At 42.9% G+C, this 144179-nt stretch overlaps 2 protein-coding genes across 2 annotated transcripts; both read left to right on the forward strand.

Annotated features, from left to right (window-relative positions):
* The first annotated feature begins 309 nt into the window (after positions 1-309).
* On the forward strand, positions 310-101653 carry WLS (Wnt ligand secretion mediator). Its single transcript, XM_080802137.1, has 12 exons — positions 310-666; positions 42624-42896; positions 67961-68085; positions 73642-73803; positions 74810-74946; positions 77709-77877; positions 79237-79334; positions 79658-79721; positions 81662-81805; positions 83016-83099; positions 90294-90447; positions 100695-101653. The coding sequence occupies exons 1-12, from the start codon at positions 561-563 to the stop codon at positions 100802-100804; spliced, it is 1626 nt and encodes a 541-aa protein (XP_080658263.1). The 5' UTR covers positions 310-560; the 3' UTR covers positions 100805-101653.
* Positions 101654-141610: 39957 nt separating this feature from the next.
* DIRAS3 (DIRAS family GTPase 3) lies at positions 141611-142294 on the forward strand (the record flags this gene model as incomplete). Its single annotated transcript, XM_080801688.1, has 1 exon — positions 141611-142294. The coding sequence occupies one exon, from the start codon at positions 141611-141613 to the stop codon at positions 142292-142294; it is 684 nt and encodes a 227-aa protein (XP_080657814.1).
* Between the last annotated feature and the right edge of the window lie 1885 nt (positions 142295-144179).

Consider the following 144179-nt stretch of genomic DNA (forward strand, 5'->3'; position numbering starts at 1 on the left):
AGTTAAAGGTCTGCAAAGCTGTCCGTGGGTGATTTAAATCTCGCACCAGAAAAGGAAACGTGTGAGAGGCGGGGTGGGAGGAACGCACTTAACAACAACATCAACCCCCAAAGGGCACCAGCCCCGGGCGGGACAGACTGCCAGCCAGACCCCAGAACGGGACGCCAGCACCCTCCGGAGCTTGAAGCCCAGCACTGGCGGGCAAAGGGGAGAGGAAGAGAGGGAGGGAGGGAGGGAGGGAGGAAGCGCGAGAGGGAGGGAGGAAGAAAGGGAGGGAGGGAGGCGGCGTCATGTGATCCGCTTCCCTGCTCCTTTAAGCGTCCACAGGCGGCGGAGCGGCCACAATCACAGCTCCGGGCATTGGGGGAGCCCGAGCCGGCTGCGCCTGGGGAATCCGTGCGGGCGCCTTGCGTCCCGGTCCCATCCTCGCCGCGCTCCCACACCCCTGAAGTTTTGCAGCGCCCAGAAAGGAGGCGAGGGAGGAGGGAGCGTGAGAGGAGAGAGGGCAAAAAGCACACCCTAAAACATTTCAAGGAGGAAAGAAAAAGGGGGGCGCAAAAATGGCTGGGGCAATTATAGAAAACATGAGCACCAAGAAGCTGTGCATTGTTGGTGGGATTCTGCTCGTGTTCCAAATCATCGCCTTTCTGGTGGGAGGCTTGATTGGTAAGTGCGAGAGCTGCAAACTTTTCCCCCTTTCTGTCTTTTCGGGCCCCTTCCCTCTTTGCCTCTCGGGCTACTTGTTACAGTATCACTGCCTTGCTTCTATGATCTAATTAGTCCGGCTATTGTGCTTAAGAAAGCAGAGCTCCATGGGGCTCCGTGGGGCACAATCCAGTCTAGTGGCTAAGAGAAAAGGAGGGGAAAAAGTTTTGGCCTAGTTTCAGTATCCACTTGAAAGGAAGGAGGGGGGTGGCGGGGGTGGGAATCTTAAGCATGGCGACGGATCGCGCGAGGAAGCGCTGGGTTACAAAGTTGATTGCTGCTCCCCCCGCATTTTCCCGCGTTCCCCCCTTTTCCTCTCCGTTCCCTCCCAATCAGCTCCCGGAGGGCAACGTAATCGACTTTATTGGGAACAACAGAAGAGTCAGGGAATTGCGCCCGGCGCTAACCCGGGAGCCCGGCTACGGGGCTGTGATCATTGCCGGTATAAACGCATTTGGTCATCTCGGCTAGGGGGTGAGAGTTTGCGTTTTGGGTCCCGACCTTCCTGCCGGCTGCTTCCTTGCCGCACGCCCCACCCGCCCGTCGCGGCCGCGGACGGGTCTGAGAGGTGGGCCCGGAGGCGGGATGCGTTAGGGTGCGGTGGGAGAAAGTCCTCGGCTGGCGCTGCGGGAAGTTGGAGAGGCAGGAGGGAAAAAGCGTATCCGAAAGGTGTTGCTCTTGGCCCCCTGCCCTCTCGCGAGTCTCCCCTCCCCCACTTCTCAGAACCCCGGGAGCCGGTGATTCTGAAGCGCCCCCCCCCCCCGGTCGTCCCCGGGCGCCTAGCAGAGCGGCTCCCCGCAGGTGACAGCTCCCCGGCCCCTGGCGACGGCGCCTCTCCCGGCGAGCACCTCTGGGACCTCTGGGAGCCAAACAGGCTTCCGGGTGAAAAAGATGGTCTCACGGATCTTCCACTCGTAAAAACTCCTTGCTGTCTCTCCATCTCCATCCATCCTCTAGCCTGGCCGCACACTCGCGTTCCCGTACCCCTCGAGATTTAGGACATCCCGGCACAAACTTCAGCGCCAACTTCACGACGGGCGCGGATGGGTGCTCTTGCTTTCTTCGCGGATCCGTGAAACTTTGCGGAGTGGAGAGTCCACGGAGGGGCTTTCTCTGCCTGTCCCTTTGCGAGAGTCCGCGCGGCGCGGGCGTGAGAGCTGCACAGGCTTGGGCACCTCGAGCCCTGTGTGTGGCGTTTTGTCTCCAGACTTGGGTTTGATGGGAACAAATTAAAGGGAGTCTGGTTCTGTAAATCACTGTAACATCCAAGCTAATTGTTTTAAACAAAGGAGAGTGGGTGAAGCTTCACCGAGGCAGAAATTTCTGAAGGAGATCATGCCTTTCTCTCTGTGTATGTATCCACAAAGCAGAAAGGGCTTCAGAGTTTTCCATGCTCATATTCTCAATTCGGGCCACACAGCTTAATCTTTTATTCCTGGAACGCTCACCACTCACATACACACACTCGCGCGCGGGCGCACACACACACACACACACACACAGAACGGGGTTTGGCTTTCCTGTTAGGAGCTCCTGTTTGGCTACGTGCAATCTCCATGTTTCCCTGTATTGGATTTTTCTAGGCTCCTAATACATTCTCTGCTGAGAGCTGAAGGCAGCCTTCCCTGTGCCCTCACAGTGATTATGCAGCGGTTACAATTACACCTCTTGTCTCCCTCGATGAGCAGTTGCAGTTAGATGCCATTGGATCTTGTGTGATTTCAGTGGCAGACCATAATTAAAATTTCTTGCACCTTGTGCTTTCAGAATTAAATTGGCCTATTATCCCTGTCTGACCTTCATCCTCTTTGAGGTTTTGCACAAGCAGCGAACCATTACACATAGTTCCCTGGTGTTTGTTGGTGTGTGTTTCTTTTTCTTTTCCTAAGAAGCTGATCTCCTAGCCTTGAAGAGCCCATTATCCACTGTTGTAGGTTTCTTAGGGCACTTCTTGAACTAGTATAATTTCTAGCATCTTGGTACTGTGGAGAAAGGTGCAAGAGCACTGGTGTGTAGCTGCTGGATATTAGAGTTGCTGTAGGATCACAACAGTTGTATGTTCAAAGAGGGCCTTGTCTGGAGGAAGTGGTGCCAATGGTTGTTTTTCCCAGAGATTTTGCCTGGTGACGGTACGTGATAACCATCTCAAAAAGTTTGTGATATTTCCTATAACTAGATTCTTCTCAGTAGGTAAACTGCTTTAGTTCCAACTTCCTTGAAAAAAAATCTACATGTAACACTTCTTGGGGGAAACTGTAAGTTTACTACTTAGCTCCCTTCCTTCCCCAATTGCCAAGGCTGTGTCCCCACTCTGGCCGCTTGCCAGAAGACTATAGAGATCAGATCCAGTTCGCTTAAAACACTGAATAATGACTTAGCTTTTATCTCAACCATTTAGAGGTGTTTTGTTTTTTGTTTGTTGTTTGTTTGTTTCTGTTAAAGAAATCTAGGAACTTGGGTACAGTACAAGACCCAAATATGGGGGGAAATACCAACAAAAGGTAAGTGGGATGTTTTCCCACCAGACTTCCCTAAAATGAAAAGCAGGTGAAACTGAGCAAAGAATGAAATTTCACAGAAGTATAGGAGTGGAATCAGTAGTGGAAGAAGCAGTTTGTAGGCTGGAAAGTTGAAGTAAAGTTCAGAAACCTCCTCGTCCACTCTTTCCAGTGAGAAGAGAACGCCGTTACTGCTCAATTCCACTGATAAGTGGGAAGTCAGGTGTGGGGTTGGGGGCGATCAAGTGTCTTTTCAGTGCACCTGCAGAGGCCAAGTGAGAAAATGAAATCTTCGCTTTGAATTGGCCATAGTATGTTACCTTTTTTTTTTTTTTGTATGTTTCTTTTTAATCTCTGTTATCCCCCACCCATTGAAGAAAACATGGCAACCTAGGAAGAGGATCTGTAATTTCCTGATTGTAAGAGTGTAAGTAGCCCGTATACATATATACAAAACACAACAACCAACCACCACCCCCAAACAATCATGACAAACCATGCACTCCAAATTGACCAGGCAAATCAGTTAACCAACAAGTTTCATTTTCCTCATTGGTAGAGTTTTAGATGATGATTAGACTGGTATTTGGTTGCAGCCTTCTAGAATTGATGGGGAAAATATAAACATTAGATAAAAAGCAAATAGGAGGGATTGGTTTTTCATGTAGCCAGCTTAAATATTCCCTATCCCAGTGGACTTCTTAGAACCAAGTTTTTTTTTCTTGTTTTCTGCTTGTTTTGGTTGTTAGTTTTTCTTGTGCCGATGTCTCTATACTGCAAACCTTTAATGATATTTTGTAAAAAGACTCTAGAAAGCAGTATCTTATATGGTAGAATTTGGGGTATTCAAAAATTCACTGAACTATGCCATGCCTCTGTAAAAACTTTGAGCCATTATAAAATCATGGATCTGATTGTTTTCTTATGTGTCGAGAAGGGTTCTTAAGTGGCTAGCTTCTTTAGTATTTAGAATATATTTAAACATTTAAGAACCCCTAAAGGAAGATAAAATATTTTAAAGATGTAGCCTAATCTTTATTCTCCTTAAAAATAAGCCTGCAGAAAATGTAAAAAAATAATTTCCCTTTGATTTCATGTTTGGTAAATTTAATTCAGGGAGCAGTAGCTACAGGGGTGGTAAAAGAGGGGCAGGGAAGGAGATCATGTGCCCTGAAACAAGAGTGCAAGCTACTAAAAATCATGAACTTGAATCCCTGGCCCATTATGTGCAATTTGCTCAGCTTCAAATTAGTCATGTCTGGGGGATATAATGGTTGAAAAAGCAGGTCACTGTTCCCACCTGTTCTAAAACTGTGAAAAGTATGAAGATCAGAAGTGAATGAATAAAAATGATTGCATTGTTTTAAGCATACCATAAATGAGACTATCCCAAACTTAAACTCCGAATAAATATCATATTTTATCTTGAGAGAGGATTGTGTTCTTTCAGAAGCTTACCATGAGTAACCTTTTTTGTTTTTTAATGCTGAGAATATTTTATATACACACACACACATATAGAAACATATATAATCAGTTTTCTCAGTTTTTACATGGACTTATTACTGCTTTCAGTTATTTAGCCCATATTATTGTGCTGTTATTATTAAAATGGGAACTACTGATAACCTTCATTGTGGTCCATTTATGTGAATTTTTGTTTCTGCTACTATTGTTTATTTGGAAGCTGCAGGATTTTAAGAAATTAAGTAAGATTAGAATTATGCAGAGTATGTAAAGGTTTGCTTCTCAGTACATTAGATTTTAAGCTTATTGTGGTATATATTATATTTTAGCATATACTGATAATGTAATGCCTGTAATCCTACAGTGTTTGGGTAGCTGGTGAGAATCTCATAAAAACTAATTAGTTGGCTTTTGGTTGATATTGTTCCACTTTTTCCCCCCTGTATTTTATTCTCCTTTTGGTTTTGCAGAATTTCATACCTGACTAAACCATGTCATTTTTTTTCTCTTTGTTAAACAACTGGAGTATCTAACGTGGTTTGTAGGAGTACTGTGCAATCTCAAAAATTCTTCTGTAAAAAGGTGGGAAATTTATTGGAAATTACATTATTGACTTAAAAAATTAATTACTTGGTTATTGCAACAAAATCATTCTTGTTGTAATAATTTCTAATCCTGCTTTCAGCTAATCATTCTGTACAGCCTGTCTAACCTTCTATTGGAACTTTGCCTTTTCCTCATTCAAAGTGAGAATCATTTCCTTGAGATAATCATGTCATGTATGGCTTTATAAGGTTTTTAGATCTCCTGCCTGGACTCAGATCTAGACTCTAAGCCTTTCCTAGCTAGTTGACATTTTGCAATAATTTGGCCTTTAAATTTTTTTAAAAATTCATATAGACTGAAGAAAGATTCTTACCTTATCTCCCTCGTAAAGGTGTTTCTATGGAGATTTAGTATTTGAGATTTTATGAATGTCCTTGGCTTAGAGCTCATATGTATCTCCTACCTAACATGCAGAATATTGATTAGAGCCTGCTGTGTGCCCAGGATAGGGTTGCAGTGCCAGCTGGGAGTCAGGAAAGAGGGGACTTGAAGCCTGAGTAAGCTAGGAGAGCCAGAGGTTGAAAAGAGTGCTGCTTAATCCAAGTTCACCAGTAAAAGATTTCCTATGATGGAGTGTCTAGCGTCAAGATAATTTTCACTTATTTACTGAGAACATGTGAAATGAGAAGCCCTGTTAATTATACTGTCAAATAATTATACTAATATTTCATTTTGAAATAAATGTACTACTAAAATAATGTAGCAAATGTTTAGCATGTTAGTTAAATATGCCAGAACTTACCCAATTTAATCCATGCAAAGCCTTACTAGATTGGTAGCACTGTACCTATTTTGCATGTAAGTAAACTGAGATTACCCAGTGAGTCAAGATTATCCAGCCAGTTAGGGTCAAAACTCTGAGTGGACTCTGGTCCATCTGATATCAGAGCCACAGTCCTCAACCATCAGGTTATCCTGCCCCCATCTCCCAAAGCCTTGACTTTTAAGATTGAATAAATGTGGTTTAAATTCAGAAGGAGAGGATGAGTAACACTATAAATGGAGCTGCTTTCTCATTTTAATCATTAGGTAACCCATCAAATGGAAAAAATAAAAATCCAGTATGATGATAAATGGAGTTGAGCTTTACTTAACAGCAGTGCCTGGCCAAGGCTAAGGGAGGACACCTTTTGAGAAGTCTGCATATACCCATCTGACCAATTTCTTACAGGTTCAAACTCGTTCCTATAATGGTCTGAATCATCTAGTTGGCTGAGCAGCTAAGTTCATTATCCATAAAAGCATTTGAGTTCTACTTTAAGGAAGATTACTCGATTTTATTTTCTCAAGTTAGTGTTTTAACATATTTTCGCAGTTACATACATCAGGACTTTTCCAAAGGAAGAAAAGGAATCAACCGGTTGGAGAGGCTTATGGAGGATGTGGATTGGCAGGGTAGAGCAATTGAAAGAAGGACCTTTTACTTGAAGTTGACAATTCTGTTCTCCAAAGGAAATTTCTGTTGTATACACACCCATGCCTAATAATGAGAGCATCTCAAAGAGGCTTTCATGCTGACTCGACGAATAGGTACATTTTGTTCTGTGGAAAAAATGCTGATAGACTTTGTCTATTCATGGACTGACTGCTCTCAATTTTGATAGAGACTCTTAAGAAATGATGGAAGACAGGGACCATCAAGACATGGAATGATCATGTCTGTTTCATTTATGTCTTGTGTCTTCTCTGAGGGGTCATAAGTGTGGCCCAATAGAATAGACAGTTGTGCCCAATGTGGACATTTCTGAGAGAAGATTCTGGATGGGGAGGAGGATGGGGGTGAAGGGGAACTTGAGGCATTGGTGATTTCAAACTTGATGATGAAATGTATTGCAGTTACCATTTTCGTAATAGGGCCAACCTAAAAGGATTGCGAAACACCAGGAAAGAGCAACTTATGTTTTAGAATACAAAAATACTTAGGTTCACCTCTTTGCCTTTTACTACCACCTCTTCTCCCCTGCTTCCACCACGTTCCTTCTCTCATTAAATTTTATAGGGGAGCAAAAGCAATAATCAGATTGTCCTCAGACCAGTAGTGAGGAATTTGGTTAATTATGATTTGTTGCTTCGTGAGGATTTATTGAGTGGCTTTGGGAAGTATTTTACATGTACTGATTCAGAACTGTCTTAACGACCTAGAGAAGCAGGTGCCTTCTCCAGATCTCAGATGGATCAGATGCTCATTTAAGGAACTTTCCAGAGGGGACAGAGACAGTAGATGAGAGGGCAGGCGCTCAAACCACATGATCCTTGACCAAATCCTAAGTCATGTTCTTAAGTTTAACGCCACACAAGGTGTTGAGTGTGATAAAATTGATTCTACACGGATTCTGTAAAAGATAGAAGCTCAGTCTCCTCCTTTTCTGTTTCTACCTCTTTCCCAAACCACATACTCCGATCACTGCATGGGTACTAATCATTGCCCTATCACTTGCTAAACAAATGATCCCAGTTTTGAATACAGCAGCCATTGTCAATGTTGACCAGTGCTTGCAGACCATGCCAGAGAGGGCCAGACTTGAGAAAATAACTCCCCAGCTCCCTCCAAAAAGAAATTCTTGCACACAGCAAAGAGGAACTGAGTTGTCATTGAAAATGTGTCAAAACAACCAAACTTCTGAATGCCCTGAATGCCTCCTGGATTTAGCATACAGAATGGATCCTGCATATGCTATTGAATACAGGAGAGGGGAATGTGGGTGTGGGGAAGAAAAACTAAGCCCTCCATAGACCTACGAGGCTTTCTCTTCGGGACATAGTGTGTACTTGGATTTCTAAAACCTATAACCGATACCATCCACTTCCTCCAAATTGAACTAGTGTTTCCATCCCTGTGCCTTTTAAAAATTCTGGGCCTTCAAGGGCAATTTTCTGCTCCCTCTTTTTCCTTCCTATTCCATTCTCTTAATACTTCCTGGTAAAGAGGTGTTCTTTCTTCACTAGCCCCTAGGAATTATAGGGCCTTCTTAAATTCCTTAATTCCCTGGGTTAACTCAGAGGCTTGATCCACAAATAGACACTTCCAAGAGAGCAGAGGTAATTGAAAGAAGAGGCCAAATTATGACATTTGTTTTGGCAAGGCATTATGATTTTTCATTAGAAAGAAAGTAATGTATCTGTAAATGATTGGCTCAGTTTTTTTGCAAAGCCCAGATTCATAAGGCCAACTAAGCTCATGAGACCGGGGGCCCGTTAACTGCTCCCTTAGTCCTGGCTGAGCCCCTGCCAGAGAGAGAGCTCCTGATCTCAAGGCAGCATCGCACAGTGGCGGGAGACCCGGCTCCGGCTCTGCAGACTGCCTGTGGTCTCAGTGATCTCAAGTCACAAGAGCTTCTTGGCTTCCCCGTCGACTGTGATGTGGGACAGAGCCCTCCAACATCATGGATGATGGCAGTGAGGGACCACCCTCTCCAAGACATGGCACCCATTGGGCTGTCTCACTGAACCTGGCCCATCAGTGACGAGATTCCCAGAGGACTTTACACTGAAGCCATCTGCTTAACACCATATCCATCTCTCCTACTTTTTTTGTTCTGTTCCTCTGTCTTTCAACTTAACTCTGACATTGTTTATTTTCTGTTCTCTTTTTTTTTTTTTTTAAGTTTCTATTTATTTATTTGAGAGAGAGCAAGAGTGAGAATGAGAGAGCACAGAGGGAGAAGCAGACTCCCGACTGAACAGGGAGTCTGGTACGGGGCTCAATCTCAGGACCCCAAGATAATGACCTGAGCTGGAGGGAGATGCTTAACTGACTGAGTCACCCAGGCATTTTCTATTCTTTATCTTCCTTGAATTATTACCACTTTGTCAAATACCTCCAGATTCAGGAGGTATGGGAATCACCCAAAATATATCTGATTTGGGTTTGAGAGTGCACAGAGAGATTATCCTGCTTTCTAACATTAATTCCCATGTTATCGCCAAATGTCCATAATGAGCCTTCCCCAAGTGGTAGATGTTAATATTGTTACCAGTTTTTAGTAAATAAGAATGCAAGTCTAAATCATTGTCCTAAAGCATGCACAGTTTATTCCTGGGAGAATTCCTCATGCTTATATTTGATATCTGTTCATTACTTTTGCTTTATACATAATTAAAAAATATATTAAGTAATTTCAGTACTCAATATGGGGCTTAAACTCACGACCCTGAGGTCAAGAGTCACATGCTCCCCTCACCCCCCGTCACTAAGGCAGCCAGGCACCCCTGCTTTATACACAATTTTAATGGAGCTTGGGTATGCCGTTTTCTAAGTCTACAACAGTTGGGATGATCTGCTACCAAAATTCACTGGCAGAGAGATGTTGGAGTATAGTAGGTCATGAGGACAAATGAAGAATGCCCAGGATTTTGGAGTCTCCCAGATAGAGGCGAGTCATTTTACATCTCAGTAAGCCCCCCTTGGTGGCCTCGTTACATTATAGGCCAGAATGACAATTGTCTGCTCTAAAGCTTTGGGTCTTCTCACTTGCCATGAGTGCCTTTGTATACTTAATATTCTTTAAGATTTTATTTATTGATTTTTGTGAGACAGCACAGGAGTGCGCACAAGTGGGGGAGAGGGGCAGAGGGAGAAGCAGACTCGCCCCTGAGCAGGGAGCCTGATGCGGGGCTTGATCCCAGGACCCTCGGGGTGTGACCTGAGCCAAACGCGGACGCTTAACTTACTGAGCCACCCAGGTGCCCTGTCTACTTAATATTTTTCGCAGTGGAATTACATCCAGTGTTAAGCTCTTCTGTTTGGATTTCAGAGAACACCACAGAATTTAAAACAACAACTAAATCCCTCCTCCCTTGCCTGCTGAGTGTGGTACATGCCCTTCCTCCTGCTTGAGAAGATATAAATTTAAAACTTCAATTAAAAAAAACAACAACAGGGACGCCTGGGTGGCTCAGTTGGTTAAGCGGCTGCCTTCGGCTCAGGTCATGATCCCAGCGTCCTGGGATCGAGTCCCATATCGGGCTCCTTGCTCAGCGGGGAGCCTGCTTCTCCCTCTGCCTCTGCCTACCACTCTGTCTGCCTGTGCTCGCTCACTCTCTCTCTAACAAATAAATAAATTTAAAAAAAAAAAAAAAAAAAAAAAAAAAAAAAAAAACAACAACAACAACAACCCACAACTGCGGTCCTTACTAATCCAACCAAAGTACCATCCTTGTGTTTAGTTTTAGGACTTAATCAGTCTGAGGCTTCCTTGTCTAAAATTCTGTGACAAACTTTTCTGCTTTCAGGGAATGTCTGTTAGCAAGCATAATTCTGAAGTCGTAGTGAGTCTGGGGGAAGTGACATGCCCTATATTTTTTTGGTCTGTTTTGCATACAAAAGAGACAACAAAATTGCTCATTCTTTATCTCTGCTACCTCTTTACTCTGAAGGTAATTGCAAACAGAGAATTCAAATTGCCAAAACAGAGCTTAAAATGTTGAGAGCTCCATGCCATTTTGACTGCCATGCATATACTTGTAATTCCAGAGGTATAAGCGTTATATTGTAAGTTCTGCCTCCTCTGCCTTTTTGTTGAAAGTAAGCAGAGTCACAAAGCACTATTTTTTTCTGCATCCTCTGATTTAGCGGGAATGAATAAGGACTTTTTTTATTGAGGTCTAATTAACATATCACATTAGTTTCAGGTGTATAGCATAGTGATTTGATATTTGTATATCCTGTGAAATGATCACCACAATAGGTCTAGTTACCATCTGTCACCATACAGAGTTACAAAGTAGTTTTTTCTTGTGATGAGAACTTTTAAGATTTAGTCTTTCAACAGCTTTCAAATGTGCAATACAATATTATTGACTATAGTCACTGTGCTGTAAACTAATTATATCCCCAGGCATTATTTACTTTATAACTGGAAGTTTGTACGTCTTGACCTCCTTTGCCAATTTTGCCTAACCCCAAACCATGTTCACCTCTGTTAACTACCAATCTGTTCTCTGTTTTGTTTTGTTTGTTTCTCTTAGTTTTGTTTTGTTTGTTCATTTGTTTTGTTTTTTAGATTTAGATATAAGTGAAATCGTATGGTATTTGTCTTTGATTTATTTCACTTAGCGTAATATATTCATGGTCCATCTTTGTTGCAAATGGTAAGACCTCACTCTTATGGCTCAGTAGTATTCCATTGTATAGATGCACCATATACACATATACACCATCTTTTTTATCCACACATCTGTCATAGGACACTTAGGATGTTTCCATAGCTTGTCTATTGTAAATAATGCTGCAATGACCATGGGGATGCATATATATGTATTTTTTTTTGAATTAGCATTTTCATTTTCTTTGGATAAATGCTCAAAAGTGGAATTGCTGAATCATATGGTCATTCTATTTTTAATATTCTGAGGAACCTTCATAGGTTTTCCACTATTTACATAGTAGTTGCACTAACTTACATTCCAGCCATACACCAGGGCTCCTTTTACTTCACATTTTTGCCAATACTTGTTATTTCTTGTCTTTTTGATACTAGCCATTCTAACAGGGGTGAGATGACATCTCACTGTGGTTTTGATTTGCATTTCCGTGGTGATTAGTAATGTTGAATATCTTTTCGTGTGTCTGTTAGCCATCTATAGGTCTTCTTTGGAAAAATGTCTATTCAGATTCTCAGCCCATTTTTAAATTAGATTATTTGTTTGTTTTTGTTGTTGTTGTTAATGGGCTATGTGAGGTTTTTGTTTGTTTTGTTTGTTTGTTTGTTTGTTTAGCTTTTTAAAGTAGTCTCTAAACCCAACATGGGCTCAAAGTCATGACTCTGAGATCAAGAGTTGCATGCTCTAATGCTCTACTGACTGAGCCAGCCAGGCACGTGAAGTTCTTTATGTATTTTGAATATTAGCCTCTTTTGGGCTATCTGTTTTGCAAATATTTTCTCCATTCAGTAGATTTTCTTTTCATTTTGTTGATGGTTTCGCTTGCTGCACAGAAACTTTTTAGTCTGATGTAGCCCTGCTTGTTTATTTTTGCTTTTGTTGCCCTTGCCTTTGAAGTCAGATCCAAAAAATCTTCGCCAAGACCAATGTCAGGGAGCTCGTCAACTATGTTTTCTTCTTATGGTTTTAGGTCTTACATTCAAGTCTTTAATCCATTTTGAGTTCACTTTTATGCAAGGTGTAAGAGAGTAATCTAATTTCATTCTTTTGTATGTAGCTGTCCAGTTTTCCCATTTATTGAAGAGACTGTCCTTTCCCCATCATATATTCTTGTCTCAAATCTCGACTTTCAGGTTTCTGTTTAACATGCTTGTCTTTAGGTGATCACAGCCAAAACCTGGGTTCCATATTTTATTAAATCCAGCCCTTTCTCAAGGCAAATCAAGTCCTTTTGAGGCCCTGTTCTTTTTATTCTGGGTTCTTACAGATTTTATCTGCTCTCATTTAGGTTGTAACTTGCCCTGAGAATGGAATGCCTTAAATGTGGAAAAGACACGTCCCCACATTCTTTCTTTTCTCTGTTCTGTTGAGCCAGTTCTGGCTTGTGTGAAATGGCCTCCAACTTTAAGCCCCAGCATGCCTGGGTAAGGGAAGTTGTAGATAAGGTTTTTACTGAGGCTTGAAAAGACTGAACCATGGGGCCTGGCTGTCAGGTAGAGAACACACCTCTATAAGCTTAGAAAGGATCAGCTTCTTCAGAATTATAAGTGGGGGGTGGGGTGGGGCTCAGCTGTGACAGGAAGCCCTGGGACCTTGGGCACCCTTTTAGTCACCCTTCCTCTTTATTTTACAAAGTTTGCAGGTCCCTGAGAGAACTGGTTTAAATCTCCAGCACCGTTCTCTAAACATACCTAAACAGAAAAGAGTTTTTCACTAGGAGAATGTGATATTTCTGGATAATGGTTGATGAAAGAAATAAACAGAGTAATTTGTAGACACAGGATTTTTAAACTAAAAACACTTAAGGTCACCTTTCAATTAGCATGTTTCTTTTTTTATAGGTATCAGAAGAATCTTCCCATTCCCCTCCTCCCTAAGTCACCCACCTGTTAAAAAAGGGGGTGGGGAGAGAGAAAACAGAGTTTGGGAGAAGGATGAGCAATGCATTTGGGATTTGAACAAAATCAACATAAGCATATATTTGAGACGATAATATTTCTCTGTCAGGACTTGGGTTAGGTACGGATTCCAGCTCCATCCAGGGAAGTCCTCTGTCTCACGTTAGAGTAAGTCTCCTGGCTAAGCAGAACTGCTGCAGTAATTTTGAAAACTGCCCTTGATGACTTGGGCTTCTTATAGGATTCCTGGGAAACTGTCACTCTATAAGGAAGGTGTTCGTTCAGGGTTTTCCTTATGATGTTTCTGTTTTTGATAAATGTACTGATCCTTCCATTCAGAGTGATCAGATTTCTAACCGATGGGATGTGGTTTTATGGCTGAACAATGGGTATGATCTGGTTTGTTAGCAAACTTGCTTTGTCACTTAGATAAGCCGTTTACCTGCTGTGAGCCTCAGTTTCCGCATCTAAAAATTTCTCCTGGGGCACCTGGCTGGCTCCGTTGGTAGAGCATGTAACTCTTGCTCTCAGGATTGTGAGTTCAAGCCCCACACTGGGTGTAAAGCTTCCTTAAAATAAAATAAAATGAAACTTCCCCTTCATAGGGAGTTTGTAGGGTTTAATGAACTGAACTTAGCTGTATCTGTGTGTTAGATCCATCCATATATGTTAGCTATTTCCCTGATACAAATTGTCACTCATTAACTACTCAAGGTTCATTCTTCCGTCCTTTCTTTTCTCTCTCTTTCTCTCTTTTGAGTCATCCTCTGTTTGGTTAGGCTCATGGCAGGATATTTCTGCTTCTTAGTGTATATAAAATTAGAAACCCAGAAGCCCTGCTTGATAGCCTTCTATTAGGCACAATCCATGCTAGCCAGCAATTTAGGAAGCATGTTATTTACCCATTTGGTGAATTAGAGTGATTCACTTTTTGAGCCCGTTAGTGATAGTTTTCACCAAGGTTTAATTTGAATCCTAAATTTTGTCTTTTAAAATGCTGGACCAGTTTTCACAGCTCTTTATAGCATGGATAAGCCCAGGTAGCGAGACTTTTAAATAGATACCACTCAATACGTGCACGAGGCATATTCGTTCCATCCATGCTTGCTGCAAAATGAATCCCAGTTGTTCTGTTTTAAATTATAAAATTGAAGTCATCCATCCATTGGGAAATTTTTTGCTTCCAGATATAACGTAAATGACAAAGACCTTTGAAAGTCATACTTTTAGGAAAAAAGTGATGATCTTTTTCTTATAAAATATTAACTACTTCTGAGACATTATCCACAATTATGCTATATTATAAGAAATTATAAACAAAAAATAAAGATGAAAATACAATCTCTGTAAGACTGTAAGCTACATGAGAGTAAAGAAGGCTCTAATTTGCTTGTCTTTATCTTGAGTGGTTACCACAGCGCAGTGTAGCAGAGCTGCCCAGAAATACTTAGAGAAGAAAGAAAGAGAGAGAGAGAGAAAGGAAGGACGGGAGGAAGAAAGAAAGAAAGAAGGAAGGAAGGAAGGAACGTTTTGTGTTTGGTCTTATTACAGAGATAGCTAAAATGCTTCAACATTAAGATCTGCCCCAAAACTTGTGACATTGTATTCCAAGCTATTCTTTTATAATTAAATGAGGAGGGGTTTCTTATTATTTGCTTGAATTTAAAATATTGTGCCACCTTCACTGTTTGCATGCTTTGATATAGAGAAGTGTATAATTTTTGGAGTTTTGGGAAGGGACTTTGTCCTGTTACATTGTGGAGACAAAGGCCTAGAGGAGTCACAGCAAGACAGTAAGATTGGAAGGAAGTGTCCTGACCACTAGTGGAGTGTTTCATTATCCATGCCTATGGTTACTCTGATTACTGTTATGTCTGATCTACATATCTGGTCTTTACTTGGCCATAAGGGCAGAGAATTGACTGACTACTTGGTTGGTAAAGTTTGCTGGGAGGAAGGACCACACTGCTCTCTGTATTTTTCAAACTTCGAATAGTCCAATGAGAACGTAGAATGATAATGGCAATTTTGTGCTCTATTGTCTTTAAGAAGGCAGTGTGTTTCCTCTGCTCCATGAAGGCTGGTTTTAGGGGCTTCTTGAAGAAGACCACAGTTTCTTTAATTTTCTATAAGCTCTTAAATATGGGAAATGCATCTTTCAGAGTTTCCCTCCTAAGAATGTCACTGACGCATCTGCAGCTTCAAAGAGATGGGCGATATATTTGTGATGGCTGATTTCGTAACTGCCCTTGACAAGAAAGCCTAACACATTCAGATAACCACCTCTGCATTCCATTGTGTTCAGCCTGAGGACTGGTGTGTGGGAATGAATTCCTGTACCTAGTCTTCCAGGTTCCTAAAGGGTATGGAAATGTGCATGCTGTGCTCAGTGTGTGCCTGAGGGAGAAGAGGAGCTTGGGCCTGTGGACTTTTGAGTGGAGCAGGTGGAGATGGGAGGAGAGGTTTAGGAAGCAGATGTAAGCTGGGAGAGAAGGAAGTGAAAGCCAAGGAGAGAGCTACTCGGAAGCTAGACTTGGATGTCTCTTAGCTAGAAGGAGGGATATGGGGGGAGAGGGACGCAGAGCTGCCTGAAGTAAGGGGACAAGGAGGCTCTGGTGTTGGGAGAATGTAGCGTCTTGAAAGAAAGGTGGCAGGGGTCCCTCCTCAGCTGGGTCATCATGTCATCCTGTACGCTCTCCCTCTAAAACAATGACACTTTTTTTGGGGGGGGTGTGTGTGTGTGTGTGCTATGGTCCCAACCAGGACTCTATAAAGACTGGGTAAAACTACCCTGGCCATGGGAGTTTGCTCTTCTAAATGTAAGCAGGAACTGTGGGGTTGGAAGAACTGGAGGCACATCCCGGCCCCACCACTTGCTGGTTTTGTGGCCCCAAGTAAATGACCTCATCTTAGGGCCCGAGTTTCCTTGTCTCTCAAATGGGTAAAATGGGAGCAGTAATGTTCATCTCATCACATTTCTATGAGGATTAAATGACACAAGTGAAGACATTAAATGAGGTGAGAATGTATACAGTGCCTGGCAAATAAATAATAAGCACTTAGAATATGCTAGGTGCTGTTTTTTTGTTAGTGTTATTCTTTTAACCCAGGAGGGAGTTCCTGGATTCACCTGGAGTCCTTTGGGAAGCTCACCCAAGTTTTCCGCCTGCTGTGAACCTGGCCATACTGGTTCAGAGAGATGTAGATGCTTCTAGAGTCAGGTCTAGGTTGCCTTGTATACATTTAAAATCTAGAGATTAGGATCAGACATTTTCATTCCCTCCTAATTTTTATGTTTTTGAACAAAAATACAATGATGTTAAAGGCATTAAAAACAAAGGAAAAAATCCTCCTGAGATCCACCATTTTAATACAAATCCATGTTAATTTTTTTCTTTCTCTTTGTGACTGAATATTTCTTTTTTTTTTTTTTAAAGATTTTATTTATTTATTTGACAGAGAGAGAGATCACAAATAGGCAGAGAGACAGGCAGAGAGTGGGGGAAGCAGTCTCCCCGCTGAGCAAAGAGCCCAATTCGGGGCTCGATCCCAGGACCCTGGGATCATGACCTGAGCCGAAGGCAGAGGCTTTAACCCTCTAAGCCACCCACATGCCCTGAATATTTCTAATTTCATATAAAAAAGTGGAAAAGTCTAGTTAGTGGAGGCTGAAAAGTTTATTGTTGATGCCTTCACCAATTGAATGTTTACTTTGGAAATCCAGCAGTCAGCTCCTCCTCTCCTCCTAAACTTTCCTCAAATACTTAACTCAAGATTGCTTGTTGAACCACTGAACCATGGGAAATTCATTTTCAAAATCTGCTTAATTGCTGTGAGACTTTTAATTTGTTCTGGATGATGGTGCTAATGTCTGGGAACTGGGACGGAAGCCCTCCGAAGTTGTTAATTCAATCAGCCGCTGTGCCCTTGCCATGCCTAATGAAGGAGGGGGGGCATCCAGATCCTTCTCACAAAGAGGCTGGGTCCCTCCTGACCACCGCGTCAAAGATGAATAAGAGGGGCCCCACAGTTAGGTCGAACACTTGGGGCAAATTACCAGGGTGTCGGTCCACATTATCCAAAGCCCTGGGTTGTACTTCTCAAAATAATTATGAAGTAGATTTTACATAGGACCCCAGAGTTCGAAGGCATGGATGGGTTTTGTTCACACCTGCTATTCGGCAAGATTCTTTAATCACGGAGATTCTGTGTTGGCTCTGTCTATAGTCTGTAAGATCATAAACATCACCCCCAGACCATTGATATTCCTGTTAACCACTGAAGTTTTCCATGGCGAGACTGGTGAAAGCTTGCTCTGTCCTCATGATAAATTAGCTTGTTTATTCCTCTTCTGCTTATTTCTATCCTGCTGTTGATTAGTGTAATGAAGCAGAAGTCCATTGTGTATGTTCATTGGGTAGCGATCCTCTGGCACCAAAGGGGGTAATTGAGTAGAAAGGCAGAATGCTGTTGGTGCATGGGAGAAGTTAACACCACATGAGGTCACCAGGCTTCAAGCTTTAATCAATGTGGACACAATGCAATTGAGATTTTGAAAAGGGTTTGTTTATAGTGTGAGAGTAAGGGTCAGTAGTTAATTTGAAATGCTGTAGGTGTGTTTTCCTTGAACCAAGAAGGTACAGAGCATGTGTCATAGAAGATTGTAAATATCCTCAAGGGAGGGATGTAATTGGGGTAGAGGTTTAAAAAGAAGGGCATTTAAGAACTTCAGTGTACTTACTATTGACCCATCCATGCTTTATTTAAACTTTTACCATTCTTCAAAATGGGAAAGAGACTGTAGAAGAAACACTATATAAGTCTGTAGTATAGAGGCACAGCACTACCAAGACACAACCTTTTTTTTTTTTTTTTTTTTTTTTAAAGGAGTGATTTCCTTTGGGAAGATATTTGGAGTTCTATTAAGATACTGCTCATACTGGTACTGTGTGCTAATTCTAAAAGAACTCTCAGTCTCAGAAGCTTCTATCTTTTGAGATTTTTAATTGGCCATGGCTTGAATGAGATAACATGAAAACCATTAGTCCATCTACTTGTTCAGACTGCTTTCCTTTTCCACATCAGGCTCCAGTCTATACCAGGTATGACTGTCTGTTTTTTGAAATATCTTTGGCATTTTCCACCATTATTTAATACCTCAGTTTCAACAGCTAGAAACACTGTATTTTTATGATCCTCCTGGCCAATTTGAAAGTAAAGACAGCCTTGTCCTTTTGTTGCAGGAAGTTTTGCAGGCCAATGTCTGGCTCTTAGAAATGACTATGGGAAAAGAATGTAGAGATGGTGGGAGAGCCAGAGGCTTGGCATGGACTCCTGGGGGCTTTGTTGAGTCTATGTTAAATTTAGGTGATGAATTCATATTCTTACTACCTCACATTTCTGTAGTGCTTTTATCCTTCAAAGCAATTTCTAGAAATCCTCTCATTTGGTCTTAGTAATAGCACTCTAAGATAGGTTCACCAAAGATATTCTCGTTTCAACATTATGGAAACTGAGAGGGAGAATAGCTGTGTTTGGGGTGAGTTTTGTTTGTGAAAGTTTGACTTGGTGAGATTTGTTTGTGGTGGAATTACTCTGGGAATTTGAAGTTTTAATTGCTATATGATACAATGAAGACCCGGGAAAGAAGCTTGTTGTTGTTGTTGTTGTTTTGATACAGAGAATGATTTGTCATAGAAGTCACTGTAAACCAAACATTACTTTTTAAGCTGTCTTCAGGAAAAGTCAACGCCATCAGGGGTCCATTTTCTTCACCTCTACCTGGTGTAACACTCCAGGTAACATTCCCATAAACAATTGTTGAGTATGTAAGGAATATCTCTTTGAAGGATCAACAAATTTCAGCCTCCTGAGAATGTCCAGATGTTTTGATCTTTTTTTCCTCAGCAGAATCTGGGTCTTTAGAACCCTGTGGTAAATCTTAAGAAGGAGCTAGGGAACACCTACTTGAGAGTGAAACTAATTTAGTATGTTTAGCCAGTGAATGGGGTTGTGGCATGGTCACTCACTGCATTAACACCTTGGTGTGCCTTCCTCTGTTATTTATGTCATGCCAGTATAGAGTCCTCAAAAGGCCATTTTTGATGTTGGTATGATATCCCATAGAATGGATGTACCATAATTAAGTTACCCAATTTCCTGTAGCTGGACACTGTTGATATTTCCATTTTGGGGGCTGTATTTTCTCAATACTGGGGAAACCTTCCTTGTATTTAAATTCTTGTTCATGCTCTTAATCATTTCCTTAGAAAATTCATTCTGTGAATTTATCTTAGGTCCAAAGGCATGTTCATGAGGCACCTGGGTGGCTGACTAAAGTGTCTTAACTCTTGATTTCAGCCTGGTCATGATCTCAGTGTTGTGAGATGGAACCCTGTGTGGTTGGGTCCATGCAGGGAGTCTCCTTCCCTCTCTCTTTCCCTGTTGCCTGGCGCTTCCCCCAGCTCTCATGTATGGGCACTCTCTCTCTCTAAAATAAATAAATAAAAATAAGAAAAAAAAAGGCATGCTTATTTTTAAAGATTTTGATTGAGACTACCAACTTGCCTTTCAGATTATTAATAACCACCACAGAACCCATTGGTTAAGTCTGGAGCACCTGGGTGGCTCAGTGGGTTAAGCCTCTGCCTTCCACTCAGGTCATGATCTCAGGGTCCTGGGATCGAGCCCCGCATCGGGCTCTCTGCTCAGCGGAGAGCCTGCTTCCCCCTCTCTCTGCCTGCCTCTCTGCCTACTTGTGATCTCTCTCTGTGTCAAATAAATAAATAAAATCTTAAAAAAAAAAAAAAAAGTCTGGAACTGTTCATCTTCCTGTCTCTTGGCCAGTCCTGGGCATTGTTTTTATTTTTAAAAGTTTTTTCATGTGCCAAGAATATCTTCTGTTAATTTACATGTCTTTGATTACTAGTGAGGATAAATCTATTTTCCTTTGCTTTCTGGCTATTTGTATTCTTCTGCAGCTTATTTGATTTTTTCATTCCTTTATTTCCATCCCTATAATACTAGTTCTCAGAGATTAGGGAAAGAGAGAAGACTTACTGGGGAGGATGGTTCAGCCTAATTCTATTGATAGCAGGACCCCAAGTTGCCCTGTTGCATTAGCCCCTCTCTGCTGTCCATCTGTGTGGTTGAAGAGAATGTTCACCTCTATCTCCAGTGATAGGCACGTAACCAAGCCACAATGAACACATGGCTCAAATTAGTCTACTCAATGTGAATTCTGAGGCTTGTTGGAGGCCACCAGAAAGAGATGTCTTTTCTTTTTCTTGCTGAACTTGAACCCAGATAATATGAGCCTAGAACTGTGATATGAGCCTAGAACTTGAACCCAGATAATATGAGCCTTGAATTCATCCTCTAATGAAGTCTGAAAATGAAGCTAATAAAATATAAGGTAGAATTCAGTGACTATAGAGAAGTGAGATCTGTTCACATAATGTGATTTCTCAAAACAACTTCTATCTAAAGACTGTTCTGTCTCTGGACATTTTTCAGCTTCACCTTGTTAATTGATTGATTCATTTGATTTTTGCTAAAGCAACTTTAAGCAATATTTTCATTTTTCTTGCAACCAAAAGACCCCAGACTGATTCACTTACTTCATCTTGGTTTAAGAATAGGTTGATGGAGATCATTGCTATATTGCAGAAGGTATGTTTGGAGAGTTTGCTCAGGTTTCATGGAATAAGTCTTCTGTAGCAACAAAAGATAAAATCAGGTATGGACCCAACCTCTGAGATGTAGCTCCTCCAACCAGAGTAGTGGTTGAAATGATGTGTGTGTGTGTGTGTGTGTGTGTGTATTGTATCACTGTTGGAGCATCAAGTAGCTGGTGAAGATCATTAGTGACAATTCCTGGAGCTTGACCAGGCTGCTGGCTTTGAAGTGAAGCTCATTGCAACACATACTCCTGCTGAGCTGGATGTCTGTGTGAAATGGATGGCAACAGGATGTCCCAGCAGCTAAAATGAGGTTCTTGAAGGCAGAGGAGAAGCTTTAATGACCACCCAAGCAGAGCAGTATTTCTGGGGATGGCTGGGAAACTTGAGTAGATGTTACAATGACTTGACCTTTCTTTAGGATATCCTAGACTCTGTGAAGCAGAACAAAGAATGAGGCAGCACATGTGACTATAATCCCTGAACTGGGTTAGTGATGGGTTACAGACAGAAGTGCACACGTGGTTCTTGCCTTGGACCAACTTCAATTTGATTGGAGAGACAGGATCAATAACATTAGACAGTTTGTCATTAAGGTCAGCGTTGGGTGAAATAGAGTGCGTTCTAAGCATTTTTTAGATCAGATAAAAAGGCTTTTTTGTTTTTTGTTTTTTGTTTTTGAAGAACTAGAGAGTTTGACCTGGGCCTTTAAAGCATGGAGTGGTCATTTGAAGCACAACTTGGTATACATAGTCTTTGACAAGACTCACCTCATTTAAGGCACTGAATTAAAAATGAGGTTAATAGAAAAAGCCATGAGCAGAATATCAAGAGGTCTGACTCTAGCCCCCTTTGCCTCCCTAGACATATCTTTCAATCCCCATGCTGCTTCTTGCTTTTATTATTTGCTAAGGGGACCTAGTAATGCTTTTCCTTGGTAAATATAAACAGAGGTATGTCTTTCTCAAAGCCAAATATGTTGGCCTTTCCATCCATTTCTTTTCTTTTTATTAGAAAATCCTTAGTAAATTCGTTTAGGTGGTGATTAAGGTACATTTTAGTACTTTACTGAGTTCTGAGTAATGTAAAGAGGCACAAGACTTGCTCATCTGCTCGTCTATGGTGTTAGGGAAAGAAAGCACTGGATGTGAAATGAATGGATTTGGGAATTGACCACTTGCCGGCTATGAGACTAGGTTTGCTTTTAGTATCCCAATCATAACCTACCATAGAGCAATAGGATCTATGATAATGATGTCTAAGAAGATGGAGATGGTGGCGTAGATCTTTTGTATGATGGCGCTTATCTTTTGTAGTGCACCGAAGAAAAATCAGCACTGTTTTAGCTGAGTAGATAGGCAGGACATATTCAAGAATATTATTAAGGAAACAAAACATATTATAAAATGTTAGATAGGGGCGCCTGGGTGGCTCAGTGGGTTAGAGCCTCTGCCTTCAGCTCGGGTCATGATCCCAGGGTCCTGGGATCGAGCCCCGCATCGGGCTCTCTGCTCTGTGGAGAGCCTGCTTTCTCCTCTCTCTCTGCCTGCCTCTCTGCCTACTTGTGATCTCTGTCTGTCAAATAAATAAAGAAAATCTTTAAAAAAAAAAAAATAAAATGTTAGATAATATTAATTGAACATTTACTGTGTGCCTGGCAATATGTTAAGTGTTTTATATACATTATCTCAACTGCTGAGTTGGTTGAGTTGGTAACGGAAACCTTTGTCTCACTTTTGTTTTTATGTTTAAAGGTCTTAGAGAGGAGGATCCTTAATAAAGCAGAGATTTGGACTTCCTTAACTTGTTCATTGTATTTTTTTTTAAACCCTTTATTCTAAAAGCAATGCGTTTAGGGGACAAAACCTGGAGGTGGTTGTAAATTGACCAGAAGGTTTACAAATACCCATAAGGACGGGCATTATGTTAGACATTGTGGGCAAATCCATTCAGCCCAGGGCCTTCGGTCGGTATTTTCCTTTGTGAACTCTTTTGCTGAATGTCCCATCATCCTTTGTTGAGATGAGGTCCTGTTCATCCTGTGTGCTTTCACAACATGAATGTTTTAGGAACTCTCCACAGACTGGCTGGATTGTCTCTCTGGGCTATGAACAGATTGTGTGGGTGATGAGACAAGTAGGAAAAGACTCAGCAGTCAACAAAGTGAGTGGAAAGCTCTTTCTCTGGCTTTCAGAATGGAACTTAGACACAAAGGAAACTTCGTTAATCATGCCTCCTTTGTAATCAGAATGGAGGAGGCATTTTTTTCAGCCACTATTATTTTGTCCTCTGTCTCGTCTGAGTTAAACCAATTGTTAATAGCTAATTGAGGGGTTAAAAATTTCCCAGACACAGCCAGGCAAAATCAACTTCACTTGATAAAGGAGTGGGTTGGTTCTGATTGGAAAACCAAGTCAGTGGTGGTGGCACTGGTCTGGTAGGATATGCTTGTCTGAGATCTACATGGTGGCAACTTTGTGCTTAGATGGTAAAAATTTCAGATGTGTGTGAGACGTGGGGAAGAGATGGGTAAGACATGGGGGCTCAGGTGAGCTTACAAGATTTAATCACTTTTTGGTACTAAGTTCCTAAAACTTCAACCTAAAACTAAGTTCCGAAAACAGTCACTGAATGAAAAACTTCAAGCATCTCAATTACTGAGCAACCTTGGGCAACTTACTTGTTTAATCTTTCTGTAGTTGCTTTCTTAGAAATCAAAGGAGGATAGTAATCTTTGCTACCCATTTAACCAGCATTGTGTAAAATAATGAGACTGTAAATGCTTTGAGTGCCCTGGAGATGAAGAGATAGGGAAAATTCTCTTACATATTATTCATATTTAATATGGAAAGATGAATCAGTATAGTTTTTTTTTTTTTGAAAACATGTTATGCTTTCAGCACCTCCCTTTTATAAGGGAAGCTGTGTGCCTTAGCAGAGGTTGACTTTGTAATAATTTAATTTTCCAAGACAAGTCCTGCAAATTTACAATGTGGTTGATTTTCTTAGAGGAAAGTTTGAGGTTAGCCCTGTCCTCTCCATTCCTGACTTTAGTGGTAAGATGTTTTATAACAAATTCTTGGTTGAAGGTGAATTAAGGGTCATGAAACCAAAGCCAATATTAGTGTTTGCGAGAGCTAATCAACTACTACTCTAGCTATGCCCTAGCTGTGTGTTTGCCTATTTTCTTTTAATGGACTTTTGAAGCCAAAATAGTGAGAGGTGGCTGTAAATTCCAAGGAAGAGGCATCAGTGTTTTAGGGGTTGCAAGACAGAGGAAAGAGTGACTTGATTTTTTTTATCTTCTTTCTTAACCCTAGTGCCCTATCTCTGGGTCATCTGTTTAGAGCAGAAGGAAAAAATCCCCCACAGAGTCTTCCCTCTTGTATATTGTCTCACCAAAATATTTTCTTCCCAGGCATGACTGGAGTTTACCTCTCCTGTTACGGTGATGAGCTACAGTTGGTGCATCTGCCCAGTGGAAACATCCACCGCCCCTACCCGCCGTTTTCTGTTTTCAACAGGAATTGACTATTTCCCAGTTCTTCAGAGAAGCAGATTCTTGTTTTGTAAGGTGCCTGAGAGTCTATCTAGTCCAGCCTCACCCACCCTGAGGTCTCCCAAAAGGCATGACCCCCCTGCCATCACCTTCCCATTCCAGTGATGAATTAGTTGTTCTCTAGACAGCTTGTTTAATTTTTCAGCCCAGTTGAAACACTATGATGGTTAAATGTTCTTTCTTATCATTTAGTGGAAAACTGGCTTCCATTATTACATCATAATTTCCACTTAAAAATCCTGGATTTTCCTTTTGAAATAATCTAGAACATGTGCTTCCCTTCTGTTAGATGGTAGCCTTTCAAATAATTGAAAATGATTACCATTTCTTCCATTGACTTTCTATATTCCAGGTGAAAAACACTTCTTGTCTGATTTTGACTCCTTACCATACTAGCTGTCCCTCTCTGGCGATTGTATTCCTAGTCAAGATTAACTTTATCTCTGCTACTATGGCAACTAGCTGCTGCTGCTTGTTTCTACTTAGAGGAAACCACCATTTTCCTGTTTGAAGTAGAAAATCCATAATTTAAAAATCTGTAATTTAAAAATCAGCATGGTAATGTCCTTAGAACAAAAGCGTTTATATTGCTGGTGGTCAGCTTATTGCAGAAAACCATGGGTTCTGTGACAGTCTGTGCTCTGGCCTCACCATTTTTAACTCCTGTAACTTACACCAAATGCATTTCCCAAGTATCTCTCTGCATTGGGTTTTCTCATTAGGAGACATTAGTGTGGCATGAGTCAAAGAGAGACTAGGCTCAGATGAAGTTATGTTCAAACCCAAGTTCAACCACTGACTATGACCTTGGATGAGTTATTTACATCTCAGAGCCTCATTTTACTCCTCTTTAAGTGGAGACAATATCTACTGCTTCTCTATAAGAATAAAAATCAATCAACTTAAATCCCCCAGCCCAATGCCTGGCACTTATGAAATTTCCAACAAATGGTAGCTGTTATAATCATTTATAATTTGTAGATGACAACTTGATATAGGCAGTCCAGCAAGTGTAGGCAACTGTACGGTCATGGACTGTTGAGAACTTGGAATCCCTATAATTGTAAACTCTGAAAAGGGAGTTTCACAGAATGGCTTGTGGGGTAGAAGTATATCTTCTAAGCCTGGGTGGTTGGGATAAAACAGGGGTTCTTAACTAGGAGCAGTTTTGCCCACAAGGGGATATTTGGCAATAACTGGAGATATTTTGGGTCTTTACAACTTGCTGGGGGTGGGGGGGAGGAGGGAAGATGCTACTAACAACTAGTGGGATTAGGTACTAGCATCCTACATTGTACACGATGGCCCCCATTTATCCAACCCCAAATGTCAGTAGAGCCTAGGTTGAGAAACCCTGGGATAAAAGGACCAGGGCAGGTCATCCAGGAATATTAAGAAGGAATTGGCAGGTGTAGCTCTTGGATGGTAAGGAGCCTAGACTTTGGACAAAATATTGACGTAAGATGATGACCTGGTATAGCTGTAGCTCTAACCCCATATAGTCTAGCCCCATAATCCTAATGTGCCTGAGATATCAATCCTTTCCAATTTCCCAATGTCATGTGCTAACTAAAGAAATCCTGCCAAAGGTTTATATGAGGTTTTTGTGCCTGTTGTCTTATTTTTTTTATGTTGTCCCTACTAAAGACATGACTGATCTAATTGGTCCAGTTTGGAAGAAGTGATTCTGTCACAGAAATGGAAAATCAACCAAAATTGAATTTAAAATAATTTAATAATTTCAGTTCTTTATATACACAGCCAAAACATGGTGAAGAAGACATATAATCTGTAGCAATATTTCTAGAAATCCCTCTTTCCCTTCCCCTCCATTTGATGCTTCTAGCCTCTTCCAGGATCTCTCACAGACCTCCTCTGATAGAACTGTTCTCCCAACCTAAGACTGTCTTCTCTACTGGCCCCTTTCTCGACTGTGTATCATGAAAACCCAGAGAGTTCATCTGGCAACAGCTGAACTTTCATGGGGGTGGGTGGGGAGGAGGATAGGTGAGGGCACTCAACAGAACAGACAAAAAGTATTCTTTGTATCTGTTTTTTTGGGGGAGTGGGAAGGAGTACAGAAGACCCATGTTAATACTTTTGGCTATAATTATTTTATCATTTGTGAAAATAATTGTGGAGAAAAGATGTTTTAGTTCCATTTCACCGAGGAGAAAACTAAAGGCTGATTCTGTGTTTTCTCAAATAACAGGCTGCTTAGCATATCCCTGGGATATGACATCTTAAACATCCAAGTTAAAATTCTTCTAGAATTATGTCTTCTTATTGGGGCTATTCACTGAGAGACATGGAGAACCTCTGTCTTTAATGACCTAACTTCCCAGGATCCAGACCTTCTTGTTCCCTAAATCTTGGTTAACACACTCCTTAGGGGAAGACTGTCTTGACAGCATAGAGAAAAAGGAGTGTGTTGCCGTCTCCCCAGATTATTCATCTCCATCTGTTGGCGGCATTGTTATTATCAAATTAACATTTAAGTCCTCACTATGTGCAAGGTGCTGTAAGAGGCTCTTTCTATTCATTATTTTATCTTCGCAAGAAACTGATGAGGTGGGAACTTAGTGGAATTTTACAAAGGGAAACTGGCATCCTATAAAGCTATGTTAAGTTCCCTGACTAAATTGCTAGTAAGTAACAGAACTGGGATTTGAATCCCAAGTTTTTTTTGCCTCTACAGTTTTTGTTTTTAATTTTTTCTCATTCTGATTTTGTAGAATATTTTGATTTTTTCTGTAACAGAAAGAACCCTTCCTGTGAAAGCAATTCCCTTGCTGCACTGTAATCATCATTTTTCTCCTATGAAATATGTAAAAGGTAATCTGGGTACATTTTGAAATATATTAAGAATCCAGCAGTTTAAATGAAAATTTGAATGTTATGAATTGATGTCTCATTAGCAAATTTTGTCAGTGATCTTTTGGTTTAGGGCAGTGTGTGCCATGACTTCCATTTCTTCTGAATAATAGACTCAGCTCTGGTGAGCTTATTTCTATCATCCTGAAAAATAGCGGTTGGACATGCTCCAAATTATTTCATTGTATTGGAATGTCTTTGTGTTGTATTATACTGTGAGTATATGGGCCATTGGCTGGAAGCTGGAATGGAGTTTTGCTTTTTTATGCCTTAAATGATTTCATCATGATTGAATTGGACCCACCTTAGTTTACATTATGGGGATACATTTCATCATGCTGAATACATCAGTATGAAGGTTTACAGTTGGCTCCAGCTTGCCCTTGCTTTCTAAAAGAGTTCGTTGGTCTCACTAGTTGTTGGAAGATAGAAAACACCCAGAGCCCCTTCTGACCCCTAGGAGCAACAGAACAAAGGAGGAGGATTAAGGTCTTTTCCTCTAACAGATGTGAAGATACAAGGAATATGAGGGGAAAAGGAGCCTAGATGGACAAGGCTTGGTGGCCTCCACTCTTGGCATATAAATTGACCTTAATTTAAAAGGATTATTTTTTAACCTTAAAAGAATGACTTTTACCATAACATAGAGTATATACATTTCCTTAAGAGTCATGGGATATCTTTTTTTTTTTTTTTTAAGATTTTACTTATTTTTTTGAGAGACAGAGAGAGAGAACAAGAGCAGGGTGGGAGGGACAGAGGGAGAGAGAGAAGCAGACTCCCTGCTGAGTGGGTAGCCCAGCTCGGAACTCCATCCCAGAATCCTGGGATCATGACCTGAGCCAAAGGCAGACTCTTAACTGACTGAACCACCTAGGCACCCAAGAGCCACAGAATTTCTAAGTTAGAAGTGACCAGCGGTTAAATTACTGCCTTTCACAGTTGAGAGAACTGGGACCCAGCTGGGGCCCAATGTTGATGGATTGCCTGGTTGGTAGTATATCCAGCACTGGAACTCATCAATCCTAATCTTTGGATTAATTCATTCTGCCAATAGTCTTCTCAAGTCTGTAGTAGTTCTGGAGAAGAAGACGGATTCATGGCCCAGAATTGCAACTCTGTATGTGTGAAGGGTGGTCACAGAATGTTGATGATGAAGACTCTTTCCATTCCCATTCAGTGCTCAGATGTGCTCCACCCACTTTGCACTCACCAAGTGATACCAGCAGGAGCTCCTCTATTTACACAAACGTGGGCAGTTCATTGTCTTCAACTGCTTACATGAACTTGGGATCATCAGATTTTACTGATCTCAGATCTCCTTCCTTAGAGCTTGCAACATTGGGACCTAGAATAAATCTGATTCCTCTTCCACATCTTCATGGTTCATGTATTTGACATTTTGTCTGTAACCTCTCCCCACCTGCCCCTCCTTACCCCCTCCAAACTGAGATCCTTTTTTTTTTTTTAAGTGAGTTTTCTTTTTTTCTTTCTTTCTTTTTTTAAGATTTTTTAGTTATTTATTTGACAGAGAGAGAGGTCACCAGTAGGCAGAGAGGCAAGCAGAGAGAGAGGAGGAACCAGGCTTCCTGCTGAGAAGAGAGCCCGATGTGGGGCTCAATCCCAGGACCCTGAGATCATGACCTGAGCCAAAGGCAGAGACTCAACCCACTGAGCCACCCCGGCAGCCCCTGAGCTCCTTTCTTTAACAAGCAATACAGTTTCTGCATATCTGGCCTGTGATAGGACTTATTTTCCTTTGACTCTCTTCCCTAGCAGATGACGCTGCTGTCCATCTGCTACCCATGCAAGAAACCCGGGAACATCCTTGACTTCTCATTTTCACTCGCATCCCACATGAATCGAATTGAGAAGGTCTGCAAATTCTTCCTCCTAAATTGCACTTCCTTCCTATCACAATTGCATCTACCTGTCCCCATTCAGAACTTCTATGTGTCATCTCAGGACTTCTGGTACCCACCCCGTGCTCCAGTTTCTTCATGCCTGGTCTTCCATTGCTTTTCACTGTAGGTTCTTTGGGAACTTTCATACATAATTCATTAGACCAGCAGGGAAAATGCCTTTAGAGCTGCTGGGTGGATAGACCATACATCCAGCTGAAGGTTCCTTTGCCCAAATTTCTGTCTGAGTCTGTTTTGTAGATTTGACCTCAAGAGTAGGATTTGATGTCCTTAGAAGGGGGTATTTGTTTTCTCTCTGGTAGTACTTGTTTGGTGGATATTAATGAAATGACCTGATTTTTCCCTCTCTGTGTTCTTAACAACATAGATTTTGCCATAAAATCTTCAAATAGGCAGCTGTGAATTATATGCATTTAAGGCTAAGGTGTGAATATTTTATTTCATTTTCTCTCCTATTTTCTTTCTAGCATGGGAGCCTTGATCTCCTTAGGGCGGTGCTCGAATGGGATAAATAACTATAAGCCCTACTTTTGAGAACCTCAATTTCCAGAAAATGTGCTCAAAAGTAGTTTCCTAAACATGCTCCCCTAATTTTGATAGTGGCTATAATCCCTTTGGGAGGAATTTTTCAGAAATTACCATGTTTTTGCTTGCCTATTGTCTGCCTCATATACATTCTTTTGATGTGCAAATTTACTTTCTTTCCTGTGGATTGGGATGATAGTAATTCAGTGTAGGAAAAGTTCATTTTGTTTTTTTGTTGTTGTTTGTTTAAAGTTTTTTGCTTTTTGTTTGTTTGTTTGTTTAGTAGTGTTTATACCCAACAGGACCCTGAGATCAAGACCCTGAGATCCAGAGTCCCATGCTTTTCTGACTGAGTCAGCCAAGGCAACCCCAGGAAAAGTTCATTTTGATCTCCAAAATTCAGTATTTATTTTACATATAGGTTGACACAGATCTGGAGGAACCACCCTAAGTGGACATGAACCTCAGCTGGGGAACAAGTGTAGCACTGGGAGGTTCATATCATGGAAGACTGCCATGGCTGCTTCCCAAACTCGCTGAATGCCAGTCTCAATTGTACTTTCATATAGGTAGGCCATGGATCTAATCCACTATGACATTTTTGAAATGATGCCTCTTAGGTGTTTGATAAAAGCTTGTTAGGTAAATCAGTACCTCAGTACTGACTGAGCCTGTCATGCACCCCTAAATCAGCATAATATGTTAATGTGTTTATTAGGACACGAAGACTCTTTAATTCAGGTTTGGAGGATGTGCATGTTCAAATCTCTATGCTTGGTGCCATAAGGAAGAATAAGATGTGGCCCCTCCTCTCAGGAGCTTATAGTTCTGTAGGGTTCAGAAGCTGTGTTTGCAAAGTGGAATGCTATAATAAAGATGTAGACCAGGTGATCTTGGCATCAGAGAAAGTAAGGATCATTTGTTAGGGAAGGGAAATTGGTGAAGGGCTCAGATGCTGGCATATTCTAGGCTTTTAACAAATTGAATGAAGGAGGTGGCACTTGAGCTGGAACCTAGACCTGATGAAATTATTAAAAAATTTAACAGCTACATAGTGATTTTACTTAATTTTGTTATTTTAGTGCTTTTTTTTTTAAACCACCAATTCCTAAGGGTATGACCTTTAAAATTGCAGTTTGCTCTTTAAATCTACCTCTTTGCCTCCAATTCTAGGGAATTCAGAAGTTCTAAGGTCTTACATTTTCTTCAAATATTCAGGGAAGGGGATATGATTATTCGTGGCATTTGTGAAATTCCACATAAAGCTGTTAACAAGTCTTGCTTGACCTTAGACTCAGCTTGTACTGTCCAGCACTGAAGTTTTAATCCTTTGGAATGCCCCATATTCTGTTCCATTAATTGCTTTGTCTGTTTCTCTGAAATGGTCAGAATAGAGAAAAATAAATCAGTAAATTGCATGAAGCTTTTTATTGGTTCCTATAGTCTCCATTCTCTAATATCCCATATGTGTGAATAGGAGACTTTATCATTTTGGCGTCACTGAGAAAACCTAAAATAAAAAAACTAAATAAAGTTCAGGCTTTTATCTATTTGGTTACTTCCTGAATGTTTCTGTGGATGGGAACTTGCCCTTCCCTGAGTCAGATTGTGCCATTGTTTGCATACCCGAACTGTCAGCGAATTCTGTGTTAGGTTTCTCTGAAGTTAGCCAACGTCTGGCTGTATCCTTGGCCCTTTTTTGCCTATAAAATGTGTCATAGACTCATCCACAGCAGCTCTCTCAGGTATTCCTGAGTTGGATTTTCCCTAGGCTGACATTCCAGCCCAGAATTTGAACCCCAGTGAATTATGGGAGAGTAGCCATTAGTTTCGAGTGAGCTCAGTGCATTTTTGGCAGCTTGTTATTCTACCATCCTTTTAAGGAACTCTGTGGAGGCAGTCTGTCCCCAGCTGAGTCTCCCAGATAAGCTATCCTGATGGTTCCCTTGGTGGGAGGCCCAGTCCAGCGCTGGGTAGCGTCTTGCCTGTGGAGTTTCAGCAAGTGCCCGAAGGCCCCATTCAGTCTTTCTCATCCGTCTCATGCCGTACACAATACCTCTCAGGTAATTTGAGAGAGCTGATAAATCGGGTGAGCTAATAATAATAAATGAGTAGCTGAGAGGCAGTGTGGTATATTGGAAGGAGCACTAGATTTGAAGTCAGATGATGGTTTTAGTCCTAGCTCTGCCACTTTCTGGTGGGATGAAACCCACCAAATTTCTTATGTGCAGTGGGGCTCATTACTATGACTGACCTGCTTACTGTGAGGGTTAGGTGATCCATGTACGTGAACTGTTTTATAAAACACAATGTGCAATCCATATATTAGTTAGTATTTGTGTTTTTAGTAACACTGACAATACTGACAAAAGTAGAATATCTGTAATTTATAAATAATCAATTATAAATGGCAAATGTGTGATATTTTATAGAGTGTTAACAGGTACTTCAGAACAAAGCAGCTGTTTCTCCTACAATGTTTATTGGGGGCTCTCTTAACCTTAACATTTTAAAACAAAAGTGTGCTGGTGGCGAACTTGGTCATGAAGTAGAGCCAGTCGCTCACCTTTTTGTCACCCCTACCCTACAGCTCTGCCAGAGCGGCTTTGGAAACACACACACACCCGCCTCCTGAGCTCCGAGAGATTTCCCACACAAGAGCTGGTTCACCCTCCATGCTGGGTTTATGAGATCATAGTCAAGGTAGTAAATTATAAGATGCTATAATTCACTTTCCATAGGTGGTCTTGGCTATATTCCACAGCCTTTTGGCTAAAAGGTGGCTGATTTTGAAGCACTGGCACAAACTCAGAATTTCAGCCCAGATGACTGGTTTGCTGAGTGATGAGCAATAGCATCAACAGATGAGCCATTTGGTTTTTCTGTGGAGGTCTTTTGTGTTTACTTCATGTGCATTTAATTTTTACTGTTTTGAGTATTTCTGGAGTGATGGAGAAACACTAGTTGCAGGCATTTTTCAGAGATAGAGGTTAGAACTAGTAATTTAATGTATGTATGTTAGGCTTCATGATTTAGTCTCTCTTTGCTGCTGGATGTTAAAAGTGAGGGTCAGTTTTTATTTATTTTTTTTCCTTTTTTAAAATATTTTTTTTTATTTTTTAATAAACATATAATGTATTATTAGCCCCAGGGGTACAGGTCTGTGAATCGCCAGGTTTACACAGTTCACAGCACTCGCCATAGCACATACCCTCCCCAGTGTCTATAACCCCACCACCCTCTCCCTACCCCCTCCCCCCGGCAACCCTCAGTTTGTTTTGTGACATTAAGAGTCTCTTATGGTTTGTCTCCCTCCTGATCCCATCTTGTTTCATTTATTTTTTTCCTACCCCCAACATTGCATGTCTACTTCCTCATATCAGGGAGATCATATGATAGTTGTCTTTCTCCGATTGACTTATTTCGCTAAGCATAATAGAGGGTCAGTTTTTAAATCTGAATTCAGGATTTGGGATTTTTCCCCCAAATAGCCCATCTCATGGTCGGTAGATTTTATGTGCCCTTTTGTACAGGGCCCTTTTTCTGCATTTTATTGTTTTTTTCAAAAAGATTAAAAAAAAAAAACCCAAAACTAGCACTGATCTTGAGCCTAAAGTAATTTAATGTTTACCACAGCATTTCAGATACTATGTAAGAGTTTGGCTTTTTGTCCCAAAGCACTCTAATTTTTTTCCTCTTGATTCCAACGCTCCTCATTTCCACGGGATCCAAGCCAGGCAAGTAATGGAAGCCAAGTTGTGCTGCTTTCTTGCCGCGTAGATTCTGACAAATATATAGTAATTCTTCTATTCTTCAAAGCTGTTACATCTTTGGCTCCAGAACAATTGAGGTTGCAGGCCAAGCACTTAAAATTCTCATCAGCCTAAGATGTAGACGTATACTATTTTTCAGTATTTTTTATAAGAATTAATTACGCAAGTGTTTGCTACAATTTCTGAAACTTCGCCATCAAAATGTCTACGTCATTTATCCATGAGTTTGTGTTGTAGGGAATTATTTTTAAATAAGGGCTTGACTTTTGTGTGTACAGTACAAAAACTTTGCATTCAGCGCTGCTATGTGGTATGTGTGTGTGTGTGTGTGTGTGTGTGTGTGTGTTTTGGTGGTGGTAGTTTAGTGCAGAGGAATGTTCTGCTGTGTTTAAAAATTTAGCTTTCCTAGAACAGATGTTAGCATAATTAACTACTTACTGAAAATTGCTGGCAAGAATGAATTATGTTTCACTCAGCATACCCCATTACATGCACCAGGGTATAGCTAGGATAATTCAGAAAATCATTTCTCCAGTCTTGGCCTGCAGACCCACTTTCAGCCCCCTAGTAATTGAGATTGAATTGTGAAATAATATTTCGCTTAGTTATCTAGTAAGACTTAATTGGTATGGTTGAAATATAGCGGAATTTCATCTTCAAAGTCAGTAGCCGAAGTGGAGTGAATGTCTGACCATTATAACTTCGGAGCAATTTCAGTAAAGGAATTAACAGACTGAGTCAGTTAATTCCAAAGCACCAAGTCAGTTTCACACAAGTATTTACACTTTCTTTAGCTGAAAATTTTGAAGCGGTCATCATACTGGGACGTTCAACTTGGATACCAGCGATAGCAGACATGAAGAAAATCTTTCTAGGAACTGACCTGGACGGGCGTAAGCAGAATTGGCTCAAGGAATTGGCTAGTGGTCTGACCCCTCACAACTCCGTCAGATAACATGATCTGGCTCCTTCATTTGTACAGGGTATCCCGCACGTTTCCTTTTAACATAAAATAAAGGAGGTCTTCACACTTGAGAAAGGGAGGCAGAATCTTTGAGGGAACTCAATTGAACACATTTAAAAGCTAATTTCTAAATGTAGCTGAAGTTTCTTTTACGTTAAGTAAGTGCTCTCCGGGCTAGGGCGGGGAGGGGCTTTGAATGAAAACTATAATTGTATAAATACCAGAAATTTATCTGGTCTCCTAGGTTTCTGCCACCTGTGTTCCTTTTCCCTTCTTTGGCTCCTCCCCTCTCTGAGGCACATCAAAAAATCCTGAACAAAACCCTGGAGTTATCCAAGGGCCTGAATGCCCAATACCTTTCCTATAAGTTCTCATTAAGACAAACATAGATATTCAGAAGGAAAAGCTTAGAACTGATTTGAGTATATAATCTTTAATGAATTAGAAATCCCCCTCATCGTGAGGCAGTGGAAGTTTTGTCTACATCCCAAAATGAGAAGTAGCTTTCAGTTACCTCTTGCTTTATAGCTCATGTGAATGTTGTGGGGGCTCACACTGTCCAGCTAGTGCTTTGTTCTCCCCTTTTGTAGATGTGGGCCTCAGCCAAGTCATTCTTAGCGCCTACCTGCCACCCCCACCCCAACAGTAATCCTGTCCTTTTAAATCAGCTCAAATCTTTTTTTTTTTTTTTTAAATAAAATCCAATATGTACTTTCTAGTAACTCAGAATCTTTTAGGAATGAGGTAGAAAAGGAATAACATTATGAAAAAAACAGATAAATCAAGCATTGATATTTTTACAGGTATAGAAATCATGACAGGTGATTTTTAACTGACACTGAATTTCAGGAGTTAGAGCAACCTCCTTCTTGAGTCACTAGAGGAAGGACTTCTTTTAGCGATTATCTGTATATTGTTGGGTCAGGGTGTTTTGTTTTCATATCTGTTAGCTAATTGCTATGGTGGAAGTAAAATTCTCTAAAATATTTCTAAAATGTTTGACTATTTTTACTTAAAATCATGACTTTTTCAAATTGAAGGTTTCTGATTGTTAGTGTTTTAAACATTACTTACCATTTTAACCGCTCTGTGCTGTGCATTCCTTCCCCTTGTAGCCCAAACCAGATTAATCTTTAAATATCATCTTTGTGGGACTCTAGGTTGCTCAGTTGGTTAAGTGTCTGCCTTCGACTCAGGGCATGATCCCAGGGTCCTTTGGATGGAGCCCCCCATGTGGACATAGATGCATGGACATGGACTCAGTGGGGAGTCTGCTTCTCCCTCTCCCTCTGCTTGCGGCTCCCCCTGCTTATGGTCTCTCTCTGTCAAATAAATAAATAATAAAATCTTTAACAAAAATTATCATCCTTGTTTCAGGAAGACATTCCTCCTCTAGTGTTGGCGATCAAGACTTCAAAGGCTCCTGGGAGGCCCGGTTGCCACAACAGGAGGCAGAGCCTCACCGTTCCCTCCCCACCACCCTCTGGCTCCTCCTTCCGGGAGAGTTCAGGTCTGGCCTTGTGGCTGCCTCCAGGACAGAGACAGGCATCTTAGAAGGATTCTCCCTAAATACAATTTCTTTGTTACTGGTGGGTCTCTTTATTAATCTTCCTTCCACTGCTTTGGAGAATGGAGCCGAGGCCATGGGGAGCAGAAGCCAAGGCACCAAGTAGAGAGATGCCACTGATTAGAGTGAGGAAACAAGGTTAGCGTGGCGCTGCACTTTCAACTCTCAAATGATCTCTTTATAAATTTTAATACTCAAATTCAGACATCTGCAGAATTCACAGTGATGTTCTAGATAGGCTGCGGTCTGGCCCCTGCTCTTCTTTGGCATCTTCCCCACTCAGCATCCCCTTTTTCCCCCTGGGCTAACCAGCACTTGCTCTCTTTGGAGGCTAAGCCCGGGCCTGCTGAGCAGTACCCCTCCCCACCCCCACCCCGGCCCTCTGTTACAGCCCGTGGGTCCTGCACAAACCTGAGGTACTTCTCTGCCAACTTCTCCGCCTCCCACACTGGACTGTGAGCAGCTTGGGGTCTGGGACTGGCATTTGTCTCTATCTTTAGTTAGCATAATGCCCGCATAATAGTGATACTCCTAGGTAATTGCCAAAGGACGCTTCTTTACTTGTAATAAAGCAAAGAAAGAAATAGTCTGCGTTGGCTTAAACGGAGACCGTGTGTCATGTCAGCATGTTGTTTTAATTTTATTTTAACTTTTCTAGGAGGCAACTAAGTCTTGTATCTCTGTCCAACTCTTTAATTACAGGTTCTGGAGGGAGTAGGGGCTAATGATTTGATGTTGACTCAACTTTGAGCATGATAGCGGTAGTGGTTGGCTAGCTGGTAATTTGTAAACTGGAGAGCCATTTGTGATGCTATAACAGGAAGCTGACTGGAGTCAATATTGTTCCAAAAGGAGTGCCGGTTTAGTCATTGTTCACTTACATTTTTACTCAAGGTTATGTTGTAATGATGACTGGAATTTTTACCTCATTCTAGTGAATTCATGTCTCCTACCTCAATATCTTTCTGTTGCTCTTTCTCAGGTAATGTCAGGATAAATGTAGCATCCATAATTATAATGACCTTTTACTGTAATTATGAATTATTGCCTATGTCCCCCATTATTTGTACATTCCACCTGGCTGGATGGCTGATGTCTGTTGGATTCACCATAGCACCTTAACAGTGCCTAGTGCATAGTGGGTACTCAAGACCTATTTGGTGAATGTGGTTATGAACCTCTGTAATGTATGTCATTGAGGAGCCACTGAATTTTCAAAGAGGCATCGAGATGTGTTTGGGCAGTTTTTCACAACCTTGAATTAGAAGTCTTATTGATTTCTTATCCCTTTAAAATTAAATGTCATATAGTATCACATTTCACAATTCCTGTACTGTAGTGGGAGAGGCAGAGGCCAAAAATACTGGCAATTGAAGTACAGATAAGGAAGTGGGAAATGGCCTGTGTTTGACGTAGTGAAGAGAACTGAACTCAAAACAGGTCTGAGCTTTCAATGAATAGCTCATGGTTTTGTGTCTTCTGTGCATGGTCTTTGTGCAATCTTAACCTACCATAAGTTAACCAGTCCGCAGTGCCTGGGCGAATTCATTTTTGGCCAGATCGCTTGGCTACTAAATTGTACTGGTGTTGAGCAGCTTTTGCCCCCCACCCCCACCCCCCCAGTTAAATGCTGTGGATGGGTAGAGGGGACACTTAAAATGTGTGCAGAGACAGCTGGGTGATATTGCATTACTATCCTAGGAATACTGAGGAGTGGTTATTTTTAGCTTTCACCTGAGCAAACATGACTCAGTTTGTTGACCTGAATCCATCCAGTCCCTTCTTCAATATACAAACTCTATTAATCCCTAGAACCATGCTAGTGACCAAGTAGGGCCTTTGGCACATATACCTGTTAGTTGATTGTGGTTTCTTCAAAGGTTGCAGGTAATTTCAACATTTTCCATTTTATTCTTCCCTCTTAGAGTAAAATCCTTCATACTTCTTATTTTTTAAAGATAGAAATCAAGCTTTTTTAAAAATTTGAGACTGTTTTGTGATCCATGTACTTAAAATTTTGGCTATAGCTAGTGAAAACACTTTCTACTAGCTATAAGCTTTGTTTTTAGTTTACTTTGATAGGCTTTCTACTTAACAAAACATCTGGAAATTCACTTTTAGCTGGTGTAGGAAGTTGTCTTTAGTTGTAAATATATTATTTGGAGAACATTAACTGTCCGTGTTTGAATATCAGAATGTTGATTTACTTTCTAAAAAATACAAGTGTTTTGCTTTTTGAGTACTACTGGAAAAATTGGAAATGTTGAATTGTCTTCAGGTTTTTAAGTTATGCAAATGTTTTTGAGACTAGAGGCTAGAGGACTAATTTATTCAAGTGAGGAAAAATATTTGTGATTCCCATAATACGGTTTGAGATGCACTTGAGGCTTCTCATAGTTCAGTGCCATGAGATTTATGAAAATATTAGTATTCCTGGGATTTTTTTTCTTTATGCAAGATACACTAAGCTAATGAAAGAATGAAAATAATTCAGGCTGCTACAAAGGCAGGCGTTCACTGTGTCCATTAAAAATGCAGCCTTTGTGCCCGTAAAGTGTTCAGCTTCTCTGTTATTAAGTTTGGAATGTGGTTTTGGAGCTTAACTGAGGAACTCAGCTAGTTATTTTTCATTTTGGTCTAAGGAGGGAGAGACTTGTTTTTCAAAAGTGGGGAAGGGAAGAAAAGACATGAAAAAAGGTTAGGTTCATTTTAGAAGAATCGAAGTTTTAAAATGTAGTAACTATTTTCTGCAGCAAATAGTCAGTTTGAGTATGTTAGCCAAAAATAGAATTCATGAGTTTTGTCTCCTTGTTTATTTCTTCAGCCACATTAGAAAGGGTCAGTTAAATGTACCATTTGGTTTTTCTAATGTTGGGAGGGCATTATTTGGCCGAGTCAGGATAACCAAAGTTTAATTGATTCATATTTCTAATAAGCCAGATGTCTGATTTTAGGTGGATTAGGTGTAAAATGTCTTTGTGAAAGAGTTTTGAGTTTTAAAGAAAAACTTCCCTTGCATGGATTTAGTGGTGATTCTGTGGTACACTGAAGGGCTTCCTGCTAGAGTTTAGTCATGCCATGTTTTCTGGTGTATTTGAGTCAACATTGCAACAACTTACTGCAAACATAACATTTTACTAAAAATTTACCATTAGGACAGATATTAAGGGATAGAAAAAACATGTATTTGAGCATTAGAAGCAGGGCAAAAAACTTTTGCCTTCTTTTTTTTTTTTTTTTAAGATTTTATTTTTTTAAGAAAACGCTACACCTGCCACGGGGCTTGAACTCACAACCTTGAGATCAAGAGTTGCACCCTCGCTCTACTGACTGAGCCACCCTGGCACCCCACACTCTTGCCTCCTAAGTGATTTTTCTCTTGCTTTGTGTATTTTTCTAGTTGTTACCTGATTTCTATTACATAAGAAATGACTTCTGCTCTTAAAAGGTGGGAAAGCACAGTATGACAGTTAACATACGCACAGAATTAAACAAATTTAAACCACCATAATCTATAATGTTTTCCTTTCTCTGATCATTTTCAGAGATACATCTTATAAATATAAACATAAAAATAAAAAAATAGTTTTAAAAGCATATTGTACTAGCAGGACCCACATGAAGAAAGCTGCAGAAATTTTCAAAGAGATACAAAAATGGGCTCCAGTTAATGGAGAAGGAATCACTGTTCTTGGATAGGAAAACTAAATTATTGGAAAAGGATGCCAATTCTGTCCACATTCGTTTGTGGATTTAATGTAATTTCAATCAAATCCCAGAAAAAGGATAAAAAGGATAAATTTGAAATGGATTGGGGGATGGGATTTACTGTCAGATATTGATACAAACCATCACCTTATAGGATTCAAAACCATATTGTATCGAGCCATGAAATGACAGTCCAATACATGAAATAGAGCAGATTGTCCAGAGCCATCTGTAGGTATACATAAGATAAAGTTGATGTCATAAGTCAACAAGAAAGGAAAGTCTGTTCAGTAAATAATAATTTAAATAGTTAGAAAAAATAAAACTTGGGACCTCAGTTCATCTTTTACCTCATAACAAATTTCAGTTGTATCAAATGTATAAATATTTTAAAACATGTAATTGTACAAAAATTACTTGAAAATAATAAAGTGGCTGTTTATTTGGAGATAAAGAAGGTCTAAGCACAGAAGCATGGGGAAAACATAAAGCTAAAGAGATATTCTTTTTTTAAAAGATGTTATTTATTATTTTTTTATTTAATTATTTTTTTAAAAGATTTTATTTATTCATTTGAGACAGAGTGATAGAGATGAGCAGGGGGAGAGGGAGAAGCAGACTCCTTGCTGAGCCAGAAGCCTGACATGGGGCTCAATTCTAGGACCCTGGGATCATGACTGAGCTAAAGGCAGAGGCTTAACTATCTGAGCCACCCACCCCTATTATTTATTTTTTTTAAAGATTTTATTTTTATTTATTCGAGAGAGAGAGTGCACACACACGAGTTGGGGGGGTGCACAAAAGGAGAAGCAGACCCCCCCCTCAGCAGAGAGCCTGATGCAGGGTTCCATCCCAGGACCCTGAGATCATGATCTGAGCTGAAGGCAGCTGCTTAACCATCTGAGCCACCTAGGCACCCCAGAGATTTTATTTATTTATTTGAGGGAGAGACCGGGAGCACACACACAGGCCGCCATGAGTCAGGAGGAGCAAAGGGAGAAACGGACTCCCTGCTGAACATGGAACCAGATCCAGGGCTGATCCCAGGACCCTGAGATCATGACCTGAACCAAAGTCAGACATTAACTGACTGAGCCACCCAGGCACCCCAGGTAAAGAGATATTCTATGAAATCTGGAACTTCTCTACACTCATATGTGCTGTAAATAAATTTAGACAACAGATGGAAAAGTTAAGATAAATTACTAGCAAAATATTAGGGAAAGAATTATTCTTGTTTATAAGACAAACTTTATAAGCTGAGGGGGAGATTAGATTAGGTAGATTAAATTTGATATATTATGTTGACTGGTTATTTTGCAAACAGTTGAAAATTTTTAATTATATAGAAAATATAATAGCTAATGTTTTGCACTTTTTTTTAGAGAGAGTACGGGATGGGGGGGGTGCAGGGGAGGGGGGAGAGAGAATTTTAAGCAGGCTTCATGCCTAATGCAGAACCCCACACTGAGCTCGATTTCATGACCCTGAAGTCATAACCTGAGCTGAAATCAAGGGTCAGATGCTTAACCTACAGAGCCACCCAGGTGCCCCTGTTCTTTACTTTTCATGTTCACTTGTTAAATGTATACAGTGACTCACAAGGGTACATAATGTTATTATTGCCATTTAAGAAATGATAAAATTAATACACAGATAGGTTTAATAATTCACGCAAAACCTTCTTAGTGTGGGTTAGTGGTGACAGAAGTAGGAATGAGGGAGCCAGGATGTGATACCAGGTAGGTGGGCTCCAGAGCTGGGGGGACTCACCACTGTGCTACTCTGCTTCTTTACGTGAATAAAAAGAAAAAGCTCTAAAACTACGTATGGTGTGTTCCTCTCTTACAGAAATATATATTAATATTAGTATGTATTTTAAAGTTCTATAATGTAATTCATTTGTAAATTTTTATCTAATTACATGCTCCTAGAAAAGATAGTATTTTGATATTTTTCCAACAGTGGTTACTTCCCTCTAGTGGGATTTTGGGTAAATGTTGTTTTGAACTTGAAAATTTCTGTATTTTGCAGATTTTCTTTTATAGTCCTATAACCGTTTTATAATCACAAAAGTGTGGTTTTTTTAAAATGTTGTATAGTTCAAATGTGATGATCGCTTTTGAAATGCACAGATCAAATGCATGGATTGGATTCCTCTGCAGTGTAGCAGCTTCTGTTCCCACCTCTGACAGTGACCACACTAAGTGAGGGCCCGAGGTCAATGTAGTTCTTTCTCTCCATCAAATGCTGTGTTAGATCTAAGAATCTTAGAAACCAACTGTCTTGGCCAGTCTTAGAGACTAACCATCTTGTTTCTCAGATGAGGGTCCTGAAACTATGAGATCTCACCAATTTACCCAAGATGAACTGGCAGTCTGTTGTTCGACCAGGCTTCAGTCGCAGGTCTTCTGACTTCAGACACTGTGCTCTGTGAAGTCCCAGAGCCCTCCCCGCCCTCTGGCAGGTGGGAACGGAAGCACAGTTGATTTTTGTGACATTTGTTTGGAGTAAGGAAGTAACTGAACCAAAGTGGTTACAAAGGTATTCTTTCAATGAAAATGACAGAGATTGAAAACCTAATGGGGAAGCTCTTGGAGATACTTTATGATGCCTGTGGAGGTCACTGAAGGGTCCTCACCTGCATTTGGGGGATCCCCAGCTATTACTGATCCCGATTAGAGAAGGCAGTGTGAACACTGGAGGCAAATGTTAGCCCCAAAATGAGCACTTCGGTGGATGATTTTTCTAAAACAGAAAATCCTTTTCTTTTCAGCCCCCGGCCCCACGACGGCAGTGTCCTACATGTCGGTGAAGTGTGTGGATGTCCGTAAAAACCATCACAAGACAAAATGGCTAATGCCCTGGGGACCCAACCAATGTGACAAGATCCGAGACATCGAGGAAGCAATCCCGAGGGAAATTGAAGCCAATGACATTGTGTTTTCTGTCCACATCCCCCTTCCCTCCATGGAGATGAGTCCTTGGTTCCAATTCATGCTGTTTATCCTGCAGCTGGACATCGCTTTCAAGCTGAACAATCAAATCAGTAAGTGTTCTCTCTTCTCATTCCTTTCCTCCCTTGGATACTTTCTCTCTTCTGGTTCTTTGAGAGCCAGTTCCAGTAACAGTACAGAAAATTACTGACTACTTACTACTTGCTAGGCCCTTTTCTGAATATCCTACTTATATCCTACTAACCCATTTCCTTTTCTGAATATCCTACTTATATCCTACTAACCCATTTCCTATTCCTAGCAATTTAGTGAGATTAGTCTTACTATCTCATCCTAGGGATAGAAACTGTGGGCCTCTAAGAGGTTGTTCAAGGTCAGAGGTGAGAGAGCAGAAGGGCTGGGATTCAAACCCAGGCAGCCTGGCTTGAGAGCCTTGCCCTAACCACCAAGCTTCATCACCTTTGTAGTGTTAGGACGGAGCTCACCCCAGTGGAGTGATTTGAGGATTTCTGAAAGGTCCATGTTTCAAAATGTCTCTTCCCTCTAGGCTTTGAGAATAGCCATCGTCTTAGTAAAGATCTCTGTCAAAATGGGAATGCCAGCCCATGAGCACTCATTTTTGCATAAAACCAGGGTTGGTTTTTTTTGTTTTGTTTTGTTTTTTGTAGCTTACTCACTTGCGGTTCAAGATTCTGAGGGCATGGGACATAGAAACATTTCATGAGGAGGCGATTATACATGGCATCTGAGAACAGTATAGAGAACCTTAGGTTGAGAAGAAAAACATTTTTTACTGACACAGGATCAGGGGTGAAATGGAAAGAGAAAAAAGTATGTTGGAGACCTCTCTGCCTGGGGCCTGTCCTTGGATTAAAGCACTTTTTCTAATTCTAATTTTCCTGTATCAGCAATAATCTCCATATATAATCGTTAAAATTATTTTGTGTAGGAGTTGCCAGTATAGGTGCTTGATAGACATCTTATCGGGAACAAACAGATAATCTGAGATAATTTCCAGAATGGAGCACTCCCTCCATTCATTCAGTCTCTTACCCATTATTTTAAACTGTTTTGTCATGTCTCCTACTGCCTGGCACTGTGCTATTGGCTAGACATGTGGATACAGGTGAAGACAGTGTCCTTTAAGGGGCTTGTCGTCAAGTGCAATGATGGGCAAATAAATGATATGCCAGTATGATGGGCTAGGGATTGCAATCAAAGTTTGTGCAGGGGGCTGTGGAAATACAAAGAAAAAGCTTTAAACTTTAGAACTTTAGAACACACCAAGGGAAGACCGCCTTGGTGTGTGCATGAATGTATGAGTGTGTGTGTGTGTGTGTGTGTGTGTGTGTGTGTGTGTGTGTATAGAGCTGAGCAAGTAGATATTTAAAGTGAATGTTAAAGAGTGAAAACCTGACGAGAAGTTGGGGGTGAGAGCGGGGACAAATAGAAGAGCGTTCTAGACAGAAGGAATGGCTGAGAAGAAGGTCCAGATTTGCACAACACCCCGAAGCATTCAGTGGTATTTCACATGTCCACATTCTCTTGCCCATTGTCGTCTCTGTTGGTTGTGTAACACGTTTATTCATTCACTAATTCAGACTTTATTATGTCCCAACCCTACGTTAAATGCTAAATACTGGGGATACAAGACTGAACAAAACACGTCCTTTTAAGGAGTTGGGAAAGACAGTGGTTGGGAAACAGAAAAGAAAGAAAGGTATGTGCTATGATGAGGGTAATAGGCAATGTTTTGATACTGTGATTTATAAGAAATATATATTTGGTCATCCAGATCACCAGAATATACTTCTCATATATATTTGGTCCTGGCTCTTGGTTCCCAAAACCCTTGGAATTTCCTGAGTGATAAGAACAATGGGAGCATCTTTTGTTATAATATTTGGTCTCGTCCTCGGTTCCTGAAAAAGCATCAGAAGCCATAAAGGTGAAATGGGTGCCTTGTTCATAAGCCCCTTTCCACCACCACTGGGCTTATGTTAATGAGGTAACTTTTGGAAAGCACCTAAGGGTGTGGGAGCTGGTCGCCAGGGGAGCCAACCACAAATAGAGGGGTGGCACTTTCAGTTCCACTCCTGATTGTCAGGGAGGGGAGAGGGGCTGGAGGTCAATTCAGTCACCAGTAGCCAGTGATTTAATTAGTTGTGTGTATGTAATGAAACCTCCATAAAAACCCCAAAGGAATGGAGTTCAGAGAGCTACCAGGCTGGCAAACCAGAATGCTTCCTCGTGCCGCCCTGCCGGGCCCCAAACTCTGAGGAAAGAAAATTTCATTAGGGACCTTGTCCCATGTATCTCTTACCTGGCTGTTGGTTCATATCCTTTGTCATCAACCGGTAATTCTTTGAACTGCTCTAGCAGTTTAAACCCGAATGGGGGCTTGTAGAAACCTCTCAGTTTATAGCCAGTTGGTCAGAAATGCAGGTAACACCCTGGGCTTGAGATTGGCATATCATGTGGAGGGCGCTCTGTGGGATGGCCCTTAACCTGGGGGATTAGATCCATCTCCAGATAGATGGTGTCAGAATTGAGTTGTGTTGTAGGACACTCTGCGGGTGTCTGAGAATTGTTGGATATGGGGGGACTCCCACCTCCAACACACACACAACACATCTTATTTGGTGGTCAGAACCTATTACATATTTTAACAAATAAATTACTTCGCAGCAAATATATTTCTTAAAGATTTTATTTATTTATTTGAGAGAGAGCACACCTGTGTACACATGAGGGCGGAGAGGGGCAGAGGGAGAAGGAGAAGCTGGCTCCCCACTGAGCAGGGAGCCCAACGTGGGGCTCAATCCCAGGACCCCAGGATCATGACCTGAGCCGAAGGCAGATGCCCAACCGACGACTGAGCCACTCAGATGCCTCTACCTCCCAGCAAATATTTTTTTTAAGATTTTATTTATTTATTTGACAGAGAGAGATCACAAGTAGGCAGAGAGGCAGGCAGAGATAGATGAGGGAGAAGCAGGCCCCCTGCTGAGCAGAGAGCCCGATGCGGGACTCGATCCCCGGACCCTGAGATCATGACTTGAGCTGAAGGCGGAGGCTTTACGCACTGAGCCACCCAGGCACCCCCTCCCAGCAAATATTAATCCTAAACATGAAAAATGCCTTCTTTGGTGAGGCTTTAACTAAAACATTTCTATATGTAAATGAATTTGAATGTGTCTTGTTTTTTTTTTCTCTCTCAAATATGTGTTCTGCCTCCAAAATATATTTTATCTTCATCTAGAAAAGATTGCACTAAAGGTTCTTATCTTAGAAAATTGTTAAATTTCTTTTTTTTTTTTTAAGATTTTATTTATTTATTTGACACAGAGAGAGAGAGAGAAATCACAAGTAGGCAGAGAGGCAGGCCGGGGCGGGGGGCGGGGGGGAAGCAGGCTCCCCGCTGAGCAGAGAGCCCGATGTAGGGCTCAATCCCAGAACCCTGAGATCATGACCTGAACTGAAGGCAGAGGCTTAACCCACTGAGCCATCCAGGCGCCCAAATTGTTAAATTTCTTACCATGTGAAAACCCATACCTAATAGGGGCACACTGAAAAATTAAGATAGACAACTAACAGTTCCTTCAATGAATGTATAAAATAACTGATATCATAGAGCCATCGAGAAAACCAAGTCAAAAAATACTATTTAGGGGCAGTAGCCATGGGTGGGAGCTGTCAACTTTAATATGAGAAGGTTATGTGTTAGGTTTGTGGGAATATTTTTTTTCTTAAATTTATTCTTTATACCTTTGCTAAAGGACACTGAGGAAGGCATGTCTTTGCTCAAAGAGAGAGAGATTTTTAATTATAATAATATTTATAAGACACTATAGATCTGTTTTCCTCTGATTCTTATGTTAAGAACGTGTGAGACTTCTGTCTACTTCTTATATTTTACTGTTAGTTTGGATGCTTTTCTGGCAGCAATAAGTAGGACAGGAGAAAAGGGATCAGGGATGTAGTGAACAAGATCCTATTATATGTGGGTGACTTCCTGTTTATCAAAGATTAGGATGTAATAGTGTTACCTTAATTGTAAGGAAAAGTCAGGACCAATTCTATTTTTTCTTTAAACTTTTTCAGGCAGTCTATGAAATGAGTTCCAGATTTCAAATAATGAGAAGGGATTTTACAATTTGGAAAATGAAATTAATATTGGGATTTCCAAGACAAATATAAATATGGCCAGATTTTTCATCTACCTTTGAAGGGTCTTTGAGCAGATAAGGTAACCTAAGAACTATATATTTTAAGTGACTTTTAGTCATTTGGTGTTAAATGTATATATTCTTTTTAAACTTTTCCATGTAAGGTGATACAGGTTTTAGCTAGAATTTTAGATCTTGACAAACCCTCAGAAAGTAGAAATCATTGACTCTTTAAAAGCTTGTCATTACTTAATCGGTTCCAGGATTTCATCAGATTGATAGTTTTTGGGTGGGAAATGGTGACATTAGAGGGAAATTTATAAATTAGAGGGAAATTTATAAAACTGGTTAGAGAGTGTATATATTATATTTAATTATTGACAAGATATTCCATGTGAGTTATGTTAAAAAAAACAAACATAGTCCTCATTTGAAAAAGCAATTTTTTAAAAAAGATTTTATTTATTTATTTGACAGAGAGAGAGGTCACAAGTAGGCAGAGAGAGGTAGGGAAACAGGGTCCCTGCTGAGCAGAGAGTCGGATATGGGGCTTGATCCCAGGACCCTGAGATCATGACCTGAGCCAAAGGCAGAGGCTTAACCCACTGAACCACCCAGGCACCCCTGAAAAAGCAATTTTAAATAGAACCCCCACTTTTCACCTTCTAAACTTAAACATTTAAAAACCTACAATTGTCCTTCACTGATAAGTATAGAAAGTAGCCAGTTGAACTTTGAAGTGGTGACAGTTTTAAAACGATAGCCTGCCGGAGCTGGGGAGGGAAGCCCGCTGAAGGGAATCTAGACTTATAGATGCTTGGAAGCAGAAGTAATTGACCTTTTGGTAAATAGCAATGACAAATTCCTAGCAGACCAGCCTGTCAAAATCTGTGATTGGGTCAACGCTAACTTTTCCTGAATATTTCAGAGGCTTGGAATTAAACTATTTGTCAGGGCACAAACACGGTGTTTCTGTAGAGTTGTAAGCGACATGGGACTTCAGTTTTTACTACAAAAAGGAAATGGAGGGGAGCATGAGTACCCTGAAAAGGGGTGTCAGAGAAAAACTCAACCAAAACATCTGGCATCTGGATATAGGGTTAATCACTGGGAAAAATGAATGCTTATCTATGTGATGGACTTTGATTTTTCTGTGACACCAAATTCTGTTATTTGAAAATACCCTGTAAAGTGGGTGTACCTCATTCTTTTTAAAGTGTATTATCGGTCACTCAATTTATGTATGTATCTGTGAAAGACAGGCCTGGATTGGCTAAGACGGTGCCTTCTTATAAAAAGGAATGTCACTCTACTGATTACAACTGCAAGTCACATACTTAGCATACCCTCAGACTCTCCATGGGGCTTCTTTTGAGGAACCTGGGTGCAGAGATCAAAGAAAGTTGTTTTTTTTTTTTTTTTTGACGTGTCTCTCTACCCAGCTTTCAAATCTACAGGCTGTTGAAACAGAAGCACTGCGATTCATTGGCAGAAAGCCTCAAGATGGACTGATCTGTGTTGAGTAGTAAATCTAGAATTTTAAGGGGCTTTAAAATTCCTTAGGCTGAAAAAATACTGGAAAATGCTATGGGGTAGGAAAAGCCGGCCCATCTATTCTGTTCTTAGGTAATGAAGTCATTATATTTTGCCTTGAGCCCTGTGCTATATGCTAGGATCGAGTGTTAAGTCATACTTGCTTATTTCATTACTACAAATGACTACATGAAATGACGGAATTATTTCTGTAACTGACAACTGATTTTTCTTCTCTCAAACTGAACATTTCTGTAAAACGTATTTCTGGTAAAAAAGAAAAAAATTAGAATATTACCCTGTTCTCAAGTTCCATAGCTGAGCGTCCTGCCTAACTTTTTTTTTTTTGGCCTAACTTTTTACCAAGTGATTGTGCTCTTCCATTTTTATATCACATGAAGACAATTAGAATAAAAGAACAGTCTGTTAACTGTAAAAACAAAAACAGTCATGTTATCTAAAACGATTAGGGGTGAATTTACCAAAGGAAGAAAGTCTGTGAACGTATTCTTGGCCATTAGCAGGAGTCTTGGTTCTTAATTCTATGTTTTCAGATGCCTCTTGGGAAGAGTCCACAAAGAGAGCTTAATGCGGGAGAGGATTCCATATGCTATGAAACTACCGATGGCTAATGATGGAGCTAGGCCATTGGTAAAATGGTACTCATGTGGCTGGATTTCCATGCTTCATCAGACAGTCCTTTCTAACAAAATACGTTGTAGCAACTACTAAGAAGAAATCTAATTCTTCTCTCCCATTCCTTTCAAAAAAGAGACCTTCTCTGAATCATGACCATGTTAAAGTCCCTGTTTATAGGAAACATTTCTGATCGGATAGTTTTTTTTTCCTTTAAGATTCACTTATTTATTTGAGAGAGAGAGAGAGAGAGCGAGTGCCAGGGGTGGGGCTGGGGGAGAGGCAGAGTGAGAAGAAGACAGAGTCCTAAGTAGACTCCATGCCCAGTGTGGGGCCCCAAATGGGGCTCGTTGCTAGTCTTGATCTCAAGACCCTGAGATCGCCACCCAAGCCTCAGTCTGAGGCTTAACCGACTGTACCATCTGCCCCTGATGGGATAGGGTTTTTTGTTTTGTTTTTAAATATTTTATTTATTTGACAGAGAGGGGCACAGAGAAAACAGGAACACAAGGAGGGTGAGTGGGAGAGGGAGAAGCAGGCTTGGAGCCTGATGCGGGGCTTGAACCCAGGACCCTGGGATCATGACCTGAGCTGAAGTCAGATGCTTAATGACTGAGCTACCCAGGCACCCTGGACAGTTTAAATTACAAGCTGATGTCACCAATATTTTTGAAATTATCTTTTAAATTTCTTTATCTACCTTCATCGGAGTCAATATGAGCAGAAATGACCTCTCATTTTCTCTCTGCCCTCTCCACTCACCTCCCCAAAAGTGATAAACTGAAAAAGCTCAAAATACACCAAAAAGATCTAGGAAATTTAAATGTGGTGGGGTTTGCAGAGGTAGGTAAAAGATAGGGAGATTGTCAATATTTGAGATGGGCTTGTATGGCCAGTCTGCTTTCCTCTTATGGAGTCATGTGCCCCCTTCAAACCCAGTTGAGAACCTAGAATTTTCTAATATGAATCAGTCTTACCTACTGACTTGGGTTAGAAAAAAACTAAAATCACAGGAAAAGACTGTATTTTGTCGATTAACCAGGATAGTGGAGATTAGGGACACCATGTATGTTTGCTTTTGTTTATGGATTACCTTTCCCTTCGAGGGACTCTTTAGGCACAACCCTGGAATTAACAACCATTGAGAACAAGTTTATACTGGCAGGAAAATGGCAGCCTTTGGCTTTGTTTCATTTGGGTGCGGTTATTGGTAAACTCATTACTTCGACAGCATCACTATAGAACTCTCTGGATCTCCATTATCTGGCTCAAAGATTTTGTCATACATTATGTATATCCAAGTGAAGAAATACAGCCTAGGAACAGAGTTGGGCTCCTCTAAAACCTTGCCATGATTTTTTAAACAAATGTTTATAGTTTGGTATATCCTGTTCTTCCTCCTCCCTTCCAGTCACCCATTGGCTTACAGGTCGGTTTAACATTGGGAAGGAGATCGTATTGGGTCAGTCTCTAGTCATAACAAACCACTCACTTATGGTTTGAATAATTTGCAGTTGCTGTTATTAAACATCACCTGTGTGATTGCAGACTTTGAGCCCTGGAAGGAAGTTTGGAGTGCTGCTAGTCTAGTAATCTTCTAACAAGGAAGCTTATGGGTGGATTTCAAGGGCCAGGCAGTCCCCCTGGCACTCTATATAAAATTTCAGTCATATTTATTGTATGTATTTTTAGAGTAAGAGGGTTTGTGGCTTTTGTCAAGTTTTCGAATTGGCTACTTGATCCCAAAATGTTAAAGGGGCTAATCCTTTCATTTCCTGGATGGAGAAAACTTACACCCTGAGATACTGGCCCACCGTAGCAGAGCTGGCCGAAGACAAAGCAGGATCTCCTCGTTGTATATTAACCATGTAGGTAGGTGGGTGGTACGTGGCAACAAGGACGCTACCTGCGTGCAGGTCAGTGAGCCTTCTCCCAACCAGCACCCAAGTCTTCTTGGACAGAAGTGGCAGTGGTCTTTCTAAAATAGTGTATTTTCTATTTTTCTCTTTTGAATCTCCCAAACTGTAGTTCAGGGAATGTAATGCAGTCTAGAATCTGTTTATAGTGCCACAGCTGCAGATCACCCACGTGTCTGATTTCCTGCTCTGAGTTTAGAATATAAACGAGGAGATTCTCTTTGCATCCATAACAAGTATATCCTGGTTACTAAAATAAATCCTGGTGACATCAATGAGGAGCGTGAACAGTCAAGCAGCTAGCAGCGGCAGATTCCTTGTGGCACCCTCACTATATATGAGGTGGTTTTAGGGTTGGTTTTTTTTTACCTCCTCCTCTTCTAACTTGGGGTATTCCTGTCAGTATTTAAATGCCAGTCAGTCATCACATAGCTAATGTGAGGTTATTTTACTGAGAATCCTATCTTTATTTTGGTTAACGTAAGAAAATATGAAGAAAAATCCGTTTTCTGGATTATGCTTTCTGAAGCAAAAGTAAGTTAGATGGGTGAAGGAAAACCCTCTGTTAAAGCTGAATTCAACTTGCAAAAGTGCCAGGGACTCTACATTCGAAAAAAAATTTTCCCTTAATGTCTACCTATTGTATGCACACTGATGCTAAAAATGGTTCCAGTTCCTCTTTTGCTTTGGTATATTAGTGCTAATTTGGTTGGAGAGGTAGTAGTATTAAAGCAGGGGGAGGTTCTGACTTTTAAATTTTTCTGGTCTAGGTTATTTCCTAAAATAATTGTCCAGTGAATGTCTCTTTTCTGTCTTACCTGTTGTTCATATTATGGCCATAAGGAAAGCCCAGGCCTAACCTAATAAGCAAGATTGTATCTTCTTTAAAGGGGAGGTTTGGGGGAAGATTGAAAATATTTAAATTCAGCTTCTTAAAAAAAAAAAAAGTTCCTGTCATATAGTTGGAGTTGTCTTTTGAAGCATGGAGCAGTCTGTCATGGGTAGTTATTAAGCAAAAGCTCATTGGGGTGGAGAGATTCATCTTGATGACCACGGTGATAATTTATGTTGGGTGGCCTTTTCTTACAAAGTACTCTTGTACCAGAGGTGCTGACGGTTGTCTTTGTTGCCAGCCATTTGCTTTGGCTCCATACCATATTCTCACAGAACTGGACTATGTGCCCTCCCTCAGACTGTGGGCTCCCACCATGCCTGCTGAGTGGGCAGCTGGTCACAAGCTCAGCACCCCAGCCACAGCTGATTGGAGTAGGATGGGTCCTTCACCCAAGGAAAGTGATCAGATTCTCTCTTGTGCAAAATCGGGATTCAAATCGTCTCCGATTAAGACAACTTTACTTTTATTTCATCTGATCATCTCTCCAGGTCTCCCTGGCGGAGAGAGGAAATTGAAGACCAGAGAGGTTAAGTAACTTGTCTGGAGTCTCACAGCTGAGAAATAGAGGGGTTATAAGCAAAAATGATCTCAGGAGTCCTGTACCTTGACCCCATCCTGAGTCTATCTGTCCTGCAATGTAGCGTCTCCATCTTGTGAGTAGGAAATTATACCAGATGATCCCTGAGGTCTTGTCTCTCCAACTTTTTTGCCGAGAGTCCATGACTCACTTCAGATTCTTTGGCTTTATAAAAACCGAATGAGTATCCATCCCTTCAGCTTTGTAAATAGGTGACTTCACGGACCCTCAAGTGTGAACCATTTTAGAAGATGCCTGTTGTTCGTGGATGAGCTTAGTGTGGACATGAGTGAGTTTTCTAGTAATTTTCTTTTGTTATGTGTTTACCTTGTGTTCATTTCTAGTCCTTGGGTAGGCAGACAGGGTTGGTGTACTGGAAGTGTATTTTTAGTCTGACATTAAAAAATGTATCATAGACACCAACACAGGAAGTAGTTTTTAGGTGAGTCAGTGTATAAATAACCTCAAAGAGTTTTCATAAAGGGAAGGTGGATCTTTTAATTCAACAGGCCAGCTTCGGAGGCCCTCTTCCCAACTTCCTTTATTCATTCAGTGGTCATTTATTGGGCTTCTACTATGTGCTGGCATTTTTTGTACTTTAAGTCCTTATCTTTTATACTACAGTTTCAAAAAAACGTCATGGCCCTTCTTTGTTTACTTCTCTCGATCCCGCAAGACTGCATTTTGAGAGCAGGGACTGTATCTTGTCCATCTTTTTGTCTCCATACTTAACATAGCCCCAGGCTGTATAAATACTCAAGATGTACTCATAATAATTAATTAGGAGCACACAGTCTAGTCCCGAGAGAAATAAACAAAAAATTACACTAATGTGTTCAGAGAGAAAGAAAAAATTACACCAATGTGTTCAGTGTTAAGTGCCCAGAGCATTCCATGAACAAAGAAGGGGAAATGATTAACTCACTGAAAGGTAATTTTTAAATTGAGTCTTGAAGGGTGGAATCTTCCAGGAGATGTTGGAATTTGTGACTTTCTAATATATGAGGGCAAAGAAACGTTTAAGAGTAGCTGTGTTTTGTTCAGGGAAACAAGAGTGTTTTGGGCTAAATTCTTGATCTGACACTTAAAAATTTCATGACATCTTTGGTTAAGTTAATGAAGTTCCTTGTACTTCATTTTCTTCATGTATAAAATAGAGGTAATTTGTAGTGCCATCCTTACATGATTGTTTTGAGGATGAAACTAGAATAATACGTATGTGGCTTTTTCATAGTTAAGTGCTTGGTACGTGGTAAATGCTCAGTAAAGGTGAGTTATTGTTATTCTTGGACTTGAGCAGAGAGGAGGAGTGTGAGTTCTGGAGAGAACATAGAAGACCAGCAAGAAGGACAGCAGGGCTGAGTGTGCAAAACAAGGACCTGCATGGTTGCTGGACATAGGCCTTTGATTGCTAAAGGACAGTAGTTTTTAACTTTGGGTCTTGGACCTTGAACTTGGGAGAAAAATGTGCATAGGTCCCATTCAGACATATTTTATTTGTATTTCTTCAACTGAATCCCCGAAGTTATCTGTGGGATTCAGAGGTTTATGAGTCTCAAGGTAAGAGCTCCAGCTTCATGATCTAGGGAGATCCCATGTGAGCTTCAAGTCACATATTGATCAGCACTTAAGCAATTGGAGAACACCCTAAAATAGAAGACATGGAAAATTTTCAGCATCCTGAGGAGAATACACCCACAAGGCATGGTTTAATGACATTTGACTATAAACATGTTGACATGTAAATTAAAATGTTTTGGAATAGGGTAATAATTTAAGATGAGAATAGAAGAATCTATTGTATCTGGAACACAACCTCTTCAAACTCTGCAGACTGAAATTTATAGAAGTGAAGTGACTTCTCCAGGGTCACCTGGTTTGCCTGTGAGAAAGTCAGGACTAAGGTCCCTACTTTACCACCTTGAAATGCTGTGAAAGAACGTGTGGTGTGTGAAGGACAGTGAGGCCATTCGTTAGGCTGCAGAAGGATTCTGTATTGGAGAGAAAAGACAAGCTGAAAGACGAAAGGGGCAGTTGGTGAGTTGCAGTGATGGCCAGGCAAGGGAATTTGGAGTTTGATCCTTAAGAAAAGAAATTGAAAATCACATCTCTAGTGCTGAAATAAAATGTGGAATTGAGGATTCGAGACTCATAGCTTGTTCTTTGTATTATAACAGCAGCTGGAAAGTGCATTTCTTTTTTTCCCATTTGGACTTCTCGCATGGTGGTATTCCCGACGGGAGGGCATCTGTGAACTTTTTAATGGGAGAAGTCGTAAAGCTGGGTTAGGGCTGTTCGCGCAAGGCTGCCTTCGGAGGCAGGTAAAAATCTGACTCTCCTTTTGCTTTTCAGCTACAGACACAGCCATCGCTGCCACCACCAGCTGAGTGACTCGGAATCTAGGGGTTGCCAGTAATTGTGGGTTTAAGTCACAGAGGAAAAAGATAAGAGAAGAGCAAGGCTGGTTTTTCCACAATTAAATGTTGCCTCTCGGGCTTCTCTGACGGCAGGAATCCAAGAGGTCAGGAACCACCAGCCATATTATTTTTCTCCCTGGCTGCCTGCCTTCATTTGTATCCCCTCCTCATTCATGGGAATGAAGAAAAGGTGGGTTGGAAATAAAAAGCTTGTTCTAGCCTACTTTTTCCTTTACGAAACTTGTCAGAAACAAAGCTTTCCCGTGAAACAGACGGAATCCCTTCTGGTAGCTGGCTTTTCCTGCTGGCAGCACAAAGATATTTTGGGGGGTGAAGAGGGCTGGGAGAGAAACACCATTGTTGAAATGTACCATTGTCTTTTTCCAGTTAGGACAGGGTTTTTCTCAAGTACTGCCCAGTACTCTGGTATTTTTGTATTTGGTATGGTTTAACTTGTGTATTAGTCAGATTCAAGTTTTTATCCCTTGTCACTAAGGCCATTACAAGTGCCCTGAGGGCAGGGATTGTTTTATTGTTCTTTGTTTTTGCCGCAATGCCTCAAGTGCAGAAGGTAGTTCAGCAGCTGGTCCTTTGTTAAATTTCTGCATTCGTGGAACGTTAGAACTAGAAGGACTTTAGTGGATCCAACTTCAGTAATTAATGAAAGGATACATTAAATGACTTACTCAAATTGTACAGCTAATAAGTGGCTTTACCTAGAACAAGAAACTGATCTCCTAACTCCACCTAACGTGTGCCATAATGGCAAACAGCTTGAGCTGTGGAGTCAGGCACCCCTGGGTTCCTGTTTTGCCTCTTTCCTGCACTAGCAGTGTGGGCGAACATGGGCCTCAGTTTCCTCATGTTGAAACTGCGGCTGATCATCCGTGTCAGGCTGGCATAGATGTATGTGAAAAGGTAGGCACTCACAAATAGGAGCTTTTAAAGATCATTCTTTTATTTCTTTTAAAAACACAATACCTTCTTTATAAGAAAACTCGACATTTCTATGATCTCTTCAATTTCAGAAAAGATAGCATGATTGATTTTGGTGAGAATTCAGGAGAGAGAGAGAGAGGGTAATCTGCTCTTCGGTGCAGCCTAGAATGGACTAAAAATGAAAATTGGCCCCACCCACAGGAAATAAGGGCCACCCCTCAGCGAAGTTGGTAAAGAAGTGCCCACTTCTTTACTTCTAGCAAAGAGCCTAGAGGTCGGAGTAGTGAGGAGACAAGTCAGCAGACTCCACTTACCTCCCAGGTGATGGGAACATAAATAAGTGTATGCGATGTGATGAGAGATGGGGAGGCCGGGGGCTGAGGGCCCAGCCGCCTGGACTTCCTGTTCAGGGGCAAGCTTGTGGAGGCAGAGGGGCTGCCAACAACACCTGAAAGGAAAGAGAAGTTTTTTCAAAGGAGAGGCTGAGGGAGATGGCAGGAGGGAAACAGCAGGAAAAGCAGCCTCTTAGTGCAGGTGCCTTTTATTGAGGGAGGGGCAGTGGGGGTCTTCTGGGGTTCAGCCAAGGGTGGTTTTCGATTTTTGTCTCTCTCTCTCTCTCTCTGACACATTGCCTTCTCGCTGCTCTTTGTGTTGTTACAAGGCTGTCCGTCAATTGGATAGCTGGGTGGCAGCCCAATGTGGTCCCATGGCTGTCTGGAGCTGGAGTCCGGGGAAAGGCCCTTGCCAGTTGATCAAGGGTAGGACCTGAGCTGCAAAGAGAGCCCCAGATCCTGAATTCCCCACAGAAGCCTCGCGAAACAAATCCTCTGTGTGAGGAATACTGGCCTGACTCCAGCAATAACACAGCTGTTGAAACAGCTTAGTCACCAGGGCGATGGAGGCAGTGCGGCACGGGAATGCTGGGGCTCCGATGTTTAGCCCTGAGAGCCAGGGCTCCCCGCCCACAAGCATTCCCTTGTTTCTTTGAAGCCCAACCATAACCCCCTCCCTGGGTAGGCCAGTGTGAGGAGAGAAGCTAAAACACTTGAGGACCCGGGAGAGGAAAAGAAATGGTCACTCCTTTTAGACACCTGATTTCTCCCCCTTAAGGATCCTGGTTTATTTCCTGGGTTACTTTTTTTTGTTCCCTGCCCAGGGCCAGGCAGCGTGATTTCGATATGTTGGTGGGGGCCGGGGAGATACGCTCATTTATCTTATCTAGAAAATACGGTGATTTTCTTAGCTTGTGGGCGTCCACGTGATGCACAAAGAAGTTAAGAGGGCAAGTCGGGGTCCTTCTGCCCGATCTTGCTTGGATTCCTTTAGCAGCTGCATCGGCCAGTGCTCTTGTCTGAGGGACTCTGGGCAGATCTGGGCAAAATACTTAGCTGATTTCATCAGGATTTGGGGAGGACTAATAAACTGCCACAGAGTGACCCCATTCCTCTTCCAGCTCTTTGAAGAACTGACCTTCGTGTTTTCTCTTTATCCTGGACTACTTCTGCACTGTTTGTTTTGGAAGTTGTTAAGTTAAATTAGCCATCCCTTTCCTTTCCTGGTTACTGTATGAGAATGCAGCTGTCAGTCCGTGAACTCTGCCATCATCTATTTTTAGATACAGTGTGAATGAAGCTCTCTTCTCTAATTGCTTTCAGAGAGAAGGGGGAAGGAGAGAGAGAAAGAGGGGAGGCAGGTAGATTTTTGTAACCATCAAATCAGCTATTCTAAATGCTCTGTGCATTGATGGCGTCCTGGGGAGAAAGCAAAGAAGCTCACTGTGTGTTTCTCCCTTGGCTGTTAGGTTTCTTTTCTCTCTGCATTTATGTTGATTTTGGTCAAATGGGAAAGAGCCAGTTGCCATATTTGCTTCCCTGTGTTTTAACACTTGCCAGCTTGGATGGTTCTGATTTCTCCGCTTTGTTAGGCAAAGATTGGATCATTGTTGAGTTTCAAATTACTTGGAAAACAGGGAGGGTCCTTCTGATGATAGTTTCTAGGAGAGTAAGTCATCTTAAGCATGCTGAGAACGTGGAAAGTGCAGTGGGCCTCAGTGATCTCTAGATTTCTCTACCCTACTGTCCCTGCCAAATTCCAGTCTGCCTTTCACACAGCTGCCAGGTCTCTCTGCTTAAACATCTCTCTAAACAAGATGCACCAGCGTTCAGAGCAAGCTTGTTCCCTTTGTCATCACACCCTTCCTGCTCTCCAGCCCTTCCTGTTCGCACACGATTTCTCCCGTTCTCCGCCATATTGAATTAGTTGATTTCGCCATTTCTCTGCTTACAGGACACTTTTTATGCTTCTGTGACTTTTTATACATCTAGCTCCCTCTGCCTGCAATTCTTTCTCTTCCGTACCTAATGAACTCTTGCTCTTCCTGTGAGTCACAGTCAAAACCTCACCTCTTATGGATGGGGCTATCCAAAAGATCATGTATTCTGTGCTATGTCCTTTGACCACCCCACCCCTGCTGGCTGTCGCTCTTGACAGCTTTGTGCTGACTGTATACTTTATATGTACTTGAATATAGTACTAACCACATGCGATTATACTTATTTGTGTTCTTGCCTGCCTTCCCTACTTTTCTGTGAATAATTAAGGGCAAACTTTGCCTTGTATGTCTGTGTTATCACCACAGTTGATGGAGACTAGGAGATGCTTAAAAATATTAGGTGGAAGAAAGAAGGATCTGGACTGGCTGGGTCATAAGCATCAGAGGTTTCAGAGGTATATTGATTTCATCTTGGCAACACCAGGTGTTCTGGGTTCTTAGTTCCTCATGGGCTTGCTTTCCAACCTGGCAAAGGAAGCTTGAGTAGATTACCAAAGACACGACATGTTACACTTTAATGAATGCTGTACAATTTTTCTTCTCCGGAATCTCTTGCAAGTAGTCTCATCTATTCTCTTACCCCTACAGACTTGGACAGGCATGATATATACCTCAAAGGCCAACTCTTTTATTGCTTTGCTTAATCCTTAAACTGAGAGAATTCTTCGATTTTTAGCCCCTGAGGTTACTTCTTGTTTCCTTTGCCCCAGTAAGCCCTCTCAAGCAGAATATTAGTGCAACCCCATATTATAATATAGAGAGGGGGAAAGGAGATAGGATCTCCCTCAAGATCACTTCCCTTAAAAGCTCCCCTTCCATCCAGCCCTGGGGAATAGGCATATTGTTCCCTGATGGGACCATTGGGCCAAATTTGAGGTATGTCACCTTTCTGAGGTGTGTGTGTGTGTGTGTGTGTGTGTGTGCACGTGCAGGCATGTATGTACATGTGTAGGGTAGGGGAAGGACAGCAAGCATCAGAGAAAGAATGAATGCCACCCAAGCAGAGCAAACTATAGAGCACGCATGAGGGGTATAGAAGCAATGGAGTAACAGAAGAAAATTGGGGTTGTAGAAGAATTTGGAGAAAGAAGGATGAAGTTAATTTGGCAGATGCTTCATGAATATCCATCTTGTAAAGACATGGGTGATAATGGTTGTGAGTGAGACTGAGACAGTCCCTGGCTTTTGAGAACCTCTCGTTCTAAGTGGGAGGTGGGTAGGGAGAGAAAGAGTGAGGTTGTTGTACCATAATAGGGTAAATGTTACAGAGCTGAATGTGCAGGGTACTGTGGGAGTAAGAGGAGGGGTACTTCATCAAATTTTAGTGACTAAGGGAAGGCGGGAGTGAATCTGTGGAATTCTAGAAGATGAACAGGAGTCTGGTATTAGTGGGGGTGCAGAGTACTGTCTATAGCCCAGAGGAAAAGGAAACTTTTGCTAATTCATCCTCTCAAAGAGGACACCTTTTTAAAATTTGGGGTATTAGCAGAAACCTTGAGTGTAGCCACCATAGGTAGCCTTGAGTAGCAGCCTTAAAATAGCAGTCAGCATTTGCTGAGTATTTACTGTATGCTGGGTCTGTGGTGAGCAGTTCCCACTTTATCTAATTTAATCCTCACAACCATAGGAAATGGACATTACCTGTATCCTCATCTAGGTAGAAAAGGCACAAAGTGGCCAAGGTAAGCTACAGTTCCAGACTGTGTCTCTCCACAGCCCAAGTTCTCACCCATATTCCAAGGCTGGAGGCAGAGTGCTGAGCTACACTCAAGGTGACCTACCACCTAGGTGGCAGGAATAGAGGGGAACTCCTAAGATATGAACCTGGGATGCCAACCAGGGACCAGATATTAGCCTGGTTGCTTGTTTGCTTACTTGCTTTTTTTTTTTTTTTTGGCCATTTAAGGAGTCTCAAGTTTTAAATATTTTAAGGAGGACCAGGTAAAGGCATTTAAAGTATTTTAGAAATCATCTCCCTGGCTGCAGTGTGAGGAACAGACAGGAGAGGGGCATTTGGTTGAGTTATTTAAAGCCTGAGATGATAGTGGCCTTGAGCAAGAGGAGTGACAGTGAGGGGAGAGGGGGGAATAAATCTGCAAGACTTGATGAGCAGAGAGTTTGCCAGCTTAGGTGGTTTGGCTCTCTGAACCAGGGAAGTAGAGATGTCCAGTGGCGAGTGAGCAAGCAGAGCTGAAACCCAGGAGGGAAATCGAAACTTCAGAAGGAGACTGGTATCCTGGCCACAGGTGAGACCTCTCAGGGCAAGCATGGCAAGTGAGAAGAGGAGGGAGCTACTCTACAACCTGGTGACCACCAGTGGCTGTCTTTTTTATATCCTGTGGTACTTCAGATCCATTTGTTTGTAAAACAGTTGATGTCCCCAGCTACTTTTCCAAATGTACAGCCTTTAAAAGTAGTATATTAGGGTACCACAGGGATAAGTGGATATTTTCCAAGAAGGTGTCACTTTGCAAAAGGCCCAGTATGAGGAACATTTCCCCCATTGCATATTCAGACTGCTTACTACTTCAGCTAGGAGATGGCGTTCCACAATACAGCAAGGGATCGTTTTGATGATGCTTAGAAAAATGTCTTCTTACACGTGGAAAATAATTCTCCCAAATGCAAACTCTTGACGTGATGAAGAAAAACGAGAGAGGTAATGTGAACTAAACTGTTAGGCTGCTTTGCGAAATAATTGTACTCATTCATTTTTATAACTGCACACCCAGGCCTGTAGGGCATCTTAAGAAAACAGCCAGGGCCAAATTTGTCATTAGCTGAGTCCATTTTTGCCAGGCCTAACCATGGATGTAGGACAGAGTTGGTTTTGTTATTTCCTTAATTGAAAGCATCAAGAAAATACAAGCCAGGTCAGAGAGTTGTTGTTTTTTTTTTTTTTTTAAAGATTTTATTTTTTTAAATTTATTTGTCAGAGAGAGAGAGTGAGCACTGGCAGTTGGAGGCAGAGGGAGAAGCAGGCTCCCTGCCGAGCAAGGAGTCTGATGTGGGACTCCATCCCAGGATGCTGGGATCATGACCTGAGCGGAAGGCAGCTGCTTAACCAACTGAGCTACCCAGGCATCCCTTTTTTTTATTTTTAAAGATTTTATTTTTTTATTTATTTGTCAGAGATTGAGAGAGAGAGAGTAGGTCAGAGAGTTTTTGATTGGGGTAGGAACGCTGGCATAAATAACCCCAGATTATATGTCTGCTGGAGGCTGGGAGGAGGCTCGTCTGTGTGGCCTCCTTCTGAGGTTACCCAAACAATACTTGGTGACTAGCAGCTCCCCTATGGAATGTAGGAATGCAAGTGAACGTTTTGAAATTTCTTTAATTTTTTTTCCCCAGGGCAAGGGCCTAGGAAAACCAAGGTTTCTCAGGGAACCTAACAGTTTCTGATGACCATAAAATAATTCTTTATTTCCTCCTAATGCAACTTGCCCTCCCCTTTCTCCCCTTTGTTTCCGGTTTATTGGTCAACCCAACCACCCTGAACCTGGATGGAAGGTTATGTACCAAACGGTCCTGTCAGCAGCCTTGGGAAGTAGGTCCTGTTATTTCCATCTTGCCAGCATGGAAACTGAGACTTATTCAAGGTCACTCATTCAGAAAGTTGTAAGGATAACATTGCAAAACAGATCTCTTTGGGCTACAAACTGTGCTATTTTGGCCGGCAAATGCCAGTTTCAAAAAGTCTGAGTGAGAAGCATCCTGATCGCTTCCTCAGTGAAGCCTCATCTTTCATTGCTTCACCCCACTAGGGTCCATTCTTAACATTAAGCAGCTGCCCTCGATATCTTGGGGTGCTGAGATTCTTTCTGTTTGTCTCCCTAACCATTTCTGGCTTACTCAGAGTCCTCTCCAGCTTTCGACTTGCCTTTGAAAAACTGATTGGCAAATGATTTTCTTATGCAGGGCAGGGCAGTTTAACTGAAAAGGTTCCATGATTCCAAAAGATATGATTGGTCGCTGCTTCCCAATACGGAAAGGCATGGATCTTTCCACCTGTAGTGATACTCTGCAGTCGAAGTCTGCACGAAAAGAAGCCTGGAGTACAGATTTCCTCATGCTGGAGCACAGCCTTTGTAACAGGAGGAAAATAAGTGCAAAGAACCACAGTGCCTTTCCATACCTCCTTTCCCAGTATTCTGAGTGAATTTTCCACCAAACCGAAATGTGACTCCAGAACCATTTGAGAAATGTGAAGTTTGGACAGCCTATAGGATAGGAAAGCTGCTGGTTTGGGATAGGTGTAGAAAACCGTGTGTTCCAAATCTACAAATGCCCTATATTGATAACCTTAAGCATTTTATCTCATGGAACTGGTACAGCCGGTGTCCTTGTTTTATAGGGAGGGTTCTCCAGGTGCCAGAGGTGGCTTTGGCCTTCCTGCCTTTCTCCCAGGGAGTGCAGATTGGATTCTTCACTGTCATTATTTCCGGGGGTGTACGGCGGGGGAGGCAGTATTGCCCACACAGTATCCCGGGAGTCATAATGTTTTATTACCTGCAACATACTCATTAAACTGAACTTTATTTCCAAGTCCACTGGAGGCAGAAGGGAAAATGATTCAGATGGCTAACTTCACAGCTTTGCTGGGTTCCTCTGCCCAATGCTTTCCTGTTTCTGAGTTTTGTGTTCCAGGGTGGATAGGGATTCCTAGTGGGAAGTTCCATGTTCCTAAAACCTGGTAATTATTTGGAATTAAAGGTAGGCATAAGACTTTCACTTCCTAGTAAAATGATAAAAACAATAGCCAGTCCTTCATGCTTTCTGCAGCATTCTAAGCAGTTTTTCATGAGGTCACTTAATAATCACAGAATCCTAGAAGGCAAGTTCTGTTCCAACAGGGTAAGGAGCCTGAGCATCCATCCCGGTGAGGGGTTGGGGGAGAAGTGGAGTGCGGTGATATCACAAAGTCCAGCGAGGGAAGGTGAGAGGGTCACTTGAACCTGTCCTTCTCCCTGAGGTGTCTATTTTTTAAGTACACCATGAAAGACAGAAAAAAGTCATAGGACTACAGTTCATGAAGCTCTAGAAGCTCGATTCTGATGTTTCTAGAGGTGGGGCTTTCCGAGTCCTGACTTCTTTACCTTAGGAATGAGGATACCTGCCCCAGACTGCACAGGAAGTAATGATGTGTGAGGATTAGGTGGAACATGGGATACAGTTCATGAACAATAATAGATAGCTTAGGAAGAACTTTACTTGAGGGTGAAATGGAAAGAAAAAAGAATGGTGATGTGGAGGCTCTATGAAAAGGGTCCCCTCCACAGGAGGACTCAGGTCACCTGATACTTTTTTTTTTTTTTAAGATTTTATTTATTTATTTGACAGAGATCACAAGTAGGCAGAGAGGCAGGCAGAGAGAGAGAGAGAGAGGAGGAAGCAGGCTCCCTGCTAAGCAGAGAGCCCGATGTGGGGCTCGATCCCAGGACTCTGGGATCATGACCTGAGCCGAAGGCAGAAGCTTTAACCCACTGAGCCACCTAGGCACCCCCACCTGATACTTTATTAGCTGAACTGCACAGAGACTTTCTTTCATTTTTGTTTTAGCCTAGCTTCTGTTTTTAGTGAATTAATTACTGACATTGAGAAATCGAGAGAGATTTTTTTTTTTAAGATTTTTATTTATTTATTTATTTGACAGACAGAGATCACAAGTAGGCAGAGAGGCAGGCAGAGAGAGAGAGAGAGAGGAGGAAGCAGGCTCCCCGCTGAGTGGAGAGCCCGACGCGGGGCTCAATCCCAGGACCCAGAGATCATGACCTGAGCTGAAGGCAGAGGCTTAACCCACTGAGCCACCCAGGCACCCCCACCTGATACTTTATCAGCTGAACTGCACAGAGACTTTCTTTCCTTTTTGTTTTAGCCTAGCTTCTGTTTTTAGTGAATTAATTACTGACATTTAGAAATTGAGAGAGATTTAAAACAGCCTGCATTTCTGTCTTCTATTGACAAGAGCAGAAGGTCTGGTGAGACCAACCTATACCGCCTCATGATGGCTGTAAGTTAGAGCTACAAGCTGCCGCCTCAACAGATGGAGCTTACTGCTCCATCCAGACCCAGCCTGTCCCTGATCACACACATAGGGGTGGACCCTGATGTAAACCCAGCTGGCCCTAGGTTTCCAGCTCTGTCACGCCACGTCACGCCACACCACGTCACGCTTCTCCAGTCAGTTTTCTGAAATGGCGCTGTGTAGGTTTCAGCAGCTCTTCACCTCAAAGCTCAGATGAGAGAATTCCAGATACACAGCGAGCCACGTGCATGGCCTCAGAGGACCGCTGCTTCTCTCTCTCCTGTAGGAAGTTGTGAAGGGTGCTGGGTTGGAATTGAGTGGCCCATTGCACACAATGTGTTTGATTCAATGTGGGGCTCGAGCCTGAGATCAAGAGTCACATGCTCTACCTTCCAAGGCAGCCAGGTGCCCCTGTTAATTTTCTTTTGAAAGTCTGCTGTTTTCTACCAACAAAGGAAGTAGCGGGGAGTGGAGTTCTGGAGTGATGCAGACCCAGGTTTAAGTCCCAGGTCTGCCAGTTACTAACCTCTTTCCCACAGGTTGGGTGTAAGGCCTGAAGGAGAGGGGGTCTACACAGAGCATACATATTCATCTTTTGGGATTAGTTTGATGGGCTGTTTTCATCACAAAGTGGCCAGTCTTCTGTGAGCAATGTAAAAAAGATGGTTGTCTTTTAAGGCGATTTCAAGATAGTTGTCTCCCTCCTGTTACCAACAACAATATGACCTCAGGCGAATTACTTAATATCTGAGAAACTCAGCTCACTCATTAATCAAAAGGAAATATCCGTGCCCACTTCATAGAATTTGTTGGGAACATTAAGTGAGGTAATTTAAATAAAAGCACGGAAGCCATACGGGCTAAATATAGAGTAATCATACATGAAAGCAGTGTTTAAGATTTGTTTGCTTTTAGTGGCGTATTTTACAACAGTTTTTCCTTTAGGGATTCCCAGCAGATGGGAATAACTCTTGAAGCTGGGAGCAGGCCAGGAGGTGAGTCTGCCTGGCCTTCCCTGTCTCTGAGGCACCTATTCTGAACGAGGCTCATCCCTAATGTTTGCGGGGCCCAGGGCAAGGGTGCCTGCGAAAGCATAGCTGTTGTATGTCTAAATACTTAAAAGTGATAAATCGGGCCAACAAAAATATTAAGCCAAGTTCTATTATCTGATTATAACAACTTTACCTTCATAATGAACTGGAAAGCCAGGTTTGAATTTAGGATTCTTGGACTCCTTGGAATTCTGAGCCAAGATGGGACTGGCCAAGGAGTGTGGGCCCCTGAACACCTTTTCTCTCCACCCCTGGCTCCATTCCCTACAAAAAGGAGCTTTGAGTGCTATGTGTGTGGACCCCCAAACCTCCTTGCTCAGTCGCTGACTGTATCCCACTAACAGTAGCCTTTGACCACTTCTGAGCCCACGAGTGCATAAATGGTTGTGTAGTTTACCCTGGGAGGCCAGATCTGGGGAAGACTCTTGGCCCTTCAAGGTCATGGAAAATAGGCTGAGGGCTCTTTGGGTAGGGTATTCTGGGGTCAGTGCTGAGTTCTTGGAGCATATTCTTAGAGTAGGAGTAAGGGGTTAGGCTCTGGGTGGGCATGTCCCTTTCACTTGAGGGTTTCTTTTCCTGCAAGGAAGGTAACTGGAAGAGGGCCAGAGAGCAGAGCCCTTTAAAACGTGGATCCCAGATGAAGGGCCCTTTCTGTCCGTGTCCAAGGCCAGTGCTACTCTGAATTCTGGGGCTCCAAGGACTGATAACTTCTTTTACAGCTTTTCAGATTTGTACTCTTGAGGCCTGTGGTTCTGGAAGTGTTCTTTCAACATAGCCGAAAGTCCCAATTTCTCATGCCATTGTTAGAAATGAAAATGATGTAGCTTGGTCCCTGATATTAGAACTCTGGCTGGTTCATTCTGTTGACCACTGAGGCCGTCAAGTGAGGAGCAGCTGTGGGCAGCCTGGGCCCCACCTAAGTGGATGTACAAACTCAAAGCATGGCTTCTGTCAAGCTGAGTGTCCCGCCATTTCTTATGTGTAGACTCGTATTTTCCCTGTTTTCCACGCTGAGTCTCTGCACTGCCTGGTGTCCTCAAGTCCAGAGTCTCCCCTCAAACTGTGCAGAGGTGGGAAGAGGTCAACGAGACCAGGATCCAATGACTTTGTGCACACACTTCGACCCAGTTACCCTGTCACCAGCACTACGCCTCACTGGTGTTTTCTGTCTTCTGCAATATGGGTGGTTTCAGGTTTCGAGTGCCTTGGATGTCTATTGGACAGAATGGTTCACCTTTCCAGAATATCCCTTCTGTAGTAATTTAGGCTGTGCCCCTTTCTGTGGCTGTCAGGAAGACCTACCTCATCCATTTTTCATTTTTAAAAAGATGGTTACATTCTCTGTTCTCCTCATGCTGTTACCATTTTTTTCCCCTTGTGATTTAATATCCTTTGTTTTCCTTTACTGCTTTTTCTGTGGTATTTCAGGAGGGAGAGAAGCAAAATAGGAATGGCCAATGCAGTGTGTGTGAGGATTTAAATAGTACCAATAAAGTAGCAGAGCACTGATGTTCATTGATGGTTTCATCTAAATCCAAGTGGCCTCAGGTGCCTCCTTTCTTGCATTCTTTCTTTCTCTTTCGGGATTTCAGACAACTTGGGGTTCACATTGTCAAACTGGCTTCAAGTCACACTGGGCCAGTGGTTAGAAAGCCCTATTTTTCCAGACAGCAGTTAGTAACTTTTCCCTGTGTGATGCGTTAGGTGCTCAGATTCCAGAGCTTAGAATCAAGCCCCATCTCCTAACCCCAATGAGAGCTGGCTCTCCAGGCATTTTGGAAATGTGATCTGTGCTTTTTTTGCCCCATTAAGAGTCTTCTGTTGTTGAACTTGCTCAGCACAGTATAAAACAGATAAAATGGACAGATGTGATTTTCATTAATCTAATCCCCTTAATGAGTTCTGTGGTGAGTTAAACCCACTTATGGTCCTTACTGATATGGAAGTACATGTGAATATTCAGTTGCACAGGTATGTGCTAATTATTAGATTCTTATCTATGTGTAAGTCTTTAACTTTGGAAAAGCCCTTCATCTTATACTTTAACTTTCCCCACAATTTGCAGAGGGGTCTTGAGTTTTTGAGCAGTAACAGATCCCATATTGGAGAGCTTCCTGGGGAGAAATTTTAAGAAGGATGTCTTGAGACTAGAGTATTTTCAGAAGACAGGTACTTGAATCATGTCTCTGAGGGGTGGTTGGAAAATTGTTATCAGAAAGGAAACAAGACTCAAGCAGATGAAGTATAGGTTTCAAGTACATAAGGCACGTTTGTGGAAAAAGGATCTCACATCCTGTGGGACTCTTATGGACAGACCTAGGAGCAGTGTTGCAAGTCTCAGGAAGATAAGTGCTGACCTTGAGTCACAGTCTGACCATCTGAGCTGCTTCAGAGACAGTGAGACCCCATCTCTGGAGGAGTTTAAGTGGAAGCTCTTTGACTCCTTGGCAGAGTGCTAATGGAAGGGACTGAGCATCCAGCTTCAGCATTTATCCAGTGACTTTTAAGTTCTCAGATTTGGAGACTTGGATTTGGAGTTTGTTAGGAACTAATATGTTTCTTTTGTCTTGTTGGTTTCCATGGCAGAGCCTATGAGAATTTTTGAGCTCTTCCCAAAATACCTTCCCAGATGCCTTTTCAGAATTGTGCATCCTTTCTCTTGCAGGAGAAAATGCAGAAGTCTCCATGGATGTTTCCCTGGCTTACCGCGATGATATGTTTGCTGAATGGACTGAAATGGCCCATGAGCGAGTGCCCCGGAAACTGAAATGTACCTTCACATCCCCCAAGGTAGGATACTTTGATGTCTAAGTTGATAGGGTTTTTATTTGGGTTCCAGGTGCGTGAGAAGATTTACTTTACAGTTCATAGCTACAGTCCTTACTCTTAGTATGCATGACCCCAAGGGTTAGTCATCATCCTTTGTCTTAATAGAGGAAAGGGCAAAGCAGAGATTTTATGTCCTTGCTCAGGAAGGAAGAATGTCTGTTTGAAGTGATATAGCTGTTTCTCTGAAATTCCTCCATAAAAATAAACTCTTGGTTCTCTGCTTAAGGGCTGAGAGTGTCTGAACAATGTTGCTAAGTTATTTTAAGGTGTGAGAATCTGTTCATATTGGATCAATGCTTATATCTGCTTCTCTGTTTCTTAGGCATCTCTTTGTTGCCAGTTAATGTGCAGGTACAAAGACTAAAAATCCCAGTGAACACCACACACAAAAAGAGGCCCTGAGGGAGGAAATCTAATTTCACTTGAGACCTGGGTCTTCCAACCCATTTTTAAGGCTCTCCCTTCTCTGGTTCTTTCAGAAGGACTCGTTCAACCACCCATGAGAGGGAGGTAGCTCTCCTGCATTGGAAATAGAGAGACATTTTCTTTTTGGCAGAGGTCTTTAGTTTTATGATTTCTCATCAATGAAAATATAGAGATGGACTCAGTGGCCCTCAGAGGATAATAAGGTTCGATGGTATAAGGACCAGGTCACAATGAGCCAGGGGCCCTTTTCGGGAGCAAGTATCATCCTCACACACACACCTTCCCTAGATTCTGACTCCCATATCTGTGAAAATTTCTGTGAAGATGAAATGGAGCCATAGTTAGTGTTACACTTGGTTACCCACAACCCTCAAGGGTGTTGACATGAAGCACCCTGAGCAAGGTGATCACTGATGTCCCTTCAGGTACAGAAATGGTCTCATTTTTTGCGTGTGAAGTACACTGAAGCACATTCTTGATTATGTCATTTGTCCCTTGGTATTGTCAAGTCAGTTCCTTTTAAAGGATTTGGACAGCCTTGTAGTACCTGCTTCATTGATCAGGTCAGTTCCTCTTCTCTCCTGGCCTCACTTTTGCATCTCACTGCAAAGTTAGGTTTCCCTGTGGGATGGGAGGAGTGGCACGTTGAAACTGCGGAGTACCGTGCCCCAGCTGTCCATCCTACCCCGAAGAGGAGTAAGGTGGGAAGGGGCAGGTTCACAGTGTTAACATTAGGTAAAAGTGTGGATTTGGAGCAAAACACACTTAGCTCCAATTCTGGGCTGTATCACTTACTGATTGTATGTATGGCCTTTGGTAGTTAATCTGTCCCAGCTTCATTTGCATATCTGCAAAATGGAATAATAATACCTGCCTTGAGATTCTGCATAAGGATTAGGTGAGATAATGAACATCCGCAGGGTCACCTTACAATTTAATACCCACTCTGGGTTGTGTTTGAGAATGAAAGGGGATGTTAACCAGGTGGGCCACCAGGACTCTTGTGGGCAAGCCATGCACCGTATACATAGGACCTGCTGGGTCACCTGCTATTTATTAACTGTCCCTTCCCCAGGTTTCCTAGGGGGAAAGTGTGGTCTGAGGACCAACAGGGCCAGCATCACCTGGGAGCTTGTAGAAAATGCAGATTCCCAGGTCAACCCCCAAACCTTCTGAATCAAAATCTCAAGGCATAGGACCAGGGAATCTGTGTTTTAATAGGATTTCAACTCTTTAAGTTTAATACAATTTGAAGATTTATTTATTTATTTTAGAGAGAGCGAGTGTGCACGTGCATGTGCACTTGAGCCGGGGGAGGGACAGAGGAAGAGAGACTCTCCAGCAGACTCCCCACTGAGCATGGAGCCCGATGCAGGCTCCATCTCCCAGCCCAGAGATCATGACCTGACCTGAGATCAAGAGTTGGGTGCTCAACTGACTGAGCCACCCGTGCGCCCATGTTTGATAAAATTTAACAGTCATTGCCTTAGATCCTCTGCTGGCTGTCAATTATAGCATCCCCCCCCCGCCCGACCCAAGAGTTATCTGGAATTGTTTGGGATGGGCGCTTGGGGGTAATCTGCAGGAAAAAATGAATGGTAGAGAGAAACTGGAGGTAGCCGGAGAGGAATAGCTGACGTTTTCAGATTTTTGCATGCAACGGGGGAAATTAATTAAAACCTTTCTGTCACTGCAAGTTGAATGCATCTTTCAGAGGTGAGACTGGTAGGATATCTAAGTTAAAGGATATAAAGCCTTGGGATATGGAATTTCATCCTCAGAAAAGGGAAAAGTCATATCTCACCTTCCTTAGACACCTGAGGGCGTTGAGAAGCAGAGTGAGGGGGAGGTCATTAAGAAGCCTGCAACTGGGGCGCCTGGGTGGCTCAGTGGGTTAAAGCCTCTGCCTTCGGCTCAGGTCGTGATCCCGGGGTCCTGGGATCGAGCCCCGCGTCGGGTTCTCTGCTCAGCAGGGAGCCTGCTTCCTCCTCTCTCTGCCTGCTTCTCTGCCTACTTTGATGTGTCTGTCAAGTAAATAAATAAAATCTTTAAAAAAAAAAAAAAAAAAAAAAAAAAAAAAAAAAAGAAGCCTGCAACTGCTTCTTAATGATGGCTGCTTAATTATCTTTAGGATGTGTTGATCCCTTTCAAGAACGATATTAAACCTTGAAAAGTGTGAAGGAGATGAATCATCAAATCTCTGCTTTTTGATTGCAGTGAAATTTAGTCTTGAGTCTGAAGATTAAATGAGAAATTGCTTTAAAGCTTTTTAGTCCCTGGTGGATTGTGAAGTCGAAAGAAAAAAAAAAAAAGTCAAGTTGCCACCTGCTGTAATTTGTCCTAATTAGCCAGTCTCATGCTGGAGTTGGGGGAGTGCTGAGGGGGATGGGGGAAAGGAAGGAGCAGGGGAATGTCTTTCTTCCTAAATGCCCTAAATGCTGGCAGAACCTCGGTGCATAAGGAAGAACCCCCAACAGGATACAGTGAATTTGTCTCCAAGACAGGTAGGCCAGGCCATGATCCCAGAATCTGATGTGTCTGATTTGTTCAACTTCAGTAAATTTGTCTCATGGAGTGGAAGTGTTACCCTCTCTGTAAGGACAGGGAAGTAGAGGACACTCAGAGAACCAGGATGGGGGAATTAGAAGGAACCCCAGAGATCTTGTTTTACTTAGGAAGAAAGTGAGGCTGAATGAGGTGAATGACATCCCCCCCCCACAGGGGGCCAGACCTGGGCTAGAATCTAAGTCTCTGAGCATGGAGTACGGTGCCTTCCTTACCGCAGCACCGTGCCTGCCATTAGGCATGTCTGCGACAACATCACTCTTCTCCCTGCTGTACTCAAGGGTCCTCTTCCCCATCAGAGTTGGAGGCTGGACTTGGAAGACCCATGTCTCCAAGCCAGTACTGCTAATACTTTGGGACCTTGAGTAAGAGACACTATCACGTCAGTGGCATTAGACTAAGTAAATTTTGTTCCCTTTCCTCTCAGAAATCTCAATTTGTAGAAGTAAAACAAGACTCTCAATGGAAACATATGAGAAAGTCTTTTTCATACTGTTACCACAGTATGAACTTTCTTAATGCCACTTAACCTGAAGCCAAATAAGAGCCTCTAATGTGTTGTCAGTAGTTCTTGGAGAGCCACAGTACTCATCCTGATTTGTAACTGTAAATGAAAGGAGCAGAGGAAAGAGAAAGAATCTACAGAGGAAGAATCGTCTAGTCCACAGCTGAAGTTTGGGAAAGAAGCAGGAAGCTTTCGGGGTGCCTGCGTGGCTCAGTGGGTCAAGCCTCTGCTTTCGGGTTAGGTCATGATCTCGAGGTCCTGGAATCAAGCACCACATCGGGCTCTCTGCTCAGCGGGGAGCCTGCTTCCCCCTTTCTCTGCCTGCCTCTCTGCCTACTTGTGATCTCTGTCTGTAAAATAAATAAAATTTTTTAAAAATCTTAAAAAAAATAAAAAATAAAAAAAATTTAAAAAAAGAAGCAGGAAGCTTTCTACAGAAGAATTTTTAAAATCTCATAAGCCAAATGTAGTCAACTAGTAGTTCTGAAAGAGCCCTTCAAACCTTAGATAATGAAAAACTATAATGATCGATTAGTAATGTCTGCTATGATTGAGGAAGGGAAGAATGGAAGCCCAAAATCTAGATGTTAGCCTTCTCTACCTCTACTTTGTCTTTGCCTCTATATAAAATTCTGTTTATTGCACTCTAGGTTCTGACTGTCCAATAAATAATCCCCAAGATCACAAAAGGGTCAGAGACCCTTCACACACAAGTGAGGACTCCTTGTTATCTTCCTTCTGATTTCTTCACTGGAATTTTTATTCTGAAAATATAAAAAAATTTATGTTGGTCCTGAGAATGTAGGCTTAGGAACAGCAAATTAGGTCTTTCGTTTCACTAGATCAAGAGGTGCACACCCAGCAAATATTGAAGCTGACGTATAAACCCTACATTGATGGCAGGCACTCATCTCTTTTATCAGGAAAAAGTCCCAGGCTGCTGAAGCTCATGCCTCTACGTGCCCATATTTACTCCCCTACTCTGACCCCTTGCCAGAGACATGTAGCCAGGAGTCCTGGTGAGGTAGAACAGAATTTAGTTTTCAAAAGCAACCTGTACCCCTACTCTTTAATCTCCTACAACCATGCTCTGGGTGGTAGCTTTTCAATCCTTGGCAGTACGTTCAAGAGGTGTTCTAGAAACTGGGCTAAATTTGGTTTAATTAAAATTTCTGCTCCCTTCTGCCATTTTACCTCTTGGGCACTTAGGTAGAAAATCCCAAGTGGGCATCTCTAATAAATTAATTTCATTATTACCTTTTATCCCTTCTGTCTTCCCCAAATTCTAAGTGCTCCTTGACTTTTTTTTCTATCAGATCAATAAAAAGAAGATATTTTCACCTTTTTGTAGCTTTTCCTTCAGGCCAAAACCATGAAAATAATTAGCCATCATCTAAGAGTGTGATGAACGTCAGCAAGGGCTTTCTTCTGAATATTTCAGAAGTTGACCGGTCCATACAGCCTTTGAGGGCTCCAGGGATGTGCTGCAAATAAAAAGCCCTTGGAGTCCTGGGAGGCCACCTTAGTCTGATGTGAGACTTAATGAGGACTGAAGAACTGAGAAAGTGTTAAGAGATAGCCAGGGTTTCTCTTTTTTATCTAAAATTTCTGGTTCTAGGGGCACCTGGGTGACTCAGTTGGTTAAACATCTGCCTTCAGGTCAGGTCATGATCCCAGCATCCTGGGATCGAGCCCCCGCATCGGGCTCCCTGCTCCATGGGGAAACTGCTTCTCCCTCCACCCCCTGCCTGCTGCTCACCCTGCTTGTGCTCTCTATGTGTCAAATAAATAAATAAAATCTTAAAAAAAAAAAATTTCTGGTTCTGCTTCAAATGTGTTTGGGTTTTTTGGGGTGGGGCGGTGAGGGGAAGCCAATGGATACCATGCCTTCATTGTGCCCTCTAATCTGTAGCTCTAAGGTATCCATTTTAGCATTAGGGATATGAGCCAAAGGTGAGACAATTCAGACATAGTCTATTGGAAATAGTGATTCTGTCACAAACTCTCTGTTCTTCTTCCAGACCCCAGAGTATGAGGGCCGTTACTATGAATGTGATGTCCTTCCTTTCATGGAAATTGGGTCTGTAGCTCATAAGTACTACCTTCTGAACATCCGGCTGCCTGTGAATGAGAAGAAGAAAATCAACGTCGGGATTGGGGAAATAAAGGATATTCAGTTGGTGGTAAGTGAATCTAATGGATCCTGGCAGCATGGGACATTAGAACACTGGCTCAGAACATTGGTCTGTGGGCATGTGTATTGGGAGGAAACTCCACCTCACTCTTGGCATCTCCATGTGTCAGTTGCTTCACCTGAGAAATGGAAAACATACCTATGATGGCTGACAGCTTAAATGGAAAGTAATGCAATTATTATGCCCATTTAAGGTTTTTTAATAATGGTCATGATGGCATAATAACACCAAGATAAATGTAATTTTTTTTTTACATGTCTTGCAAGCACAAATGTTAAAGAGAACAGTGGTGTTTTAGGTTCTTTCCATTTGATTTGTTTAATAGGCAAAAAGATAGAACATGGAGCAAGAGGATTTTTGTTTTTTTTTAATCTTAAGAAAGTCACATATAAAATACATATTTATTGTAGAAAATTAGGAAGTACAAGTAAACATATAGAACATAAAAATGACCTGTAATATCTAGAGAAATAATCATTGTTGAGGTTTTGATATATCTCCTTATAGTTTTTTCCATATAGATAGATACATATATCCTTACCAGAAAAAAGATCCTACTCAACTGCCTTCTTTGTTCCTTGTTTTTTTTTTTCATTTAATAGTATATTGCGAGTTAAAAATAAATATACTTTACAATGCTGCTTAGCATTCCACTATATTTACCTTAACACATTTTACCAATACCAACATTTTGAGCATCTTAAAATATCTCAATTTTTCAATAAAAATCCTTAGAGAAGAATCTTTGATCATGTTCTTAATGATTCCTGGTGTATAGAGTGAGTCCATTTTTTTGCCTTTTATTTAGATTTCTACAGTGCCTGAGGAGGGGCTAGGGAGGACGTGAAGAGAGTATATGCTATGACTGCTAAACTCTTGATCTTGAAAGTTTGGCAGAAAAGATCTGCTTTCACCTCTCCCCAAAATGCATTTGCTGATAGAAAATAACAATAAGATATATTCACCTTCAAAATTATGATTGGTCTCTATTTAGGGAATCCATCAAAATGGAGGCTTCACCAAGGTGTGGTTTGCCATGAAGACCTTCCTTACGCCCAGCATCTTCATCATTATGGTGTGGTATTGGAGGAGGATCACTATGATGTCCCGACCCCCAGTGCTTCTAGAAAAGTAAGAGCTGATTTCAGAGCACTCTTAAGGAACACTGGCATCCCTGATCTGCCTGTCATGGTCCTGGTTTTGCTGGGGTCTAGTTCAAGTGGTCAGTGTGTTACTTGGGCTGATGATTAGACCATGAATCATCCTGGACTCTTCCGCCCCCCCACCTTCAGCTTTCACATGCAAATTATTACTAAATCCTAGGGATTAAACCACTCTCACATTTCTGGCTCTCTATTCTATCTTTGCTCTTCATTCCCATGGTCTGGGGCAAATCCTTTCTGTCACAGTGAACAAACTGTCTTGCTCCTAAACCAACCCTCTCAGCTCCAGAAGGACAACACTCGTAGATACATCCCCTTTCTTTCCCACATTAGTGACTTTTCCTTTCTGCTGGATTATTCTCATTAATATACAAACACACTATACGTGATCTTAACCATCTGCACCTGATGATTCTTAATTCATAGCCTCAACCTCAGCCTCTCCCAACCCTGAACCCAAGAATTCCAGCTGTTTAACATCTTGCACAAAAATGTAACGCATACCAAGGACAACATTTTATTTCTTTCCTCTTCAAACTTGCTCCTCTCCCCAGCACCCAGTATCCCCATTGTAGGAAATAGCAGCTCCATCCTTTTAGCTGCTCAGGTTAGAGAGTAGAAAGTAGGAGTCATCCTTTACTTCTCTCTTTTCTTCAAACTCCTCATCCAGCCCACTAGGAAATCTTGCCATATCCATCGCTACCCCACTAATCTAACTCCCCATCATTTTTCATTTCTTACCTGGAGAATTGCAAATAGCCTGTCAACTTCTTGGGAAGTTGAGCCTCTCAACTTCTTGCTTCCACTGTTTTCCTTCCTACAGTCTATTCTCACAGCAGCCAGTGTTCCCGTTCAAGTGTAAATCAGATCTTGTCACTCTTCTTCTCCAAGCTCTCTCCATTGGCTTTTCATTTCCTTTGCCCTGGCCTATAAAGCCCTTGATGACCTGGACCCTTGTCACTTCTGATTTCATCTCCTATCCTCTCTACCACTTGATGATGCTCAAACATGCCTGGTATGCTCCCACATCAGGGCCTTTGCACTTGCTGTTCTCTTCATCTGAAATGCTCTTTCCTAGATATCTCTGTGGCTCAATTCCTCATTTCCTTCAGGCCCAGCCATAATGTCTCTTATCTTAGAACCTTCTTCCTATCTCCCTTATATAAAGTAATATCCCTTCTCTCTCCATTCTCTTACCTTGCTTTATTTTTCTTCATTATATTCTCTATTTATTTGTTGGCTTTCCTTGCAGACCCCTCCTTTCACCCCTTCTGAATGCAAGCATCATTATAGCAGGATCCTTGCCTACTTTGTTTACTGCTATATCCCCAACATCTAGAATAGTGACTGGCACATAGTAGGAGCCCAATAATTTGTTGAATGAATGAATTTGTTGAATGAATGAATGATGTCACTCCACTGTTTAAACTTCTTATTGGATCCTCAGTCCTTTCAAGATAAGTTCTCTAATGGGGTAGGTGAGTTTCTTTATGAGTTCAGCCTTTTTTACTTCTCTGATGTCATGGCCTGTCCTTTCCTCATGTCCTGTCATTTCCTCCATGTGCAGATTCCCAAATGATTCAGGCTTTTCCCTCTGCTTGCAGTACCCTCCACCTCCCCAATCATGACTCATAAGTCCTCTCAATTTCTGCCTCTGTCAAGGTTCGAAGTCCCTGGGGCAGCCTGTGCACACTTCTGTCACATCTCTTGACACTCTACATTTGGCTTAGCCACTGATCTGTCTCCATGAGTAGAAGAGTACTACCTCACTTAGTTATCTTTGGCCCTAACAAAATGCCTGGTGTGTGCTTAATTAACACTTGTATTTCATAGGTATGACTGAAAGTATGAAAAGTCAGTGAAAAAATTAATGATATTTGATAGAGCAGTGGCAATTAATAGGACAGTAGGGAAAAAGCAAAATGAAAACTAAACAAGCAGCTAAAAGGAGTTGTATTTCTTGTTGTTTTGAGTAATTTCTTATGGAAACAAGCATGCTTATCCAAGTCATAGTTGCTGAGGAGGATATCATCATCACAATAATAATTATGAGTGTTTTTAATGATCAGGTTAATGATTACCTGATTGGGTGGAAGAGGATAATTATGTTCAGAATAGTGTTCTGTTTAAGAAGGCAAAGGAGAGGAAAACATTGTAGGAAGCTCTTAATCTGGTGTACCAAAATAAAGTGCAGGGTACTACGGAGGTTAGCTTCAATTCTGTAGAAAAGCTAACATAGCCTTTCTTCATTATGCAGTGGGGCCAACAAGATAAGGCATTTTGTGTCTGGGTATAGGAACTCATTACGAGAGCCAAGAAACTAATCATATAGCTTCAGTCTCAGTAGGTAGCATCTCAATTCCCCCAAACTAGGTTGGGTTTTTGGTTTTGGTTTTGTTTTTGAAAATCTGTCTCCTGGGACGCCTGGGTGGCTCAGTTGGTTAAGCAGCTGCCTTCGGCTCGGGTCATGATCCCAGCATCTTGGGATCGAGTCCCACATCGGGCTCCTTGCTCGGCGGGAAGCCTGCTTCTCCCTCTGCCTCCGTCTGCCAGTGCTCGCTCTCGCTCTCTCTCTCTCTCTCTCTCTCTGACAAATAAATAAATAAATAAATAAATCTTTAAAAAAAAAAAAAAGAGTAAACATCCCTTTTGAAAAAAAAAAAAAAAAAAAAAAGAAAATCTGTCTCCTGGGTGAATAAAGTGGTTTTCCTGCTGTTTTCTCATGATCAGAGTCATCTTTGCCCTTGGGATTTCCATGACTTTTATCAATATCCCAGTGGAATGGTTTTCCATTGGGTTTGACTGGACCTGGATGCTGCTGTTCGGCGACATCCGACAGGGTATCTTCTACGCGATGCTCCTGTCCTTCTGGATCATCTTCTGTGGCGAGCACATGATGGTAAGAGCTCCTGAGTGGGGCGAGTCCGGGGCTGAGACAAGGTAAACCAGTGGTTAAGGACTGAGCTCCGGAGTCAGAATGCCGGTTCAAGTTCTGACTCCACCACTGATTACCTAGCCAAGTGGCCTCTGGCAAGTGACTTTCTGACCCAGAATCTCCAGTTTCTCATCTGTGAAATGGATTTTAAAGGCCCGGTTTATAGGGTTTTTGTAAGATTTAATCGAAATAATGTGAGTATTTCACAGGAAGTAAACCCAGCAATGTCAGTGACTATTACTGTTTTTTCTGCTTTGGCTTCAGCTCTGCTTGTCCCCAGGACCAAGGTAACCCCCAGAGAATATGGGTCTGGCTTTTTCCAGGGGGCAGTTTGTCCAGGTGGCCTAGTAACCCCTGTTACCCTGAAACACTGACCTCCTTGATCTCAGTTTGCCCAGACAGAGGGATCGAAGGTAGTATGGATACCAATAAGAATGGTGGGGTCCTCACATCGTGGCTCAGGTGATATGCCAGCTGGAGCTTGGTCCTGTTGGGCAGTCAGCTTCATAGTAGTGGACTGCTTTTAAACTCTACTAGGTTTGGTCATTGCTTCTGAAAACTTGCAACACTTCTAGGAGAGCAGTAAGAGAAGAGAGAGGTGTTTGCTGATGGCTGGGGCACCTGGGGTAGGCAGGAGGGGTCCTCCAGCGGTGATGCACTGAGAATGAGCCCTTGGCAGCAGGGCTAGGAGTACAGGGGACTTGGGTCCAGCAGTGGCACAGCCAGCCACAGGGGATTTGTGTGGACTGTCACACCTGGTCTCCAGCCTGGGTGCTAAGATTTATCTTCTGCCTTTCCCCACGTTTTCACTCTACATTCCTTCATTTTCTGTCTCTTAGCATCTTTGTGTATCTACCAAGAGGAACCACTCTTGCTTTTAATGGAGATAGGGAGAACATATGTCTATTTTCCCCAACCATGAGAGAGATTGATCTATCTCTTGATGTATTTTAATGCCTTAAATTCTTTACCTTGTCCTCTGCAGATCCACCTGCCTGAACAAACACAAGTGATAAGACATAATTTAATTTGGAATGAGTTATTTTGCAGAGCTGAGAACTTCCACTGCTGAGGGTACAAGGCCTTTCTTTTGTGTTCCCATAGGATCCTGTTCCAGTGGCTGTGAGAGCCCCTATGGATGGGCTGATAAAAAATGAGGTCCTCTGGAATGGAGATTTTGGTCTTACTCATCCTCATATGCCTTGAGTCTAGCATGATGCTTGGTATACAGCCGGTGGTCAGCAAGGACTGTCGCAATGACTGACTTACCTCCAGAATTGCTTTGGTCTCCCCAGTTTCATTCTTCATTTTGATTTCCTGCAGGATCAGCACGAGCGGAATCACATAGCAGGATACTGGAAGCAAGTCGGACCGATTGCTGTTGGCTCTTTCTGCCTCTTCATATTTGACATGTGTGAGAGGTGAGCAGGTGGCTGTGGGATCCTGGGCTGAAAGCTGCATCCCTGTGTCCACCCGAGCTCCTCGGGAGGAGGGTTCAAAAAAAGGAAGGGTGGCCGGGAGCTTGTGGGACAGAATCATTGGACATGGTTACATCCTCAGAGAAGGATTGGGCTGAAATATTTGTGCTGGTCCTTTCCTTCAAACTGTTTCTCTTTAAGTTTGTGAACTTTTCTTCGTCTCCACACAGTCCCTGCCTTCTGGCTGAGAAGTAGAGGATGTGTGAAAAGGAAAATCCCCCTTGGCCTCTGTATTAATTGTCTTTCCATCTCATTTTTCTTTGCAGAGGGGTACAGCTCACGAATCCCTTCTATAGTATCTGGACTACAGATGTTGGAACCGAGCTGGCCGTATCCTTCCTTGATGGCTTCAGGGTTTCATTTCTTCCCATAGCTGCCTGGTCCCCCCAGATCATGGTCTAAGTCCTGCTGCTGTTCTCCATGTGTGCCCAGCCAGCGCTTTGATCCTCAGACCAATGAGAATGGCCCAATTAAGGCAAATAAGAAGAATTAATGCTTGCTTTTAAGCCCGGTAAGAGCCGGCAGAAAGAGGAAGGTGCAGAGTATCCCCAGGGCTAGGGATCGCAGTTGCTTGTCTTACCACAGCCTGTCTGGATGATCTCTTAGACACTTGTTTACTGCAGACTTAAGCATGACTGGCATGAACCACAGAGGTTCATCTCTGGGCCGCTGGGGAGAGCCTGTTTCTGAGGTCCTTCCGCGTGTGAGACTTCTTATGGTGACTTTGGTGTGCTGGCATACCACGCAGTGGCTGTTCATTTCTGAGACCGTGTAGAGATGAGACTAAGGTGATTCGTTCCAGAGCTCACAGCAGCCGAGGTTTCTGGCTGGTTGGCGTACACTTGGTCTGAGTTATCTTCGTGAAGCGGAAGCCACAGTCTTTGCTTCTCCCCTTTAGGATGCTGGATTTAAATATTTTATCTTCCTGAATAATATGTTAAGTGCTGTGGGAGAAAAAGACTCTCTGTAGTGGGGAGAGAGGCTGGAGTTGTATTCTTTCTTGATGGATACTATCTGGTCATGTGCTGGTAAATACGCTTTGTCTGGCCATGATGTTTGCGTGGGCTTCTTAGTATCACAAGACCTTTGTGAGCCAACTGATTCTGTGGTATCGTTACCTTGGAGATGAGAGAGTTGAGCTCTCCCCTGCTCCCATCCTTCCTCCCGAAAATGTGAACTGCACAGCACAGGGAGTACTTACAGTGTTAAGTCTGCTTTAGCCATTTCATTGTACACATATGTTGGAGGTCCAGGGAGGCAAATAAAATGTCAGGGCCTGTAGCAAAAACTGTATTCCCTTCATTCCAGGGTGCTGTCGGCTTTAGGAAAGAAGGAGAAACTGCATTAAATATATTTTTTAATGAAATATACACGCTGAGTTCACAGTTGTTAAAATACCTTAAAATATGCAACTTGGGGTAGAGTTGTAGCAGAAGGGACTTAGATTCAGGTCACCTGCCTCCCAAGCCAGCTCAGCGTTCTCCAAACCTTGGTGATTCTCCAGTTGAGCTTTCAAGATAGGTCTCAGAGTTGCCCGGATCAGTTTCAAAGTATATGCTGCTTCTACGCTCATCTCCCACCTTGGCCGTCTGTCCTTCTGCTCTCTGTTCCATTTGACAAGATTTTTCTTGTGGTGACAGAAAATTGCAGGCAGAACTTCATCCCTGGTTTTACCGGAAGACCTTCCATCCCATGCCCAGCCTGCCTTGAGCGACTCCTCCCAACCCCCACATCATCACCCCCTGACCGGGTGTCTCGGTCTCCTTCTAAAAATCCAAGCACTAGCCCACTGGTTCTCAAACATGATTATACATGGTTTCCTTGCTCTTGGAAAATCGGATTCCATAGATCTGCCATGGAACCTGGGCTGTGTTATAACTTCTGGTGATTTTAATGCAGCATTCTACCTGACCAGTCATTTGCAACCAACACCCATTATTTTAGTGCTTTTCGAATGTCTCGTGGTACCAGTCTCTTGAGAATCTTGTTAAGAGGCAGTTTCTGATCCAGTAGGTCTCTGGTGGGCCCTGGAGTCTGCATTTCTAATAAGCAAGGCTCTATTCCTCTTCTCACTCACCTCAGAAAGCAGCTTGGAACATTGCGCTCTTTTGTACTTTTGTGTCCAAAAATCGCTATCTCTGGCATTAGAATGCCAGGTTTTACTATCTTATTCCCCTGTTTGGAGACCATGGGTGTCGTTGCCAGCAGAACTGAGCAGAGGTGTTTGTGTCATCAGCAAGCCTGCCCTTTCCTTTACTGGAAACCATCAGATGGCCTTCATCATTGTGGCTGGTATCTGCCTCTGCCTCTACTTCCTGTTTCTGTGCTTCATGGTGTTTCAGGTGTTTCAGAACATCAGCGGGAAGCAGTCCAGCCTGCCGGCCATGAGCAAAGTCCGGCGGCTCCACTACGAGGTGAGCAAACTTTCAGGCTCGTGTGGGAACTGGTGACTCGAGAGCTCCCGCTTGGTGTGTAAACACACACCACACACCTACACCTGGAATGAGACACCTTTATTGCAGATACACATGGAGGGAGTCTCCTGTCGTGCGTGGTCTCTGGGCAAAATAAGAGTCTAAAACTGACAGCATCTAGCTGGTTTGTGTCTGTCTTGGAGTTTTCTGTGGTCTCTCTGTCTTTCTGTCCTCAGAAGGGGTGAACTTGTTCAGCAAGTTCTTCAGCTTTGGGATGGAATGTGGGTGATACCAGATGGGAGATTTGATAAGGTGGACTCAGGGCTTTGACCAGGGTGAGGCTTTAGGTAAGGTTCCCTTGCCAGAGCCTGGGCTTCAGCCCAGGTGATCTGATTTTTAGACTCTAAGGGGCCACATTTCCCCAAAAATATCCATCATGTGATCAGATAGAATTCAGTAATCTCTGTTGAAAGATTATGTGCCTCATTCAAGGGAAAACACTCAACATCCTCCGATCTCTAATGTAGGCAACACATTCTTAATTTTTCAAGGATCCCTTGGACTCATGCCTGAGTCCTTGGAGACATGGGCCTATTTCCTCTTGTGAAAGGAGACAGAAACTGCAGAACCGCAGGGTTTTTCTGTGCGGTGGATCTGCAGCTAAGAGCCCTGGAATAAGAGGTGTGTCTCCCTGAAACACAGGTTCTCTTAAATCCTGCTCTCAGGAAACCTTGGGCACTCTCTGAAGCTTTGCCTGTCTCTAAAGCTGGAGTGACACATGAGAAAATTCAACCAAATCCACTTCATGTTGATTAATATGCACATTTCTTTTTGTTCACTGGAGCAGAATTTTATTACAACCGCAGAAAACTTGGATTTGGTGACTTTGAACCCTTGCAGAGAAGCATAACCAGCTTAGCAGGGAAATTAGCAGCCTCACAACGTGCAGTGAATATAATTTCCCCAGGCTCTGGTATCACTGTTTCGTGAGAGATAAGAACATAAGAAATATTTGGCCCAATAAGATTTTCAGCCAGCTTCACCTCTGCGGGAGAAATGTTAGTATGTGAAATTATTTTACTAGTCCCTCTTAGGGCTTTTGTTTTATAGGTTTTTTTAAATTGTTTTTTTCTTACAGATTTATATCTTGGGAAAAGAATTAGTGCTAGCCGGGAGAGTGGTAAACTGCTCTTTCTCTCCTTCCCAATAGGGGCTGATTTTCAGATTCAAGTTCCTCATGCTGATCACCTTGGCCTGCGCTGCTATGACTGTCATTTTCTTCATCGTGAGTCAGGTAGGTGGCCCCTGAAGGGTCAGGGTGAGAATGTTCCTGGAAGGGTACCTCCACTCTGCACAGAAAGTTCTAGAGAGCTGCTAAGAAAGGAGCAGAGAGGCTGTAATGCTGGGCAGCTCCTCAAGCCATGTTTTTTAAGGCTGCTCCACTCTGGGACTTAACCACCTGGCTAGAGGCGGATGGAATTTTCCCTTTCGGTACAACCTTGTAGGAGGAAGGAAGTTGCCACATAAATTAAAAGCCTGCAGCCAGATTGAAGGGCGCTTACTTCATTTACTTAAGGGAATGCAGTTTTTAAGCCCTATAGCAGAACACCAACAAGCAAGTATTAGCTGGACTTGATCTTTATCTGGCATTAACGTAGATCCTCTTACTGTCCATCAGCCATTCTTTGTGATAATTATATTGCCACTTAAACATGAACCACAACTCACAAGTCCCCTTGATAGAATCTTACCTTTCTGCAGGGTATTTCTAACACTCAAAATTTTGCTATACTTGAAAACCTCAACAGTGGTAATAATTTTAAAATGTTGGTAACTGGCTTTGGAAAGTGGAAAGCCCTGTTTAAATCTGACAGACAAACTACCTGCCATTCACTTGAGCTTCACAAAAATCCTGTGGGTAAGTACCGTGGTAGGGGTTGTTAGCTCAGTTGCTAGCTATGAAACCAGATGGCCTTAGGGACATTTCCCATTGGAGCTTTTTCCAGCTGGGTGGGGTGGTGGATAGATTCCTTGACAGTTCTAAGGTTGAATTTTCTTATCAGTAGAATGCATGGAATAGTACCACGACAAAAGGTGGCTGGAAGGACCACGGGAAGTAATGCCTGCAAAGTGATTTGCAGAGTGCCTGGCACATTGTGGGCGGGAATAGCTGTGCTCTTGGGAATGACAAAAAGGGTGAATGTTGTGCCAAAGGCCATTCAGTAAGTTAGGCACAAGAACCCAGTCCTTTTGACTTTTTTTTTTTTTCCCCGAACTGTTCTGTCATCCCTGTTTTTGGCCCAAACTGAGAATGTTAGTTGCACAGGTGGAGCCTTAGGACCGACTTGTCTCATTGTGCTGGCTCATTTCCTTCTAGTGGAGGGGCTCCGGTGCTTTTTTGTACCATAGACCCCAAGGGCAACCTGCTGGAGGCTATGGGCCTCTTCTTTGAATGTTTTTAAATGAGTAAAATATGATACTTTGGACTTCAAAGATATTTGCAATTATCCATGTTATTGATGTTACGGATATGTATCTGTAATTGTGATTGTTATGAAAATGTCATGATTTCTGTTGGTAACAAAATTACAGGTAATGCTAGTGTTAATATTGACAGGACTTTGTTTTCTACTTTCATAATTGCAAGAAATGGTAACTTTCAGTTAGAGAATGGTGAAAATAAAGATACAGTTTTTCTCCTTCCAGTTCATGGACCCCTTGAACTTGTTGCAGGGATACCCCAGGGTGCTTCTGACCATGTTAGGAGCCCCTAGAGCCATGTTGGGCTCTGCCCAGTGGGCAGTGTGAGTGTTGCTATTGAAGGCTGAAATGGGTGTGGAAAACAAATAAAACAAATAGTACACATCTGTCTTCAATATTTCTGCTTACCACATCTGCTATGACCTACACCAGTGCCGTGTTTGTATCAGACTGTTTATGAAACCGAGGAAACTTCAGTCGCCACTCCAAGTGCAGTAGCATATTTCAGATTCTGAATGAGTTTTTTATTCACCCAGCTGGGGCTCCAACAAGGGTGTCTGAGGGCTGACTTGTCCTTTGGCTGATTCCTTCACGTGACCCAAGTGTCCAGTCCTCCAGGGCCTCAGTAACACACGGGGACACTCAGTGAATCTGAGAGAGCAGGATGCACTCCTTGGAGAAACAGAAGCTTCTAGTCAGCTGGGCTGAGGAATGAAAGGCAATCCCGAGGCATATTCTTAGGAAGGCAGAAACAAAGGGCACTTTGGGTCTTAACACGTGTCTCTGCCACCTCAGAAAGCTGCCGCCACGCTCCCACTGCCCCATGCTGCTCACTCACCTGGCTCAGCCAAGAGTCCCCTCCACCTGAAGTCAGGAAGGGACAGCGGGCTGATCTTGAAGGCAATCCACACGTGTTGCTCGAATTTAGCCTTGTCTGTGTTACACAGTGCACCATTTTCAAGCAAGGGAGGCCAGTTCTTCCAAGGAACAGTTTGTGGCTTTTCTTTGGAGAAAAAGATTAATATTCCGTTGCCCCAGTATTTTCTAACATGGCTCCAGCCTGTGGCTGGCTTTTTATATCTGCCGGAGCGACAGTCCGCCCGGGGTGGATTTCAACTCCAAGGGGGTAGCAGCGAGCTCTTTTGGATTCCGTTAGCTCCTCACATTCCTCCTGCTGGGTTATTTTTTTAAGGTTTATTTATAGATATCTAAGACGTTTTCAAGCATAACTCTCCATGTCCCAGGTACTGTACTAATATAGTCATCAGAGGATTTATTTTTTAATGTCATTTTGGAATGTCTCAGCAATGAGCTCACCTGAAAGAAAACCTATTGGGTAACTTTTTGAAATAGATCCCAGCCTTAGGTAAAAGGAATGTATTAAAACTCCCATTATGCTCTCGGGCTTGCTGAGAGAGCTTGCATTTAAGCCCCATGAAATATAATGCGAGGGGATCTCGCCAGGATATTGAAGCTCTGAGGCCAGGAATGAAGGGCCCACAGGAAGCTGTGGAATGCAGTGACCTTGAGGCTTTGTAGCTGGGTCCTGTGGGGCAGTCTTTTAATGCCTGCCATTTTAATGGCCTCAGTCCTAGCAACCGAGAGATGGTACATCACAGTCTGGTATTTTAGCCCCTTTTCTCTGGAAAAGAAAGAGGCGTTCCGTGTAGAGGTGGCGGGCAGTAGGGAACAGAAGTGCAATACAGGGGAGAAGGTCACCAACCTCCACTAAGGGGACCCCCAGGTGCCTGACATTCAGGTCAGGCCCCATGCAGCAAACTCCCAGAGAGCCTGTCCCCAGCTCTTTTTTGTGTGTGTGATCACTTCATTCTGTTACTCACAGAGGAAATGTTTCCAGTAAGAGAGCCTGTGTCTGGGATTTGGAAATCTTGTTGTTAAGTGGAATGTTGGTTGTCAAGACTACTGGGTGTAAAGGGATTTGACCTTCACTTGGCTCCAGGGGTATAATTGGGTGGTTTCACACAAAAGTAAATTGTTCAAATGTTAAATCAGGAAAAACAGGGACTGTTAGAAATAAGACTTATGCAGAGGGAAGATGATTTTCTTTTTTTTTTTCTTTTTTGGTTGGAGCTATCTGATTTTTTTTTCTCTGGAAGTTAAAATGGAGTGACTGTCACCTCTGTGCTTTGGCATTAATAAGATTTCAGGTTCACAAGGCCTGCTCTGTTGAGGCTGCTTACTGTGGTTCCTGTCGGGGGGAACATGCTCAGAACGCAGGAGGTCCCAGGCAGGAATAACTGAGAGAGGAGACGGGCACACACCCACAGTTGAGTGACTCTGTATATAGCTCATATATGCAGACTTAACTCTTTGCCCTCAGCAGGAAGTAATACATTTAGGGATTACAAATTAAATAGTAATGGTAATTCTGCAACCTTACACTAAACAAGGTGCGGGTGTCTCACAGCAAACCTGAGATGGGGGCATGAATCTGCTAGTTCCTCAGGCCATCTGAGCACCTGTGTCCCCCTCATGGTATGAGCATCTTCTTTCAGCAGTTCTACTGTAAAGTTGTATTTTGCATATAGATCCAGTTTTGAATATCATATATTACTAGGTCTGTTTTACTCTATGGATTTGAGATTACAAACCTGTGTATATATACGCTGTATAATAATTTGCATTATGGTTAATTAAGTGAATTTTCAAAGGAAATCTGGTCTTCCACAATAGTTGCTCCATATGATAACTTAACGGACTCACCACTCTTTAGGTTAATATTGCTACTCTCGGGGCACCTGGGTGGCTCACTCATGGAGCATCTGCCTTTGGCTCAGGTCCTGATTCCAGGGTCCTGGGATTGAGCCCCGCGTCACCCTGTTCTGCAGGAATCCTGCTTCTCCCTCTCCCACTCCCCCTGCTTGTGGTCCCTCTCTCGCTGTGTCTCTCTCTGTCAAATAAGTAAATCAAATCTTAAAAAAAAAAAAAGATAATATTCCTACTCTTTTATTACATAATGGTTAAGAATATCGTCTTTTGGAGTCAGAGTCACGACTTTCTGACTGAGCAATCTTGGGCAAGATAACGTACCTCACTGTGGCACAGTTTTCCCCTGTGTTGAATGGAAATGCTACCTGCCAACTAATGAAGCTATTAAGACTAAATAATATCCTCCATGTAAAATTCTTACAGTAGTGCCTGACATAATAGCATTGAATAAATGTTAACTATTATTACCCTTGTTATTTTAAAAAGTCTTAGTTTTGCTAATATCTGTGTTAGAGAGTAATAGTTAAGTGAAATAATACTTACTGCCCATTGACTTACTTTCAAGTACAGTCATCATCCTTTACTGTGGAATGCAGTAGTTTCTCTTTACTTTGCCATCAGATATTTCCTTCAAACTACTGTTTCTATCCTCCCTTTCTACTTCATGTACTGGCATTCCTACATATGCCTGTACTTTTATCCATAATCATTCAACAAACATCCATCTGTCAAATACCATTGTGAACCAGGTGTACAGTGGGCATTTCCTTAGATCTGTCATGCCAGTCCCAACAAAAATCACTTTCAGCAAAAAGGTACTGAGGATTCCCAGCTTATGTCATAGGAAGTAGGGTCTCTTGCAGGAGAGAGACCTATTGAGGGGCCTGCTGTCTTAACAGAGTAGAAGAAAATTAGAGCTGCCTTACTCCATCATTACCTGTAGTTCACCCAGTCCGGCCTCCCCTCTGTCCTCTCAAACAGAACTGTTCCCTTTGTTATGACAGCAGGCACATATGTTTCCAGGAATTATCTTAAGACTTCCTCTTCTCTTCCATTATATGCATTAAAATCATCTTAAGTATGCCCTAAGTACTGTAATTTTTATAAAATTAGGGTATTCTCTTCTTTTAAGAAGAGTGACATTTGGAGACATTTCTAAGAAGTTCGTTCTAAGTAGTTTGAATGCTCATACATTGTTCTAAAATCAGAAATGGTTATGAAATTCTTCTTTGCCAAAAATATTCCTGAGCACATTGTATCAAGTGAATTATTTCCAAAAATAAGTAAGCATTCCTGATTAGTGGTTTATGCATCACAAGAATGAAAAAATTATGTATCACCAAGGCCAAACTAAAATTGCTAAGTCTACAATTAGTTAACCTAATTAATGGACACTCCAGGTCTTTCAAAAGGAAATACCTACACTTATAACTTTATTATGCCTGGGGCCCCAGTGGGTCATGAGGTATAAAAAAGGTGTCAGGTGAATATAGACCCATTGCCTCATGAATAGGAGTTGAAATCCACCAGCTTGTCAAAGTCATTAACATTTAGATATAGCTTACCATCTCACACTGTAGCTCCTAGGAGAGGGGGCTCCTAGAAATGGCTTATATAACCCAGCCTCATTAAGTTCTCACAGGGACATTTGTCCAGTATTCTTCTACTCCATTTATGATTTCCTGTAGCAAGCAGAAGTGGTTAGAATCATTTCATTGATTTTAGAACTGGCATAAGTTTTTAGTCACTCAGCTCAGTAGTTCTGTTGACAGTTCTTAGTGTAATCCATATGTCATCAGACAGCCCTCGAAACAATTACGAAGTCATTAACATAGAGAAAGGCAGCCTCAAAACATTCCTGGAGAACTGTAAAGGGTGTGAAAGATTCATAATTACCTTCATGAGTGACTTACATAGAGTGACATTATAGACATAGATTTATTGTTCACTGTCTTAGGAAATTTCTTTTTTTTTTTTTAGATTTCTTTTTTTTTTTTTTTTTTACAGAGAGAGAGAGAGAGATCACAAGTAGACAGAGAGGCAGACAGAGAGAGAGGGGGAAGCAGGCTCCCTGCTGAGCAGAGAGCCTGATGCAGGGCTTGATCCCATGACCTGGGCCTAAGGCTTAACTAACCACCGAGCCACCCAGGCGCCGCTGTCTTAGGAAATTTCTAGAAACATTTTTACTTAATTCTCCTCAGTAACCCTGCAAGTTTGTTTTGTAGGGTTTTGTTTTGTTTTTGTTTTTAAGATTTTAGTTATTTAATTGAGAGAGAGCAAGTAAGCAAGAGAGAGAGCACAAGCAGGGGAGAGGGGCAGAGGAGAGAGGGAGAAGTAGATTCTCTGGGTAGCTGGGAGCCTGATGTGGGACTCGATTCCAGGACTCCCGGGTCATGACCTGAGCTGCAGGCAGATCTTAACCAGCTGAGCCACCCAGGCACTCCTCTACTTTGTACTTAAAGAAACTGCAGTTCAGAGTCTTAATCTTCTCTTACATTAAACAGAGTAAGTGGTAAAGTCTGCATTTGTATCCTGATCTCTGACTCCAGGCCCGTGTCTTTTCTGCTTCCCTGCACTGCCCCACTAAGGAAGGCTACTCACTTATTTAATGAGCCTGTCTTCACTGAGCCCCTGTGGGGCACCAGGCACCAAGGTATGGCAGTAAACAGGTCAGAAGTGGTCTCTGCCTGCAGGGAGTTTACATCGAGCTGGGAAGACAGACCGCAGAGGAAGAGTCAGAGTTGTGGATAAGTGTGAGACTCAAACACAATTTCCATAAATTAGGGATAACCGTGTATTGTTATTTAAGAAAGAGCTACTCCCTGGGTGATTCTGATACGCATCCAACAGGAGAACCACTGACTTTGTATCTGACACACAGTAAACCCTCAGTGAACATAAATTCATACTAGTATGATTTAGATTAAAAAAAGAGGTCTGGGTGCCTGAGTAGTTCAGTCGGTTAAGTGTCTGCCTTTGGCTCAGGTCATGATCCCAAGGTTCTGGGATCAAGCCCCGAATCCATTGGGCTTCCTGCTCAGCAGGGAGTCTACTTCTCCTTCTCCCTCTGCCCCTTCTCCCACTCGTGCTCCCTCACTCTCTCTCTTTCTTTCAAAAATAAATAAATAAATCACCTAAAAAAGAAAAACAGGTGTCCTACAAGGCCCTTTACTTTTCCCATATATAGAAGACATTCGGTTTTTGTGTGGGTTGATTCCTGTCTCCGTGTTATGTTTCTTCTTGGTTCCAATTAAATGTTACTGTCCTTTTTCCGTAGGTGACGGAAGGCCATTGGAAGTGGGGCGGCGTCACAGTCCAAGTGAACAGTGCCTTTTTCACAGGCATTTATGGGATGTGGAACCTGTATGTCTTTGCTTTGATGTTCTTATATGCGCCCTCCCATAAGAACTATGGGGAAGACCAGTCCAATGGTGAGTTTGTCTCTTTAGCAGAGCTTTATTCAGGATAATTCAGCTTCAGTTTCTACAAGATCCACTTAGGAAAGCCTCTGGGTTCCCTGGTCAGACTTGCCCTCCAAATGTCAGTGAGTACCCCTAGGGTACTGGGGAGCCATAAGACAAAAAGCCAGCACAGGGCAGATACTTCTTTAAGTCCTTGTGCATTTTTTTAAATCTTCAAACATTGAGAATATTGCAGTCTAGTCTGAAAGAGGTGCCCCTTTTAGTATAAAACTTAAATTTGCTTTCCTCAATTTTTTGGGCAAAATTGACTCTCGGAGATTATGCCGCATTTATTCTTCTGATTTGAGAAGCATGATCTTAAGCTATCAGGTGGAGTGGGACTGGGTTCAGAGAGTTGAAGACTGAGCTGGCTTCATTTTTCTCCTGCCCAATCTTGTGCAAGGCTGTTGACCTGCGTCCACACCAATAGCTCTTCACCTGTCCCCATGGCCGTCTTCTCCCTAAATGCTACTGATGCTACAAGAACCTTAGGGAACCTAGCCAGTCTGGCTGTTTTGTAGATGATGAAACAGAGGCCCAGAGAAGGGAAGTGCTTGACTGGGGTGTCTCTACCAGCAGTGGCAGAGGGAAATGACTGTCACTGCTCTAGGCCATGCTCTTAACTTGGAATAGGTGGCCTGGTAAACAACATATCTGATAGCTCCTTTTTCTCTGACAGCTCAGTCCTACACTGTTGGGCCCCACCCTTATTCTGCCTTCTCTTTCTCACACCTGCTTTACCCTTGCCGTGTTCTCGCTCTTCCCCAAGTATTAGATGCTCCTTCTCAAATCCAAGCCAGTGCCCTTCACTCCCTTGGAGCAAAGTCCAGGGCTTTAGGTCTGCATGTCTGCTGTGGGACCACGGCGGGGCCTTGCTTATAGGAAGTACTCAACACAAGTGTGTGTTGAATGAATGGATTCATATTCTGAGTCCATTTGGGTCTAATAAAACCCTCCCCACCTTCTGGGCTCATTCAAAATGCTGCTGCTTTCTTGAAACCTATTCCAGAACACTCCAGTTGGAGCCCAGAAAACTATATCCAATAGAATGTTGTTGCCATGGGATATTGCTGGGTTTTAGTAGTCAAATTTGAGAACCATTGGGTTTTTAATTGGCACTAATGAGGTTTTTACTGCAGGACATCTTAATGCCTTCAGTACCTTAATTTTTACTATAGGTCTTTTTAAATGTGGGAGTAATAGCATTCCCCAAAATTATTGAATTATTTGGCCCTGGACCCCCTTTTCCCGGCAGTGTTTTTTGTTTTTTTTGTTTTTTGTTTTTTTGGTTTTTTTTTTGGAAATGGTGTTCTAAGGAACAGGCCTGGGGAAACACGATTATCCTTTTCATATGACACTTGCTGTATAAATGTAGTAGATGTATTTGCCTGTGTCTTCTCTTTCCTGTTGGAATACTGACTCCTTAAGAGCAAGGACAGGTTCTTAAGGGTGCTTTGAAAATGTTCTTTGAATTAATGCTTTAGAAATAAGCGTTCTAGATTAGCTTTCATATTTTAGAGGTGGGCCATTGATCTTGAGAGCTGAGTTAAAAGGAGGGGGTGATGACAGTGATGGTGTGGGAAGTGAAGGGCATCTCTGTTGAAAGTTGGAGCCGTAGATGATTCTCAGCTACCATCCGCCTTAACACCATACTTGCCACTTCTGTGTAAGAGTATCCCTCAGGCCTGTCTTCCTTCCTGCTCCTTGGCTGGTCGCACTCAGTGTGGGAAATGGTGGCACATAACCTCTCAAATAGTGGACCTCCAGAACGCCAGCAGGAAGGGGTTCTGGGCTTGTGAACAAGAATCTTAATTTCATTTCATGGTCATCCTGTTGGACTTTGACAGAAACCACATGGACATGTCCTCGACTTGAGAGTATTGAGCAGGAATCCAGTAGATGAAGTTCCTGCCTTCCAGGGAAATTCCCCATAAAGCGGTCACTGGACTTCCTGGGAAGTTGGAATGATACTACTAATGGGTAATAGTTATTGAATACTGACCACATACTAGAGCACTTTATGTAAACTATTCTGGTGGTTTGGGTTCAGTGACTCTGGCATACTACTTAACCTCTGTGCACCACTTCTCCCAGTTGTGTGATCTCTTAAAGTCTTGGAACCATGAAGGTCTGTGGTTCTCTTTCTTCCCATTGGCAAAGAGGAGCATCTCTTATGATAAAGTGGCAGCTCAGGGGGGTGATTCTGTCCCAGGTAAGGGGTTTCCCAACACTGGTAAGAATTTGCCCATCCTAGCACTTTTAGGCACGTGGAAGCCAGAGCTGTGGCCAGCCCCTTAGAGGTCACCCTATTGGGCCAAATGCTTTATTTGCAAGCCAGGTATTAGGCAGCTCCCATTGGGACTTCTTACTCTGCACAACAGCCACCCTCTGAGGCTTAAAGAAACTTTGCAATTGAGAATAGCACTTCCCATCAGATTTGGGCTGGGGGCAGGGAGAGGTTGAAGGCGGCTTGACCTGTAACTTCACAGAAGGCTCAAAAGCTAGTTCTCACCAGGAGGTCCTATCCCCCAAATCCCTTGCCAAAAGTATTTGTGTTTATTTGTTTTGGGATTGTCAGGGTGCCACTAGCATCTAGGGGACAGATTCTAAGGATGCTAAGTGTCTTGCCAAGAGCAAAATAGTCCCCTGGAGTAGGGAATTTGTCCAGCCTAAAATGCCAATAGGGCCCTTGTTGAAAAAACAAATTTTCAAGCAGTTAAGTGGGCAGGCTCTTTTGGGACCCTGTTCTGATCATAAACACGAGTCACACAACTTAGCTGTTCTGTGATGGTAACATGATCAGCTGTGACTTCACAGCAGCCCGTGAGCCCCCGGCAGCTTGTTGTGTCCTTCCATTCCCGCGTGGTGCTGTGACCTCATGCCTTTGGAAGGGGCTTTTCCACGTCGGGTTCTCGGATCATGTTCCTTCTCTGCCCTCCTTCACTTCTCATCTCTTCGTCTACCGCGAGACCACACAGTGTCTCCCAGGAGTTACAGGATTTTGAAGCTCCTTGGAAAGAGCTAGTTCAAAGTATTATGGAAACCTAGAAAATGAACTCCTCGGGGGTTACACTGTATTTTTAAATTCTCTGGATCTCTGGATGACATCCCTTCTCCTCCCCCAGCCTTCCCATGCTCCTTTCCCTTTCCCGTGGAAAGTTTTTATTTTTAAGTTGGCTTGGGCTCCCCCGCTCCTTTGCTTTTAAGGTCCAGAGCCAAGAATTCAGATCTCTGGCTATGGAGAATGAATCCCAGGTGTGTGGTGCTTCTTGCCTTGGTGAGATGGACCTCTGGAAAAAGCTCCTTTCCAGGAGCTTGGCAGGTGGTTTCTGATGCAGCCAAAGGGGATAAAGAAAGAGAAGGAACATTGAGAGGGATTGTTTTGTTTGGACGTGGAGAGGAGATGCCAAGAACTGTCAGGAGGGAGTGGGTAGGAAGGAAATGAAAGCAGAGAGCATAGACTTTAGCCTCTCCCTTTTGGTCAAGGAATGGACGGAGAGAAACAAAGCAGATGGCAGGTTCTAGAAAGGCTGGCTTTCTAAAGAGCATTTTTTTTCTTGTACATGTGTTTCTCTTTTACTGTGTGTATCGGAAAATGACCCTTAGAAATGAACCACTGAGTACCTCAGTACTTAGCACTGTGTCAGGTTTGATCAGATGGAGTGACCTGAAGCCCAAAGGAGGGACCAAGACACAGTCCCTGCTTTCATGGAGCTAGTAGCCTGGTCTGAGAGGCAAGGCTTCTTTGGCTGCCTCTTGAAACTCGGGACATGGCAGAACAGCTCTAGGCTGGAACACTTTCATGTTGTTAGCAGCTGGTGGGTGCTGCAAAGGTGTGGAGCTCTGAGTTGCATCTTCTAGTTGGTTGATTTATCATAGCTCGTGACAGAAACGTTCTCACGTCAGTTATTTCATATACATACATATATGTATATCTTTAAGTATAATCATTTTATGTGTGTATGTGTGTATACATATGTGTTGTGTGTTTGTATACACACATATACAAACAGACATACAACTTTTTTAAAAAAGATTTTATGTATTTATTTGAGAGAGAGAGAATGAGTATGAGAGGGGAGAGGTCAGAGGGAGAAGCAGACTCCCCGCCGAGCAGGGGGCCCGACATGGGTCTCAATCCCAGGACTCCAGGATCACAACCCAAGCTGAAAGCAGTCTCTCAACCAATTGAGCCACCCAGGCGCCCCGACTTGTTTTAATTTAGCAAAGATATTTTAGGCCTCATTCTTTTAAGGACCTTCACATTTTCTGCCCGGCTCCTGCTACCTTCTCATTAAAGTTGTTCTTTTTACCTGTTCCCATAAGCAATTTGTGAATCATTCTAGTTGTCTTCCCAAGCAGACACGAATTGCAGCGGGCTGATGTTAACCTTAGGTCGGAGCGAAGACGGCATCTCCCAGGGGCTCAGCATCGATACTGTCCACACTCAACAAACTGTCCAAACCCCCTCAGCCACCAATTCATGTGGAAAAAAAGTTGGAGCTGCTTATGAAGGCAGACAATTCTTAATAATAGCTTTCATTTCTGTATTCTTTGTCTATAGAATTCTTGTCAGAAGGTTTTCGAAAAAAACTGAGAAACGGAATTCCTGACTGGATGACTGTGACGAAGGGTACAGGAGACGCTCTAATTGCCAACTGGTTGCTTTCTATTTCTATTCGCAGTAAATGTCTTCTGTCTGACACACTCAGTCTGCTGGAAGCCACAGCAGCAACCCCGGGTCCTATGTCTTGGTAGCTCGCTACCACGCTGTGTTAGTTTTCCTGCCAGAGGCTTCTAAGGTCTCCTGCTGCTTGTTTCACAGGAAAGGTGGCTTTGGCTTTTGTTGCCTCAATAAATGTTTGGTTTGAGTCATGAGGCTTTGACAGTGGCTGCCTTTTATTGAGGCCTTTCCCCTGGTTGCGTGTTAGATGACCCACCCATGGCTGGCCTGGCTTCTTGATGTCTGTGAGCAGTGATGGAAGTGGTCTTACCACCAGGGCTGGACTCAGACTCTGAAGTGGGTCTCGATATCCTTTTCCTAATGAAGATGGGAAGCCTGGAACAAGCCATCACCAGCCGAGCACCTCCGCTCTGCTGAATGGAGCTGGGCACTTCCCGTCTCATGCCTCTCCCAGGGCTGCTGTTCTTCCAGTGACCTGATCTTTCCTTTCCCAGGCAAAGTAAATAATTTTTTCCAGCTCTTCGAATGACTATTACCCTACCCTCAATCACCTTCTTGGGAGGAACTTTCTGCTTCCTAAATTTATCAGTTTGGGAAGGCTGCTATTGCAGATACCACAGAATGAGAGGCTTAAACAGCAGAAATCTACGTATTTTTTCACAGTTCTAAAGACTGGAAGTCCAAGATCAAAGCTTCGGCAGGACCGGTTTCTTCTGAGGCTTCTTTTCTTGGCTTGTGGATGGTCATCTTCTCTCTGTGTCCTCACATGGTCTTTCGTCTGTGTCTCTCTGTACCCTAATCTCCTTTTCACATAAAGACATAGGTCATATTGGATTAGGGACCTTCCCTATGACGTCATGTTAACGTCCATACCTCTTTAAAGGCTCTGTCTCCACATATAGTCACATTCTGAGGTACTAGGAATTAGGAGTTCAACAAATGAATTTTGGAAGGATATAATTCAGCCCATAACATTAAGATTTCACTCAAAATGCCTAGGTTTTATTGTGTCCACCCTCTTGCAGTTGCCTGGTACTTGGTATCTAGAGGTACTTTGGAGGTAGGTGGGGAATGGCTCACCCCATGCCTGATATAAACCACCTAAATGCCTGAAAGTGACTAAAAGATGGCTGGATCCAGGCCACTGTGCCCCAACCCCTGGAAGGGGTCACAAACAAGCCATCCCAAGGCACACCTATTTTTCAGCTGAGGGTTCCATGGGGAACACAAGGGCTGCTGTGCTGGGCTAAACCATCCACACACAGTGGAGCAGGGAAGACCTGGATTGGTGTGTACCAGGAGAGTCTTTGTGGATGCTGTAATGAGCACTTAGTACCTATCAGAAACTGTAGTGGTTATTTATATTCTTTGAAAAAAATTTTTTGAAGATTTTTAAGAACCTACTCTCCACTTAAAAAAATGTATATATATTTTTGTGTGTGTGTGAGAGAGCAGGAGCAGGGTGGGAGGGATAGAGGGAGAGGAAGAAGCAGGCTTCCCACTGAGCAAGGAGCCCAATGAGGGAACTGCATCCTGCCACCCTGGGATCATGACCTGAGCCCAAGACGGGTGCTTAACCGACTGAGCCACCCGGGCGCCCCCTACTGTCCAATTTATTTTTAACACCCAAAGTGTAGGAAGGACATAACCTTAGAGTCAGCCGTTAGTCCTTTCCATGGAAATAGTTTAGCTTTACAAATACTCTACTCTCTTTGTATTTTTTAGTTCTGCCATGAACCAGGCTGGACTCTGTTACAGAGAGTTACCGTTTGAACTTAGTTTTGAAGGTGAATAGGAGGGAGGTCAGTATGGGACTAGAGAAAATTCCACAGGAAAGAATGAAGTCAAGAGTGTTATAAAAAGAACATAAGCTTTGGAGGTAGACACAGATGGTTGGGAATCTTGGCTCCAGTGTGCACTGAGTCTGACCTAAAGAAATATGAACTCATGGTGCGGGAACTTTCTGGCTTCCAGGTCTGGGTAACAGGTTGTTCATTCGTTTTGGTGGTTGTGAGGACAGAATTAGGTAGCCCCATAATGTTCTAAGACTGCTGGTCTCCCAGATTCTGTGAAACAATCTTGGAGTTACCTTAGCACATTTTCTTTCCTTTACTACAGTAGCCACAGATACACAAGGGATCATCATTAAAATGTGGCCAGTCTTAGGGAGCTGTGGTAATTGCTGTCTCATTATAGCGTAGTTTATAAAGCTTTCCGTGTCTCCGGGACGTGTTCCAGCCAGTTAGAATCAAGCAGCAAGCAGCTACATACCTGTGGATGCCATATCATGAATATGGATCCACTGATAGTCCTTGGTGAGTAAATCCAATGCCAGAGATTAGTCCCATTTCACAACAGTTAGACAGAAACAAGCCCTCATCTCCTTGTTAATTAGCTGAGAGCAGCTGACACCATAAGCAGGGAAAGAGACTTACTGCAAACTGAAGAATTCTTGTCTTTACCTTTCTTAATTTTTTCCCCATTTATTCTTCTCCTCTTCCCTAAACAAGAAACATAATGCATTTTTGGAAAGGGTTTTGTGAATTTTTGGCTTTTGGTTTTTTGTGTGTGTTTTTTTTTTTTTTTTTTTGTCTTAGAAAAGACTTTGAGCATGTTTGTATACTGAGTAGCAGGAGCCAAGAGTGAGGGAGAATAACAGATGGAGCAAGACCTTGGCAGAAGTAGGGGTTGATGGAATTTGGAAAGAAATGGAGGGATTCCCACTCCTGCCATGTTACTGCTATATTCCCACATTCACTCCCTAAGGGGGATGGGGGTAGAGGGAGCTGGCCTTCAAGGTACAATAAAACCACATGTGAATGAATCATAGATTTGTCCAGCCAGGGTCCCATTGGTCTGGGTCCTCATCCTAGCTCTGCTGGGAGCAACCTGGTTCACAGAGAAATTAATTGCCTATTTGAGCCTCAGTGTCTTCCTATCTTATAAAGAAATACAAGGCATGCTGACCTGCTCCTAGTACATAGGGTAGATACTCATAAGTAACAGCTCTCTTTACTACCCAGGCACCGATATTGTGTGCTTTAAATTCTCTTTCATCAAATACAGAAGCAGAGTTAACATGCTGCACATCTCATCCAGATTATGCATGTATATGTTTGTGACCATGACACATTGTATGTGGACTCATCTTTTGCTGGCAGTCTTGCTGGCTGGTAGGAACTGGTTTGTTTACAAAGAGTTAGCGTAGCCTAAAGGTTTGATGGCCTGGGTTCCTGAGCCTATTGGTCTGGTTTGAATCCTACATCACAGTTTTCCAGCTTGGCCCTTGGGCAAGTTACTTAACCTCTCTGTGCCTCAGTTTTCTCATCAATAGAATGGAAATGATGACAGTAGCGATTCTGTCAAAGCACTAATATGAGGATTAAATATGTTAGTATTTGTAGAGTGTTTAGAACAGTGTCAGCACATGAGAAAGAGCTCTCTGCGTGCTTATTAAAGTAATTTGGCTCAAGTGGTGTGTAGGATCATACACATGTTTCAGGACATGCTAATGAGAATCGCATTTTAAGCTTAAAGAATTAGCATCTTGGGTTCAAAACCTGAGTAGAATTACATTCTAGTGTCTATTTTTAAATAGTCCTCAGTGAAAGAGATTCTTTAGGTAAACTCTTGGAGGTGCTAATGGCTTTATTGGGGTGGTCAGGACTGTCTTTGGAATTTTAATGACTCACTCAGACACCCACTTCCTGACTGTGGCTTTGAAGTTTTGATGGCTCACCCAGATATGCAAATCCAGAACTAGCTTTGACCCAGAAATTTGAGGCCTAGGCATTGTGCTAGACTGAGGAGTGGGCTAGAAGTTGCTGCAGTGAGAATGCAAGCTGGTGACCTGGGAAAACTTGCTTGTTGTACAAGTAATGGTTCAGTGTGGCCTCAGGGGGCTCTGCGGAAGGCCTCTGCAGGCTCTGGACCCCATTGGTCTGTGTGCTGGCCCAAGGGAGGATAAAGCTGGATGTGCTGGAGGCTGGCCTGAGAGCCCCTTTATTACTTGCTCTGCCCCCAGTTCTGTGGATCAGACCCTTGGGCAAATAGCCCTAAACACCATTAGCAGTCCTCTGCAACCGCTCATGACCCAGCTGCTGAAAGTAGGGAGTCTCTCAGGTAGAAAGCCACAGACCAGCATTTACTAAGACTGATGCTGCCGCACAGCTGCTGAGAAACGGGTCTATGGTGAAAAACTAATACCACGTGGCACATGTGAGGAGCATCAGCCTCACAGCCTGCGGGACCAGGGTGTGGAGTGACTCCTGCGTTCTGAGGCCTGCAGATGCGTTGATGCCCAGCAGTTCTTAGACTAGTGATAAGACATTAGTTGTAAGCATAGGGCTGAAGCTTTCTTCTAAGTTTCAACCCCAGTTGAAAGTGCACTTATTTATTTAATTCTGTGCTTTGAACTAGGACAAATTTTAGTCCCAGAAAATATGTGTCCACAGTAGAAACATAAAGATATAAATATATAAAAAGCATACATCGTAATAAAATAAAATATAACATATAATAAAAATAGACATAGAACATATACAAATCACAGACGTAACCCTGACCTTTCATTCTCCAGCACCTCTTTCTGCAAATCTGCAAGTCTCTGCGCGTCCCACCCAGACACAGTCTGAGAACAGTTAGGTCCTGATGTTTCCCATTTTCCCTTTGCCAGTTACATGTTCATTTAGTTTGCCTCATGGCAGGTAGGGGGCTTTAATTTACAGAAACATATTTCTTCTTGCTAATGGAGAAAAGACTGCATTATTCCGTTTTAGCAGAGGAATATGTCTGTCACTGATGAAGAGTCCAAGACTACAGGTGTCATGTACAGAATTCCAGGGCCAGCAGAAGATTTTGAACACATTTCTAGGACTTTTTTTTCCAGGAGGAGAAAACCCCTAAACGTTTCTAAACCCAGTGTGTTAGTAAATATAGGCAGGTCTTGTTTGCCCTCGCGTGGTGTAGCTGCTTTGTAAATTACTCACAGCAAGTGTGTCCGTGCCTCGCTCCCCATCCCTGGGGAGGCATGTTGTGCTGGTTTAGCCCGCAGCACAGGCCATGGAGTCAGACTTTCCTTCCCTGGCCGAGTTCCCGGCTCTGTCGTGTGTCTGCCTCTCCACCTGGGGCAGTGTCCTTACTTCCCTCCCTGTTTCCTCATCTCTAAAGCTGCTGGGATCCCAGCGCCCACCTGGGGTGGCTCTTGGGAGGATTAACTACGATTACATATAAAACCTGGAGAATGGCGTCTGGTACGAAGTAAGCTCTCATTAAATGTTAATAATGACTACACATGATTTGAAGCAGTATGCTGACTCATCTATCATTAATATCTCCTCCCTGAGAGACAGGAATGCTCCAAAAGTACCGCAGAGCCTGAGTGAAGGGGGTGCACGTTGGCCCAGGTGTTTGTGTCCTGGTGGTCTCTGGAGGCTCGGGATGTGGAAGAGGGCTGGTGTTGGGGCAGCCGTTACGGCGGCGAAGGCCAGCTTCTTCCTCCTCGCACACATCTCACACCAAAAACCTGTTTCAGGTGATCTGGGTGTCCACAGTGGGGAGGAACTACAGCTCACCACCACCATCACTCATGTGGACGGACCGACCGAGATCTACAAGCTGACCCGAAAGGAGGCCCAGGAGTAAGAGGCTACAGCACCCGGCTGGGAGGATCCCGCATCTGGGCCCCTCTAGCTAGAGCGGGGAGTGTGCCCCAGAGAGCTCAGGCGCAGAGGAAAGCTCCAGGCTTCTGGCTGTGGTTTCCCGGACCAGCGGCAGAGACGTGCGTCAGTTCGCCTTCCGACTGTAGCTCTCGGAGGACAATTCCCGCGGCCACTAATGCGTTGTGTATGATAACAAAGCCTCTGATATGACACATTTTCTGTGATCATTGTTAATTAGTGACATAGTAACATCTGTAGCAGGTGGTTAGTAAACCTCATGTGTTGGGGGTGTTCTCCTTGGGGGATGGTTTGGGCCAGATGGGGTCTATATGGAGTGGAATATTTGACTCTCTTTCCTGTTTTAGATTCTAAGATAGATTTTAACATCTTTGCAGGCCAGGATAGGCTGCTGTCATAGTCTTCTCAAACCTAGTCTGTGACCACTTGTTGTTTGTTGGTTTTTTTTTTCTATTTATATCACCAACTAGCCTATTGAGTTAATATTTAAGTTGTCAATAGATGTGTGTCCCTATTTTTTATGGCCTAATATAAAATAACTGAATTTCATGAGAAGGTCTATTACGCCAGGGGCATTTCAGCTTTGAAACCAAATCTGTATATCCAGTACTAACCCGTCTGTTGGATGTGGGTTTTAAAAAATGTTTGCTAAACTACCCGAGTAGGATTTATTGTATTAAATGGCCTTTGGGTCTGAAAAGCTTTTTTAACCTCTTGCTTAAAATGTGTTTTCTTTTGATAAGATGCTTCCAACAGCCTCCAAAAGTGTAGATCTGATCATTTAAATAAACCTGTATGTATATGCCCTTACGGATACGCACACGTCGTCCGCCGCCTCCACCACCGCTCGTGCCCACAGGATCTTTTCCCTGCCAAGTCTGGGGGTGGGGGTAGGGGAGAACCGGCTGGGGAAGCAGCTTTATGAAAAGTTAAAATATTTTGCCACCAAATCAGAGTGTTTGGGGGGTGGTATCAATTTCTAGAGATAGGGTAATATTTTCTGTGCTAGGCTGGCAACAAGCGCTCACACGTGTGGCCCCAAGGGTGGGGAAGAAAAGTTAGAGGATGTACAGCCAGACATCTGCACCCCCACCCCCTTATTCCCACTTCCCAAGTAGCCTGTTTCATTGCATTTTAACTCTGTTATCTGAGAGGCCACGTGGCACAGCAGAGAGAGAGGATACCAGATCGGGCATTCCAAGGCACAGTTTCCTGTCATCATTAACAAGATGACCTTGTTGAAACCTCCTGACCTAGCTGTTCCCTCACCTACAGACTGACATTCATAACCTTTCACTGCTTCACGGGGTTGCCCTGCCAATTAAATGAGTTAGAGTATATGGAAATGTTCTTACGCTCTAAGCCATATAAACATGTTTTTCCTGGAGTCAAGAAACCATTTTGTGAGTGTTTTTCACACACACGTGCCTGCAGGTCTGGGGCGCGTGCCATGGAATTTACCCACTCTGCAGTCTCCATCCTTTCTGGTCCCTGATTTTGGCTAAAGTCATACTCAGCCATGATGGAAAGACACACACACTTTGGCTTTGGCGCTTCTCCCGGGCCTTTTCCTATCCTGGTAAACACGTGATGTATGCAATCAGACACATTCAACATCTACTTTCTGATCAACCACTGTGGTGCCAGGAAATCCATGTAGCCTGTGCCTCGCCATCGGGATGGTAGGACGAATGTAAAATGTGACTAGTGATCTCCTGTCCCAAAGGATGGAGGGAGAGTTTCTCCTAAGGAGATAGGAAAGGCTTGAAGTTGGCCTTCAAGAAATAAGATTTTACCAAGGCCGAGGGGCAAAGGGAAACACAGTCCAAAAATCATAGAGGAAGTAAAGAGCAGAGAAGGTTTGGATGAGGCCGGTCCTCAGGCCTGGCTGGCACATGGGAGGAGTGGAAACAGCAGGTGAGCCCCGTATCTCTTGAGCCACAATGAAAAGGGTGTTGAATGCTGTGGTAAGAGCTGTAGGGCAGAACCTAAGGTGTTAGGCAGAGAAGCAATATGATCGGAATGATCACTGGATCAGGGACAGGCTGGATGGGCTCAGCAAAGAGATTTCCAAGGCCAGAACTAGGAGACAGTAGAGGACATGGAGAGGAAGGGAGTTATTTGGAGATAAAACTGACATGGTTTGAGTGTTCTGAATGTGAGCCTCATGAAAATCCAGCGCAGCGTCCAATCGCAAGCAAGCCCTTGCTGGGTGAGGGAATGGTAAGGCCTGGGACAGAATTCGTGGTTCCTAGAGATGTGTCAGTGGGTCTGTTACTTAAAGGTCTGTAAGTAGTAGGAGTCAAGCCTAGCAACCTTAGCCCAAAGAACTTTACTAGAACTTTCCTAGAGTAGCTCAAGGATTCATGGAAGAGTGGAATCAACCAGAAAGATTAGCAACTGGGCCAACTCTAAGTGACCCCAGCACGAGGAATTCATGGACCTTTCCCCTCGAGGTACCTATTTATACCTAGTCCAAGTCTCCGTCTCACTTCAAAACTAGGAGGGAGTATGTGAGCAACTCAGCCTCAAGCAGCTACCTGTGCCTTTGCCAATCAACTGTGTTCAGGAAATTGAGTCAAACAGCTGCTAGTGGCTCACCCCGTGGATTGGGGTCAGTTTCTAAAGAATCCATTTTGAGCTGGGTAAACATCAGGAAAGATATGCCACAATGAGCAAGACGATGAACTTGGATTTGCTGGGCTGAATTTTCAAAGCCATCTTCTGGAAGAATCGACAAGGTAACAATTAGAGGTGAGAGGTAAATACACAGACCACTGGGGGTAGGAAGTTTGACAGTCCTTATCATCCAGAATAAGAAGTACAGCTGGGGCAGAGCATCAAAACATCGGGGAAGGTAGCTGGCAAGAGTGGTGAACTGGGCACAGCCTCATGAGAGAGAAAATGAGGTTAGATTATCCAGAAAAAATGCAAGTTGTGAAAAAAGCCAAAGAAAGAGCCAGATTCACAGGGGAAGGAGTTAGAAAGCCTGAGAGATTTGACAGCATTTAAGGAATAATACCTGTTAGATTTGGTGGTTTGGAAGTCTATGGCCTTCTCAAGTGGCAGGATAGAAGTTAGACGTGGAACAGAATTAATGGGTGGTCGTGTTGGGAAGGGAAGAGGTAGGAACCAGAGTAAAGGGAGGGCTTGTATTTTGTCGTCTGAGGGGAGAACAGGACTGAGTTTGTAAACCTGAGGAGTGAGAGCCAGCCCTGAGGTGAAGATGATGGTGAAGTAACATAAGCCCCAAGGAAATTCAGAGATTAGGGATCAAGAACACAAGTTAATGGGTTAGTTTTGAAAAGGTGAAAGGATACTTTCATCCAGAGACGGGAGAGAAATAGCAGATGGATGTTAGATGAGAAACGAAGTCCAAAGGAGAGAGGTTGCCGCCGGTCCCTCGGGGTGTCCTGTCATCTCCACAAACATGAAATGAGTGCTAGAGTTCTCAGTTTCAAGAGTGCACATTGAACCCAACCATTTTTGATCCATGGAAGGTTCAAGAGACTCTCCAAGAGGTGAAAAGAAGCCTTTATTAAGTACCATTCATCTAGAGAGAAAAAATTACTGGACATGTATATCACCAGTTTTACAAGCTGTCCTATATTGTTTAGGTAGCTTTGAAGAATATGATAGAAAAGTAGAAAGCTTCCCAATTATCTGCTTTTTAAAAATAAAAATCAACATATTCAACAAGCAAATGAAATACACTTTCCGTTTCAAAGAGAACAGTATCAGTTTTATGTGGTTCAGTCGCATTGGGTATTCACGAGGTGTTCCTACAGCTTCCCCTTCTGGGAAGGAATTGTCCATGGTAACCATGTAAGTGGTTCCCCGCGTGATCTCCAGGTCATTTTACCCTTCCTTGGAGCTGAGGTAGATTGTGGCAACAGCCCTCATGCCTGAGTCCTTCAGTGCGTCTCTCAGAGCTGGCGGAGCCCTGAAGTCACATCCTGGCAGGTACTTCAGAGAAGGTTGGAAGAAATTCAGAGTGGAGATTGGTCTTGGATCTCATTCTCACCTGGACAGTTCTAGAAACTATGCTTTATCAGCTCCTTCAAAATGATCCGGCTGTGAGAGGCTGGCCGGTCACACTGGGGAATCTCACTAGATGGCCGTTCCCACGGGATCTCACAGTTGCTGCGGGCACACACTTCCTGCGGCTCCGTCATCCCAGACACGTTCGCCCTTTGCCGTTGTTGGCTAATCATGGAGGCTAAAGGAGGACACAGAAGAAACAGAATGTTTCAACCACAGTGAAGCCTGAGGCTTCCCTGAGCCTCCAAAGAAAATACACACAGCTCCCTCCAGAGTGCCTAGCAGAGTGTGGGAATTCAATCAGGGAGGGTTGTGAGCCAGTGAACACACGTTGGCTAATCCTAATCTCAGTCTGACTGCAATGGAAACATACAGTCTTTGGGACCGCCCCCCCTTTTTTTTTCATTCAAGCCAACCTTGCGCCTTTCGGGATATGTTAGTGGCCCTGACTTGGCTGAAGTCGCCGGTACAGTCTGACATTCATGGGACTAGACCTTTGTCCCGGTCTTTCCAGCTCCATTCATCCCGTGGTGCTACCAGAACCATCCTGACTTCTGCAAGCTTGCTCTCACCCATCGCGTTTTGACATGTGACTGCTTTGGCTGGGTAGAGATATTGGTTTCCAAGACTATGTTCAGTGATGCCTTTTCTCTGGACATCAGAAGGGTCTTCTAGGCACCCTTTGAACCATCCAATGTCCTGTTGGGAGCAATGTTCTTGGCTTCGGTTATTCAGACACTGTTCAGTATTGAGACCAGCCCTTCCTTTGTGGCTTTGACCTTCTTGTTCTTACTGAATTCTCTCCCAGGTCCTCTCCCACTCAGGGCTGCTCCCCTCCAGGTTTGTGTCTCAGTTCCAAAACCCCTCCTGCAGACATGGTTTCCAGACCCTTCCCTTGTGACTGCTTGCTGTTAACTGCATTCTGGTTCCTCACCGTTCCAAAATGGGTTACTCAGACTGCAGTGTTGCTCCAGAGAGCACAGATTAGTGTGAAAAGAATACTTCTCCTGGGGCTCGACATCCTAAGAAAATGGCACCAGGTTTTAAAAAATACCCACACCTTACTTTTTTGCTTCTTGTGACCATGTAACCACTCAAACAGAGTTTTAAAAATGAGCATCACCATTTGTTTACCTTCAGCAATACTTTTCAATGTATTGCTGAATTGCAATTATAGGGCTTTGCAAGTATCCCAGTGATATTTCACTTTTCTCACACAGATTAAAAGGTAAAGCACAGTTTTAAAATAAGCACAGTTTGAAATATAAATGCAAGTACCAAAGGCTTTTCCAAGTGCAAAATGGGTTGGTTTCAATTGCCAGAGGATGTATTCATCCAAGACCAGAAAACCCTCCCACAGCTTGGACATCTCTCCTTTGTTCAGCTTTCTCACACACACACACACACACACACACACACACACACACACACACATCCCATTGCTGTGGACCTCTCTTTCTTTGTGTGTGTTTTGTAATAAGGAACTTTATAATTTACCTATTTTCCACCTAAACTCACCTCTTGATAGTCACATAGTGGAGATCCTCCTTCACATAATAAAGAATGAGTCTGGGAGAGGTAAAGTGATAAAGTTGAAACAAAGAAGACATTTTCAGTCCCTGAACTTCCCTGTCTTTTGAGTAGCGTATTTGTAGGAGAAGCATCAGAAATTGCGTTTTGAGCTGCAACTCTCATTAGAGCAGAATGACCTTATTAGGGAGATGTTATTCTAGCCTCAAAAAGAGCTTCCAGCTCTCCACTTCTATTGATGGCAAGTGTCTGCCCTCTTCTGGCCAAATGGAGGATGACAGCGACCGCTGAGCAAATTCTTGGGACAAAGTTAGACCTTGGAATTTGGGAAGTGTGTAGGTCCTCCAGGATAATTAGTGCTTTTTAGTGAATTCTGGTCCTGGCTCTGCATGTAACTTTGCTCTGGGACACTCAGGGTACCCAAACCACCCTCCGACACGCCTCCCCGCCCCCCGCAGTCCCTTAACTAGGTAATCTCTCACCAGCCCTGATTCTAAGAATCATAAAGATGGCTGTGTGCTAATGATGTCCTATAGTAATAAGGAGCACCTGATCCAGATCCGCTGGGCATTGCTGTCTGGCGTTGGGGGGAGGGGGCGCTAGTATAAATAGGTCTCAATTAGTTATTGACTCTGCAGTCCCACACCTCTCCTCGCTCTTCTGAGCTCTGTCAGGTGGCTCCTGTACCCAGCAACCCTTTTCCAGCAGGGTGAGCCCGGGGAAGGGGGCCTTCACTCCCAGTTAAGCAGACTGTCTCCAGTTCAGGGACACTGAGAGACTGAGCTACAGCCAGGAGCAGCCACCACAGGAAATCTCCCCACCAGACGCCTGGCCGACGTTCCTCGCACGCTGACCCAATGGAAATGCTGCGCTAGCAGTGCAAGATAATGGAGAGGGTTACCTGTGTTTTTTCTAATTTAAAAATTTTCCTCTTTCATCAAGCAAGTGGAGACCTAATGGGGTGGACAGATTAGAAGGCCCTGGCCAGTACTCTCACTCCACAACTAAGCGCTGTGTGTCCCTGGCCAAGTTACAGTACCTTTCTGGACCTAGCTTGATCTAGTTTGATCAAGTGTTTATTACACCTAATACTAAATGTTGGGAAGTATGGGAAGAATGCTGCATAAGGATATGCACCCTAGGCGTTTGGAAGACAGGCGGCAGCTGCACGGATAAGACTTGGGAGTGTGTACTGTGTACTAGCTTGATGCAGAGCAGGGTGTGTGTGAGAAACAGAACAAGGACAAAGAAGAAAAGGAAGAGAGGGAGGGAATGGGGAGGAAATTGAAAATAAGTTGGGGCCGTGAGAAAAAAATTGAAACAAAATTTGTTGTGAGTTGGAATTTCTGCCAATCATTGCAACTGACACAGAGGTGAGTGGGTAGGGGCTACTCATATAGGTGCAATGGCAACTTTTTAACCCACCAGCCGCCCAGAAGGACAGCCCTATTAGCCTTGGAAATTAACATGTAAACCACCATTGCCCAGAATTAGCATCGGACATAGCTATTTGCCGCCCTCTGCTGGCCAAAATAAATAATGTCTGCATTACAAAAAACAGGTTTATCTGCTTGCAACAATACTCACTTACCCAAGATTTATTTATGGAACACCTATTAAGTACCAGACACTGTTCTAAAACAGACTAGTGACCAAAATAGACAAGGATTCCTACTTCATAGTATTGATTTGATAACAATGACGATAATATCTAACATTTATAGAGTCCTTGCTATGTAGGGGACAGGCAGTATTAATATTTGATATTTATCAGTCTGATATTTATCAACTCATTTTAACCCTTAAATTATTTTTCAAAGATTTTATTTATCAGAGAGAGAGAGCACAATCAGGGGGAGGGGCAGGCAGAGGGAAAAGCAGGCTCCCAGCTGAACAAGGACCCCAATGTAGGACTTGATCCCACGATCCTGGGATCAAGACTGGCTCTGAAGGCAGACGCTTAACCCACTGAGCCACCCAGGCATCCCAACCCTGAAATCAGTCCTATGAGTTAGGTATGATTATTTCCCATTTTACAGATGAGGAAATTGCTGCACAGAGAGGTTGACTGAACCACCTGAGGTCACACAGCTGGGAAGTAACTGAGCCTTGTTTAAATCAGTCTGGCTCCAGAGCCTGTTCTAAACCACTCCGTACATTCCATTTACTGTCATGTTCTAGTAGATATGCTCTCCTTCCTGCCCCCAATATTATACAGATAGGGCATTATTAAATGGTAAACACCAGCTCTGCTCATTTGGCTCAGGCTCAGCCACTCATCAATTTCTGCCACCCTACGGCTTGAGCTAGTTCCTCACCCCATGTAGTTGTGGGAAGATTAATGCCTGGCAAGTGCCTACTCACAACAGGGCCCTACCAGCTGTTTCCCCCATCCTCCTCCCTCACAGACACTGGCCCTCAGATGGGAAGGTCAAAGAAGCCACAGGAGTCTACAATTTTTAGAAACCCTTGATGTCTATTTGTTAATTTCAAAAAAAAAATCAAGTGTTCTTAATCTCAGACAAAATATTAATTTTATAAGGAGAGAAGAACATATTTTTAAAAGGCAATTTTTAAGAGTTTACTGTTACGGTATATACCCAGAATCCTCTCTTGTAACCAATGTCCAAATAACTGTGGTTATAGCAACAATGAGAGAGACTCTTAAAGAAACACTAATGTGTTTCTTTAAGAAATGGCATAGGTAGTGACACTCACGGCACTTAGAGATGAGTACACTGAGCTCAGAGGGGTTAAGTCACTTGCCTAGGGTTACACAGCCAACACAAGGCTCTGCCTGGATGACTCCATTACCACCACTCTATGCTATGTCCCCAAATGAGGGAAGCATGATAAACTGAGTGACTCACCTCTAGGACCCAGGGACCTCTATGTGTCTTCCCAAGAGGCAGAGAAAATGTATACCTGGGTTTTGTCTGACTTCGAGGGTTCTGTTGCTGTGATTTGGAGGTGACAGATCTGTGTGTCCCTGAGGCCGGGGGGGTGGGTGGTTAGGCCAGTTCTCACGGGATGCAGATCACCAGTGTGGAGCAGCCACGAGCCCAGGGGGGCCTGGAAAGGACTTCTTGAGAAGCAGTGTTCAAACATGAGGTGGCAAGCAGTGTCCCCCACACTAGAGGAAAGGCTCTCAGCAGCCTTATGTGGGGGAGGGGAGGGTGGGCAATATCATTTTTCCACGCATTAAAGAGAAGGGACTGTGGCCCAGGTGAAGAGGCTTGCCAGAAGATACACAGCAGCTGGGGGTCTGTGTTGAGCCTAGAGCCCAGGCCGTGCAAGGCCAAGGTTCCCTATACCTTCAGCCTAGCACCATGCCCTCCTTCAGGACACAGCAGCAACATCAGCATCGCCCGGGAGCATGACGGAAATGCAGATTCTCTCCCAACCTCAGGCCCACAACTGGGGCGACACCTGTCTGCCCCTGCCCAGCTCAGTGCTGCCTCCCATCTGAAATGGCTCCTCTAAAAGGAACAGGAGAGACTTCTCCTCAAAGGTGATTCAACTTTCTTGGTTTACACTATTCCAGAAGGAATGCGCGTAGTGTGGTAACTGGCAATTCTGCTGAGGCACAAATTTGAATCACACCTGCCTTGGGCTGGGGCTCTGGGTAAGGCTCTCAGCTCTTGAGGAGCCAGAGGAAAGGATGGGGGGACCCAGGCATCACTTCATCATCTGGCTGCTTGGGTCTCTCCACCAGTCACTTGGCACTTAGATCTTAGAAGTCACAATTCACATAAAGGAATTGAAATGGGGACTGTTGCCCTGTTGCTCAGTTCCCTTGTGTGTAAAATGCATATGCTGCTCGTCTCCCAGCATTGAGTCCAGAAAACATGAGTACGACAGTGCTTGGCATGTAAGGAACCACCAGTAAGTGTTAGCTATCATCGTCCCCATGATCATAATCATGGATTCTTGACACTTATGGACTACGAATGGCTCTGGACCTCCCCAAATTTCCTCAATGACAAACAAGAAATGCTATATTGGCTCCTGAGTTTCTCCAAATGGCATGTTCCTTCTAGAATATAGTGTTTCCTGTGTATATTTTCTCATAATAAGTGAACCAGCAATTTAAATCAGAGTGAAGGCTTCTCTCTCCCACGGTGGCCAGTATTCATGGAGATTCGGTGTCTTTATTTCCCCCATGAGCATTGCCAGACTCAGTCATGGGCAGGGACCAACTCAGCCATATGAAGGAATAATCTCTGGGTCCTCTGCCCGCCCAGCCTGCCTCCCAGAACTGAGACCTTTGCCCAGAGCCCCAACCGGGCAGTGGGCATGATTCAGATTTGTGCCTCGGCATGCTGCCAGTTATCATCCTGTTGGCTCATTCCATCTGGAACTATTTAAACCAAGCAAGGTGAATCCGTGCATGCCAGGGGGCTGTATGGTTTTCCCCAAGGTGCGTTTCACAGGATACTAGTTCCATCAAATGTTTACCATTTTTGAGTCATCATCGGGCTACCAAATAAGTCTGAGGAGCTTTGGTGTTTTAAGCAAGTGTCTTTTCTGAGGACATCCTCGTCTTTCACATGCCAGCTTGCTGAGTCTGCAAGGGAGGGGCAAGGTACGCTCCTTCTCAAACTTGCTTGGCCGTTCGGCTCTCTTCTGTTTGTGGGATGGTTTGAGGGGCTTGGGGTTCTATAGTTTGATTTCCAAACCTTCCCCTGCACATGATTCACCTGGAGAGCTCATTAAGATGCCGTACTGAAAGGCAGTTTCTGCTTCAGAAGGCCTGGGAGGAGCCTGAGATTCTGCTCACGTATCATGCTCCCAGACGGTCTGATGCTGCTGGTCCGCAGACTGCACTTTGTTGTTGTTGCTATTGTTTTAAGATTTTACTTATTTGACACAGAAAGAGAGAGTGAGTGAGAGTACAAGCAGAGAGAGTGGCAGAAGGTGAGGGAGAAGAAGGCTATCACCTGAGCAGGGAGCCTGATGCGGGGCTCCATCCCAGGACCCTGGAATCATGACCTGAGCAGAAGGCAGACGTTTAACCGACTGAGCCACTCAGGCGCCCCCACAGACCACACTTTGAACAGTGACATCTGAGGAGTACTTCTGAAAGGTACATCTGCTGTGTTCCCTTCCCCAAGGGCTCCTGGGACACACCTGTCCCAGCGCAAATGTTTCCTGCAGGGCTTGGATCCCGTGAAAAGGGGGCTGGACATTGAGCTAGAGTGCATGCTTGTGAGGGCAGGGAATTCTGTTTCATTACCATCGGCAAGTCTAGAATCTAGAACTGCGCCTAGATCACAGAGGCAGTCAGCAAACATCCATGCAATGATTGCATGGCAAGGGACATTCAGCGAAAATGCCCTTTTCCTCATATTTTCTGAAACATCTGCTCTGCTGAGCTGTGGTAGATTTGAGTCCTTAAGGTCTATGATGGCTGCAAATCATCAAAGATTTTGAAAACCCAAAGCACCTTTTCCTTAACCTTGTAAATCTGACTCAGCCAACTTATGTGTGAGGCCTCCACCTATGAAGACATGGCTGTTTTTTCTTGTGAGAAGAGCTTCAGCCCTGATGGTCTCCAACTCTCATGGGGAAGGTGCTTCCTGCGCCAGCATTGAGTGGTGCATGCTAGAGGTGCCCCGGCAGCTCCAGAGGGAAGCACTTTGTTTCAGATGGCGCCAGAGCATCCCAGGCCAAGTTCACGGGCAACTTACTAAACTAGGTTCACAGATCTGGCCTCATCCTCCTCCTGATGCCCTCATTGCCAGTCTAGGCAGGGAGCCAATTTTCTTGCTCTTCAACAGTTTATCTGTCTGTCTGTTTTGATCAGAGAGAACAGGAAGATAAGCTACTTGTTACCATGGTAACTGCTCATTGAGCTTCTTAAGTAGATGAGCATGGGGGCCAAGTCTCCCCAATTCTTTTTTTTTTTAAATTCAAGTTAATTAACATATAGTGTATTATTAGTTTCAGAGGTAGAATTTAGTGATTCATCAGTTGCATGTAACACCCAGTGCTCATTCCATCAAGCGTCCTCCTCAATGCCCTTCACCCATGTACCCCACCCCTCACCCACCTCCCCTTCAGCAACTCTCAGTTCCCTACAGTTCAGACTCTCTTACGGTTTGCCGCTCTGTTTATATCTTATTTTATTTTTCCTTCCCTTCCACTGTTCATCTGTTCTGTTTCTTAAGTTCTACATATGAGTGAAATTATTTGGTATTTATCTTTTTCTGACTGACTTATTTTGCTTAGCATAATACTCTCTAGTTCTATCCACGCCATTGCAAATGGCAACATTTCATTCTTTTTGATGGCTGAGTAGTACACACACACACACACACACACACCCCACACACCCCATATCTTCTTGATCCATCCATCTGTCGATGGACATCTGGGCTCTTCCCATATTTTGGCAATTGCAGACATTGCTGCCAGAAACATTAGGATGTGTGTTCCCCTTCTAATCACTATTTTTGTGTCCACTGGATAAATACCTAGTAGTACAATTGCTGAGTCATTGGGTAGTTAGTTCTTTTCCCCTAAGGTCAAGAAGACGACAGGGATGTCCACTCTTACCACTGTTTTTCAGCATGGTACTGGAAATCCTAACCTCAGCAATCAGACAACGAAAAGAAATAAAAGGTATCCAAAACAGCAATGAAGTCAAACTTTCACTCTTTGAAGATGACATGATACTCTATGTAGAAAGCCCTAAAGAAACCACCAAAAACCTGCTAGAACTGATACAGGATTTCAGCAAAGTTGCAGGATATAAAATTCAGTTCTTACCTTCCAGGGAATTATAATCTTCTTGGAGAGCAGGGCTACCAATGCATGAGCTGTATAGCCCGAGCCCAAAAGGAGACACAGTGCATATTTTCCGTGATTCCTGTGCTGGGGCCATCCCAGAAATCTTCCCAGAGAAGCAAAAATGAGGCCAGCTTTCAAATAGTTGGGTAACAGGGAAGCACAGAATGGTTGTGAGAATGGGTGTGAGAGAGTGTGAAGGTGAAATTTCAGAAGCATTATTTGGGAGGCAAGGACGAAAGTAGACTGCTCAGAAGAAAGTCGGGTGTGGTGCGTGGAAAAGCGACTGGAATCTGCAATGTCAGGTCACGGGGACTCGACACCTGGATCCATTACTTTAGAAGTAGAATCTGTGAGGTATGTGCTGTTAGGTTCAGGCAACCAAAAGGCGGTCACAGAGAGGCTCCTGAGTGAAGCCACGGCTGGGTCACCAGACTGGCAGGGAATGAGAGGGTCTGGCCACTAAATAGAACTGTGCAGCTCAAGCATTGCACAGAATCACCGGGCCAAGGGGGCAGGTGAGCACTGACACCCGTCCCCCTCTTCTTTGTTAACTAAGGCACCCCCCAGGGCTGGCGGTGGTCTGATTGGCTCCTCACAGCCCCGGGTTTTTTGTCCTCGAGGTGAGGCATTTTCCTGGAGGAGCCACTCCAGTGCATTCCCGGTGTGTCCCAAGGAGGGCGCTGCTGAGCTTTTCACAGGGCAACAGAGCCCCAGTGCACAGTTGTTCGGAGAACTCGATGAGAACTGGAGCAAACCAGTGTTCTTTGCCTGTTGGGTGCAGGACTGAGCAAGCGTGATCTGTAGTGTTTGTAATTGTCCTCTCCAAATGAATTCAACCCAATCTCACTTCAAGAATGATTTAGCTTCCAAGCAGAAAATAGATGAGAACAGAGCATCTGGGGCACTCAAGATCCTGAAGTTAGGACAAGCAACCCATTTTCCAAAAGGGCTGGGCAGAGATGTGCACATTGACACTGTGTCCCCCCAGTTTCCTGGGCGGCTGACAGCAGTGAATATCATATATGCAGATGACAGAGAGAAATGTGATGGCTTGAAGGGTGATAAGAACCAGTGCTTCTCATTCAGGGTGCCATTGGCATTCTTGTTCCCCAGTCACTGTGACAACCAGAAATTTCCTCTGCTTGTTTCATATGGCCTCTCCTGAGGGTCGAATCACCCCCAAATGAGAACAACCAATCCCCTCTCTTGACAGAAGAGAGAACTGGAGCACAGAAACATGTCCAGGCTCTCAGAGCTAGGGAGAGGAGGCTGCCCCCAAGCAGGGTCTGGGGACAGGAGGCTCCGCGGGCTCACCACGAGGGTCCTTCCTTCCCTCAGCCTTACTCTTTCTCTGTCTAGGTTTCTGAATTCAGACCACGGAACATAGTGGAACCAACTGATCCAAGTTCACCCATGGTTCCCAAGTGTCCATAACAGCTAAACAGAGAAAAGATAAACAGGCATATGATCTCTCTGATATGAGGAATTTGAGAGGCAGGGCAGGGGGCCATGGGGTCGTGGGGGGTAGTCAAGAAAAAAATGAAACAGGATGGGATCGGGAAAGAGACCAACCATAAGAGACTCTTAATCTCAGGAAAGAAACTGAGGGTTGCTGGGGGGTGAGGGGGTAGGGATAGGGTGGCAGGGTTACGGATATTGGGGAGGGTATGTGCTATGGTAAGTGCTGTGGAATGTGTAAGCCTGATGATTCACAGACCTGTACCCCTGGGACAAATAATACACTATATGTTTAAAAAGAAAAAAAAGAAAAAGATAAACAGAGCTCAGAAAGGGCCCTTTGCAGATTCCTGGGTTCCTTGCATTAATACCTAATAATAAATTCCAGCCAATATATGTGTTACTATTATAACTTTGAATATTCCTCTGGTATCTTAAAAATTTTATTATGTAATACTTAATAATACAAAATGTGTGTGTGATGTTTATATAAGCGATTAAAGGAAATGATAAAAGCTCACCAACAACTTAGGAATGAGAGTATTACCAGTAGTTTCATTTCTGCCTATGTCCTGGGGCCCCGTGACACACTATTTCTTGGCGTGTTCCAAGTCATCACTTCTCTAAATTGGGTTGTTTACTGTTCCTCTGCCTTATTTTTATATTTTATCACATACTTATGAATGTTTAAACAATATATTGTTTCATCGTGCTTGTTTTGAGGCAGGCAGAGAGAGAGGAAGGGAAGCAGGCTCCCTTCTGAGCAGAGAGCCCGATGTGGGGCTCGATCCCAGGACCCTGGGATCATGACCTGAGCCGAAGGCAGAGGCTTTAACCCACTGAGCCACCCAGGCGCCCCCATCGTGCTTGTTTTGAACATGAGGGACAGATAATGTGCTATATGAGCTACTTCTGTCTAAAATTCAAAACTACATTTGGAGTTGGTCATATAGGCAAAGAATCGTCATTTCACATTCTCACATGTGTCTCCCAGCACATGTGTGCAAGAGTTCCTCTAACTGCACATTTAGAAAGCATATATTCATATGTGTATTTGTTATTTGCATTGTTTCTTCTGCAAAATGCTTATTTGTATTCTGTTTCCATATCTTATTATGCTGTCCTAATTGATTTGTAGAATTTTAAAAAATACAATCTGGACATTCATTCCCTGTCAGTTATATCTGTTCTATCTGTTATGAATATCTTTCACCAGGATATTTTATATTTTTCACTTTTTTAATGGTGTCTTTTGATGGTATCAGTGTAGTTGATTCATCAGTTTGGGGGATGGTACTTTATCTTTTAATAAATCCTAAGGTTATAAAGATATTCAGATTTTCTTCTAAAAGTTTTAAAGCTTCATTTTCCATATTGAAGATTTTAATCTATCAGAAATTAGTCTTTGGATATGAGGATAAGGATTGCCTTTCATTTTTTCCCTGTTGGAAAACCAGAGGCCTCAGCCCCAGGTATTGAATGGTCCACCCGTGATCTACTATCACGTTCTGCATCTAACAACTTATCATATATATATGTAGTTCTATTTCTCTAGTCCACTCCTTTGACTAATTTGACTATCCTCACTATCCTGTTTTAATTAGTTTAGCTGTTTAGTAAGTCAGGCAGTCCAGAAAAGCAAGTTCTTTTGTCCTGTTTGTCTTCAAAATGTCTTGGCTCTTCTTGGACATTTGCTTTTCCATTTAATGATATAATAAGGGGCGCTTGTGTGGTTCAATTGGTTGAGCATCAGCTTTCAGCTCAGGTCATGATCCCAAGGTCCTGGGAGAGAGCCGTGCATCGGGCTCCCTGCTCAGCTGGGATTCTGCCTCTCCCTCTCTCCCTGCTCGTGCTCTCTCTCTCTCTCAAATAAAAAAATAAAATATTTTTTAAAATGATATAATCATATGCCAGTAAAACTATCTGCACATTTTCTTTACAGAAGATTTTGGGCTACTGTTTCAATTTGTTTCGTAATTATAAGGCTGTTTAGATTTTCTATTTCTTCTTCAGTTACTTTTATAAGTAATATTTTTCCAAGAGTATTTTTTCCATTTCTTTGAAAGTATAGGTGTAAATATTTTAAACTTTTTTAAAAATTTTTATTTATTTATTTGACAGAGAGAGAGATCACAAGTAGGCAGAGAGAGAGGAGGAAGCAGGCTCCCTGCTGAGCAGAGAGCCCGATGCGGGGCTCGATCCCAGGACCCTGAGATCATGACCTGAGCCGAAGGCAGAGGCTTTAACCCACTGAGCCACCCAGGTGCCCCAAGGTGTAAATATTTTAGAGTATTCTATTACCACCTTTGAAAAACTTCTACCTATCTGTGGATATGCCCCTTTGTTCATATATATTCATATCTTCTCTCTTTTCTTCTCAATCTTAGCAGAAATTAATCTATTTTTATAGTCTTCTCAAAGAACTTTTGCTTTGGTAGCTTTTCTCTGTTGTATCTTTACTTCCTATTATACTACTTTCTCTATTGTATACTTCCTTCAACTTTACTTGTGTTTGTTTTACTAGAAAATCAGGTTGATTCAACGCTTTTCTCACCATCAGTTTAGGATTTGGCTTTCTTAGTTCTAATGTCTATTATCACTTGTTCATCTGCCTTTTATTTTCTAAAAGTCTGTTGGTATTATCTTTTCTCATATTCTGCTCATCCTTGTGGGTTTATATAATTTTAAAAAATCCCTTTACTGTAGTTTTAATGGATTTGGGGAAGGGAATAAGTTAGATACATGTGTGCAATCTACTATTTTTGTCTGGAACCCATGATCATTATTTATTAATCTTTCTTATCATCTTCTGTTTCTCCCTCAGATGTACCCTGTTTAATTTCTTCAACTCTGTTTTTCATTTCACTAATTCTCTCTTCTTCTGTTTAACCCATTTACTGGGTTTTGTTTAAATAATAATAATTTACTTTATAAAAGTTATATCTAATTCTCTTTGAAATTTCCCATTTCATTTTTGATGGCATTGGGTGCTTATTTCTGTGAGTTTACATTCTATTTAAGGATTTAATACATCATTACTTTGCATTTACACGTGATTATTCCACTACTTAAAATCCTTCAAGCTCCGAACTGGGTGTTTTTTGTTTCTTCTTCCGCTCCCTTACAGTGGTTTGGTTTCTTGTGTGTTTGGTTACATTTTCCTGAGAGCTGATATTTGTATTACTGATCTTAATCAGTGAAAATCCTAGAAAACCAAAGTGAGGGTGATTTCCTCTAGAGAGGGTTTGCATTTGCTCTTGCTCAGAGCCAGAGGGTGCTACCCACCTATTAAAAACTTTCACCCCCTGCTAGCATCCCAGGCTTAATCTGTCTGCCCCCTTACTTAGCTTTTGACTGTGGTTTTAACATCAGCATTTGCCAGCAGGGCCAACTGCTGTCAAGTGTTTTCACCTGCAATTACCACTTAGTGCTTAGCTAGGCTGTGAGTGGAAGAGTCCTCTATCTCTTCCTGCAAGCCCAGAAATCAAATGAAAAGTATGTTTTATCAGGTTGTATTGGTCATGTAGCAGCAAGCACTCCAACAGACAGTTTTCCATGGTGCCAGAATGCTTTTCATGCTACTGGATTCTGCTAACATGAGGATTTTGGTATATATGCTCAAGACAGAAATTATCTGATCTTCACAATCATCTCTAGCTCCCAACTGGTGTCTGAATAACTTCAAACATTCCTGTTTCCTTTCTTTATATTCCTTTGGCTTTTCTCTGAATTCACAGCCTCTTGGATGTGCTTATTTTTTCAATGATATGAAAATCTCTCCCCAATTTTTCAGTTCTTTGGCTTCTGTTTTACCTTCTCCAGAGACGCCTATAGACCTGAGCTGTTCAATATGGTAGCCACTAATTCCATGTGACTATTTATTTATTATATCATGACCTGAGCCGACATCAAGAGTTGATCATTTAACCAACTGAGCCACCCAGGTGCCCCCCATGTGGCCGGTGGACATTTTTTAATATTCTCTATGACCTTATCTGGTCTTTAAGACCATCCTGGGATGTAAGTGTTACTATCCCCATTAATGACTCCTTTTAGAAGACGAAGAATCTGAGAATCTGGGAAGCGAAGTAAGTTAACCAAAGCTGCATAGCTAATAAGTGCAAAAACCAGGGTTCAAAGCCAGGTCGTTTTTACTTTAAAGACCAGCTCCTGGGCACCTGGGTGGCTCAGTCGTTAAGCGTCTGCCTTGGGCTCAGGTCATGATCCCAGGGTTCTGGGATAGAGTCCCATGTCAGGCCCCCTGCTCAGTGGGGAGCCTCTTCTCCCTCTCCCACTCCCCCTGCTTGTGTTCCTTCTCTCTCTCTCTCTGTCAAATAAATGAATAAAAAAAATAAAGACCATCTCCTTTTCCAGTAAGCTGGGAACATGCTCCTTTCAAATGATTTGGGAACCAGCCATCAGTTTTCTCTGTCCCAATATAGGATGTGAGGTTTGAGAAGCCACTCTTCCCCTGTAAGAGACCTACCTCACCCAGAACACAGAACTATCAGTGGGACCAGGTGAGAGGATGGAAGGCAAACAGCTCGAAATTAGACAGGTGTTATGTACATATACATATTATTAGACCCATTTCCAAGATTGATTTTTTAAAAATCTCTTTTTGAGGGGCACCTTGGTGGTTCGGTGGATTAAGCCTCTGCCTTCCGCTCAGGTCATGATCCCAGGGTCCTGGGGTTGAACCCCGCATCGGGCGCTCTGCTCAGCAGGGAGTCTGCTTCCCCCTCTCTCTCTCTGCCTGTTTCTCTGCCTACTTGTGATTTCTCTCTCTGTCAAATAAATACATAAAATCTTAAAAAAAAATCCCTTTGAACTTGGGCTATGAGGCATGTCAGGACCACTTAGGCCTTAGTGCTGTTTCCACCAAAAATTCCGTTCATCTCCTAGAGAGCCAGGTGTGGAGGCCAGTGGTGGTCGTAGAGCTGGCTTTCTGGAGAACTGCAGGATGTGCCTTCATCTGCTTCAGGTTCACCTCGGAGCCTGGGCTTCGAGTCAGGCGGGCCTGGGTCTGAGTCCCTGTTCTGCCACGTTCAGCACTATGCCTCTGATTGGGTAGATTGTGTACCTGTCTCATTTCCACCTATGTAAAACATGGGTAATAGACTAGTACCTGCTTATACGTTTGCCATGAAGATTAAATGTTCCCCCTCCCAGGGCGTACCAGGACGTTTGCAAGGCTTGTTTGCTTTGTCATGATATGTGTGTGTGTGTGCATGCACGCCTGCACGTGCATGTGTTTGCATGTGTGTAGAGGCCTCAGGCATTTAATGCCTGAGAAACACTGAACTCTTCTGCCCTGAAATCTGGCATTGTTGAATAGTTGCTGGTGACTTCCCAGATTCACCCAGTTTCTGGAATAGAGTTTGGATTAATTTGCCTCCTGGGTGAAATCAAGTCACAGCCCACTCTCCCGGGTCTGGGGATTGGGGGGGGGGTCCCAGAGCTGGAGGCCACTGGGGGGGGGCTTTACCTCCTGCCCAGAGGTGCTGTCTTTATCCTTCACACTGCCTCTTGGTGCAGTCAAGATGCAGAGGTCACACCGAGTCTTGGGAACCCTGAGGATGCCAACTTCCAGCACACTTTCAGGGGTCCCTTGGGGTCTCCCCACCAGCCCCGCCGTGCAGCTTCAACATCTTGCCTGAGCACTCTCCCCTGACTCTTCTCCTGGCCCTTGGGGCATGTTGTCTTACACTAGCCATTGCGCTTTATGAAGGGTTCTAAGTGCCTTTTAATAAACCACTCAAGAACCTATATATTATTGATGTATCTATGTTTTAAATACAGAGCATTGCTAGGAGAGTGACCAATAGTTGTTTTTTTTTTTTTTTTAAAGATTTTATTTATTTATTTGACAGACAGAGATCACAAGTAGGCAGAGAGGCAGGCAGAGAGAGAGAGAGAGGATGAAGCAGGCTCCCTGCTGAGCAGAGAGCCCGATGCGGGACTCGATCCCAGGATCCCGGGATCATGACCTGAGCCGAAGGCAGAGGCTTTAACCCACTGAGCCACCCAGGCGCCCCCAATAGTTGTTTTTAGCTGGGATTCTTCCCAGACACAAATTCACACCAAGGAATTCTAGAATTTCAGAGCCATGCACTTGGTTTCCTTTAACAAAACTTTGACTGTAGTGACCAATGTTAAGCTTAAGGTCATTGTCTAAAGGAAAATAATAGAAAAATGATGGCATATTATCCTCTTTTCTTTTTTCTCACCCCCGGTACCTTGACACCAAACTCATGCACCTTTCCATGAGAGGCTGAAGACATTTTTTCCTTTTTTTACTGAAATGTCTTTGCATGCTCCTCTGACTTTCAATGTGGAGTCCTGATCTGTTTCCATAGATGCAGACTCAGAACTCAATCCTGTCTTCCCACTCCTATTTCCTTAGGTCAAACATATTCTGACTCCTTGCTCTAAGGCTGAGGTTACTCACATGCCTACATTCCAAGAAATATGTCCTTTCTGGATTTCTAGTTTTGTATGGCAGCTAGTTTCCTAGTACATCTTGAGTAGAATTCAGAGAGAAAACTAGGATCCCTTTTCCACTGGGATTTGGACTTCCTCGTTTGGAATCTGCAAAGTCGCCACTCATGACAATTTAGTTCTTCTTGGAGTCTTTCTCTACAATGAGACAAATCTTGGTTATTGCTCTGTGGCAGATAAACTAGACTTTCTACAAGGGTAATTGAACTGAATGAAAATTTAGCAAATGTGTCCATTCTAATAGACCTTAGAAATCTTTGTTAAAACAATTAAGTGCAGGGGTGCCTGGGTGGCTCAGTCGGTTACGTGTCTGTCCGGCTTGGGTCATGATCCCAGGGTTCTTGGATCGAGTCCCACATTGAGCTCTCTGCCTGGTGGGAAACCTGCTTCTTCCTCTCCCTCTGCCTGGCATTCCCCCTGCTTATACTCTCTCTCCCTCTTTCTCTCTCTCTCTCTCTCTCTCTCTCCCTGTCAAATAAATAAATAAAATCTTTAAAAAATAAAATAAAATACAGAAGTACTAGACAATGTACGAGCACTCCGCAAAGGATGGATGCTCAGGTGGGAAGTCTTTTTCCAAATCCTGAGGGCAATATATTACCAGGTAAATTAACTATGCTGTTTCAACAGATTCAAGAAAGAGCAGAGAAGTCCTCAGCTCTTGCCTTTCCTCCAACTTTTCTGTCAAGAAATTAGAAAGAGAGAGGAGAGCCATTGAGAAAGGGCAGGTTAGACATTTAGCTTCGTTAAACATGCTAATCTAGATAAATTCGAGTTGAAAAAACTGGACCATGCAGATAAGATCGATTATTCACGGGCAGTAACCTCCTGGGGCCTTAAAAACAAGGAGAGGTGCAGGGTGGCTGGGTGGCTCAGTGGGTTAAGCATCTGCCTTCAGCTCAGGTCATGATCCCAGGGTCCTGAGGTCGAGTCCCACATCAGGCTCCTTGCTCAGCAGGGAGCCTGCTTCTCCACAGCCTGCTTTTCCCCTGCTTGTGCTTGCTCACTCTATTTGCGTCAAATAAATACTAAAATCTTGGGAAAAAAACAAAACAAAACAAAACAGGAGAGGTGCTAAAGAACCAGAGACAGGATTACACTTTGATTTTGGTTTTGGTTTTCACCACGGTGAGGTAAACACTCCCTGCAATCGTGAATTTTAAAATGTTGAAGCTGAGCTGAACTTGACAACAGAAGAAGCCAAGGGGCCAGAGGGGGTCCTGGACCCCCAAAGACCAATAGAGCCGAGGCGGGGAGCCGTGTGATGTTGCACCGACAAATGAGAGAGCAACTCGGGGGTTTGCACTGGTTACGCAGGGCCCACCATGTGTCACCAGCAGGAGGCCCCAGCCATGAGCTAATGTGAAGTCCAGCCGGATTAATGGAACTGTGGTGTTTCCAAAGGAGGGCACAGTGAGCCCCCAGACTTCACACACCCCGCCATATCCGTAACGCTGAGTCCTCCTGCATTGACCCGGATACCATGGAAAGAAGAGGTTTTATTTGACATTTACCCCCGGGCAACAGGGTCTGCACTTTGATTTTGGTTTTTATCACACACATGCAGTGAACATCACAGGGTCCTGAGAGATGGAGGTGATTCTCTTTGTTCTTAATCAAACACTGCATCAAGGAACATTGAATTTTTTTTTCCTACTGTTTCTCCCCTCTGCCTGAAGGTGGGAGTGTCCAACTGGCTGGGCCATCCTGGGCCCCAAAGCCAGCCTGGCTTTCTCAGTGATGGGCACACAGGACAGAGGGTGACTATGTCTCAGGCTTGTAAACAAGTCTCGGAACTCAACCAGCCAACTGCATCAAGGAGGGAACCCATTTTAACTCAAGATAAGGCAGATTCGAGGACTGTCTCAGCTATTTTAAAACAGATTTGACTGTCTTGGGAGAGAGTCCTTCATCACTGAAAATGTCCAAGAGCAGGGTGTGGGCAACCCTCCCAGTATGGATGCGAATCAAGAAAAGGTTTGGCACAGATGATGCCAGTGTCTCTTCCAAATCCGACACCCTACATGTAGAACACCCTGGGTCTTTTTCTGATGATGAAAATTCCCAAATAACTTGATTCTTCTTCTTTTTTTTTTTTAAGAAAAAATTTTTTTTTTTTTTTTACTTATTTATTTGACAGAGAGAGAGAGTGTGTGCAAGAGAGGGAACACAAGCAGGGGCAGAGGGAGAGGGAAAAGCAGGCTCCCCACGGAGCAGGGAGCTTGAGGTGGGGCTCGATCCCGAGGCCCGTCTGCTGAAGGCAGACACCTAATGACTGAGCCACCCAGGTGCCCCAGCTTGATTCTTCTAATGTGGAGTTAGCAGCCTCTTTTGAATTATGATCTTAGGATTCAGAATTAACTTTACTTACTTACTTATGCTTAATTTTTTAAATTTCACATTTTTATTTAAATTCCAGTTAGTTAATGTGTAGTGTAATATTAGTTTCAGGTGTAGAATTTAGTGATTCATTCCTTACATACACTATCCAGTGCTCATCACAAGTGCCCTCCTTAATACTCATCCCCCCACCCCCTTCCCCTCCAGCAACCTTGTTTGTTCTCTATACCCAAGAGTCTCTTTCTTAGTTTGCCTCTCTCTCTCTCTCTCTCTTTTTTTCTCTCCCTATGTTCATGTGTCTTGTTTCTTAAATTCCACATATAAATGAAATCATATGGTATTTGTCTTTCTCTGACTGACTTATTTCACTTAGCATAACACCCTCTAGCTCTATCCAGGTCATTGCAAAAATGGCAAGGTTTCATTCCAAATCCATTTTAAAATGACAACAAGTCCTTTAATCTCTCCCTTTCATGAGGGCACTGCCCTCCCTCTCCCGCCCCCACCCCCATCTGATTCTTGAGAAGAGTAGGAGGGACCGCACTATTTTGTTTTTCTAGCTTTCCCGTCCACTAGAAGCACACCGTGGCATTCTCTGTAGTTTCCTCTTTAATCCCTTTGGCTTTTTGGCAAAGCCGTGGAAAAAACCCTTTGTAAGGACTGTGACCGTATTGCAATGGAAGGCAACTCACGATTATTCCCTCCTCCTCACCTGCTTCCAAGTCAGCTCAGCCCCAATCCTTTTGAAACAAAAGCACAAATGAGTGCTAACTTAGGGCAATTCCAGGATTTATAAATTAAACCTATTCCCATTGGTTTCCCTAGCAACAATCTCTGAATCACATGATGAGCTAAAATTATTGTTCTGTTTAGTGGAGTCCAATATGAAGAGAAGCCCAAATACATAACTCACAGTGAGTAGCCACCCAGGTGTGGGCCAAAGAGCACTGGGCATGGGGCAGGAGCCCTATATACAGCTTCCAGGATCTTATCCCTAGACCCTGGGGGGGGATGCTCCCAGCAGAGAACAAGGGTTTGAGCAGTGCCAAGGTGAGGAAGGCTCGGGTATTTCCCAGGGAGTGAAAGCAACGGAGAACAGTTTGAGGCCAGGGGTCTGCTGGACAAAGCGGAGGCACAGTGAGGTCTGATGGAGGGCCGCTCACCCAGCTCCACAGGGCGCGGGCTGTGCTGAAAGCAGTGGAACAATGGAACAGTCTAGGGCAATGCGCTTCATTATGTGGCCAGCACCTTGCTGGAGTCTGGGAGGCTAGGCCAGCCAGAGGGCATTAGGGTCTCAGCTTTCTACCTACATGGTAAGGGGCTTTAGCTGTATCATTTTTCTTGCTCCTACGGCTCTTCTAAATAGTAGGACTTTTCTGGTTCCGGACCAATTAAAATATGTCCTATTTACAGTCAAACAAAGATGAGTATAGCAGCTTTATTGGTGGTCATGTTGGAGCCAGCAAACTGCACCTGCCACCAGATGACCTTCAAATGGCACTACTCTGGGTCTGGACCCCCATGGGGGTAGACTTGGGGCAATGGCTCAGATGCGTGGGGTTGGGCAGCCTGCCTTGAACCCATGAATTCTGGTGGAAGAGACCTGGCTCTCTGGACCTAGCCTGGAATTCAGCTGTTTTTCCCATGGGAAAGCAGCAGCAGCGACAAAGGGCTCCAACCCGTGTGCAGCCAGCCTGAAAAGACAGCCCACCATTTAGGACTCATGCAAGGTCACTGGGAAGAGAGGTCATTGCCTCCCATTGGAAGAAGTGAAGGAGAGGTAGAGGCATGGACACAAGCTTCTTCCTAATGCCCTCAAGAGGACAGAAATTCCCGTTTTGTAGACTGGCAAGAATGCAGGAGGGGAGAACATGGTTTCCTAACACAGGGAGGGGGCTGTAGAGTGGAATACGGAAGCCACACATCTGGCTCATGATGGATCCTCTTTGCCTCTCCTTTCTCCCCTGAGAACAGATGTCTGGCCATCCACAGCTCTGCATACCGAGAGACTGCAGGTCCCAGAAGCCACAAAGAAGGCATTTACTGCCATCCCCTCCCTGCTGCCCACATACAGGTCCAAGTCTCTTGGAAAATCAGAATCTGCAATAAGACATTTGATATCTTTCCAAAGACAAGTTTGAGTGGAGAGGAACTATTGAGTTCCTGAATTTTTAAGGGTATAAAACATTTTAGTAAGTAACTAATATTTCTTGCTATGACTCAATAGAGTTCTATAATTTTCCCGGTAAAAGAGAGAGTGTGTTTATAAGCATGTACTTTGCAAAGCATTTGGCTGCCAATCCTTCTGAACTGTCGCCATTGGAAGATTTGTCCCTACTTCACTGCCGTTCTAGATTTCTTGTGCAATATTTCAAATTTCTTCATTTAATACATACTTAGAACATTAATAATGGCGAGCCCTGTCATGTATTATGTTCTGGACACTGAATGAATATTTGTCTGAGGGTCAGAGAAGGAAAACAACATGTTCAAGAACATGCTACAGCGAGTGGTTGGATTGGATTCAGTCCCAAGTCCACGCTCTTCTTTGTCCTGCTTCTCAGGGGCCTGGAGCGACAGCACTCAGCTTCTTTCTTTCCAGACATCCCCCTTGCCCTCCACTTAGTACTGGGTTTGTGGAGGAGGAAGACATGGAAATAAAACCTTTCTGGGGTGGAATAACATATGGCCTCCATTTTTCAGAGAGTAAAGGAAAGCTCTCTCTTGTGGTAGGTTGCCGATACCCCAAATAATCACAGCAATGGGGATTAACATTTATCAGTCCCTGACTCAGTGCTAGGCATGGTGCTGGGTACTTTGTATTATCTCATTTAATCTTTGCAGCCATCCTATGTTACAGAGGAGGCAAATAAGGCATGGAGACTCTTAAGAAACTTTGTGTGAACAACTAGAAAGTGGAGGATATTTGCCAGTCCAGATAGTCAACTTCTGAATTCTTCCTGAAAACTTTGCCTGCTCCTTACCTGTCCCTGCTCCTACCCAAAGTTAGAGATTTATTTAAAGGAAGTCCACTTTGAATTTGTCTATTCCTTAAGAGTTTATGGATCACTCACACTTGATTTATTTTGTTCTTTGCTCTCCATGCTTAGGAAGAGAGGGAGTTGAGGAGGAAGAGGGTAGTTGGGAGAAGGCTGGAGTGGGGAGCTCTCGCGCTCTGGGTAAGAGAGATCACAGGCCAATTCTCTACACCCCGGGCCAGCTCTAGCCATGATACATTCGAAGGAACAGCCGCCAGAAGCTAGAGACCTGGATCCTCCACTAACTTAGCTACAAGAACTCGGCCATGAGCCTTCGGGTCTCCGACTATAGTTTGCCTGCTCCATAGCACAAGCAGGTGGGAGTGGACGAATGAGGTCAAGTTTCCCCTTAGCACCCAAGCTAGGTCATCCGATCCTACATCAGTCAGTGAGAGAAACTGCTAGGAAAGGCTGTGTTTCCTCTGGGCAACAAGATTTGCACGTTTGTTTGGCAGATGCTTAGATAATATACACAACTGGCTACTGTGTACTGCTTTAAGCACCTTATTACATCAACATACCTAGTCCTCTAATAGACCTCTGCGGTAGGTGTCACAGCTGTTATTATTATCCTGCTTATAGGAAAGGGGATTGAAGCACATGGTGGTTTACTGAAGGTCCCAAAGCTAGCAAAAATGAAGCCAAGTTGAATCTGTGTAGTCCAGCTCCAGACTCCCATGTTCTTACCTTGTTTTTATTTCAGAGACCGTGGAATTCTGTAGCTGATCAAATGTCCCTCATGACAACCAGCTTCCTTCTCACCTTTAGCAAAAGTGCGAGCCCTAGGAATATGTGTTTGAGGTACTGGGTTCACCTCTAGCTTCACCCTGCCTGCCTGGGTCTCTCTGACTCTTCACCCCACTGGATAATCCCCCGCTGGAGATGTCTGTAATTTACCAAAACAACCTTCTTGGAAGATGATAAGAAAATTAAAAAAAATAATAAAAACAGAGTGACTCAGTGATACAATATGGAATCCTCCTTAGTGGCTTGCTGTATCCCCCAGCGCCTGCTCTGTGCTCACAAAAGATTTGGAAAAGTCGGAATGAACGAGGCAGCTCTATCTTAACAGGAACTAGGCGCAGGTTCTCAACGAAGATGGCAGGGCTCCCTGGGGGAGTGTGGGAATGTTCGTTGGCTGTGGGGTGACTGCTTGTCACCATATTTAGGGAGTGCTATTGGGATTTACTGGACAAGGGACAGATCTGCTGATGTCTTACAATGAGGGAGACAGCCCCACACAAATTTTATATGCTCCACTGAAATTTTACATAGGTTAAAAAAAAAAAATCTCCACAGTTACCAGAACCTAACACCTAACTCCATTTTACCTGTTTTTTTAAAATTTTTTTAAATTTTTATTTTTTATTAACATGCAATGTATTATTAGACCCAGGGGTACAGGTCCGTGAATCACCAGGTTTACACACTTCACAGCACTCACCATAGCACATACCTTCCATAACCCAACCACCCTCTCCCTACCCCGCTCCCCCCCGGCAACCCTCAGTTTGTCATTTTACATATTTTTAAAAGGATGTTGTACACGGTTCTAATATATACTGAACTTTCCAGGAATGCAACTCCCATGTAAATCAAGGGATGGTTTTCAGCACTTGACTTTGACCAAGGATTTTGTTTCAGAACTTGACCAAGAATTGACTATCCCTGTAAAATATTCCATCATCAGTGACACTGTTTCTGGTGTTTGGGTCAACAGTACAATCCGCCTGTATCAGTCTGCATTCGTTCCTGTCACGTTCCTAATGATTCATCCTGTATATGCACACAAACATGCTCATTTAGCTTTTATCTCAAAATGTGCAATATAAAGAAAAAGTGTCAGCAGTCAATATTATTTGAGTATTGTCTTACATCTCTTACATCCAAGTTTACTTATTGTTAAGTAGGAGCAAGCATCTGCCAACTTCATTATGTCTCTCGTGTAGTCATGCCTGAACACACATGACCAGGTTGAAATACACACTCTTTTTTTTTTTTATGGAAGTATAGTTGACGTACAATGTCAGTTTCAGGAGTACAAGATAATGATTCAACAGTTCTGTACATTACTCTATGCTCACCATGATGAATATAGTTACCCCTGGCACCATACAATTTTATTACAGTATTACTGACTATAATCCCTGTGCTGAACTTTTCATCCCTGTGACTTATTTATTTTACAACAGTAAGTTTGTGCCTCTTAATCCCCTTCACCTATTTCGCCACCCCCCCAATGCCCGCCCTTCTGACAACCATGAGTTCTCTGTATTTATGATTCTGTCTCTGTGGATTTTTTTCTTTCTAAAATTTTATTTAAGTTCTAGTCAGTTAACATACAGTGTAATATTGGTTTCAGGAGCAGAATTCAGTGGTTCATCACTTACATACAACACCCAGTGTTCATCATAACAAGTGCCCTCCTTAATGCCCATCACCCATCTAGCCTATCTCGCATCTACCTCCATCAACCCTCTTTAAAGAGTCTTTTACGGTTTGTTTTTCCTCCCTTCTTTCTTCCCCCTTCCCCTATGTTCATCTGTCTTGTTTCTTAAATTCCACATATGAATGAGATCCGATGGTATTTGTCTTTCTCTGACTGATTACTTTCACTTAGCATAATACACTCTAGCTCCATCCACATTGTTGCAAATGGCAAGATTTCATTTTTTTTTGATGGCCGAGTAATATTTCATTTATATATATACTACAACTTCTTTGGGGTACTGAAAATGTCCTGTTGACTATGGTGATGGATTATATTGAGATATATGCTTATGATTTGCACACTCTCTTTTTTATGTGAGATACAGATCAATAATTTAATTCAATAATCAGCACTGCCTTGATCAGGTAAACCTCAGAGAATTGTTTGTTTACAATATCAGTTATAATAATGTTATAGTTGATATGACAATCTATGGGCAACAGTAATGAAATAAAAGGGGGAAGTTATCTAAGATTAATAATTACTAATAAAGAATTAAGTTGAACTCATGGTAAAAAAAAAAAAAAAGCTACGCATCAAATATAGCCTAAAAATTTTGAAGAGGGTAATTGAACAAAGACCAAACAGCTTAGAAGAAGGCTTCTTGGGGTGCCTGGATGGTTTCGTTGGTTAAGCAACCAACTCTGGATTTGGGCTCAGGTCATGATCTTGGGGTGGTGGGATTGAACCTCTCATCGGACTCTGTACTGGGCGTGGAGCCTGCTTAAGATTTTCTCCCTCTCCCTCTGCACCCATGTACCCCTGTTCGCTCTGTAAGTTTCCTCCTGGTTCATACTCAACCTAAACCTTCTCTGGTCCTGGTGACACTTGTCTTAACCTCGGACTACATGAGGGCAGAATGCTTTGAGCACTGACTGGCCAAAAGCAGAGTGGAAACTTCTCTAACAACACAAAGCTGCAAGTTGCCGTGATTCATTCCAAGTGAATGCAGTCCTCAGAGAGCTTTGTTGTAAGGGAAACACACTTGCCAGAACTCTTCTGTGTGGCCACAAGCTCCCCCATCTACCTGTGGGATACTGAGATTTGGGTTTTAATTTTTAATCTGAGAGCACAGCTTAGTAACTGGGCTGTTCTGCTCTGAGGGGTTTTGTCTTTGCTGTTGCTGTTTTTGTTGTTGTATAAGAGAGAGGCAAGGAGGCAGGGAGAAATCTCATATTCCCTTGCCTGAATTTCAAGACCCTTATAATCTTTCCTTCAGCTAACCTTTCTAACCTCTCTCCCACTGATCCCCTGGAGGGTGCCTATTAACCAGACAAAAATCACCACCACAAAATACTGTGTGCTTTTTGTGTTTGAGCATTTGTCTGGAACTTGCCCACTTATTTCTACCTGGATGAATCAATTCTGCCTTGAGGGCTGAATTTAATGCAGCTTCTTCTGGAAGGTTCTGCTGACTGCTTGAGGCCCCTGTGCATGCTCTTCCCCTGTGCTCTCCACTGGCTACATAGCAACTCTATTTTCTACACCCTAAATCAGAACGCATGGTCTGCAGAGGAGTTGTCGACCAGTTTGGGGAATGAGTAGCTGTTTATGAGATGTTTGAAGGTGGAAATGCTGGAATTTCCCAAATCAATCGTTTTTCCTACTATGGAAGTGTGTCTTATATAAGATGTGCACTATGTTAAACACTCCTATACATTATTTCCTTGAATCCTCATGAAAATTCTAGTAGGTTGATGTTATTATATACTTGCTCAAGGTTATTCTAGAAACAATAAGTTGCAGAACCCGAATTCAAACCCAGCTCTGTCTGACTCTTCAGATGTGCTCCCCACACTGCACAGAGCTGCTCACAGATGTGGGGAAGGGCCAGGGTGACACGTTTAGGTTGACTGTGGCATCCAATGTGGGGAGAAGTGGGGGGGAGAGGAGACTGGGCCTGACCGTGGAGTTCCGTCCATGTCAGATCAGGGCATCCTGAGCTGGAGCTCTATTCCACAGGCAACGGGAAGACCATATGTGTGAGTAAGAAGGCTTCAGGGAGCCATCTGGAAGTGCAAGGCCCAATAGGTGCTCATGAGTTTCAGAGCTGGTATAGCACGGTGGCTGCAAGCAGAGTCTGGAGCCAGAAGGCATGCATCTCAGTCTTGGTTTCATCACTTATGAGATGTGTGACTTTAGACAAGTTACTTGTCCTCTTTGAGGTCACTCTCTGTGCCTGTTGTTTTCTTTTTTTTTTTTTTTTAAGATTTTATTTATTTATTTGACAGACAGAGATCACAAGTAGGCAGAGAGGCAGGCAGAGAGAGAGAGGGAAGCAGGCTATCTGCCGAGCAGAGAACCCGGTGTGGGGCTCGATCCCAGGACCCTGGGACCATAACCTGAGCCGAAGGCAGAGGCTTTAACCCACTGAGCCACCCAGGTGCCCCTGTGCCTGTTGTTTTCATCTGAAACATGGAGATGACAGTACTTTACCTCACAGTGCTGGTGTGGAAAGCGGTCTATGCTCTTCCTCTCCAAATATGACCCCAGTCTCACTATGAGAAAAACATCAGACATGCCCTGACTGAGGGACATTCTACAGAGTATCTGACCAGGAATCTTCAAAATCGTGAAGGTCACTGAAAACAGGGAAAGTCTGAGAAACTGTCACAACCAAGAGGAAGGTAAGGAGACATGATGACTGAATATAACACAGTAAGTAACCTGGATGGGATCCTGAGACAAAGGACATTGGAAAAGAAAATGAAGAAATCTGAATAAAGAATGGACTTTGGTTAAAAATAACGTACCAGGGGCACCTGAGTGGCTCAGTGGGTTAAGCCTCTGCCTTCAGCTCAGGTCATGATCCCAGGGTCCTGGGATTGAGCCCCGCATCAGGCTCTCTGCTCAGCAGGGAGCCTGCTTCCTTTCCTCTCTCTCCGCCTGCCTCTCTGCCTACTTGTGATCTCTGTCTGTCAAATAAATAAATAAAATCTTAAAAAAAAATAACGTACCAGTATTGGTTCATTTATTGTAACAAATGTACCATGATAATGTAAGATATTTATGAGGAGAAACTGTCTATGAGGTAGATAGGAACTCTCTATACTCTCTGTGCTGGTTAATTTTATGTGTCAACTTGGCTAGGCCATGCTACCCAGTTGTTTGGTCAAACACAAGTCTAGATGAGTCTATGAAAATATCTTTTAGAAGGGATTACTGTGAAATCAGTAGACTTTGAGGAAAGCAGATAACCCTTCATAATGTGGATGAGTCTTATGCAATCAGTTGAAGGCCTTAAGAGAAAAACTGAGGTCCTCTCAGCAGAAATCTGAATAAAGGATGGACTTGCATTCATAATTATGTATTAGCGTTGGTTCATTAATTGTGACAAATGTACCATACTAATGTAAGATGTTAATAATAGGGAAACTGGCTGTGGAGTATATGGGCTATATCTCTTTACCATCTTTGCAATAATTTGGTAAATCTAGAACTGTTAGAAAATTTTTTTAAAAACTTCAAAAAAATCAGACTTGCAGAATTCAATTTTACTGGCAGAAATAGGATTTTGCTTTCAAACAGTGAAATGAGGAGCATATGCCATTATGTCCCACAATAGCATCCAGAGCCTTGCTGTAGTGACACAAAGGAATGAAAATGGATTTCTCTTTATGGATTCACACAAAAAACCGCTTTTGTTTAGCCAATGAGTGTTTTACAGTAGAAACACTGGGCATATGGAAACAATCAAAAGGAAATACACTGGAAAGCAGAATTGTTACTTAAAAAGGACATCAAATGTGCTTCTTGTTTTTAATGGGGTAATTATTTTCATTCTTTTTTTTAAAAATTATTTTCATTCTTTAATAATTATTCCTCTCTAGGTAGCTCTTTTTTGCCACTTTAATAAACCACCGTGGTGAAAATAAAGAACTGGGAGTGGGGGTAGGGGATGTGTTGGGAAGAAAGGTCTTTGCTCTGTCTGGCAGGTCATGTTCAGAACATCAGGCAAGTTGAAGATGAAGCCGTTCATTCAAAAATATTCATTGTGCGCCTACTATATACCAAGAAGTGTGAAGCTTCTAAAATGAATCATTTACAGATGTTACCCTCAAGCATCTTATCATTGTTCAGGGTTGTAACACACACATATGCCTTATATGTGAATATATAAATTATATATTATATATATTTATTTATATTATATATAATATATAATATCATATATATTATATACATTTGTAATAAGGATATATAAGTTATATCCTTATATATCATGTGTGTTTAATAACTTACTATGTAATACAATTACTATGTAACTGTAATAACTGTTACTATGTTACTGTTACATATATATCCTGCACAGATCACTCTTTCCTTACCTTCCATAGGCAACTTTTCTATGTGTTCACTATGTATCTTGTATGTAGAAAGTCAAGTATCATATGGTTTCACTTATTGGTGGAGCATAACAAATAATATAGAGGACAAGGGTAGATGGAGAGGAGAAGGGAGTTGAGGGAAATTGGAAGGGGAGGTGAACCATGAGAGACTATGGACTCTGAAAAACAACCTGAGGGTTTTGAAGGGGCGGGGTGGGAGGGTAGGGGAACCAGGTGGTGGGTATTAGGGAGGGCACAGATTGCTTGGAGCACTGGGTGTGGTGAAAAAACAATGAATACTGTTACGCTGAAAATAAATAAAAAATTAAAAAAAATGTATAATACTGTTTTGTGGGCATATATCTTTAATTTATATAAATGGTGAGGTGCCATACATCTCATCCCATTTTCTTTTTTCATCAAGCACTATGTTTTAAACATCCATTCTTAATGTTATGTGAATATATGACACATTTGTAATTGCTACATAATATTCCAGGGTGAGCATCTTAAGAAGAAAGAAAGAAAACAAAGGAAGAAATGAAGGAAGGAAGGAGGAGGGAGGGAGGGAGAGAGAAAAGGAAGAAGAGAAAGGGAGGAAGGAAGGAAGAAAAAAAAAGAAAGACCCACTTTTGCTGATTCCACTGTGGTGTCTAACACTCTCCTCCCAACCATCCCCTCCTTAAGGAGGCTTCAGTTGGTTGGTGCCTTCCCTTGGGTCTAGTGTATAAGTATTCACTTACACAGACATGATTGCTTAGGAAAGTTTCCAAGGAAGGATTCCAGCTAATTCATTAAGAAGACTGAGGGCAGCTTTTTCAAAGCTGTAATTAGTGCTACTCTATAAACGCTCTCTGTCTCCTGAGAATATATCATTTCTGATTCCTATGGAACTTTATCCTCCTTGACTTCAGAAGACCGTATTAACTCCATCTTTAAAATCTCCATGGTGTTTCTGAACATTAATTATGTTTCAGAATGTGTGCCAGTGGGAGAATGAAGATGAAGTGTCTGAAAGACAGGGACAGGCCTTGTTCTGGCTGTGTCTGATGGCCTGGGCCATCTTGAACATCTTTAACCTCCTTCTGTGGTTAGAAGAGGTACTGAAGTTATTCTTCCATTGTTTGAGTCTTAGTTCTGCAAACTTCTAGCTGTGTAACCTTGGGCAAATTAGTCATCTAGGAAATGAGGTAATTAAACCACGGATGATTTCTAGGATAAATTCCAATTCAATGATTCTTTCATTCATAGATACTTTCCTGGCTCCATGCCCTTTTGATATCATTCTTCTCTCTGAAATGTCTTTTCCCCAATGTCTTCTTCTCCATTCAAGGTTCTCTCTAGGCAGCATGTTCTCTATAAAGCTTTTCCTAGAATTCAGACTTAAATAAAGAATGGAAGAGCATTAAAGATGGAATAAATGAAGGTAAGATAAAATCTTTTATTTTTCTTATTAATTGATCTAATAGATAATTGTTCAAAGTCCTTACAGAGGAAATTTACAGATCAAAATGCCCATTTTAGAGAAGAAGAAAAATCTAAAAGCAATAATTTAAGTTTTCACTTTAGAAAACTAGAGAAAGAAGAGCAATTTCCAACTAAATCAAGCAGAATAAAGGAAATTTTAAAAATTAGAGCGGAAAACAACAAAATTAACTGGGAAACATACAAAAATCAATGAAACAAAAAAACTGGCTCTTTGAAAAGATTAATAAAATTAACAAACCACTCGCCTAGCCAATCAGAAAAAAAAGAGAAGACACAAATTATTGATATCAGAAATAAGGATCATGGCTACTGATACAATGAACATTGAAAGGTTAATAAAGGAATACATTGATCAAGTAAGTTTCTTAAGGAGTAGTTCTGAGATTTGTCTGTATCAGAATTACCTGAGGGGGCCTGTTAAAATGTAAACTGCCCTGCACCCCAGTCTCACCTATAGATTCTGATTCTGTAGATGTGGGTTGGGTATTTTTAACAAGAGCCCCAGTTGATTCTAATATAGTCTAATACAGGACCACAGGTTGAGAGTCACTCCAGAGCTCAGGTGAAGGCATTAACCCTGAGTGGCGAAAAGAGAGTATCACACAGGCTATGTGTGGACCAGGGGCTGGTGGAGTTTTATCTGGTGGTCTCTTTTCTTTATGAGGTAGATGATATCTCTGTGAACAAGGGGCTATTTGTAGACTCAGAGTGGTAGGAGAAAGCAGTCAGACTGGGAACAGAAGTGGCAGGAATGGAAGAAAATGCTTGCATGGAATAAAAAGGGATTTTGGAGCAAACTGATCCTGGAAATCAAAATTGTGAAGATTTTTTGTGAAGGATGGGAAACATAACTGCTATCAGTTTTCTACAGAGCTTAAAAGGGGAGGAGCCTGAGAAGAAAGTGAAAGAAAACAAGCTTCCAAAATTACAGTTGTGAGGGTCCCAAACATCACCACCTCTCTCTGCTAAAGAGGCAGCATGGTGGAAAATGCAGAAGTCTTGAAGCGAGCCAGGTTTCCCAGCCTCTACCACTTAGTTCGTCTCTCCATGCCTGGTCTCCTCATTTGTAAGATGGAGAGAAAATAGTCTCCACTTTACAAATGAGATCACACATGTGAAATTGTTAGAGTAATACCTATTTGATCGCAAACACTCAAGTGAACCTTAGCTTATTCACATTCTAGAAGCAACATCTTGCTTAACTTTCACACAAGAGAGCCAACTAATCTTACTTCCAACACAGCCACTTTGGTCCCTATTTTACAGGTGAAGAAATGATGTAAAAGGCAAACAAATTGTCAAAGTTCCTTCAACTAGTATTTGAGCCGACAGAAGCTGGAGACCAGGTTTCCGAACTCCAGCTACGTTATCTGAGTATCTACTCTGCCAGGTACTGACAAAGGTACTAGTTAATGTGTCAGCACTTGACGTGTGCTTCCCTATTCTCAACGGAGGATAGGGAGGTTAGAGTTAAAGGCTAAACGGTAAAGAGGTCATGAACACCAGACTGGAGAGCGGTCAGCCTGGCTGTTGCACCCCTCCTGACAGAATCTACATTAACCTGTATGGTCCTGCTTGCCTCTGAGCACTACCTGTTGGCTCTGACTAGCACCTGTGAGGGAATTAGAGCTAGATGGATCTCTGCTCTGTCAGAGAAAACTCTTTGCTTTGTGGAAAATAGGAAACAAGTACTGACAAAGCTTTAATACAAGATGAAAAGGTGTGTGGGATTTAATACAAGATGAAAAGGTGTGTGGGATCTCAGGGAGGAGGGATTCCTTCCAGCTGGAAGCACCATTTGGAGGTCCTTGAAGAAGAGTAGAACTGGGGTGTGTACAGGACGGGACTGGGTTGGAGGATGAGCTAAGAGACATAGGAACTTCCAAGAATATGGAATTTATTAAGCCAGTGTGTACAGAAGACTCACAGAAGGTACGATTTGAAAGGAAATTTGGGGTCTGTTTATAGGGAGTTGGAAATATGAAACGAAAGACTTTGGGCTTTAATTGGCAGCCATGAGAGTTACGTTATTATTGTTTTTTTATGAGTGCTTCTTAAAATTAATGTTTTTTTCACTTTCACCTAATTGAAGATTCACATGAAATTATAAGAAATAACAGAGATCCCGAGTAACTTTACTCAGTTTCCCTCAATGGTAATACCTTGCAAAACTCTAGTCAATATTACAACCAGGATATTAACATCGATAGAATCCACTGCTCTTACTCAGATTTCCTGTTTTGCTTGTACTCATCTGTGTATGTATTTAATTATATGGAATATTATCACATATGTAGATTTATAAATGTGTAACCACAATCAAGATATATCCCAAGGATTTCCTTTTTTCCTAACAATTTTATAATTTTACATGTTATATATAAGTTCCATTATCCTCCATCAGTTTTGTATGGTAAGAGATTGAGGTTCGAGTTTTTTTGTTTGCTTATGTGTTTTTGTCTATGGATAACCAATTGATCTAGCACCAGTTTGTTGAAAAGATTATCCTTCTGCATTGAACTGCTTTTGTGCCTTTGTCAAAAATCAGCTGGGCATATCTGTGTGCCCCTATTCCTGGGCTCTCTAGTCTGTTCTCTACCAATATCACACTGACTTAATTACTGCAGCTGCATCTTAACCCTTAATATCAAAGAGTGATTCTTCTTACTTTATCCCTCTTTCTCAAGAGTGTGTTAACTATTCTAGATACTATGCCTTTCCATATAAATTTCAGAATAAGTTTGTCTATGTCTATAGAAACCTTACTGGGATTTTGGCAAGAACTGCATTACCTATAGATCAATTTGGAGGGAATTGACATCTTTACTAAGTTGAACCTTCTAATACATGAACATAAGATGTTTCTATTTAATTTGATTTATTAGCATTTTATAACTTCCAGCATTCAGATCCTTCATGTGTTTTGTTAAGTGCATACACAGTACTTCAGTCTCCTCATAGCATTTGTAAATAGTAATTGTGTTTTTAATTTTGGTTTCCATATAACCTGTGTTACCATACAAAAGGATCCTTTAATTTTTTTTAAAAGATTTTATTTATTTGAGAGAAAGAGTGAGAGAGAACATAAGCAGGGGGAGTAGCAGAGGGAGAGGGAGAAGCAGGCTCTTCACTGAGCAGTGAGCCCAATGCAGGGTCATGATCTGAGTCAAAGACAGCCACTTAATTGGAGGAGCCACACAGGCACTCCCACCTTTTCACTTTAACTTCCCTGTGTCATTAAATGTGAAGTGAGATGAAACTGACTTCAGTCACCTTGTAACTGGCTAGTGTTTCTTTTTGTTTGCTTGTTTTAATCTACTCTGTCAATATGCTTTTTTAATTGGTATATTTACATCATTTACATGGAAAGGTAATTCTGATATATTTGAGCTTACGTGTGCCATTTTATCATTTGTTTTTTGTTTTTCCTGTTTCTCCTTTTTCACCTTCCTGGGGGTTATATTTTTCAGAATTCAATCTTAATTTACTTTTAGAGTATTTGATTATATCTCTTTGGGTAAAAATTGTTGTTCTAGGTATTACAATATACATATGTGACTTATCACAATCTGCTGGTATCAACATTTTACCACTTCAAGTGAAGTATGGAAACCTTACTTCTGTTTAGGTCCCTTTGCCTTCCCCAATTTTTAATATTATTACCTTGAGTATCAGATGTTTCAGTCATAAATATGATTGTAAAAACTCATGACACGGATATAATATTTACCCCAGTTTTTTACCTATTCTAAGATTCTACTTTCCTTTCTAAAATTTCATGTTATTCTCCACTATCATGTCTCCCTTTAGTCTTTTTTTTTATTCCTTTTTAAAACATTTTATTTATTTATTTGAGAGAGAGAGCACAAGCACAGGGAACAGCAGGAGTGGGAGAAGCAGACTCCCCACTGAGCAGGGAGCCAGTGTGGGACTCTATCCCAGGATTAGATAAGATTAAATAAAAAGATCCTGACACTTCCAAAAGCCATTGGTAAAACGCTCAGACTGTGGATTTGTGGATTGTCTTGTGTAGTAGCTCCTTGAATGCTCCCCACAATTCTTTTTCATAGGTATTAGTTCCCATTCTGCAGAAAAGTAATTTCCCCAAGATCTCATAGCTCAAAGGCATATTAAGGTATATTCAAAAGAAGAGAAAAAATATATAAATATTCTAAGTCAAATTTTCTGCCTTTAAAGCATGTGCCCTAGATCTCTCCAACATGAATGAATGTGCTTTTGGGTAAAAATAAAAAAGCCATGGAAATTTTTTTACTAATGAACCAGAAATAGCATATCATATTAATGATATACAATGACAGCACCAGAAAAAGAGTAAGACTTGAAGTTAGGAAAAGTCGATTTGGGCCTACACCCATCATTTATGAGCTCTGTAACCTTGAACAAGTCATTTTACCTGCTATATCAGTCTTTCTTTGGCAAACAAGAAACAAATTTGAAAGCAAATTATAAATTTCTTTGTGTACCAAATGGCTACAAACTTCCTGGCATAAAATAATGCCCAACTACAGGACCTACAATCTTGGAGGTGAGAAGTCTGGATGGTCTCTGCTTAATCAAGGATGAAATCGAGTTGTTGACCAGTCTGTGGTCTTCTGTGCAGTTTCTAGAGAACAATCTGCTTTCAAGTTCATTTGGGTTGTTGGTGAAGTCCAGCTGTTCGCAGTTGTAGGACTGAGCTCCGTATTTTCTTGTTGGCTCTCTACTTCTAGAGGCTGCCCACATTCCTACTCAATTTGCTTACAAAGCTTTTGTGATGATGATCAAATGAAACCTGTTGTACCAATAGTAGTGAAGAATGTGGCCACTGCTTAAGGCTGCTGGGTTTAGAGACCATCCCTCAACCTTCTTCATAGAACCTGTCTAAACCACGGGTAATCCTCCCAGGAAGCAGGTTCTGAAGTCTCTTATAACAGTTGTGTTAGTTGAGACTTCTGGAGGGACAAAAACCGCGTTTTGTGGTGGACAAATGTTTACTGAGGAAAGTGGATCAGATTCTATGAAGTGCCTGGCACCAGTGGTGGGGAGAATTCTAAGTGGCCGTTCTGCACTGAAGAGAAGGCAGCAAGGCTTGGGAAGGGCTAACCCCACAGTCACGAAAGGGCACAGAAGTGAAGGATGCCTGCACCAAACTAGAACTGCAAATTCTAGAAGCATACACACCTGAACGGCCAGTGTCTATGAACCCAGGACCTCCCCCTCATTGCCTCCTGGCTGGGAGTTCAGCTCCTCTCACGTGGGGGACACTGGGCACACCCCCCTCGAGTCCTTCCTCTGCAGAAGGTGCAAATAGAGCCGCCAAGCCTGCGCCCTCAGGCTCTGGCGCTCCAGGCCCATCCCCGCAGGTTCCTCCGTTCCCCGCCCCCCCCCCCACCCTCCCGCAGCTCACAGGTAGCCTCTGACTGGCTCCTGAGGCTGTGATTGGTCTTTCTGTTGCCACTGCCCACCCTCCCCTGAACCCCTACCAATGCAGACTCCAGAAGCAGTGAATTTGCCCGCCTGCGCGCTCAGTTGCCACCATCCCTAAGGCTGTCTCTGGGAGCAGTGAATTTGCCCGCTAGCGCACTTGTTCCTGTCTTGGAGAAAGGTAAAAGCTGTCTTCCGCTTTTATTAGGGGCCACTCCAAAGTGAGATGTAGTGGGTAAACCGGTCTGGGCTGCTGTGGGTGAGAACGGGAGGCCTAGTTGTTGTGGAGGTGGCTATCTGGCCCTCGATGTCCCAGGGACAGTCCCTGTAGGTAATCGGTCTCTATGGCACCGGAACAGAGCATCCTGGCCCCGTGGGTTCCCTGGACACTCTGTCCTTACCTCCATTATTACTGAACCGGGTGTTTGGGTGTCTCCAAGCAACAGCAATTGACAAGTGGCCAGCGGGGTTCCAGGCTAGGCTTTACTGGGGCTTATGATCCAGCACAAGGGAGACGGCACAAGAAGAAGAATCCTCAGGCTGACTCGCCGGGGAGAGGTCAGGGAGAATTTTTTAGAGAAACTTAGATGGGAAAAGGGGGACTCGAAGCTCAGAGAAGCAGGAATTTATTAGCACCTGCGCACTTATCCTTCTTCATATCTAACGCAGCTAATTAATATGATAAATCTCCACCCCTGGGCATGATTTTTAGTATCATAATGAGGACAACGGTCAATGAAAGGACAGCGATGGGGTCCATCTTGGTGCAGACCGGTTTGGTCTTCCCCAGTCTTGATATCGCAGCCCTCCCTTCCACAAACGTCCTGCCTCCGCCTTTCTCGAGACATCTCCCCACTCAGGGAGCATAGGTTTCGCTACCAAGGAATGCTGGGTTTCTCCCTCAGGGTTAAGGGGACCTGACTCCAGTCCCCACTCTGTCTCATGTTGGCGGGCTGTCCATCGTTTCAGCTCCTCATTCTGTATTTAGATCGGAGTAGTGTGGTGTGAAAGAAAACGGATGTGTGGTTACTGGAGCGGTAAGCATACGGCATCATAGTAAGAAGTATGAACAAGCCTCTCCTCCCTGCTCACACCGCCTTTTGTGGCGCCTGGGATGGGCACTGAGCCTGGTTCTGCTTCAGAGGAGGGAGGGAGATGGGCTTGGGGAGTGATCCTAGACCCTCCGGAGTCTCCCCAGGGAGCGGCTAGACAAGGAAACACGGGGACACCCTTCTAAGTTCGAACTCCCCTCTCACTCTCCCGTTCTTTCTCCCTAAGAATCTTTTGCTCCTGGATAAGTGCCAATAACTTGCACGCTCGTCTCCCCGCCAGTTCCTGCAATGGGCAATAACTGCTTTGGCTTTAAGAAATGGCCGATTCGGCGACTGCGGCCTCTGCCCACCCTGATTATCATCCCTGCCCTCGTGCCCCAGAACAAGAACAAAGACTGCTGCATTGTGCTTGGCACCGCTGGCGTGGGCAAGAGCGTGTCAGTGCGGAGGTGGGTGCGTGGCAACTTTCGTGATGCGTATCTGCCAACCATCGCAGATACCGACGGCCATGTGCTGAGCTCCAACCACGGCGTCGGGGCGCTGTACAGCCCCGAAACCACCGGCAGCCCCCGCTACCCAGGTCTGCAGCGCCTCGCCGTTGCTAGGGGCCCTGCTGTCATCCTGGTTTACTCCACCACCACGAAGCAAACCCTGGAAGAGCTGAAGCCTTTCTATAAGCTGATCTACAAAGTCAAAGACAACACCTTGCATAAATACCCTTTCGTTTTGGTGGACGGCAAATGCCAAGAAAGCCGCTGGGAGTCTACAGTAAGTGAGCACGCTGCCTGTACGTTGGAGTGGAATTGCGCCTTCTTGGAGACCTCCGCTGAGATGGGTATCAGGGTGCAGGAGATATTTCACAAGCTGCCGAACCAGGAGAAGACGCTTGCCGCCTGCCTTCACTATCCCCAGAAGAAATCCCTGATGCCGGAGACCGCGGAGAAGCTGCTTAACAAGTGCATCGTTATGTGAGCCCCGGGGTCCTAGGATCCCGAACTTCTTCCCTTAGTGTGCAGAAAACACGGAGCGGTCCCAGTGTAATGTGTTACCTGTGTGTGAACGACTTCTGTGCTGTGGTTTGGGTAACAACTAGGTGCCAAGGAGGACAGGAAAAAAAAAAAAAAGGAGCGCTATGCATTTAAGGACTACTTGTATAGACGTTAGAGATAAATATTTGAAATAGAGAGTGAAATGCTTGAAAGGAATTGAAAGAGGCCACTGCTCTTCTTGTAGCTCTAATTATCATGTGTTATTTTAAAACATTCCAAGTCCTATAAAACTGCCATTGTGTATTTAATTGTTAAAAAATGTGTTTTGGGGGCGCCTGGGTGGCTCAGTCCTTAAGCGTCTGCCTTGGGCCTAGGTTATGATCCCAGGACCCTGGAATGGAGCCCCATGTTGGGTTCCCTGCTCAGTGGGGAGCCTGCTTCTCCCTCTCCCACTCCCTCTGCTTGAGTTCCCTCTCTCACTGTCTCTCTCTGTCAAATAAATAAATAAAATATTTTTAAAATGTGGTTTTGCCACCAAAACTGGCAGATGAATTTCAAACAGACATGTTAAACAAGGTAAATAAATGGATATTCTAGAGCGGAACATTGAGGGCGGGGGCAGAGAAAATGGGGAAAGTGGAACTTGCTTACTAAATGTGTGCGGGTTGTTTTCAAAGTCATTTAAAAATGTTTGGGTATTCTATGTAGCAGTTTTTGTGACTCAAATAAAGCTTTTCCTGCATGCAATCAGCTTTAAAATGTCTTTTTCACTGGTCAACAACAAAAATACCCATTGCATTAAAATTTCAACCACATCTGGGTGAAGTTTCTAATAAGAACTTGAGGCACATTCCCTCCTGAAATTAGCCAGTGCGGGCAGGGGTGGAGTTAAAGGGTCCCTGCGATGCAGAGCTGGTCTGTATCCATAACCATTCCTAGGCTGACATCTGGAAGAACTCCAGACATCTCTGAAAAGGGTGCTCTTGGAGATGGTAGAAAGCAAGACTCGCCTTTGGCTGCCTCAAAGTCTTTCCTCAAAAAATGCTGGATATGGGGAATGGGGTGGAGGATGGAAAGTAAGGGAAGAAATGGTGGAATGTGAAATTCGAGAAATTCCTCCTTAAGGGAGTTTGTTTGTTTGTTTGTTTGTTTTTAGATTTTTATCTATCTACCAGACAGAGATCACAAGGAGGCAGAGAGGCAGGCAGAGAGAGAGGGGGAAGCAGGCTCCCCGCTGAGCAGAGAGCCCGATGCAGGGCTTGATCCCAGGAGGCTGGGATCAGGACCTGAGCTGAAGGCAGAGGCTTAACCCACTGAGCCACCCAGGTGCCCCAAGGGAGTTTTTTTTTAAAAAAAGATTAATTTTATAATTGAACGTACCTTTTTGAGTAAGGGAATACCTACCTATACATATCTTTTTGAGTGTGATTTTTTAAATTGGGGGAAGGAGTTTCTTGTTTTGGTGGGTTTTTTGCCATGAAATATTTATTATTGAACAAATATCACTGAATAATTTTTGTTTTTAAAAATTTTTAATGCTTTATTTTAGAGAGACAGCACAAGTGTGAGGGGGAGAGGGAGAGAGAGAGACTCTCAAGCAGACTCCAGGCTGAGCAAGGAGCCCCATGCTGGGTTCGATTCCAGGGTCCTGGGATCATGACCTGAGCTGAAACCAAGAGTCAGACACTTAACCAATGACACCCACCCAGGCATCCCAATTTTTGTGTTTTAAAAGTAGTTTCCTATAGCTTGATTTCTAGGGAAAAAGCACACTGTTGAGAAGTGCTCATAAACACAAGGCAAATCTGGGGGAGGATCTATTTACATATGTACAAGAGGATAATAAGTTGCATTTTGGATAACACAGT

This window comes from Martes martes (assembly GCF_963455335.1).
Source record: "Martes martes genome assembly, chromosome: 4".
Lineage (NCBI taxonomy): Eukaryota > Metazoa > Chordata > Mammalia > Carnivora > Mustelidae > Martes > Martes martes.

What these genes read in the sequence shown, in the direction of transcription:
- WLS (XM_080802137.1), top strand. Translation starts at nt 561, where the DNA reads ATGGCTGGGGCAATTATAGAAAACATGAGCACCAAGAAGCTGTGCATT. An exon ending in TCTGTGGCGAGCACATGATG is followed by an intron (nt 77,878 to 79,236) that starts GTAAGAGCTCCT and finishes GATTTCCTGCAG; the next exon opens with GATCAGCACGAGCGGAATCA. An exon ending in ATGTTGGAACCGAGCTGGCC is followed by an intron (nt 79,722 to 81,661) that starts GTATCCTTCCTT and finishes GGAAACCATCAG; the next exon opens with ATGGCCTTCATCATTGTGGC.